This window comes from Apteryx mantelli, chromosome 18, assembly GCF_036417845.1.
Source record: "Apteryx mantelli isolate bAptMan1 chromosome 18, bAptMan1.hap1, whole genome shotgun sequence".
Classification (NCBI taxonomy): domain Eukaryota; kingdom Metazoa; phylum Chordata; class Aves; order Apterygiformes; family Apterygidae; genus Apteryx; species Apteryx mantelli.
Genome location: NC_089995.1, coordinates 13,025,898 through 13,160,732, shown reverse-complemented (window position 1 = coordinate 13,160,732; position 134,835 = coordinate 13,025,898). Strand labels below are relative to the sequence as shown.

The 134,835-nt window shown below is 41.8% G+C and overlaps 3 protein-coding genes across 3 annotated transcripts; 1 reads left to right on the top strand and 2 right to left on the bottom strand.

Annotated features, from left to right (window-relative positions):
• Positions 1 to 13,892: 13,892 nt before the first annotated feature.
• Positions 13,893 to 24,050, bottom strand: RAE1 (ribonucleic acid export 1). Its single transcript, XM_067307692.1, has 12 exons — positions 23,947 to 24,050; positions 23,298 to 23,394; positions 23,035 to 23,139; positions 22,048 to 22,140; positions 21,011 to 21,097; positions 19,793 to 19,879; positions 19,456 to 19,527; positions 18,887 to 18,994; positions 17,763 to 17,869; positions 17,607 to 17,682; positions 16,840 to 17,034; positions 13,893 to 15,248 (listed from the first exon to the last, which is right to left on the bottom strand). The coding sequence occupies exons 2-12, from the start codon at positions 23,385 to 23,387 to the stop codon at positions 15,162 to 15,164; spliced, it is 1,107 nt and encodes a 368-aa protein (XP_067163793.1). The 5' UTR covers positions 23,388 to 23,394; positions 23,947 to 24,050; the 3' UTR covers positions 13,893 to 15,161.
• Positions 24,051 to 24,878: 828 nt separating this feature from the next.
• SPO11 (SPO11 initiator of meiotic double strand breaks) lies at positions 24,879 to 68,068 on the bottom strand (the record flags this gene model as incomplete). The annotated part of the gene is made up of 14 exons (XM_067307967.1): positions 24,879 to 25,620; positions 26,303 to 26,414; positions 26,624 to 26,700; positions 26,988 to 27,025; positions 30,092 to 30,191; positions 31,139 to 31,248; positions 31,471 to 31,507; positions 33,181 to 33,267; positions 33,916 to 34,024; positions 34,254 to 34,320; positions 34,982 to 35,070; positions 38,145 to 38,258; positions 40,844 to 40,970; positions 67,972 to 68,068. Coding segments are annotated over 14 exons (1,284 nt in total), but the record flags the coding sequence as incomplete, so codon positions are not given.
• Positions 68,069 to 68,420: 352 nt separating this feature from the next.
• On the top strand, positions 68,421 to 114,441 carry BMP7 (bone morphogenetic protein 7). The gene is made up of 7 exons (XM_067307787.1): positions 68,421 to 68,943; positions 93,482 to 93,674; positions 104,306 to 104,454; positions 110,323 to 110,520; positions 111,950 to 112,026; positions 112,679 to 112,789; positions 113,854 to 114,441. The coding sequence occupies exons 1-7, from the start codon at positions 68,421 to 68,423 to the stop codon at positions 114,001 to 114,003; spliced, it is 1,401 nt and encodes a 466-aa protein (XP_067163888.1). The 3' UTR covers positions 114,004 to 114,441.
• The last annotated feature ends 20,394 nt before the right edge of the window (positions 114,442 to 134,835 follow it).

Below are 134,835 nucleotides of genomic sequence, written 5' to 3'. Positions count from 1 at the left end.
CTTTCCCTGCAAGCACGGGGGATCCTGCCCCTGCAGGCACTGGGACCTCCTTCCCTTGCAGGCACTGGGGATCCTGCCCCGCCGGGCACTGGGGATCCTGCCCCTGCGGGCACTGGGACCCCCTGCCCCGCCAGGCACTGGGGATCCTGCCCCTCCCGGGCACTGGGGACCCCTTTCCCTGCAAGCACGGGGGATCCTGCCCCTGCGGGCACTGGGGATCCTGCCCCTGCGGGCACTGGGACCCCTTTCCCTGCAGGCACTGGGACCCCCTTCCCTTGCAGGCACCAGGGGCCCTGGCCCCACAGGCAGGGCACCCTGCCCCTCCGGGCACTGGGACCCCCTGCCCCTGCAGGCACCGGGGGCCCTGGCCCCGCAGGCAGGGCACCCTGCCCCTCCGGGCACTGGGACCCCCTTCCCCTGCAGGCACTGGGACCCCCTGGCCCACAGCTAACCCCCGTTGGGCCCTGCAGACCCCAGGGGAGACAGGTTGCCCTATGGCCAGGCCCCCAGGCAGCCCCAGCTTAGCCCGGACTACAAGTCCCGACGGCTCCCGAGCAGCGTCGGCAAAGCCTGCAGGCACAGGGAGGGGGGTGAGGGGACTCCTCCTGCCAGAGCCCGCCAAAGGAAACCGCCTCAGAAGAGGGCTTTGCTTCACCCCCCTTCCTTCTTTCCAATTGCATAATCATCTCAACTGCAAGTATTCGGACACAATGACAAAGTCATCAAGCGGTTTGCCAACCTTTGTGGCATGCTGGACCGCAAAGGTGCATGAAGAAGCCAAGGCAGGAGGAAGGTATAGTCTTTAACCAAGTCAGTGATGAGCAATAGCCAGGGGTTTAAACACTGAGTAATGAGAGGTCCAAAAGGACCTTTGCTCAGCAGGTTCCTAAACTCCTGCATTTCATCTGTATCCATGGGAGGATGTTTGCGCAGCCTGCCTCTGAGGGGCTTATCTGGGCTGTTAAATCATGTATGTGTTCCCTTTCGCACTGGTGGCCAGCACTGGGATTCCTCTCCCTTGTCCCCCTCTTGCATTTTGTTCCCTTTAACGGTGGGCAGTTCATATAAGGGAGGCTGTGAAGTGCCACTGCCTTTGACCTGACCCGCAGTTTTCAGCCCTGACCTGGAAAAGCTGTGACTCAAATCTAGGAGTAAAGCCACCATATTCCAGCTCATGTATTTCTCTGCTCATAATTGCAGGAAAACAAAAGCTGACAAGCTACTCAGTGCCTCAGAGTTCACCCTTGCAGAACACTTGCCAGTTGAACTAGTGCTTATCAGGACTTCTAAATTACTGGGAAATATGTAGCTATTTGTCTGTTTCCTAGTAGCAAATAGAAGAGTCAAAGGCCATAAAACTACAAAACATTGCGCATTAGTGGAAATTTGTGAGCAACAGTGGCTTAATGACCAACACATTTTAGTATAACAACTTGTGAAAAATTTCTCGATATCTGATCCCAAAAGATGAGATAATGCAACATTTTAATTTCTCCTCCCCAACGTCTGTAGAGCCCCGAGTGGGCAGTGATTGAAATCACTTTTCTTTCACATTCTCCATAACCCAGAGATTCATAAGCCAGAAGAACCTCAAGAACTACCCCTTGCCTTAAGTTTATCTTGCCATTACAGGGTTATCATTTGGCAGAGAGATAGAGAAAAAAGATTTTTTTTGCCACATGATAAATGCAGTGGTAACATTTCAGCAATATAGGCCAGCAAAGTTTCTAAATCTCGATCTATTTTGGCTTCTAAACAACAGATTCAGACTCTGCAGACATTTTTCTTTTATGAAGCCCACAGAGAAAAGCCAGTTGTTTCAAGGGAAAGGAATGCATTAATGTCTGCGCTGCATGGTTATTCATTAATATTTTTCTTGCACTGCTTCTATAGCTCTAAGCACCCTATACTTCATGAAAAAGAAAAAAGCCAAGGAAAATGATGAAGCTTCTCATTCCCAAAGCACCATGCTTTAAGACTAGGGCACGTTTGCACCGATTACTATGGAAGGAAGATGGAGCTAGCCTTCCTACTGCTGGGGCAGCAGTATGCCAGCATCACTGCAAAATTAGCACCCTCTGACAAAGGAGAAGTTACGTGTGAATCTCTAGAGCCTTTGTGCTTTCTGTAGTGATGTGTGTATGTGCAACCACCAGCTATCCCGGGCCCATCACTGCAGCAAGCCTAGAAAACACCCTTGGGTCAGAATACGGCCACCAGGCCAGGGCCTCTTTACCATTGAGTCATAATCCTTCTGTCTGCCTTACTTCCAACACAAACTATGCATCAGCTGCTTCCTGCAATGCCCGAGCTAATTACAATCCAGTTGGCTTTCAGTTACTATCCTTTTACAGAGCTTCATTCTGCTCCAAATGATGGCAAAGATTCAAATCATCCCAATAGACTCGTGCTCCTCTGCAAGAAAGGAAGGTTCACATAGTTCTCAAATGCTACTAGAAGTATCTCAGCTCTCAATGTTTGCATAGGTCAGGGGAAGAAAAACATAACATACATTTTTCCTCTTCAAAAATCAGCCCCATCTCTCTCCAAGGAGGAATCCCAGTTCCTCCTCTTTCCCATAGGCAAGCATGGAAGCTCTTTTAGAGATAGAGCAGAACAAAAAAAAAAAACAACAACAACAAACCTGGGGTTAAACTTCAACTTGGTGAACGCTTCAAATCCCACAGCACCGCTGCCATGGCTGGGTGGAGTGTGCGCTAGTTTTGCCACACCCTGGAAAGCGAGATGGGAAATGAAATCTCCTGTCCTGTGGTACAGCTATTATAAGCACAGGCTCTAATGACCGGTTACCACAAACACAGAGGAGAAAAGAAGAGAAAGTGGCTAAGGGTAACTTTATGCGAGTTAAGAATGAGGGTGAAAAAGGTTAAAAAAAAAAAAAAAAAATTGGGCCCAGCAGTCAACCTTTCCAAACACCAACAGATTAAATCCAACCATCCCATCAAAAGTGCAGGAGCTTAGCAGAGCTAATTTGCTGACACCTTCCCGTGCTTTTACTATGATGAGAAGATTACCTGAGAAAAGTGTTTCAAGTTTCTCTAGTCAAAGAGACCTCCTGTAGAGAAAGACATGTTTCTGACTAAGAAGCTGCCCTGGGAAATGCCGGACAATTCTCAGCACAAAGATAAGAGAAAACTGCAAACAAAAAGGGGTGGAAGATGGGAACGTAGATCTGATACATGCTATTGTGCAACTGTATTTACTTCTTTGTAGTTATGAAGAAATGAAACTACACTGGTCAGTCAATGAGGAGGTGAACTGAGCAGAAAACAGGGAAAACGATGAGATGCAGAAAGTTGAGGCTGGGAAAAATGACATCCTTAATGGGTGAACAGCTGTCCATATTCTTAATGTATGTGATTTGTATTGCAAATCCAGAGCACCCTATTCCAATACAGATTAGGAAGATAACTTGAGGGAAATTCAACATAGTAAAGAGAACTCACTGGCTTTTTACTTATATGTTAATGTATTCCTTGAGGCTTATGTAAAACTGATACACAAAAGCTCCTTCTGGTGGACTTCAGCTGCATTATACAGGAGCTGAGATCCAGCAGTTGCAGCTTACCAAACCAAGTGTCCTGGAATCTGTCGAAAATCTTAGAGAAGACACTACAGGACCAACCCAAGCAGGTACAAAGCCACATAGAAACGGTCCCTGTCTAAAGAGAAGAAAACAAATTATGGCAGTTCTATCTTTGGGAGCACGAGAATAGGACAGAGAGAATGGTAAAGACTAGCAAATTCACTACAGGGGAAAATCTAGCCTTGTTCCTCACACTCTGTAAAGCCATAAAGTCTTTGCTGTTCTTGTCCCACCCTTGGCAGGGAAGAGTAGAATGAATGTGGGTGAAGCTCTGTGGTGCTGTCCTTGTAGGCTCTTCTGAGCATTTCTCCTTCTTCCCTTGGTGTCTTTGAGACAACTGTGTTGCAACATCACAGGTCTGATTTGAAAGGCATTGAAGAACTTCCCTGATTTCGTATGAAATTGATGGGCTTTATTTTTAAAGCAGGTCAGGGCTACTGTGGAGCTCTGACCTCTTTCAATTTCTGCTGCTGTTCAGCCAAGACTTCACTGCTGGAGGGCAGTGCCCTTGGGTTTTGTCATGGATATCCACTCACTGATTATTGCAACAACAGTGGAAGAAACGTCCCTTGTGGATGCTTTGCTGTTAAGTAAGTTAGCTGAAGAGCAAGGGACTTACTGTGGGAACTGTTTGGTTTGTTAGTTTTACTAATGCTCAGCCTGGATGCTGGCCACCAGCTAGGCTGCAAACAGTAGCATAGCTGGGAGATCTTGAGGGAAGCTGCATTCAGTGGCATTTGGTTTAGGTTAGAGCAGGAAATTCTGCATCCGGGCCCTTTGTCTCAGATTTTCTGCTTTGATGCCCTGAACACACCATGACCATGGCTTAACTCAGAGCTGCTGCTGTAACAAGAATTAAAAAATAAAAATCCTTCTTTCTTCAGCCACTTTTAGCAAAATACTTGAGTAGAGGATGTTCCTAATCAGGACTGCTCTTTGAATAGGCTTTTGCTTTAGTAGGAATCTTCCAATAGGATTATTTCCTCTTCTGAGATATTTCAGAACTGGCAATGCTGAGTAAGCTCTATTTCCTTTTTCGGCTACACGAGTTACATCGACATCTTATGCCTGCTAGAGAACATTCATTGTCAGAAGCACACAATCTTTAAGCTTTGTGGTCAACCTATGGCCTCTCTATTCATGGCACTCTGTTAGGCAGGGCCCCACTGATGTCAATCACAACCAACCATCATTTTCTGTATGGTGAGGGGATATAAGAGCACTGGTCACGGATCCAAATCCCATTCGTTTGGATCAGATTTGAACTGACACAAAACAAAGATGATCCTGATCCTGTCCGAAAAGCTTTCTGCCTCAGTGGCTATCCATGCTTTATGAAAAGCTGGTTGTCAACAGGAGGTAGATAATACATGCCAACAACAGCCTCTTCCTCCTGTAAATACAGGTTCTCTATTGCATATTGACAAAGATGAGTAAGAAGCTGGTCTGAGATTCTCTTTACTCTGCTTGGAGATCCTTTAGAGCTGGTATTACCATGTGATCTACAGAATGACCACTGCAGGTCATGAAAGCACAATAACCCATTTTCACCTCAGGATAGTCTCTGCCTGCCAACACCGAAGCATTGGATATAATCAAGACTCAAAATGAAGGACAAAAGACATTATTCATGCAAAAACTTCAAATGCCAAGTTTCACAGTAGAGTGTGAGTGGGAGGAAGATGATTATCTTACTTCCATGCTTCTTGTTAGCTTGGTTTCCCTATGCATGCAAGGTCTTTATGATCACAATTGCTTGTTTTTATGTGTCCTGATAACTTTTGAATTAGGTTATATATTTTGTCCAAATTTGACTTCAGGTTGCAGTTTCAAAGGTATTTAAATTCCTATAAGTTTCATAAAAATAAGCCCCTGGAGAGAGAAACAGGAAGCCTGACTCTAAGAACAGCTATAGTATGAGTACTTACATTGCAAAACAACAGAAAATCCAAAAGAATAAACACCTGCAATAATGACCCAGCCATGGGAAAACTTCAGTTTTGAAGTCTCAGGTCACCTCCTCTTTAATCAGCCACAGGACACAAGTGCAGAGGGAACCAGACCATTAGCTCTAGCAGACACAGAATGACCGGTTTTAATGATATAAGTAATTTGCGGTAAAAGAACATAACAGGATGCCACATGGATATTGAAAAGGTAACTTTGGGACTGAGAGGTGCAAGTGCCTACAAATAGGATGTCTGACTCTCGCTCTGCTGGCTCACACATACATTTTAGAAATGGAACAGTGACAGGAAATGTCATTAAAAGATTAGTTCTAGTCTCGAAACCATTCATCTTGCACAGGGACATCAGATTGGAGGACAAGAAGTTGTGCATCTGTGCCAAGATGAAGGACAAATGGAATCATAGTAACGGACAACAAGATTCCCTAAACGTAAAAATATCTGGTAAGGGGAGAAATCACAGAGCTCATAACTGCTTGGGGGAACCTGACCCAGGAAGACAAAACTGCAATGCAAGCCTTGGATGTAGGGCTGGACTGAAATAGAGGCACAGGAGAAATAATGGCCCTGAACTAAGAGGCTGTGCCATCACATCCCTCACACACCCCCAACTACCAGTAAGGGGAACTGCTATAAATCAGGAACGTTGTGCTTTGTTCTTTACTGATGGCATGTGTCCAGAGTGTGCCACGTCTTTCCCCCTTTTCTGGTGGTCCTGCACTTCCCAGAATCACCAATGCTAGGAATCAAAATCCACTGGATGATAAACCACTTAAAACTGCTACTGCTGGGTGCTGCCACTGTCAGTGCCTCCTTCAGACCCATTTACCAGAAGAGATGAACTGTGGCAATAGGACTCCCCGCAGGTCACGCTGGTACCAGCACCATTGCCTACCAGTTTCTCACAGTCTGGACTCAGCTGCAAGACAGTAGCTTGGTGCTTTCTCTTCCAAATGCTCTTGCACTGAGCATGCATGCAACAGATTCCCTGTGCATTGAGACCATGGTTGGGACCCTGACAGGTGTGGCCATAAAGCATCTGTTTTGATAACGTATTCTTGGCCAAAATGGTGTAAGATGGCAAGAAAGGAAAAGTGGCCCATTCAGTATTCTTTGCTGGGAGGTGGCCAGTTGAGAAACAGAAAAGTCAAATTTGGCTTGCTGAGCTAGTGGCAAGCCTTGCTAAACTGTGGTCCAAGCTGGTGTTCAGGACTCATCTGGCAGACTGTTGACAGAGGAAAATCATTGCTGACACAAGTTCTGGACCCAGAACTTGTAGAAGATGGCTCCTTAGCTTATTTAGGTTGTTGACATTCACCAAGTGAATCTCTTAGAGCTATCTCCTTATCATGTCTTCTCTTTTCAAATGCAAGTCAGCAAAGTTTCATTGCAGACTTGTGGCTCTACATGGAATATGAACACCAGAGAACTGTGCAGACACTAAAACAATGTATTGAAATTCCATACAAAGTTCCACTATGTCCATGGAGCTTGGAGAGGAATTTAGAAAAGAAAAACCATTACCTGGACTGGAATTTGGGCAAAATGACCCCAATTTCTATAGAAATTGCCACAGTCTTAAAAGGCCTGGAGTGTGCCCTTTTCAAAAACTTGCTCATCACACAGCCACTGAAGGGCAGAACTGGCACAGACTGCAGAGGGTCAAAGCTCACTTGGTGGATGCCGCACAGTTCCTAATACTACAACACCCGCATCTAATCGGCTGAAGCATTGCAGTTGCTGCTGATGGGGAAAAGCCATCAATAGCTCAACAGGTAATTAGCAGCAACACAGTGCCCAGCATTGCAAGGGGGACAGTGATATCAGAACTGAAATATATGGAGGCCATTTCCTGCTAAATCACATTAACCACTTAATGCATCATGTTTTAAATTAGTGAATAAGCACATAGAGAAGGGCATAAGATGATAAGGACGGTATATATTACATACAGGGAGACAAAGATTCATAGATCAGTTAATCTGTATTTTTGAAGTAAATTCTAGCTCATGAATGAACTGTATGGGTTGGTACTGAATCAGGAACTTCATCCCCCTGCCTGGAGTATGGTGTCCCTTTTTGCCAGCCTGAGGTACTGAGGCCAGTCCTACCTCAAACGAAATTATCATCAGCCTGTAAGAAGAAAACCCAGCTCTACTGTTTCCTTACCAGAAGGGGCAGCTTTGACAGCACTGTCCAGGAAGCTAAGGAGGCCTAGTAAGCACAATATAGTAGTGAGCAGGTTCTCAGACGACTCCAGGATAGGAAAGTAATCATTGCAGAACTTTTCCCCGGGCCAAGCCATGTTCAGAATAGTTCAGTGTAGTTCAATGTAGCACCTTCTCTTTAATTGCCTCACTGCTGCTGGCAGGACCACCAAAGAAAGGTGCTCAGGTGATAAACTGGATGACATGAGCCATTGTGGCGAAAGACATAGGTCAGCATTAGGGAATGACTCAGACTGCATCACACAGCCCTGTGGTTCAACAAAAGCTTGACGGTAGAAAAGTTCAATGAAAAAGCTTTGCTAAGCTGTTCCCTTTCAACAGACTTCTCCCATTTTTCTGGGTTTTTGTGAGGAGCTGTTGCAATCCAGTGAATGTATTTCTGAAACGCTACATAGTTTGAAGTCTGACAACTTTCAACAAGAGTTGTTCTTTACAAATATATAGGTATTGTTCCATAAATTAATCATTAATTCATAAACAACTAATTACAGTCTGTAACTCTGCTAGTCTTGACCACGAACAAACCTTAAATAGTAGGAGACCTCCAAAAGAGTCAGAAGCCTGGAAAAAGCAGTTACCTGTAAGTAAGTGATATCTGTCCTTTTGAGTCCATACAAATCCCACTCTTAGGTGCAGCAGGAACGTGGTAGACAGCTGTCCCTCCAAAGAAAAAAAAGATTATATTTTAATTCTGGTTTTAGTCATATGAGAATAAACAGTCTTCTATAGCAGGTTCCAATTTGAGCTACTGTATTCTGTCTGCACTTCACCGAGTACAATAATTATGGCCTATTCTAAACAAAATGCATTTCCCTTTGCTGCAGTTTAGCTGTTTGGTAGGCTAGCAGAGAGGAATGGCTTGAACCAGCTGACAGTGGCTCAGAAAAGACCATTTGAGCTTATACTTCTTCAGGAAGAGGGCATTAACAGTGATTAAATACCTTGGGGGTATTCCTAAGGTTTGAAGAAAACCTGTCTGTTGCTTGAGTTTTGCTTACACAGTGTTCCCAGTAACTGAACATTATCATTCTCCTCATCTGGTCCAGCTAACCAAAGCTTTACTAATGATTTGCATTTAAAAACATTAAAGACTGAAAGCATTCAGCATCAAACTGCAATGCCCTTAATAATACCACATAAAGTTAAAAGTAGGAAGGTGAGAGAGACTTAACCTACCCAAATATTTAACAGACGGTTTTCAGTATCTATTATTACAACAAACTCATAATTGGATCCTAACATACATGTACCCCACCTTATGAAGCAGTTACTGCTTACAAAGATATACTGGACAGTAAAGGGTAAACTTTCCCTATGCAGAGTTAGAGCATTACCTTAATCTTTTATCTAGGACTGCTCTTCAGTGGCACTTGATACAGGAGCTATATGAAACACTTCCTTGAATACATAAAGCCAGAGATTGGGTTACACCTGATTCAAGATCTATGCCGCTAGTAAGACAAAAGCTCCTATATTACCTAGCACATGCCTGCTAAATTATTAAAGTGTCTCTTCAAGCTGAATATATTCACTGGATAATTAGTCAACAGAAGAAAACCTCTTTCTTTACAAAGCTAATGTTGACGGATATTGTATCTTTTATGTACTGTAACAAAAAGCATTTGCAGAACTGATGGAGCACAAACATTTGAAATTACTCTATCACCGTGAAAGTGTTCCAGGGGCACATGGCCCCCTTTGTGATATTGCCTGAATCTCATATTGCTTTACGATAAGTCCTAAACACTAGTAATGTCTTTTACCTTATGTAGCACTATTCCTATTTCAGAAGTGAGTAAATTGTACAAATACATGGAGTTGTGCTTTGCATTTGAGGAACTAGTCCGATCAAGCTGAAAGAGGTATCTGGAAGCCTGATTCCGATCCTACACTGTGCTAGCTTCTGCTCTCTTGTCAAGCAGGACGCACCTGTGGCAGTGCAGACAGACTGCTGTCACTTTAATCCATGAGACTTATAGCTGCGATATGCCACAGTGCACTGCTCCAGTGGCACGTTCTCATGAGTGTGTTTCCTGAAGGGTCTTCAACCTGTTGTAGGTTCTACGTAGCCTGTTCCACCTGCACAGGGAAGATATCACACGATGAAGGCCGAAGCATCTGTCTGCTGAAACCAGTACAACTGGCCAGCTGATGGCATTTATTCTGACCTGGAAAGGGAAGAACAGTAGCAGTTTCCACACTTAAAATGGCTGCTAAGTTTCCTGCTAGTTTTAAACCTACAGTCTCTTTTTATGTTGGAAGTATGAAAACTAGGGAAAAGACAACCAAAGCAAAGCAGTTTAAGTTAAAAAGATTTGGCTTTGAAAGCTAAACCAATAAGAATGCTGCTAGCTGATAATCCAGCTCATACAGTGACTCACTCAACTCCAGCCCTGACTAATTCTGAACTCCTTAAACTTCTGGTCCCCCAAAAGGTCATACTACCATGTGCACAACACCTTTAATAGTACATAGGTCCGCAAAACTAAGGCGTTCATACAGATATCTCTCTGGGCAGCTATAAGAGCATCTCATAGCTCTAAAAAGGTGCTGGTTTATATGCTGATAGCTATCATGTACATTCCTGCAAAACTTGGATTAAAAAAATGTTTCCTTCTTGCATGTATCTTCTTGTATACTGTATTTTATGACAGCTTAATACAACAAATAATGCTGAAGTTTTTTTCTGTGATTTTAAAAGCGTTTAAACTAATAAAAGGGCAACAGCTGATTAAGACGTGCCATATCATTTATTGTAGCATAAGTGCAGTACGTAGGCATTGCACTGCCTACTTCACAGAGATCTTTAATGGAGCCGAGCTTGTTTTCGCTGCACGGCTGCAGCGAAAGCTTTCAAAGAAGCCATCAATGCTGCCACCTCCTGGCTTCAAGAGAGATTTACAGCAGCAGGTTTACACTAAACATTTAGAGCATCATTGCAACCAACGTTCTTAGTAAGAGCTCGTTTTTATTCCGATTTATTCCATTCATATTTTGTGTGGCAGCACCGGTGGTGAGGTTACGGTTCTCACCTGGTCTGTAGGCTGAACAAGCTAGGGTAAACATTATACAGTGAAGCTCCTTAAAAAACAGTGATTCCCTTTGAAATAAGTATGCACGTGGAAAAGATCTATAGTTCATACCTTTTGCGGAAGTACACCTTGAATAAAAGTGACATTTATGCCCTTATTAACAGATGAATCACTTGGTTCCCACAGCTATAGCTATATCAAAAAACTCCCATACTAACAAATGTATCAACAGGAAGCATTAACAATGTATATTGTTATAGGAATAACCTGAAAGCAGTACATTTTAAGAAAAAAAAAAAGAAGTTGTTTCCTTCACCTGACTGTGTGTTGTCAGTCATGAATTCAGAATATACAGTAGAAGGCTTAAATTCAGGAAAATAGCTGCTGAGTTCAAGCATGCACTTGCATCCCAGCATCCAGTGAAACTCACACACGAACTCAAGAGGAATCCTTCAGTTAGATGAGGAAGCGAGAGACTAGTAACATGTAAAACCATTTTAATTAATCAGAGATTTCAAGCTAGTTCTGAGAGTATCTGAATATTATACAGTACTTGTTAATTTGCTACATGAAGCACAATGCAAAACATCAGTCATTTCTAGCCAAGATTATCTTTGCAGTAACGATCACCTCTTTCAAATAGTGCCAGATCTCCGAGGCAAAATTTCCCTTAATGCTTAGCCAAGTCTCCGCAGTGGTGGCTGTGAAAACACCTTATCCTTTTCCTTTCCTGTCTACAGATGACAATAGTGAAACATGGTTATAAAGTGTAGAAAACTGGTGTTTCAAAATCAGGGAGCTGAAAGTTTTGGAGGAAGATGAAAGGCAAATTAGCATTACCCCAAACCGTACGTCACACTTAGCTAGTGACTTTAGGGATATAAAAACGTAGCACCTTAACATTTCTTTTTGCACTCAGTCCTGGTCCATCTCTATGAGTAACAGCAACAGCAGAAGAGCAAACACGAGAAATAAATGGCTTCTATCATTTCAAAGGCCAGATAGACCTTTTGAGACTGGTTTGACATGACTCCTTATAACGCACAGCTGCCCAAACACCTCATCTACAACTAGCACTTAATCACAACTAAATTGAACCAGGCAGTGGTTTTACTGAAATTTCCCACAACAACCTAACCCCACCCCTACCGCAAACCCATATTTCACATGAGAATGACTCAAACTGACCTATTTTCCTAGACTAGGAAAGTACTCACCAATTCAGCTATTGCATTCCAGCTGACAGATAGTAAGTTAAGACACACTGCCTTGATTGCTTGCAATTGTGTAAACATCTTGTTTTCACTGGTGAAAGGCTTTGGCATACAAACTTTGTCAATTTATTGACACTTTATTAACTGACACTTTAATAAACTGACATGGGAGACTAGCAACAAGAAGGTTAAGATAGCTCATGCGAAAATTTTTATAAAATGTCACTACTTTATTGGTTGTCTTTAACTGAGCTGCTCCTTATTCCAAGGATTACTTTTCTGCAATAAAAATATGAGCATGAACAGCAAACTTTAAAAAAAAAATAATGAAAATAACTTGCTTCTTTATAAATCTGGCATTCCTACGGTTGGCTTTGTGTGCACATTAGAACCTAACATTCTACTTCACTCAGGTTTTTTGGACAGGTGCATGCCATAGCATAGCAAGTCATCACATTTCCAGAAGGTGTGTAACACTGAACTGCGTATGAATAAGCACTCACTACTTGTTTGATGCTTGAAGGGATACAGCTGTGCATACTTTAGATGAGAACCTCACAATAATTCCAGGGAAGAGTAAATTGCCAATGCATTCTCATAACTTGGGTAATGGAAAACAAAACAGTTCAAAGTTTGACTCTATCCTTCCAGTTGAACATATCTAATGTGCACAGCAATGTAATGGAAAATATCCCCTTCTAAAATTAGTCTGAACAATTAATGCAATGACTAAATAATTCTGAACCCTCGTTGACAGATAAAAAGAAATTGGTTTCTACAGGCAAGTAAGTACTCAATATATTAATATAAAACTCTACCACCAACAAAAGGGACTTAACCAGTGCCGACTCCATAATGAAAATATATTTTGGCCAAACTCAGTGCCCACATAAGTAGGTGCAATTCCACTGGATGCAGTCGAAAGGTATCTGCTGAACCAGAGTGAATCTATTTTCTTGTCATTTTATCCATGTTGTTAAGTATTTAAACAAAGAAATAGATTTTTTTTAAGCAAGAGAGACAATACAGTTCATTCTTCCCTGTTTACACCAGTGGGAGTTCTGCACAGAGGAGATTGTAATTTTCTTTTTTTGCCATCAGTGATTATACACACTTAACCTTGAGCCTGCTAGGTGCTTGCTGGTATTCATTTGACTGGGAGGACTGGAAAAATGCGCGTACAGCCAAAGATTACGGCATAACAAGCACACACAATCTTAAAAAATGACATTCAACAAAAACAAAAGAGCTGTTTGAGCAAATGACCAGCTATTGCTGTAGCAGCTGGGAACTCTTTCCTATCTTAAAGGAAATGAATAGTCTGTGAATGTAAAAACTAAAACCACATAAAGTACAGAAGTAGCAGGAAGAAATCTATCTTGAGAAACAAAACCCAGCAAAGAGCATCTCCAAATATCAGCAGCATGTTTCATGAACTTTCCTCAAATATACACCAAGCAAGAACTGATGAACACTGCAAAGAAAGGAGTTTGAAGTTAAGGGACCATTAAGCTAGAGATTTTGAGGAAGGTATGATTCATTCGTACTAAAGACAAATTGTCAGGTGTTTGGCGGCTGAGATAGCAAGGAACTTGATTCATTCTCATGAAACAAAAGGCTTTTATTCTTAACACTAGTCCTCTTAATTTTTTGAGGCAAAACCACAGGAATGATTCATAAGAAAGAGCAACTGGAAAACGAGTTAGATTTCCAACCTATGCAGTTGGGGGAAAAGTATTTTGTTTCTAGAAAACATATCTGAATTGCAGTGAGAGGACATGAAGCTGCTTTTAGAAGTGAAGCGCAACACCTTGCCTATGTTATTAAAATAGAACTACTGAATATAAAAAAGGATTTAGTAAAAATTTTATTTGAAATGTAGCATGAATCCATAATCATAAGTGTTACAACATACAGTTTACAGAGAATTTTTACAATATGACAGGTATTTTTATACATGCTGCCCTCCTTTTATTTAGTCATTATCAAACAAGTAATAGTTAACAGAAATAATAAGCATTCACTTCTAAAAAGAAAACTTTGGCATGTATACAACGGGCTAGTTAGAAGTAAACAGTGCTAGATTCAAGTCAGAAAGACCCACATTGTTTTAACTTTGCTTCACAGCATTTTTGATCAGGATGAAACTCACCAGCACTATTTTCTAGTTAATACAAAAATGAAAATTTTTCACTCCGAAACCCGTTAAGGGACAAAAAATGGTAAGAGAGATTTAAAAGAACCAACTTTAAAAATGTCAGTTTTAAAGCAGTTTAGGCCACAAATATTTTGCATACGTTGGTTTGGTGGTGATCAAAACAAAACCTTTAACGGATTGCTCACATTACTGAACTATACCACTATACCACTTGGCACAAATGGCAGTTTCTCCTTTGGACTAGAATAAGCATGAGTAGTGGTGGCTCAAAATTCACCTGCATTGCTGGAGTGTAAGGAAGAAGGAAAGAGGAATTTGCACAGTGTCCATCTTTTCCATCTTGAGTTCTGTCACTGCTATTGGCCACTTACATACCTACCAAATTCATCTAGAAAATGAGGGAAAACAATTTGCAAGGCATTTCTTCCTGGCATACAGTAGACAATACTTCTATCTTAAAAATTAGAAACCAATGAAAAAAACCCTGAATAATAAGTAATATCAAGCCTCCTTTGAGAAGAATTATTTGCAATTCTTCAAGTACTTACAAAAAATACAGTATTTATACAACTTCTCCAGAACTATTATAATGAACATTTTTAACATAGTACTAGTAAAATAAATCCATAGATACAAATCCTTGCGCTTCTAAGCAGGAATACTTAACCCAGATTTAGAGATGTTGTTGCAATTACATTATTGCTGTGGAACAAACAGTGGTAAGTCATGTGAATATTAGCCTTTCTTTCTTATACACATCAGAATATCTAATTTGAAAGATGTTCTCCAGCAAGTCAGAACACATTTAATGTAATTTATACAGTTCCTGCTAAATGTTAGCGATCCAAAGTTGACTGAACCGTGGCGCAATAGGGCACAAATGGCAGAAGAGCAGTGGAGCAGGGGCAGGAATGGCAGAAAAACAGTAGAGTAACACAAGTCAGACTCGTACTCACTACTTCTTATTCCTAGGCTTTAACTCTTCTGCTGCATTCCGCAGAAAAATGTAGTTTTTCTTCTGCGGATTATAAAATTCATGACCCTTAAAAAGAAAAATCATCTGTATTTACTCTGTTCAAAGAGGAAATAACATTATCTTAAAATATAAGAATAAGCATATTGCATTAGTTTGGTTTATTAAGGTTTACTCTTCAAGTCTTTAAGACCAGATACTATTGGACAACATTAGTGGATTAGAAACAGCTTACTATAACAAGTAATTATAAGAACTGTACATACAAAGTAAGATTTAAATGGTATTTGTTCATTTTTAAGCTACAGAAAATGTTCCATAAAAATAACCAAATATCTCTAAACCCTACTTTATATATGCAACGTAGGAGCTCAATTATGAGTTTAAAAAAGGTCATTCTAGGCAGAGAAGAAACCTAAACTTTAAAACCCCTGCCCCAATTTCACTTTCCATTTCCTATGTTTTAAATGAAACAGATTTTTTCAAAATGAGGCTGAAGTTCTAAACGCAGTTGCAAAAATACTTCTGTTCAACTGCAGATGCAAATACACTATTCGACATATTGACACTATTTGCATACACATTACCAATTCAGTACAAAAGTTTCAAAAGCAAGGAAAGTAAGCACTGGTAAAACTGTTAAAATCCAATGCACAACTTGAAAGTTACCAACTTTACTTTACAGAAATGGTTCTAGAAAGGAATTACTACTTACTGCTTAATATCGGTTTACAATTTACCGATCTGAAAGATAGTTTGGTACGTACCTATCATTGCAATCTACTTGAGACATATTTAGAACAGAAGAATTCATCTGTTCCAGTGTTTAACAAAGTTATCTTACTTTGGTCAGCATTCACAACACTCAATACAATGTAGTAAATTAAATTTTGATCTCTTTCTGGCATGTAATGGAGATCATCTGTGTGATTTCTATATGAATTTCAGTCAAAACCACAAGTAACATCCTCCTCAAATTTAAAAGCACTAGTTATAACAGGAAAGTAAAACTCTAGTTGCCATTCCACTAAAATCAGTTACATTTCAACCTTGCTGTCCCTTTTTACAGTACTAAGAAAAATCAATCCTCGACATGCTACACTATGTTGTGATTCTATCTTCTCTAGATGATTTATTTTTGAGTCAATTCTGGAAAAAAATAGATAAATAAATGCCACCAGAAAGCTGCTCTGAATGGTAACAGAAATTTAGTATATGGCACTCAAACAGTGGTTCAATACAGCCACTTTTTTAAAACTAAAAAAGGAATCTGCATGGGGAGTAGAGATGTACTTTTCCAGATGTGTGAGAACCCGTTTGCCTGCCATATTGTCCCATGACACTCCCCACAGCAGAATGTGTGCAAGCAACCAGAAGCAATTTTTAAATCATGTAATTTACATTTTGCTTATCTACATTTGCAAGAGAGCATTATTTAGCAACCTTATCAAACCGAAACTAGCAAACAAAGAACGTAACACTTCAGTGTTGCATTTCATTGGACAGACGTCTAAAATAGTCACTCTAAGTTTTCTGGCATGCCTATGAAATAAGGAAGACTGTCCTAGTATTTATAAAGAACACTGAAAGCCTCATGTGAAAAGGATAGTCTTATTTGTTGTCGACCGCCAGTATGAATATAAGTGTAAACCTTTCTTACCTTTGACCAATCATAACTGGAAGCATATGCAAATATATTCCCATTATGGTTGAAACAACAGGCAGATATTGGCTGGTCAAGTTGTTCTGATGTTTTTAGCTTTGTTCGTGCATCTTTATCCCAAAAGCTGAATCTACCATCAGATCCTACTGTTGCAAGAGTACCATGGACAGGATGAAATGCTATCCCATTTACCTGCAAAATCATGCAAAATGCTATGTAAAACACCACGTATATGCAGGCAATGGGAACACTCACAACACATGCACTGAATATCAAGAGAGAAAATACACATGGAAGATTTTTTGCAACTAACTAGAGATGGTTCTCTCTCTCTTTTTTTTTTAATGTTTTAACAGATACAATTTTGAAACGAAAACAAAGCAACAAGCATCCTTTTTTGTAATAGCTAGGAATTCAATGGCATAATCCCATTAAATAATAAATTAAGGATGTGTTCCATATGAACATAGTTAACAAGTGCGATGGAACAAAAAGACATAGTAAGTATTTTTCCCCCCCAAGAGGATTTAATAAATAGTTGATCCAGGGTTTGTTTTAAAAAAAAAAAAAGCAAATTTGTCTTTCCTCTCAATGTGTGAATATGACTGCTCTTTAAGCACAAATCTATGATAACTTTAGGCAGGATAAAAGGTCAAGGAGAACAAACAATTCACAGCAAATTTTACATTAAAGGACTACACAGAGCATATATAGCCTCTAACTGCACTGTACAAACGATCCAGGGATACGTGCTGAATACTTACAGCATAGATATCCTGAGGTACTGATGTGTTCGTTCCATTGGAGCGATGACATTTAAAAGTGAAATTATCTTTTGCACTGAAAAATAAGAAGTCTTTTTACTTTCTTCATTGTAAAGTGAGCAATAAATAAATAATATCTTAATAATTAATACTCACGGATTTGGAGGGTTGATATAATGAATAGCTACTCTTCCTTCAATACTTCCAAGGGCAAATCCAGTAGGTTTGTTCACTTTGTCTTTAAAAATAGCAACACAGCGATGCTAAGTTTGAGAAAGATAAAGAGCATTTTAGACAAAAGCTTGAGGGCGATTTTCTGAATGCTGGTTGTTTTGCATAGGGACATGAAACACCACATATTCAAATGCATAATAAAGCAGAAACACAAACAAGGTTGAGAAATAGGTCAAATTCTCTTGAGAATTTCAGCCATAATATTTACATTCTTAAATCCTTATGAAGATCAGCAGTAGAGATTTCTTCAGTAGAAAAAATAAAGTACACATATTTAATACCTCAAGAGAAGAAAAGACCTAGGAATATTATGAATACTAGATGATCTAAACTTAGAAGATCTCTCAAATCTCCATCTCTTCAACAATACATTAGAATACCAAATACTAATGAAATATTATTAATCCCACCTCCTTGGAATAAGTATTGTCATTATACGTGCAGACTACAACCATTTGCAAAATTACAAACAACCAGAAGAAACAAAACCAGAATTAAAATAAGGCTCGATAGCAGGCTCTCTTCCTCTTTCTCTCGCAAAGCCCCTGCATACAACAGGTCTGCAGGATACGACAAAGCTCAATGTTAATGTTGTGCATACAACAAAATAAAATTATTTAATATGACAACAGCATCATGATTATACTTGGTTAATATTTAAATATTCTGTCATCTCCTATTTTCGTAAGGAATGCCACTGAAATTATTTTTACTTCATGTACGATAGATTTGTACATAGAATTAAAAAAAGGAGGATAAAGGAGGAAGGAAGAAGGCAATCTCAAAGCTCTTTTGTTAATTCAGGGTATTCCAAGCAACTCATTTCAATTCATGTGGTCTCATCATAGGCTGCAAATACAGGCAGAGTTGCAAGAAGTGGGATTTTATTTTAATATACCACCATAATGAAAGTCAAACTGGCACATGTGCCATACCAAGATAAAGAACTCAGTCTTTGAAACATTATTTGTTTTTACTAAAAAAATGACAGGTCCAAAACTTCAGTCTGTATAATAAACACACTTGCAATAAATATAACCATTTACCTGGTGTTTAAGAGGAGATTCTATTCTTCTAAATTCAGAAGGTTGATTCTCTAACTGATAAACTATCAAACCCCTTTCTGCAGTGGCCACAGCAGCCATAGGATGAACCTGGATAAAGTTGTGAAATACGTTGGAAGAGAGAAAGCTGTGTTAATAGCACAACAGAGGATTCTATTTATTATTGCACACAAATCCATCAAGAAATCATAGGAATTTGACTGGTTTTGGGAGCGGGGGAGGGAGAGAGGAAAGGGGGAGAAGAGAGAGAACAAAGTTCAGCAGTAGACACATCTTCTGATTCAGAAATAGCATAGTTCAGCCCTAGCGTTGATTCAGTCTTTGTGATATTAAAAGGGATGCTAAGGGTGCTTTGTATGATACGAACGCCTGTTCTCTAGAAGCCTGATCAAGAAAATCAGTTTATGTTTTACTGTGAAGGTCACCCAGAGATCAAATACTAACAGTCTGTATCTAGTGCTAACCTAGAGAAGCTTCGAACAAAGACTGTCAAGTTTATTAATACTCCAGCCCACCCAGCTGACACTAGTTTACCATTTTTGTTGGCTTACCACATCAGCACAGTAACATCTTTCAGGGAGCTGCAACGTCATCATAGGTGTTGGTGAACGGGTATCCCAGAACTGATGGAGACAAAAAAAAAAGAACAAGCTTATGCTTGGAGTGGAGGATACACCATACAAGTTACTTTAGTAAAGGAAAAGCGAGTACTACCAAGTTGTTTCACTCTTGTCTAGAGTCTGAGTACTGCAACGCCTGATGTCAGACTACTTCATTAAGCTGTTTTTTGTATTAGTGTATTTAAGGAAATATTTTCATGTTACATAAATATTTTTAAGCACAGATATTAGCACCCTTTGTGCCCATTTGTTCAAGTAAAAATCATACCTTCAAAGTTTTATCCCAGCTTCCTGTCATCACACAGCTATAATTTGGTGCTTTAATCCAGTGGATAGTCTTAACAGGAGCATCATGCTGAAGAGAAGACAGGACAAACACATGCTACTAAAATAACAGTACACATTTCTTGCTTATGCTTTATTTTTTATATGTTTTATATATATTTGTGTGTATATATGTTTATATGTATATATATATAAAAATAATGGGTATATATAATGTATTTTTATGCATTCAAAAAAGGGATTCATCCTAACTGCTGCGACTAAAATAATAAAAGTTGTGGATCATGACCTTATTGTGCTGTTCAGCATTGTAAAAACACCCATGGCGGGGGGGGAAGGTTCCTGAAGCAAAGAATTACTATCAAGTCACCCTACACAGGAAATGGCCACAGCAGAAATATGAACCACAAACAACAGGGCTTTCTATTTGTTTATAAAGATATTGTTCATCATGCTAGAAATCAAGACTTCCTAAGAAATAACAAACCATATTAATTGGTGAAAAAATGCTCCTTCTGAGAATAGCTACAGCACTAAACCACTAAACCAACAAGACTTTAAAATTTAAAAATCTGAGTTTTTTTCACCTCAAATAAGCTTGAAAAAGCAATCAGTGAAAATACTCTTTTCTTAAACTGTGTAACTGATAACTCATTTTAGTCACCATAACCACTTTCTATGAACATTCACTTCTAAAATCAGAATGTAAATTATAATTCCTGACTGCTATTGCTGCAGCAGAAAGCTGATACTTGAAAAGTGAATTCAGCCATGTCTTATAATTTTCTCTCCCCTACAAAGTTTAAGTAGAAAAAGGAAGACTAGAACAATCTATAATGAAAGCAGGAGGTAAGCAATAGGACGGACTAGGTACCCAACACAAGGAGAAAGACGAAGAACAGCGTAGGCTCAGACAGCAATCAGCCTGCAGCTGAATGATTTCGCGAGCTCACCACAGCGATGGAAAGAGCTCTCTCAGGTAAGATGCATGAAAATGTGGCATAGGCTATTCAAATCACTTTGACAGCAGTTCTCCTCATATATGCGCACTTCAATAGCTAACAATGTAAAAAAAGGCATCCTACAAACACTTCATCTAATTTGGAAGCACTAAACATTACCTTAATCAGCTTATAAAAGTAGCCTTTAATAAAAGTAGAAAAAAAAAAAAACACCACTAAACCATTTGGGGTTTGCTTACCTGTGCGATCTGAATAGCCTGATTACTATTGAGATCCCACATTTTGGCAGTTTTATCACAGGAAGCTGTGAACACTTTACTCCCATCCTAAAAACAATTAAAAATCCAAGAGATTAATTAACATGTACTATTCATTAGAAACTGTTAAGTCTTGTTCTTTTCTAGTAATATTAACAGTAAGATAATAAAAAAGGGATAGTTTTGTACATGGACTGCAAGAAAAAGGAGAAATATGAAAGTGATAATTTCTTTGCAATTGTGTATTATGGTTGTGCATTTAAGTGATGCCACCATAAACTTCTAAAAAAAGACATTTCTATATACTTGCCCATTACTGTTTCCTTATACCTATCTACCAATAACAAACACAAATTCTATCCCCAAAATAAGGAGTAAACACACAAGGGCTAGTTAAATACACTGAAAAATACTCATTTTAGTTAGCAAATTTTTTAAAAGGAGAGAGAAAAAAAATAGTAGTTAATTTTGCCACTGCCCTTTTTTTCTTGTACTTTGAAATATTATGCAAACATTTAGTTCTGATAACAGCCCTTAAACATTTTGCTAGTCAATCATGGTAATGGTAATTTCAGAGAATGTACACTGTTGCTGTAAACATGTTTCTGCAGAATCTCATAGGTTTGGCAAAATCTTAGGAAAAAAAACACCATATATTGCAAAATACAAACAACATACCATGGAAACTCAGCTTAAAATATAGTATTGTTTTAGATTCAAGGTCCTCAGTTCAAGGCCTTTTCTAAGCTTACTTTAAAACCAAAAGAGAAAACTGTACTAGCTCTTACCTAGTTTTAAATATATTCTTTCTTTTAAACAGACTTTCACCCTTCCTATCTGGCCAAGTTAGTCTATTCCATTAAGGCCTGCTTAGCAGAGAGTTACAATAACAAGCCTATCAAATAATCATGGGATGCATCTACATTTGGCACTGTGGTGTTACTGGAAACCACATGCTGTTTTGTTTAGGTTTTTGGATGAAAAGAGTTTATTTAATTTCTTTTTAAATGAGAACGTACATCACTCCAGCACCCATCCAGTACAGGCCCTGTGTGCATCTGCTGAGCCTTTGGAATTGTCTGTCCATTATCTTGAACTTCCCAGCAGCGAACCTGCAACAGGAGATGCATACACAGATGTTAACATATTAATAAGAAAAACTTAAGAGATTTCTGTCCTTGAAGATCCTAACCATACTTAATCTAATGAATCAAATGATTCTAAATATCAAACATTTTCTACAAAACTAATGAAACCTTATTTCCTCTGTGTTCCCTTCATCCAGAGAGCCATATATCCTCAACCCAAGAACAACTTCAACTTTCCCTAAAAAAGTACTTTATGATCGTGTAACAGCTCCCAGTGCTCTCCTGCAGAATCTGTAACTGTCAGCTAGGAAGAAGCTGCCTCCTGTACACATCTCAGCGGTATACGTGCAGGTCTCCAGCCAACAGACCAAACAGAACAGTTGAGCTTAAATTCCAGTCTTGCCCTCCCCGTTTGTATCGATTGGGATCTCACGCTTCTATCCAAACAGAAATTTCAATAAGGTTGGTGGACATTAATCCTTTTGAAACTACGCTGTCAAATTAGCTAAGATTCACCAGTGCCTTCGTGGTTCGTCCACTGGAAATCACATGCATAACTGTGTTAGCCTAATCCTCTCAGAAAATGAAGCTAAAAAACAGACCGGTAGAAAGAAAAAAGTCGGAGTAATAAAAATCTAATAGGAAAACTATTGACGTCTCCTGAGCTGGAGCTCAAGAAACACAGCAGAGGAATGACTAAACTGAAGATCATAACCAAATTCCTCAGCAAAAGCAGCTCAGCCATGTCAAACTTCTTACTGCCTAGGCACTAAAAAACAAATTTTGCAATCCTGCAAAGCGAAAGATTTACAGGTAACCTACAGGTATCCTGGCACAAGTTTTTAGGATCACATTTTGCAGTTTAAGGCACCAACACTTCCACTTGATCCTTCTGTAGGTCTGATCAAGAGTACTTACATCATTTGCCCATGATCCTGCAATGAGGAAGTTACCAGGCAATGTCGGTGGACTAAAAGCTAAACAAGATATGCTGTCATCAGGTGGAGATGTCACTTCAATATCCTATAAAAATTAGAAGATGAAATAAAATTAGCCACATCTAAAAACTGTGCCGTTATGATCCTATCACTTCTAGGTGGTGAGTTAGGGCGTAGGGCTGTTAAAACACATTAAAACACAGCAGAGAGAACAGTGGTTCTCACGGCGGGGAATGCACCTACCTTCATCGGGTTATGGTTATCCGCCGTTGTGCTGCCAAACATGCTGGTACCGCCGGTACCGAAGCCCGAGGTTGATCCGAACAGACTCATCTTCGCCCTGCAAAAGCGGGAGAGGCCTCCTGAGCCCCGCAAGGCCGCGGGCAGCGGCGGCCCCCAACGCCTCGCGCAGGCGGGACTCCCGCCCCTGTGCCCGGCGCGGCGGCGCCCGGCAGCGCAAGACGCCGAGTCCGCGGGCCGCGCTTGCCCCGGCGGCCGAGGCGCTGGTGCCTCGCTGGGCAGAACCCGCCCCGCGGCCGGGATCCGCCGCCCGCCGCCACCTGCCGGGCTTCAGACCCCCCGAAACCCGCCTCGGCGCCCGCTGGGCTGCGGGGAGCAAGGGCGGCGCGGGGCCCCCCGCCCGCAGACCCCCGCCGCTCCCGGGGCGCGGCGCCGCGCCGCCGCCACCGCCCGCAACCGCCATTCCGGGGGTCCTGCCGGCGGGCGCCCGTGACGGGGCCGGGCCGGGGGCAGCCGCGCGGGGGGCGGCGGCCGCGCGGGGGGCGGCGGCCGCTGGAGCTGGGCCGGGGCGCCCGCCGGCCGCGGAGGCGGCGCAGGCGAAGCGAGGCGGCTCGGGGCGGGAGCAGGCCCGGCGGCGGCGGCCCTCACTCACCCGGGCGGCGGGCCGGCTGCGGCTCACGGCGTCCAGCGACTCAGCCCGGCGGCCAAGGCGGGCGGCAGAGCGGGGCAGGGCAGGCCAGGCCGCGCCGCTCTGCGCAGGCGCCGCGGCCCGAGGGGCGGGGGCAGTGGTGGCGCCTGCGCCGTGGGGCAGCGGGGGGGGGGGGGCGGGCCGCGCTGCTCCGCCCCGCCGGCAGCGGCGCTCGGCTCGGCTCGGCTCGGCTCGGCTCGGCGCAGCGCTGCGCTCCGCAGGCGCGGGGTGACCGCGGCCGCCCGCCCGGCAAGCGCAATAAATATTAAAACACGGGGAAACGTAGTGTATTTAAATTCCAGTAGACTTGACTGTTGTCAGACCGCTTCTCCAAGTGTTTTGGAAACTTCTTCTATTCTCACGAAGATAAAGTCTTCCCTAACGCCAGACAGCGAACATCTCTGCTTCAAAGCTGCCGTTAAGCGCGGGTCTGGTGACTGAACCTGGACCTTTTACTGTAATGGCTATCACACCTGCTGCTTAAATAGCTCTGTATTACCTTTGGATCAAGATTATTTATGTAACTAGACAGCAGAAATTAGTAGTATATGATAACTCTGCTACAGTGCAGTAAATCAAAATTCCTTTTTATTCCTTTAAAATTTAATACTGGTGGAGCAATAGTTAAAAAAACACACTAGATATGTCTACTGAAAATATTATTTGCTAATGACTGTGTAGATCATATCAATTCTGGAAAGTGCTAATAAATTTTTTTTATGCAGTCAATTTGCTTTCTTCATGTAAAATTCATTTAATATACACTTTAGTCACTATTTCCTGGTCCTTTTTACTGTTTTAGAGCCAACTAAATAGAGAAAATGAACAAGGGATTCTGTTAAGATGTGCATTATTAACAGGATTGTTTATTAAATTCTAATCACTAACATCTGGTTGCTTACTTGTTCACTGAAAGAAGATAAGGTAGTAATTTGCTGTCAGAACATTTACAGCTGCTTGAGATAGGCAGTAAAGAAGAACTATCCCAGACTTTTCAGTCTAAATTCACAGTGAACACAAAATACCACAGTTCTGTACTTATAATTTCTAACAGTATGCACATACAATAAATTGTTAACAAAGTCCTTTACTCTCTACAAAAATAAAAAGGATGGTATAATAGCATCATTTGATTGTGCTTTAAGACAGAAGGGTCAGCGAGCCCTTGACACATTTTTAAATTGCAAGTATAACAACGTTTTTTTCTCTACAAAGAACATATTGAAATATCTTTTTATGTATCTCCCATTGCCTTTGGGATTGTTACAGTGCAGTAGCCACGGAATGGAAAAAACAGTAAAGGAGTTGTCATTTCTTCTGTGGTTTGAAAGGGGAAAAAGAGACAATCAAAATTACATGCTAGATACAATGATAAAGAAAATGAGCAAGAAACTGAAACAAAGCCCTGTTTCTCTTTGCAGATTTTCTAAGAGTGCTCAACACAAAAAAGCAGTATTTTTCTACGCTTGTTACAAAATAAATCAGTATCAAGAAAACAGTTCGTTTGCAAACAAGCTTTCATATCCATCCACCAAATTGCAATTTGTTTGGTAAATAGACTCTGGAAAGGTAATCTGATGAAAGAGAAGTTAAAACTTGAATTTCAGCCTTCATTTTAGATGCTGCCATAATTTCCAGCTAAAAAAGAACAAATTAACCTGTGATGCTCTAACAGCCTGACTGAAGATTCTGTAATTGTTTAAACAATTATATTTGTTGGATGTGCACATAAAGCCATAGAGTAAAAAGAACATTACTGGAAATGGTGCTGCAAAATCCCTGTCATGGAACTGAGACTGATTTTTATTATATGTTCACGTGCTTTCCAGTGTGCGTCTCATATTTATAAGCAATTAATAAAGTGAGTATAAACAGGAGAGGGAAAGTACACAATACCTTTTCTTCCTTGCTAACCATTTCACACAATATATTCCTAAATTGAGATATATGGTTTAAAAGCTCTAGACAGGATCAGAGGTCAAATACAGAGTAAGCGACTGCTTTACACGTTCCCCTTCTTTGAAAGATGTAATATGTTCCACAGTATTTAGGAAAGCAGTATAATCCCTTGTACAGCATATGATCATCAGATGACTAATGGCAGCTTAAAACACTGGCAGTTCTGGACTGTGACCATCGAGGCCCACTGATTCAGAGAGACAGCAGGCATGGACTTTCTCAATCTTGCTGCCTTCTAGAGCTGCAAAACCTTACTGATTCTGCTATACTAAGTTTGTCATCATAAAGAGGAATAGGATTGCAGGTGATAGGATTTGGCCTGCGGGGAATAAGAAATAGGAGACGATCGGTTTATACATACTTCTCTTTTCCACATTGGCTGACGAGCAACATAAGGTCTCTTTTGTATACTTGCTAATTTATTTTGATCTTGTTTTGTAAATGGAATCAGGGCATCTTTGCATATATTTAATCTGAAAAGAAAACACAATTATTAAATTTTCTCATCTACTTTAAAAATATTGTTTCCAGCTTTCTTTTAACAAATCAAAATAATGTATGAAAACATTAATAGATTTGATCATCAGCCATCTTTCTGTGCATTAAGTAAGATTCATTGCTACTTGCATTTACTGTCTATGAAAGAGAAGGATACTTCTGTTTCTTTGGGGAAATAACTAACCTCTCGAGATCAGATGGAAGAAGACCAAGCCACTTTATAGATGGAACGGTGAGATGATGGGCTTCAAAAGACATTGACTAAAATAAGAAAGGTCAGCTATAACACTGAGTGTCTGTTTAGTTTATATAATTTGAGAAATATGCCTTCCTAGGTTATGGTCAGATTTTATTTCTTCAATTCAAATTTCTTTTTGATGCAGGAAGCTCTTTTTGCAGATACACAAGGCCTAAAAACTGTGTTTTAGTATTGAAACAAAAAATAAAGGGCAAAAGCCACTGTAAAAAAGGCTATAACATTTTGCATATCCCAGCTTCAAGACTGGATTACAAAACAAATATATTTGAAGTGGAAAAATCATACTCACCACAGATCCATATTTGTAGATGCACATTATTTCTATACCTAATTTACAAATACAAAATGTCAAGAGTCTGTTTATCTATACGCTGGGTGTGCTTAAGATGACTGCATTAATAATTCAATTCTATGGCATAACAGTTATGGCATTATGATTAATAAGGTTCTTAATGGTTTACAATTATCTTTAGAGCATGTCAAAATAATACAATCAAAATTTGAGCATAATATGTCACCTTTATATAGTTAAATGTTTCACACTGCCTGTGCATAGTCATTTCAGAAACAAGGGTAATCAGCTCTTTTACACGTTGTCCAACAACTGTCATGAAAAGGGTCTTTCTTTGTCCAGTGTAATCCATATCTCTCAATAGTATTGCCTTGGGCAGCTGCTTCTTATTTTGTAGTAATCTCCTTTGTTTCCAGGAGGTATTCAGTGTAGATATATAGAGAATTTCTGTCTGTAAATCTGATGTTTCAGGGAAATCTCAGATTTACTGCTGATGTAATAGAATAGCTCATGCACAGTGAATCTAGCACAGCCAGAATGTAATGGGCTTGTTTTATGCAGAAAGAGTGGCTGTACATGTGCTTTTGAGTGGGTCTGCACATGTGGAGTAGCTGAAGGATATTGAACACAGTGAACACATGCAGATCAACAACACATGCCCAACAGATCCTTTGGATCTTGCTTTTTTCTTCAGAATTAACCTTAGTAGGTATGATAGCTTAAGACTGTAAGTTAATTATTATATTTTTCATCCTTCTCATTTTAAACTTTAAATATTATTTATGTTTTAATATTATAATGAAAATAATTTGAGGTGTTTTCAGGTTTACAGGTTTACCTTTTAGTGTCCCTATGAGAAATCAGATTGTTAGGAATATCCTTAAAGGACAGTAAAAATCAACCAAATCTCCTAGAGAAAATTACAGCAATTACAGTTAACACAACCTTCTTAAAGTGCCTGATAACAATCTCATTGACTTCAGTCAAAATTTCAGCCATAGGCTGCCGGAGAGCTTGCATCTTGCAAAACAAAACTACGGAGCTGTGTACTTAGGCCTTGTTAAAACATGGTATGTATTTTACCTATTTCATAGGTAAAACACATTTTATATGTAAACAATTTAAACAATTCTGTGAATCATCAGTAGTGCAGTCTTACACATGCTTAAAGTCTCAGTGTTCTAGTGTAAAAGAACTTAACTCTTTTTAAAACAGAATAGTCCAGCGTTTATTTTCCTGGCATAAACACAGCCAATTTGTATGCTTGTATTGAAATGAAATTATACCAATCAATCAGATTTACTTTTTGACTTGATAATTGACTTTTGAAAGGAAAATGAATTGTTTGGAGTTAAGATCTTTTTGTTTTTATTTTTAAACCGAGTTGCTGCTCAGAACTTTCTGCAAAAAAATACTGACATTTAGTACATAATACTAAAAAATTACCAAATATTTGCATATGTTTTTATCAAAAGTACATTCACTGAGTGCATGCTAAAGAGTGTCACTACATCTTGGTTTTGGCTTAAAATTCAGATTTCAAATTTATCTTGAATTATGGATACTGGAGACTACTATTTAAAGCATACCAGCTACAGAGCTGTACATTTTTTCACTTTTTCTTTTTTCCCTCAACCATTTCTTCACAACAAAGGTTCCGTCAATATCCTAACTATTTCCTAATTACTAATCTGTTGAACCAAGAAATAATTTTTGTGAAGTCTCATTTCAAAGACTATCTACAAAACTAAATATATGCTATCACGCTGTTCTGCAGTTGAATCCACAGAACAGGGTTTTGAAGCTTGTTTCACCCTCCAGTAACAACAATATAACCTTCAGGAATTCTGACCTTCTTAGGTTCCCCTCAGCTCTGTCAGAAAAATAAAGACAAAAAAATATTCCATGATACATTAAATCTGGCCATTTCATCTCCCATATAGTGGGAAAGAAAGAATGTAGAACATTTAAGATTTCATGCCACATTCCCAGTTTTTGCAGAAAAAAGAGGAAACATTTTGCCATTGTGATATTTCTGATACGGTAGGGTGCAAATGAAAAACCATTTACCTTTCAGTAACAAAGGAAGTTCTAAATTAATCTGTATTTAAGATTTGTATTTTAGCTTTCGAGCAGGTAATTCTTTTTAAATCCCAAAACTTATAAATACCCTGTGGGCCGTACTTGTGATATCGATAACTTAAAGATAAATTCTGTGAATTTTGCAAAAATTATGACTGTTGAGTCTGAAATTCATGGCTGTTCATGTTTTCAGTAGAAAAAAATCGCCAAATATGAAATCTGAAATGTCCAATGGAGCAATATCCAGGTAACTATTTCGAGATGAGTCATCATACCTTTAATTTTAAACTTTGATTTGTAAGCACAGCCTTCATTTTAAGATTAACTTAATTCCTGTTGGCATCAGTCTTGCAGTTTCTACCTTTCACTACTGTAAAATATTGATATCACAAGTGCTGAATTATAAGATTATACGCTGAAGATACGACTGTTAACTACTCTAAAATCAGTAAAAGACTCACTTTGCTCAAAACATTTTTTTTCATGTCTGTCTGCCTATGAATTATAACATAGTTAAAAATTCTGCTTTATTCCAAATTGGGCAATGTTTACAAAAATTCTTGTTACTTCCTTTCACTTTAGAAAAGGAGCATAATAGCCAACAGTTGGAATTCTTGAAAAAGCAATGTTTTCAAAGGTATTTAGCTCTACAAGGATGTAGCTAGGATCTCCTGAGACTTTCAAAAGTGGCCCAGTGCCTAACTCCCATTAAAATCAGTGGAATCATGCTGTGGATCATAAAATTCCCTTTTTATTCTCATTTTTAGGTCCACAGATACTTTGAAAATCTAGCTCTTATCTGAGCCACATATTCTATCAAAAATCCTTTTTTTTTTTTAGGCACAAGGTTCAGATTATTGTTAAGACAGTGCAGATGTCTCAGTTAAATTGCATAAATCAGCAACCTTCTGATTGTCTTGGATTATCCCACTCTGTGCCATGAACGCCTTCTCATAAGAGTATGAAAAAAGATTCTAAATAATCTTTCTTTTTATGTCATTGAAACTCTAAAGATATACCATGTGGATCTGCATCCATAAGGGTGAAAATAGGAATTTGAAATGTATCCCACAGCTTTCTGACCAAAAGTCGTGTATTAAGATCCGGTACGCCTTTTCCCTAAGGAAATAAAATAAGAGCAGACATTTTAAAATTAATTAAAACAACATCTGGCAACATATGTGTTTACATCTGTCATTTAAAAGCAAGTAAACAAACAAAACACTGGCAGAAATACTTCTCCTGCAGCTATTTTGCAGGGAAAGCTGTATGCTCCTTTTTGGCTCCATGGGGAGGGAAGGAGGAACAAGGGCTGGGAAGCAGCATGGCAGATGTCCTGGATTACAGGGACCATAGAAGCATCATACTTTCCTCTGTGTAAGAAGTTAATTTGTAAGGCCTGGCAGTTGACATACAGATGTACTCTGATACCTGTATAAGCTGGTGTAAAAAGAAAAAGGTCATTTTTTTCCTCTTAAAATATTTATGGCACTAATGAAATAACATAAAACAAGCTCTTGATATGGCTGACTGTAACTGGTACTCGGTACATGTACAGTATATTGCATAGTATAAATGCTTATCTCTTTTAGGTGTGGGGATAAGGTTTTCCTCACTGTGGGCAATATTTGTCCCAGAACATGTGGGTACGCATATTCAATTTACACATTCCTATTAATTTTCCAGACTCCATTGCTCTTTCATTACAATTCAGAATTGAACAATTCTGTTTCTTATAGCGTTGCTAAAGCTAGGATCCTGAAGAACAAAAGGAGACTCAAGAGTTAAGAAATCTTTCTGAGAAAGAGTAGGGCAGCTACTTTGCAACAGTAGATGAAGTTGATAAGTTAAGAGGCTCTAAGGAGATCTTTGGAAGGAATAAGTCTTTAGAATGTGTATTTTGTATTTCTATTACTAGGATAATAAAATGAAAAAAAATTACTGTAAGACATGTTCCTTATTAATTTTATTATAGTCTTTTGACTAAGTTTGAGCACCACTACAATGCTAAAGTATCATTTAAATTGTTAAGTCTAGCTAGACAATATGAAATGTCAGATGCATACCGTAATCATTATACATGGGGTCAATTTACTGCAGAAGTCATCATCCAAGAGTCTCTGAAAAGTTGCATCTTTTTCTACAATTAGCATAAATTTTGCATGTGAGATTAAATCTTATATGTTAAGGCTAGCTGCATGTAAAATGATCCATCACACAAATCAATTAAACCTGAATGCTCTATAATACATATTCTGGAGCCAAAGGCAGTGTTCATGACTCAATTTCAGAGCCAACAAGCAAAGAAAAAATTACCAAAACATTGTTTAACTTGGAATATTCTTTGTTTATACTTTATTTTTTCAGTCTACAATGAGAGTTCTTGCTCAAAGGATACTTTTAATTCCTTCAACATTAGACGGCACAGTGACTGCCTAAAACAACAAAAATGAAATTAATCATTTTAAATAGAGAAAATGATCTATTTTAAAATAACAACATTAGGTAATGAAGGACACAATTATATCCTGAAACAACCATTCATCTTCTTATATACAAGATCATTCTTGACATTTTCACTGCTTTATGAGCATATTCAATCATTTATATCCTGTTCTATTATATGGTTGTATCGGAGTCCTCCTGTTATTAAAAGATACTTTTCAAAAGTGTGCTTGTGCTACTGTCATAAAAGATTGTTCTTCATACAGTCACTACAGAGATAACATTGTCCCGATGATTGATTTTGTGTCTTAGCCAGAAAATAGTCAGCTGGGTGTGAAGATTGCAAATTCAATATGGATTTAAACCATCTAAGCATTCTTTTTGAAAGACCTTTAAATCCTTTCTTTTATTAACCTATAACCTGATTTTATAACTGTTTTGTAGCAATTATTTTAAGATATAGTAATGTTTTCTTTACATCTTATATTAGGATTAGCTCAATCTGGCAAGCATATGGATGAGAAAACAGGAACTGGAGGAAGAACTTGGCAAAAGAGTATGTATATATTGAAGTGTGTGGTCTGTTTTTACTTCTGACTGCTGGATTACCTCAGGTGCCAGAGTGGAACAACTCAACAAATAAAAATATGAAGAGCTGTAGAACAGCATTAATAATAGAGGTCGTTAGGCTGTGCTTAAACAAAAACAAAGTAAAATAGGCAGCTAAGGTTGTCTTTCCATTTTGAAATTACCCGCTTAGGCTTCTAATGGACACATTTTCCAGGAAACAATGACAACACTCAGGAGGTCTGCATTCTGTTCCCACTTTCATATTCTACATGCCTATAGGGAAAACTTTTAGGACTAGATTAGCTGAATCTCATCTCTTCAGTCCACTTCTGGCTCTTGACTGCTTTTGAAAATGTTATTAACTTCTCTTTAGTCCATTTCCGCCTTTGGTAAAATTAATTGGCAATACAAGCCCTTCTAATGTCTGTAAATCCTGTATAAGTGATATAATGAGCTCTTTCTGAGACCCAACAGCCTCATGTTATATACTGTTGGTTATGCAATGCTGGGCCCATGAAGAGAGTATCAGCCCTTATGCTGACAGAGTAACATCATTAAACTTGTGTAAATGAGAAGATATTTGGGTCCAGAAAGAGATTTCTTTCTCTAAATATAGAGGCTCAGTTCAGTTTCTCATCTGTTCTGTTACTACTAGATGAGTCTGTCCACTCCAATAGAAGCAGCACCTTGAGGACCAGATGAGTACGTCAACTCAAGCTGTAAGACTTATTTTCTTACTCTGCAGGAAATCAATCTACTGTGACTGAAACTAAGTATGATCAGAGAGCCCAAGATTCTGCAATTTAGAGCCCTTCTTTGTCAGACCACTGTAATAGAAAGGGTTAGAATATAAAGGGCCAGGTTAAAATTAGGCATGTGCTGACTCGCAGGCTGGTGGCAGGCTAGTCCACCAAACAGTTGAGCAATACTTTTTCTCTCCCATTTTTACCCAGGCTGTGAGGTCTTAGTGTGCCACAAGCACTGGTCTGTATAATAAATGTATATAATAACCTGGGCTACAAAAAGTACAGGACAAAAAGTACATCTACAAAGGCAGAAGCCATGAATTACTGTTGCTATTTATAATACATACTGTTGCACTACAGGTACAATTCACTTTTGTACCATCTTCCTCAGTATAACTTAAATTACCAGCAACAGAACCTTTAGTTGTAGACAGCTGAAAAAAATAATAAGTTGTTGTTACATTGCATAGGCAAAACAAGAAAATTCTGGAAAGAATTCTGACCAGTAATAAGCAATTATTGACTGCCATCGACCTTTTAAACACTGAACAAAGCTATTGTCTTCATGGATATGAAGGAATATTTACAATAAATTATGTTAATAACTACATTTATGGATACAAAGGAATTCTTATAAGGCATAAGATACAAACAAATTTAAAAGGATGTTGTACCCATGAGTGAGTCACTTTAAATATTCGTTTAAACCCCAAGTTAGCAAATCACTTAAGCACAAATTGCTGAATGAATGTCTTACACTCTGAAGTTTAAACTCTGCCTTCACTAGGTTAATAGCAAAATGCCTAGTGATTTTAGCTAAAGAAGTTGGCTAAAAGAATTAGTTCAGCTAAAGGATTTAGTTCCCAAACTCTTTGGAGCAAGGGAATTAACTATGTATTTTCTCTGAAGAAACCAACCTTCTGAATACCATGACAAATAAAATAAAGTTTCATTGCACAGCTGACACTTTATTTTCACTGCATACTTCCTACTGATCACTTTCCTGATATTTCAGCTTTCAGTATAATCTATATGATTTCAAAATAATGACAAAATAAAAATCTTAATAATAAATTACTTACTATATGTAGACTTCTCCGAGGTATCTTAAGCATGCAAGAAATGTCATCGATTATATTGTCCACAACACTCTGGCTGCCAAAGAGTAGTGTATCTGTGTAATATATATCTCTATAAAGATAAAATAGTGTATTTGTAGTTATAATACTGAAAAAGCTGTAGGCTTGAGAGAATGCAGAAAAACATTTTACTGAGGGCAAGGATAATTAGATCAACCTAAACCTATATTTTTTGTACAGAAATGTGTTATCCTACAGGTTTATATCCAAGCTGTTTGTCTTTCACAATAACATTCTTAAAATACAATGTCATTTGAAATTACAGAAATGCAGTATCTTACCTTTTAGTTGCATAAGTATTGCTCTGCACCATCTTATAGATCATCGATAAAATTTTGAGCATCAGAGCTGAAAAAAATACATTTACAAAATATTTTAATCTTATTGATGTTTACCAAATAAAAAGTAGTTTTAAGTTGTTTAACAGCTAGCCCTGATAGATCAACCTTGTTTTCAGAAACATGTATGCTATAGTTTGTATTTATATTGACCCATATTTGTGTCCCATAAAACACTAAAAAATGTAAATACAATTTGAACATATATATTTTAATGTGCTGTGAAAACACAGACTGTACTAATCAATAGACTCAATAATTTCTAGCATAATGAGAAAAAATATGATCAAATTAACTGAGGGAAAGTATGCCCTGCTATCCAGGCCAAGAAATGACTTGGAGTTAGAAAAAGAAATTAGTTTGTTGTCCATATTCCAAGATTCCTTCACTAGTCAGTTTTCTGAAGAAGGATGATGTTTTTATATAAAGACCTTTTAAATATGTCCGCAGCTGATACTCAGTCAGGGAGGGTGGAAATTATAAGAACTCTGTATTAATTTCACTGTAACCCACACTATAATTTAATAGAGAAGGGAAAGGCTGAAGGGCTGGCTTGTATTAGTTATATACTTCTAAAGCACAATGCATAATTTATTTCTTCTACAAAGTTTTGAACTAAAAGACAAGAAAAAACAAATTAAGAATTTTGCTTTTGTTTTTTTTTAACTTACCAAATTTTGGTGCTGACTTAGAACAGTCACTTCTTATTTTTTTTGTAGTACAACATGGTATCATCTGTAGACCAACAGAATCTTTAAATCTGATACATTGCAAACAAATACAATAAAACTGTAAACTTATGAAGTGAAGATATGGTAAATTGTTCTCTGCAAGATAATTCAGCATAAGACACCTTTTCTCTCATCAAATATGCTAGTCCTGTTTTCAGACTTAGTACAGAGCCCCATCAACTTTAGTGGAGTGACTGGCCATCATTCTCTAGCTGGAGTTGCCAAAGGCAAAAGACAGCCAGTAATCATCATCTGCCAGAATGACCCACTCAAAACACTACTGAACTGGCCCCCAGCTGATCATTGGCTTCAAAACAAGAAAGACTTTCTCAAGACGACACTTCAAGACTGAATTCAAGCCTAAATACATATGCTCCCAGACAGAAGTAGAGACAAGTATAATATTTCATACATGCTTATAAATTTTGATATATCAGCATAAATTATCATTTAGTATGGAAACAAAGGAATAAGTGATACAGGAAAAAATAAGGTTCACTATTAATATACAAGTCAAGTCTGGCACAGTAACTTTCTGTCTTAGAATGTATGAAATAAGTGTCATTATTTCATATTACAATAATATGATCAGATCTATGCACTGAAATTATTATCAGAACAACTCAGTTTTAATTCATTATTTACTTTTGGATACAAAAATGTGGTTCATCCTATTCTCTAAAAAATTGACTTAGCTAAATGAGTTGAACCATTTTGTATTTCACCTTTCACTTTTGACAGTGCACATTTCACTGAAAGATTCAAGTATTTTCTTAATGACATCTGATTACTTTTGCATAAAAATATTTTGCTGCCTTATTATACAACAGTCCTGTCTTTAAAGCATTCTTTTTCACCTTGGAGTTTGTATGTACTTTTAAAAAGTATTAATGGTAAAATAACCATAATTTTACATAAAACGACATGATGTTTCTAAATTTCTTTCTTTGTCAAAGCTTTTGCTTCATCCATCCTTTGGGTGGCAGAACACACCACGCTGCACACGCATATGTGAGGTGACAGCAATAAACAGCACACTGCCCTCTGCCTTTCTACTTTAAAGGAACTCTCTTGCCTTTGTGCTGCAGCATTGAAAAGGTATTTCTGTTTTTCATTTGCATGTTCCCTACATTGTAACTTTACAGGATGAAACTTCTGGGAGGAAAACAGTAATCAAAACTTTACTGGATTGCTTTGATATGGTAAACAGGGAGCACTCCTTTTAAGAAGCAGTACATTTAAGAGTCTAAGTTTGATCAATGTGACTCCCATGGACACTTCATAAAGAAAAAACTTCAACTTGGCATTACATCAGTCATTCAGCAATTCTTCCTAGTATTGTCTTTACCCCAACAGACTAATTTCCTATACAATCTTGTCTCCACGACCGGGAAATCTTTTTTTTTTTTTTTTTAAAGAAAGACACAGCTGGACAATGGAAACCAGTTGTACTGCTTTAGGATTGGCATTCTCACTGATTGACCTTGTTCTCAGGTAACTATCTCTCTGGGTATCTACAAATGTTTCCAAGAAACATTTCAAACATGAAATTATTCTCTCATTATACTAGGTCCTGCCCTGTAGATCCCAGCTGTGCATATTAGGTATGAAAAGGCTTGCTGAAAAAGAAAAAAGGGTGCATGCCCCACTGACTCTATTTTCTTTTGTTCCTAGTACATTTTGGAGTTTTGTTTTTATTTACTTGTTTATTTTTATTGTAATCTTCTTACACTGCCATATTAAAGAGGGGTAATCAGTGAAAAGGCATATCTGAGATGACATTTCACCATCATAAATACTTGTTAACATTTTTGAATTTGATTGATGAGTCTTATTTTTAACATACTGTGATGTTAACTTGTTTTAATTTGAACATTTTCCCCCCTATGTGATCCGATGGCAAATAACATCTCACATGTGTTTTTCTAGCCTGGAATGCCAGTTCCCCCAAGATTGCCAAAAATTGCAAAACTTTGTTATAGTATTTTAATTTTACTGACATCTGAGTGAAACATTTTTGTCAAACTATCAGGACATAAACCATTAAATCCACTGGACCATGCAAGCCTTTCAGTTAACTGATTACCTTCAGGCCCTTTAGGTTTTTTGACTGACAGCAATTTATTATTCTCATTAAATAAGGATTCCACCAAAGTGCTATGTGTAGAAGGTTTGCTATGCTTTCTCAACCTCAATTGTTTGTAATGTGGCCAGCTAAACACCTTTGCAATCTTATTGATCTAAATATCCTTTAACCCACTGATATGCAAAGCTATTACAGGACAAGAAAGAGATTTGTGTCTTTCTTTATCCTTTTGCATCGGTATTATAGAAAGCAATTAATCTGTCAGTTTCAGGCATTTTCAACTGAAATGAACTCCTCAGAAAAATATTGTTCCACAGGCAACTTACACAAATCACAAAGTGTGTTATAAAGGAGAACAGGCTGCTTTTTTCTCTATCCTGTCTAGATAAACTAGCATGAGATCTGAAAGTCAGATAACATTTCAGAAACTTGGTTTACTTTTTTGGCTGGTAATGAACTTAGAACAACTTATGGACGCAACATGGAGGTAAGAGATACAGCAGTAGAAGGAGAGGAGCATCTTCTTTGAAGAATAAGAAGAGGAGAAGCTTATCACTATCATCTGAGGAAACAAGACATCATGAGGAAAAGTAGAGAAAAAGAAAGGAGGAAGCGCAGAGAATGGACTGGAGATTGAAATTGTCAGTAATTGTTTCCAGCCTGGAACAGGTTTTTTTAATCAAAGACAACTTATCATTTTTGTTCTCTACTGCTTCCAGAAAATGATTGTTTATAGGACCTCCCTTTCCTTTCCAACCCCTTTCACTGGAGTTTCACATTCTCCTATATACCATGGTCTGCTGCTACTTAACTTAATACGTGATACCTGTTCACGCAGAGTAGACACTAAGTATCACTTTTTATTTGTCCATTACTTTTTAGGAAGTGAAATTATTTGTTAATTCTAATGCTGATAGAATTAAATAAGATTAACTCTTTTGGAAGTTATACAATCAAATATATAGTCATGTCATTTCTATAAATATATTGCAGGCCTTTAAAATTTATAACACTTACTCTATATTCCTCCAATCTGATCTGTTAGCCAGTGTGAGCACAGGTGCTTTTTTTTGGGACAAGCTTGTAAGTACATCTAGAATAACATTTTCTATTGCTTCAAGAACTTCAGAACTGAAAGAAAGCAAATTAATGATACAGTTCGTATGATTAAATATAGTTTGAGTTTTATTCATCTATCCCCACCCCTACAGTATACAGAATATCTTTTAATTCAAAACTGTTTCAAGAAGATATTAGTTTTAAAAACATGCAGGAACTTTGCTTTGTTTTGTTTTGCTTTTGAAGTTTGTTTTACTTAGTTCCGCTGAAATCTTTGACTTTCCATTCCAGATACAACACTGAGTGCATAGTTTAAAAGTACATTTCTATTCACTCTTGAAACCATCAAGTTTTTAACCAGCTGAACTTTTGGACCAACTGGCTGGTTGGTGACTAATGATTAATGCTTTACTTTAAATGATGTAATATTGGCTTTGGCTATGATTTGGGCTAACTTGTTTTTAAATGCTGTAAATTTAAAAAATGTTCAAGAGTACAAATACTTCCTGTTGTACCACTGCACATTAACCTTTTGATCTGCTGCCTTGAACAAACTGTTGAGGGTTTTAATTATATGAAGGCTTAGTCTCAACAGATACACTATGAAAAGAATAAAATCTGTCTTTCACCTAAAAAGACAAACTAACCTTGCAGCAGATCCTCTACAGCAAAATAGTAGGCTGGTCTGAGTGTTATGACAGATGCTTTTTATTTTCATAAGCAATCTGATGCCAGCATTTCAGCTGTCCTTAAACTGGAAGGGTGCTATATACCATTGTAATTTTAGGTAGGAATTAAAAGAACAGACAAAATTATTGCTTATTTTAGCTGAAAAATTTATCAGCAAAGCCTAATTTTATCATTAAGTAATACACTAAGAACAAATACTAGCACCCACTCACACAAAATGAATTATCCTAGCGCTACAAAACCAGCAATAATGATTTATAAAACCTAGCTGTAAGTTTCCTTAAGCAATAATGAGGTATCATTAAATCTCTCTTCTATCAGCTGAATATGTTTCTTCCATTTTGTAACTCACCTTCCACTTTATTTCTCTTGTCGCTGAAACTAGTTTCTCATTTCCTAAAACCAGTTTCTGGAAAGTATTAACCTTCTCTTTCAAAACACTCTTTTGAATAGAATTTGTATTAAAAAACTACTAGTGTACTAATATTTTTGTCCAATAATATTATATTGTTCAAAACAGTTGAAGATTTTTTCTGTTTTTCAGGTGAATAAACTTGGGCATAGAGAGGTTAATGGCTTTCCAAAGGTAAAATAGTGAAGCATTTGCAGTGTTGATAACACATGAAGGCCTGGTCATGCAGCCAATATGTAAAATCATTTTCTACTGTATAATAGCTTCATAATCATGTCCAAGATTCCCTGACTTTCAGACTCATGGTCTATTCTCTCAAATTAAAAAAAAAAAAAAAGAAATTCTATTAAGTAAAGAGAAAAGGGTCAGCTGGTGAGATAACATATAATACAGCAAAAGGTTAGAGTAAAATAGATAACCAAAGTTGAACACAGTGCAAATCTCAAACTTACCAGTTGAGGAAAATAAAATTATGCATAGGTGGATGAATGAAAGAATGGACAGGTAGGTAGGAAATCTAAACTGCGACATTGTTTTGATACTCATATATACTTTATTTCGTCACTGTATTTCACTGTATTTGTGCTTCATGTTCCGTATGCACTTTGAATTTTGCTGCAGAATTAGGAAGTCTGGGTTTCTGTTCCAATCTCAATTTCCTGATTTCTTGGCCAACAGAAGTTGTAAATGTGACAAAATAGGAAAAAGAGGACAGCAATTCTCTTTGTACCGCTAGCTGACGTTCCAGCTCCCCTTGCAGAGATTAACAGAATTTTAATAAGTAAACATACAGTACTGGCCAAGTATGCCTACTTAAAATTCATTCTGGTTTAGTTAACAGTGAAATCTGAGCTGAGAAGGGGCAGTCACTGTAGATCTCACAGGGTTTGCAGCTCATTTCTGACAGGTTGCAGCATGAATAGATCCTAGTCTCCATATAGCACATGAAATGATCTTCAACATTAATAGCATAAAAGAAGATTAATCTTATAGTGTCTTTAGCAAGCAACATAATATAAATACACAAGAGAAGCAGTTACAAATAAAAATCTGCAACATACTAAACCAATACACTCTAAAAACCAGAACAGGAAATTGCTAGAACCATGCAGTTCCTATACCTGTGATAAAGACCAAGAACTCCCCGAGTCATATTATTTTTGTTATCCTTTTTCTTTTAAAATTCCTATGAAGATGCTCTCTGCCTGAGCCTCTGAGGATGATATACTGTGTCCTGAAAGAGTCTTTTAAAAAGGCAACTAAAGGCTTAGAGTTTTTGTAAGCAAAATAATGAATATGAAATTTAGTATTTTTGTTTTTTCACTTTTTTCTGTATTTCTTTTTTGTGCCTGTAGATTTTCTGAGAGTCATGAGGGAACCGAGATGCTGTCTGCACAGTGCGAGAGCCCCTTCTGCCTATGCTGTGTCTGAAGTGTGTTCTTAGAGTGGACTATATTTTTCGCTTTTACATGCACCCATTAGGTGCAATGGTGCACTACCTACTTACGTCCTCCCACAGAAAGATTGTGTGGGTGCTGCTTTTCACACGTTTTACCTGGGGACATGGCTCCCATGACGAGACGGACTTGTTTCCTGGGAGCCGGTCTCCTTCCCGGCCGGCACCGTGGTGGAGCACAGCCCGCGGTCCTCCGTGGACGTCGGTGCAGACTGAGCCAGCCTCCCTGGAAGGGACGAAGCCATTTTAAAGAAGAAGCAAAAGAGATTAGCAAAGAGATTACAAAAGGCTCTTCTGGGCGTTGGACTTAAAACTCATTCCCTGAGCTCCAACAGTTGGGTCAGCTGGAGAGGAAAAGCCAAAAACTTCGGTAAAAGCCACAGAGTCAACCAACAGGTTTTCACACCCTTCCTGACTGACCAATGGCTTTTAGCACACTCCCTGACTGACGGGAGCTTGCCCCGCCCTTCCTAACGGACGAGGACCTTTTCCCGCCCTTCCTGACTGACCAATGGCTTTTAGCACACTCCCTGACTGACAGGGGCTTGCCCCGCCCTTCCTAACAGACAAGGACCTTTTCCCGCCCTTCCTGACTGACCAATGGCTTTTAGCACACTCCCTGACTGACGGGAGCTTGCCCCGCCCTTCCTAACGGACGAGGACCTTTTCCCGCCCTTCCTGACTGACCAATGGCTTTTAGCACACTCCCTGACTGACGGGAGCTTGCCCCGCCCTTCCTAACGGACGAGGACCTTTTCCCGCCCTTCCTGACTGACCAATGGCTTTTAGCACACTCCCTGACTGACAGGGGCTTGCCCCGCCCTTCCTAACGGACGAGGACCTTTTCCCGCCCTTCCTGACTGACCAATGGCTTTTAGCACACTCCCTGACTGACGGGAGCTTGCCCCGCCCTTCCTAACGGATGAGGACCTTTTCCCGCCCTTCCTGACTGACCAGGTTGTCAGCAAACAAAACCTTAAAACCATCTTCAGAGCTGCTGTATATGAGCAGATATTTAAGCACAAGCTCAGTAAGATCAAGATCTTTGGGGTCACTGGAATAAATTTGGCCAGCCTGGCTAGAAAGTGGCCAAATGCCTCGATACTTTTCACACTCTTTCTGAATGACCGGCAATTTTTGCTTCCCTTAATGGCAAATGCTTTTGCCTAACTGTTCTCAGTGCCTGGAACAGGAGGAGGAAAGCATGCCCTCGGCCATCCAGGCAGCCCTGCCTTCATCCCTACCTGAGGAACGAGAAGTAACATGAACGAACCATGATGAACTAGATGACTACAGGAAAGAGCATCACATTGGGAGGCAATAAGTGGTTTCTGACTTAGGAGTAACAGCTGAGGGTCCAGGTGTACACCTGAATGCCAGAGCAGTAAAAGGGTTTTGAGACTGATGAGAGATGCAGGATACAAAGAAATACTACAGACGTGATGGATGAGAACGGAAAAGAACATTTCACAGGCAGCAGGGACACAAAACTGTGCTCATTTGGCCAACTGGAGCTACCTAGAGGCATCAGGAATCAGGGTAATTCAGGATAAGGCAGTGTATTCAGGCCCTCATCAAAGAAAGCACAAGAAGGAGGAAACAGGCTGGGAAAATGATGGGGGAAAAAAGGCTGAAAAAGGTGAAAGCCCCAGTGCAATGCCAGAAGTTGAAAAATCAGCTTCCTTTAATGAGATCAAATATTTAACACTATTTTTATAATTTGCCTTCAGCATTTGGAAGATTTAGCATAGACTTGGTCATGTTTTCAAATTTTTCTCAACAGGCTGTTAAAATCTTGTGCTATGAACAAACCCCAAATTCTAAGAGTCATGAATCACTGGATTCCAAAGAGGGTTAGATTTAAGAAAAAAAATGCTGAATATTGTAAGACTTATGACAGAATCAGGACATTTATGACTCATATGGTATCGTCAGCCAGAAGGCATCACTTCAAAATGGATGATACACAGCTAGAGACAGACTGATACTGAATTTTAACAAAACCCACGTGATTATCATTTTGATGTTTTTCACATCTATTTTCTTTAGGTTTATCTTTTCCTACAAGATTTCTAGTTTTCTCGTTCACTTGAGAAATTTAAACTCATTGTACAATTAAGGAGAAAATCCATGACTTCTGGGAGACCTTCTGAAGGCCTAAAGAGTGCAACAGTCTATGGCCAATTTCTATTTCTGTGCAGAAACAGTCTCATTAGAGTCCCCATGGTACGCCATGAGTACACCTATATTCTCTGTTGCTTCAGTAGGTTGAGTGCTGAGATGAGTACTCATTTCAGGGGCAGCTCGATGATGAAAAGAAGCAAAAATCTAAGAATTTAAACTGTTCTCACCTTTGCAGTTATGATATACTGAAGATTTTGTATTTTCAACTCCTAAATAAATCATAGTAAAAGACTGCCTAAAAGTGGTCACTTTGACAGAAAATTACTTGGGAGATAAATATCTTAAAGGCTTGTCCTTCCTAGAGAAATTTTTAAGTTTTTAAATTAATTTAAATTAATTTAATTAACTTAATTTTTTTAAGTCCACTGTTGATATAACATTGTTTTTTATGCTCAACAGGCAGTACTATTGGAAGCTGTGCTGTATCTAGCTGGCTGCCAACAGCATTTCAAATGCTGCGATGCTTAGGCTTGTTGTTAGCAAAGTTAGATGACATAGTGCTTAGAAAGTTGGAGGCAGCTGTTTTTCCCTGCTGTTCCACTAGCAACTACCAGTGAATGTTTCTTCTTTGGTACTTGTAAGAGTAAGCAGTCCAAATCCAGCTTGGGTAGGTAATTAAAAAATTCATGCATTGATTTATTCAAGGAAAACCTCAGGCTATGATGATATGAACATGAGGTTCTTCAATTAACAGAGGCAAGGAAAAGAAAGGGGAACTAATAAATTGAAATTTTCAAATCTTTCATCTTCAATCTTTGGCCTTTAGGTACCTTGAGATCACTCCGGAAATATTTACGTAAAAACCCTGTAGCTCTTTCCAACAATTCAACATCAAAATCAACAGATTTTTGTTTGATATAGAACTGACAAAATTATATCATGCCTCTGGCAACAGATTGCAAATAAAACTATATATATCAACTTGTAAGAAGCTATTTTAATGACTTGTCTCTTCATTATAGCAGCAAACAGCAACTGGAAAAAGCATGACCCAAATACCTAATGCTTATTCCAGAGTTAGTTAAGTAGAGATTGAAAAACAAGCAATAATAACAAGAATTTCCATGCTTCAACCTTAATATTACACATGTATATGTAAATATATACATGTATATATAAACACATAAACTAGTATCTAGAATATGATCAGTAAATGAACTACAATCTGTAAATGAATTAGCAGGTCATGTCCTGAACTCCTCTCTCTTTCTTCTTTTCCCCTTTGTAAACCCTGCCTGATAAGAAAAATGAATTTCAAGCAAATACTTACTGCATATTTTATGTATATTAGAGGGAAAACGATTAGGAAAACAAATAATGAACTATTATTAGATGCTAAGATGGAAAAAAAAGGTGAAAAAATGCATTGCAACTGATGCTTGTCTTGCTGCTGCAAAGATGTGCAGTAGAGGGCACTATAGATGGCATACAAAGGAGAGGATTATTACTCTGAAAATACTAAGTTTTACACTATGATTGCACTAATTCTTAATAAAACTGCATATGATAGGTAATGAAACACTTTCATATTTATTTGCTTTAAAAAATACCCTGTTATCAAAGAGTTTCCTTAAGATTGGCTCCTATTATAAACCAATGCTCTTATCAGGATACTTTTGAAGGTAGGTATGCTATAAAATAGTCTGTATAACATGTCTGATGCTGATTTCAAAGTCAGTTCTGTAATTGCTGAAGAAGAGACTGTCTAGATCTAAAACTGTTCTTATCATTACATACTATATAATAAAAGCATTACAGAAAACGAAACTGCATTTATCTTAGTGCCAAGATTTTAAACTGCATCAGCAGAATAGAGCATTCAATATATAAAAGCTTGTGTATACTTTTTCCTTTTCTTTGTTGCATACCTTATCAAAAGATTTTTCCTCTTTTTATATGTAATTAGTCTCTTACATTAAGTTTTCATGATTGCCATGGTAAGTCTTTCTCTCCAAATGGTCTGTCAGTAATTCTTTTAATAGACTGGTAGGCATAACGGTGGACCTATTTTCAATTAATGCCAAACAACATGTGGAAGCCAGTCTTAAGAACTCAAGCCTAAAAAGGGAGACACCTTTCACAACAGTGAAAACAGGGGAAAAAAAATCCCCACCAGCCATTTAAGAGCTTCTTGGGAGTATGCCTACTATGTTCCAACAAGCTTCGATTTCTTTTCAGCTTCCTTTAGCTGTGATCTGGACAGTCCTTGGGAGGAGAGGCATTTTGTGAGCTAGTGGATTTTACTCTGAATAAGTTAGGAAGAAATGGGAGGCAGATCTATCACGTGCCAGTTACATGAAAAGTTACTGATCTTTTCTAATGAGCAGAGCCCAGAGAAATAAGAGATGAAAAGTCACTCACAGTTAACAACTTCAAACGGGACCTCTCTTTCTAACTAACAAGTTTGGTTAAAAAAAAAAAAGAAAGAAAACTAATATATGTTTTCCGTTTACCTGTTTTGGACTGAGAAACACCTGCAAAATATTCATCTTCAAGGAGCCAAGTCACTGTGAGAGGAGGGTTTTTTTGTTAGCATCTCTTTTCTTTGTCTTTTATCTGTCAGCTAGAACTAAAGTTCAACAGGCCTTTTTTAAAAAGGAAGAATAGCCTTCATATAACCTCTGCCACAGTCAGATCCAGCATTTTCTAACACTTTTAGGGGCAGTAATGTACTTTTGGGTGGCAGGACAACAAAGGTATTTGGGACAAAGAAACACTTGCAAAGTAACTTCAATCAAAGAATGCCTTTTCCCAGTTTAGTATAAATGACACATGCACTTGGGTCCATTGACAATAATTAAGCTGCAAACAGGCAGAAAGATATTACTGAGCAGTTACTGGCACAAATTTTATGTGCTAAGCAGTTTGAGCTTGCCCAGTACTATCATAGCTACTATTTCTCATTCCTAAACTGGTCTCACATAAGTTAGGACACTCTTGAAGCCTGATTCCCCTCTGTAGTCCCAGTTACTGTATCAACCTCTCATACTTGCAGCAGTTTAATAACAAGAAGTGCAGGCTGCCTGAGAAAAAATCAGTTGTAGCAGCTCTAATGCTTGGAAAAGTTAGAAGAAAATTATAATAGGAATTTAGAGTGGGAAGTGGGGCATTCTACTACTTTTATTATTCTTTTGAAGACTATCTTGTGAGGGAACATGAAGAGAGAAAATATTTTGAAACAGCCAAGCCTCCATGTAAGTGACACTGCTGAAAATAAAACAAAAAGACTGTCTTGCTGTTGAATAACATACAGTTCTCTCACGTATAAATAATAAAAATGATAGTCTATATTATGGACAAAATGTTAAACTCTTTCTCTGCTGTCTGTTTACATGGATATCAAAATCCCATGGCAGCCAAATAATGTAAGACATCTGGCAAATAAATGGCACCACTCTCTACACCTAACTCCCATCTCTTTTCAAAAGAGATAGGTACCTAAAATTTACTGATCACCACATTTTCCATTGCTGGAAAGGGAACCAAATGATAATCTGGGCTGAAGTGCCTAAAAATCAACTAACTAAATAATAATAGTCTTAATAAATAATAAAATATAATAAATAACAAAATCTATCAAATCTGAATGGCTACAGGACTATGAATGATTTACAGCCAATTCTGTCCACTTTCTCTGGCAGCTCCTAGAAGTCACCTGCTCTTATTGTCTGTACAGTAAGAATCTGACCAATCCCACTTGTCAATGGTGGGAAGTTTTCAGGTTGCTACATATCATGCCGCAGAAGCAGTAATAATATTTAGTTAATTAATTGGTAGTTATCTATATATTTGCAAAAATCCAAATCTGGTTTAACAGTGAATAAATATGTTTTTAGGAAAAATTCTGATGATTAAAAAAAATATGTGTTGAAATATAAACAAATGGAAGATGTTAAAACATAAATGGAAAGCATAAATGTCATCTATTCCTTGTTCATGTGACAGCTTGACTATAGCGGTCAGTAGAACATATTCTTTGAAACAGCTGCATCATTTCTCCTGGCTTTGAAAAGGTAAAATGTCTCGTTTATTTTGTGTTTTCCTTTTTCTGGCAAAATCCTAGAAACCAGGAAAACTCAGGTGTGATTTTGTTCTTTAAACCCCAAAATGCCAGCTGCTGTACATTAAAAATATTTGAGCCAAAATCTGTTCTTTCATTTATATGCATACTACACCACTGCTGACACGGCCCTATATTTAAGCCAACAGGTAAAACTCAGAATGGACTTTAGACTTTTATTATTAACTATTTAATAATGCCTGGGGAAAATGAAGTAAAAGGATGATGTATGAGTCTGTTCTGACACTGCTCTGACAGTCACTATTCTGACATTTTATGGCTGTGAGCCATAAAATTCTGAACAGGGTGGGGCAGTTGATAAAGACTTCCACTTTATTTTTGGAAACCTAGATTAAAATCAGCTTTATGTCATCATTTAAAATGCATTGGGAGATTTTAATTAAGTTACTAATGTTAATTGGTCCACATCACAAAAATGCCAGGGGCACTTGGGTGTAATATTGGACAAATGACAACCTTTGCTTTTGAGGGTCCTCAATAAAAGGGATATGAAATAAAAAACAGTGTAGATGTCTGGTTTTGCTGTTTGTTTTTTTTTTTTTAATGGGAAATGAGGAGAAAATCCATTATTCAAATATAAACAAGAATTCAACCCAAAACATGTCTTACTGAGTTGTTTTATAAGTAGTTCTGGATGCAGCAAGTTGGTTAACCAGCCTTCTGTGAAGACTTTCCTGCACTGCCTCTCCGGGATGCATTTTTAGTCCTTTTAGCCTTCTCATGAAGTCCTTCTGTACATGTGTCGATCACTCTTTTCTCTGTATTCTGAGTAAACTCAAGTGTGTCAGCTGGATGTCACTGCTGTAACTCATCTTTTGTATTTGGGCATGGGGGAAGATATGACATTTTGCTCTGCTGTTGGCAATGAAAGCTACTAGATGGTGATTCTGGCTTTATGGATCTTCTTCCAAGCAACTTTCTGTCTCCTGTTTTAGGACTGGGCTCTAGCAGGTGCTGTCCCAGAAAAGCCCTGAGGACATCCTGCAGCCAAAAACATATACAGCTCAGAGTTACAAGAAGGTGTTAATTAAATGTTTGGTTAATAAAACTAGAGTCTAGGCAGATTAATACAAATTTCTATAATATAAAATTCTCCCTGGCTGATCTCATGGATCCCAAAGGGAGTTCAGTGCTTAGTGTGGGCCTTAAAGAATTGAAGAGAACAAATTTATACTATTCTGTAAAGATGAAATCTTCTGGCACAAACAAGAGTTTGGAGCTCTGGATGAAAGTCTCTACCCTGGAAAACTGACTGGAATTGCTATTGCAGAATAAGCTATTTTGCAATAGCTTACCATCTGACCCATGACTGTTCCGGACTAGAATATCCATACAGGGAGCTATTATGGAATAGGTTATTCAGAAATAGCTATTGTGGTCAGTTTTCCTGCACAGATAAATGCACAGGCTCCATGTATATCTATACTAAGGAAATTTTTTTTTTTTTTTTAATATTTGACATGTGATATCTAACACACTGCAAAATGGTAAAGTAGACAGGGAAATTTCAATTTTCATGTAACTGATTAAGACCCTTTATTGAAAGTACTAACATAAGATATCTTATCATAATTTACTATGATCAGTTAGATTCTATAAACACCTCTGCATCTTCAAAGCTATGTCCATTATAGGATGTTGCATCAGCTGAGCTAAATCATTAAAAACATATCTAATTAAGTCAGTGCAAAAATATTAATGATAGCATTTGCTGTAGTCTCTGACTGATGTATCTCACATCTCAGTAATCAGTCTTATGATAACATCATACAAGCTGTTAGAAAGGAATACACAGTAATTCTGTATCTTTGCAAAAGCCAGTCTATTTTAGTGTTAGCTCATTAGGGGTATGCAAGGGTATTTGAGTGTGGAAACAAAACATACAGTGAAGGTAGTAGTGCTGACTGTGCTTTCAAAAAGTAAAACTGGACTCACAATTAACAAACAGCTACAAGTTAACGCTCTTAAAGACAGAAATGCTTAGAAATGCAGAAAAGTAAAAGGCAGATCATTGAATCAAACAGAAATGGAACCAAAGCTGGAAAAAGTACGCTACAATAAATAGCCACATGCTGTCAGCAGCGCCTCAGGCGCAGGGGGACGACAGGTGGGTATGGCGCTTGTTCCTAGGGAGATAGTGCTCTCCTAAAAATCTGGTGTGGTGTTAATATATCATTTCAATATTCTTCTGCATGTGCTCTACTCCATAATGTCAAGGGGTCTCTCCTGCACTGTGCTGGAATGCTTCCATATCTGGATCCATTCACCAGGAATTTTGAGTGCCAGGAATGAAGGATTGGGAGCCTACCGTGTCAGGGAGAAGAAATAAAAAATAACTGGTATCGAAATGGTGTTGCTGAAGCTACTACCTAAGTTCCCTCTGTCCATTAGTTCTACAATATTATTATTTAAAGCTTTCTCTATGAATTAAGCTGAAGCTTTTCTTTCAGCCACTTAATAAACTTTGATGCTTCACCAGCAAGAAAACTAACATGCTCATCGACCAATCCAGATTCCTCTTTAGTGCGGAGAGCTGGATGAGATCATATCCTCAGCAAAATTATAGGATGCTAAGAAGTGAATCAGGAGAGCCAATTCCTAACTCCCATTTTAACGACAGGGTGCCTCACATTAGTGATGTAATGTAAGCAAATAATAGGTGTTGCTGAACAGCTGCTATTACACTATACTGGCTCTTCTCTCTTAAGAGATTCAAGCAGAAGAGAACTGAATTTTAAATAAATCAAATTTCTAGATGTTTCAGCCATATTATGATGGCTAACTAATATATGAAAATCTTCACTTTCACTTAAAATAATTGAGAAATTATTCCACTAAAAATTAGTAAATTCCTGTAAAACATATTTATTCTAGAGAGACTACCCTTGCTGAAACAGAAATTTACTTCCAGAAAACTGGATTCTCCAAACAAATTATACCATGACACATAAGGAGGGTACTATAAAAAACATAACGTTGTCTCTTGGATACATTTTTTTAGCATTTTTGGTTTTATTCTTATTACTAGAGTTTTACATTGTAAAGTAAATATGAATATACAATTAGCAAACAAGACTGAAAAAGGCAAAAATAAGACAATTAGTTTCCACAGGGAAATAAATGCTCAGACTCACATAAATGTACTAACAATAAAATGACAATTTGAATATTTAATAGGAGGAAGAAAATTACTCAAGTTGTCTGGAAGGATCCAAATCTCTTTACAAATTTGTGTATGTACTGGGATTACTGATGCACTATTGAAATACAGGCACTTCTGGCCTGGAGTACGGAAGCAATACTAACTGTTCTAAGAAGTACTGTGCTGACAATGCTTTCTGGGAATCGTGCTCATGGGAACTGATGGGAATCAGATTGTCTGCTCATCCTGGCCGAACGAACGGCTGCAAGAACAATTTTGTATAATCTCCTTGGGGAGAAAGGAGCTGTGGCAAAAGGATTCCCTGTGAGCCCTGGGAAAAGCGAAACGCGGTTTCTTTCTGGTGCAGCAATCCATTACAGAATTACTACCTCCATCTTTTCATGTCACTGTTACACTGGAAAGAACCAAAAGAGTGACTAGTAGGAAGAAAATGATAAATAGAGGTTTGAAAGCCAAACCAGACATCTCTCAGGCTAGAATTTGGAAGCAAGAGGACAAAGAAAGGCCAAAATAGGAGAAAACAGCTGAACAAACAGGCCGAATTACATAAGAAAATATTGATTATCTTTTTTCTCTTGAAACGTATTTTGAAAAACTAGGGGATAACCTTCAAACTCTGAAAGATGATGGAAAGAAAGGTTTTCATAACACACTGTGCCCACCTTTGAGTTCAGTAGTGTGGATCTCTTGGGAACTTACTTCACATGCATGTTGTACTAACTCTCCTTGTGTGGAGGGAAAAATGACACAAGCCAAAGAGGTCACTGAACTCATATCAGCTGGATTTAGTCACTGATTTTGTAGAATTTGGGGGAAAAAAAAAAAAAAGCAATCATTTATATTATGCCAAAACCCAATACTTATGGAGACTGAAGTTGATAGAATAGTGCACTCCTTACTCCTAGTGCAAAACTTCTCATTTCATAAATTAAATATTGCCTGTTTCACAAGATAAGTTCTTGCAGAATATATAGTCATGAATCTCATTCATACTAATTTTCCATTATTATGGGGTAACAATAACAGATCCTAGGCCTTTTCCTGTGTTACAGCTCATTCAGCATTTTGCTGGAGATGATTTAAACTGAGAGAGAACTTTTACTTTGAAATGATACATTTGTTTCAGTGTTTTATATGACATAGTTGTAATAAATATATTAAGCAATATACTGAGGTCAGACATGTTAAGACATTGTAATAAAAATATTTTATGCTAAGCTTTCGAGAAATGATTACTGATAACTGTTTTAAAGTTTTCATAATTACAAAATCTGAAAATGCACTTGATATTTGAGAAACATTTCTGTGCAGCCCAAATATATGTTTTTATCATAATTAAAAAAAATAAACCAAAACATACAGTACTTTTTGCCAACTGTCTTTCTAGGTAAGACTCTTGCTTATAAATATACTGAGGCAGAATGGTGTTAACTATACATAAGTATATGGAGTTCATCTTTGAACTCCATTCATTCCCCTATCATTACGGGCAAGATTAGTAAGCCCATATCTGTACTGACTGAAGACTAGCTGTTTACACTCCCCAGGGTACAGATACGGAGGTTATTCAGCTATGAAAAACCTGTCGTACTGTCCTTTTTTCCAGCCATTCTCCATATATATGTGGTAAGAGAAAACAGGAATCTCAGTAACTGTAGTATCCTGTGCTGAATTCAACTTCATTAAAGTACAGTGGGAAAATGTGGGTTGCGAATAGGTGGGGAAGACAACCTAAAGATGGCAGTAAGCAAAAGACTGAAGTACTCAACTCTTTTTTTCCATTGGTTTTCACAGGCATTTTTCACGCATTCCTTGAAAAACAGCAACAACAAAAAAACTCAATAACTACAAAATCAACACCCCTGGAATAATTACAATTGAAGAACCTAACATAAACCCCCAAATTGACATCCTCTGATTTCTTACTCTTTCAAATATCCCCTATGCTTCAATATTACACATATTTTTATCATATCTACATTTTTTTATATATATAATTTATATTTATATGTATTTATATAAAAAGAGTTGCATTTTTGTTTACAATTCTTCATAAGCAATTACTAGACAACAGAACACTATTTTTGGTGAGGATTTTGTACAAGTGAAAAACAGAAATACTTTATTTGAAATATAATATTGGCTATCATCTCCTTAAATTAAAAATAAGCTTTTCTTAATTAATTCACTAAATTGTTTGGTCACCATTGTTCACTTTGTCCAAATGGACAAACAAAAAAGTAGAAAAAAAAACCTATTCAAAGGAAACTGCAAAAAAAATTGGCCCAAATAACATGAACATACTAATGAACTAGTATCAATTATTCAAATAATCTAGATGGGTTATTTCTTGTATTTATTACAAGCATTTTCAGGTATTTATTACATCAGTTGCAATATTTATCTAATCATCTGTTTAGAACACCTTATTGAAACACCCAGGCTGGAGTTCAGGGACCATTTAAACTGCATACATTCTATTTAAGGCACTCAACACATAGAAATTATTATTATTATTATTATTATTGTTATTTTAGATTTTTAGCATATCCTCCCACTGCTTCCCCTGATATCTACTGTCACAGGCCAGAAAAGAAAAGAAGTGCAGAGGAAAATGAGAAAAAGCAAAGACAAAAGCAAGGAGATGGAAACAGTGCTCAGGATGTTTGCAAGATTATACATGGGGCAGAGAGCAAGAGCAGGATAATAGACTGGGAACAACCTCATCGGGAGAAGAGTGGAAATCACTAGATGAAAGGAAGCAGAATCTTTCAGATGACAATTCCACCCAGGACCTTCTACCTCGTTTTGGACGATCCCGGAATAGAGCCCCAGGTGGAATTTTGGCCTTTTGAACTTGGCTGGAAGTTGCGCACTCCCTCCCTCCCTCCTTTCCCCCAGACAGGTCAGCTTTGCAATCAGACAGAAAAATCAGTTTTTAAATTCCTTAACATTTGGGCATACGTTGCCAGGTTTTACCTCCCTTATACTCCCTGCAGTCCCACTGATCTCAGCGCATGGGACTCTGAGGTCATAGTCTGGCTCCAGGGAAATTCAAAGCACAGAAGTACATTAAGGACCTGTACCATCTTTTCATTTCTTGCCACTGGAGGGAACTTTCTTGCCCTAGCTTGAAAAAGAGCTTGTGTGTGATTCAGACAAAATAGATTATGGAGAATTTGATCTATGTGTAAATGTCTCCAGATACTTAATCAATGGGGAAGCCGTGGAACAGGTTTGTGCAGCCTACTGGTTGATGACCTGCTCTGATAAAGCCTGACTGGGCTATAGAAGTCATTCAATATCCATTCTGTGGTAGTTTCTCATAGCCAGCTATGGAACACAAATTCCTGATTTTATTAGACTCTAACTTCCCACCCTCAAAGAGGTTACTGCATTAGAATATAAGAACATAATCTGAAAGGAATGTTGAAGTTACATCTTTATCTTAGAAAAAATAAATCTATATTATGCATCCAGATTGGGATGGGGAAGAGAAGAATCTGTAGGAAGTATTGGCTAGGAGTCCTACTATACGCACAGACATGAAATCTTGGCTGCCCACTGTATGAGCTAAAATGTTGGATAGTAACAGTGCTCTAGAAAAGATTGAGCCCTGGGGCTTACTGCGAGGCAATGATGGATTTAATTAGCAGGGTGTGTCTACAGGGAACGAAGGAGATTCTTCTCAGGACATGCCCACACTTGAAACTTCGTGTGCTTTTTGTGCATCTCTTAAATGATTTGCAAAAACTATTGTACGATCAATGCAGGCACACCACACCACAGTAGTGTTTTGCAGTTAAAATATTCTTTTTTTTCCTATCATTGCTATTCTTCAGGCAATAACAACATATGCTTTATTAGTGTAGCTTTATTTCTTGTCATGTTCAAACTCCTTCGGTGTTTTGTGTTATTTCCCACATGTTCAGTTGTGAATCAGTTCACACCTTTTCAGTTACGAATTAGCACAGGATAAAAACTAGTAGATTAGTATGCAACTGAAACAAAAATACCAGTGAAAGTGCTAATGCCACATTTTGCCTCTGATTAACAGACTACATTAAGTAGTGCATTTCCATTTATGAGACAGAAGATTTTTTTCATCCATAAATCCATGCAATCTTAGAGGAAAGATTTAATCTTGCATAACTGAAGCTTTGTTTCAGGAAAGAAATCTGTATTAAGAGATTCAGTCTCTTAATTTAAAAGATTTAGTGTGTTTGTGTCCCACTTCGCGGTTTTATTTGTTCTTTGGTTTACAGGAGTCCATACTAGGAAATGATTTTACCAAAATGCCAAGAGGTTTGTGTGCTGACCAGAACCAGCTCTCTTGAGCTATGTTACTAGCTGAGACTCTTAAAGACCTCAGAAGATCCCTGAACATTTATGCGTTAGTTGCTACGTCTGTAAAACGGAAATACAGCACTTCATTAAACTCATATATACTGCTGCTAGCATTAGGTAATATCGACAGAATGTGTAGTTGGTAAATGCACTACTAGTATTACGAACATAAAATCAAAGAAAGCTGGATAAGATTTCACGGATAGGAAATACTGTAATAACAAGAGCCTTTTTCCACGTTTATTTATCTCTTGACAAAAGATGAGGAAATTATTAGTAAATGCATTAAATTGTACTACAGGAGAAAAAAAAAAGCTGCCATCTTTATATTCTGCCAAGAGGAGGAAAACAGCCTTGAGATTTACTAGGCACAAAAATGTTTGTATATTGAGAGTGACCCCGTATCAAGCTTGTGTCCCGGGGTGGGAATTTCGTTTGCAAAAGAACCGCAGGGATTGTTCTCCAAAGCGCATATAAGCCTGCGGACCCCCCTGCCTTTCCCAGGAACTCTTGCTGCTCCGCTTACTCTTTCTGGCTGTGAAGGCTGAAAGGAGTTCACAGAGGAGCAACAGGATCAGACTTCCCCTCTCACCTTTTGTTGCAGAAAAAGAAGAGGGTTTGATCAAGTCCTCTAAAAACATTTCAGACTGACCTAGACCACAAACAAACCCCATACTACCACAAAACATACACTCACAAAAAAATGCCATCTCCCTGTCTCTTGGAATCAAAATCTTTAAACCTGCTATATGCAACTAAATATATCCAAATAGCTTTATGACCTAATATAGATGATGCTGAAACTCTCATTTCCAATGATTTAAACAAGTGGTCTGATTTTAGTTTGCATTGAAAACCTATGCACAAAACTACCACCCACACATGCACAGGCATATACACATATTTCATCCAACCCACCACTACCAGTTCCAGGTCACGCTGATTAACACTTTTCACATAAACACACTTATTCTTATTTGAAATGTTAATGCCTGCTTAGTGCAAGGTGAAAGTCTATCCAACGATAGAATCCTTTAAGAGTGTTAATTAAACAGGACAATAATAATCCACTGGTGATTTATAGTGAGGTGGATTACTAGACCATAGTGGTTGGTCTGATAGGCATTTATTGCCTACTTAACCATTTAAGTATAACAAAAAAAATCATTGTGGTACAAAAGGTGATGAATGTTTCTGCTAAAACAGTCCATTAAGATGATTCATTAACATTACAAAGAGGTCTGCAGCCTGTGTGCCACTTGGAGCCTGTAAAAGTCTGGGAAAGTGAGAGGCATTACCATAGGAAATGCTTTATGCTAAATGTGTGCTGATAGAATCTAAAGTCCACTTTCTGGAGATAACATCACTTTTTACATTTTGCACTACAAGGTCTAAGGACGCTTTGTACTCTTCACTTCTACAGCCAGAGAATGTATCTTCCTAGCAGAGGAGTGCAGGTGAGGAGTAATAAAAGTCACAATGCTCTGGCATACATTTGAGGCTCTCATACTTCCCTTTGAACTGATGTTACTGGAATGTCGACTCGCTGGTTACGCCACTGGAGAATGACATGGCAGACATGAGTTATGGTCACAAGAGCAACAACTTTATTAAATGTGCAGCAAATAAAGCTGGTATAATGATCTTTTCGGGTCAAATACCAGCAGATTCATGCTGCAAAGCAGCAAGGAGATATACTACCTACAAGTGATGCACAGAGTTGTAGCAGGGTTAAAATCTGAATGTGAATGCATCCAAAATACCAAAATTAATACCTCAACACTTTCCTAACAAATTGTTCCCTGAAAAGTGGAACTAGTAGAGCTTGATTCCTTAAGGATTTAGGTCACTTCTCTTACACCTCCCTAGTCGAATAACCCCAGCTCTCCTGGCGTCCTCTCTAATAGTCACGCAGCAATACCTCCAGGCCCTCTTTGTCCTTCCAGACTCCCTCACACCAAGGACATTCAGCACCTCTTGTTCTCTGAGGTTTACTCCACCATGCCCTGACATCTTTCCCCTAGCCATCTCCCTAACTTTTGTGATTTGTCAGCTGAATAAAACATTGCATTTGCCAAGGAATATTTCAGAGCTACGTGCAGATCCCTCAGATGGTTTGTTGTTGTCAAACACAATGAGCAATCACTGAATTTTCCCTTCTTCTCAATGGCAGCATCAACAAGGATTCCTTCCTCTACCTTGCTAATTCTTGCAAAACTTGTAAGGACATAATACCTCTGAAGTGTCTATGTAATCTGTGACAAATGTAGTCAGCATATTGGAAACTGGGTCAGACAAATAACACAATTGTGTAAGTAGTTTCCCTAGGGAACCAGACTAAGAGGTATGATAGGATCTCCCTTGACCAGAAGTTGGTAGAGTCTTGTCTATATATTTCATCTAAACTGGAGCATCACCTAGTGCTTCCTAAATTACAGGAAGTGTCCAGCACCTGCTCAGAGCTACCTGTGGGAGCTCAAAACAAGCTAGACAGGGTATTAGGAGCAGAATGAGAAACTCTCATCAGAGCTAATAAATTCTGCTTCTCAGCAGGCAATTAGCCTATTTTATTTCTCAGTAGGCTAATTAGCACAGCTACACTACATCCTGGGCTGGAGATAGCTTATATAGTTTTGCTGTCTCTGCAAGGCATTTGTTTTGATAAGTAGACACTTCCTTTTTTTCTTTTTCAGATGTTAAAAATGCAATATTACAGATACTGAACCTGTCCAGGGGAACAGAAGGGAGCCGAGAGCCACACATGGTATCAAACATAGCTACCTCCAGTTTGGCTCAATATGATTTAGCTGCTCGGGGAAGTAGGCAAACCACATTTAATATCTGATGCAAAATACATTTCCATTTCGTTCTTCTGGGGAAAGAAGGCATTGACTGCATGCATAATATGTAATAACGCTTTATTACAAGGCATGCCGAAATGGGTCGACTTCATCTACAGTAATGGGACAACTGTTTTCAAGTAGAGCCATTAACCCCGTAATCAGCTTTCCAATATGCAGTTGCACAAGTGAAAACTTCTTTGAAATTACCCATGCTGAGTAATGACTTGAGAGAGCTGAGGCATGGGGAGCGCGCGCTGTTGAAACGCACTCTCTCCACCTCGAGGAGCACCTTTGGGCTCCCCCAGGGCACTCTCCAGTCTCAGGTCTTAGTCAATAACGCCCAGGAGTACGCAGTGCCAGGGCAGCGCGTTTGCGGTCGGATCAGGCCGGGGTGTAAATAGGACAGCAGGAAGGAACGAATACAAAGTAGTGGGAGGCTGGCAGGAGCACAGCGGGAATGGGAGCTGGACAGGTGCGTCCAGCGGCGTTCAATGAGACTCCGAGTGGGACCGGGAGCAAGGACGAAAGGATGAGGTTGCGTGATCCATGGTTGTAAGGCAAAGGAGAAGAGTTAGAACTTTGACCCAGTGCAGTTTTTTGTTGTTTTCCCCCCATACAAGGTGAATGTAGCACTAATATTTCAGTATTAGCTGAGAGACAGTCATCAGCAGCTTTTTATCTTTAACTCTCTACATTTCTTACAGAGCTCCCACAAGTTTACACACACAGATTTTACGATCTCAGACCATTTTTCACTAGCAACCTCTGTTTAAATTCACAAAAATACTCAAGCTAAATGCCTTGCATTTGTACAGTACAGAGCTAGGTCTCAGATCAGTTAAGTTGGTTGGGAATTTTGGGATGAAGAGCTTTTTTGACATCAGAAAATGCTAACTGGTCAACAATAATACTTTAAAAAGTAGTATATTGATTTCCATGGATATATGGTTAGAAAGGTTCAGATATTCCCAGGAGAAGTCTGTTCTGAATGAGAATGGAATAGAAATGTAAATGTTACTTAATTTTCTCCCAAAGTCAGAAAAATACTCAATTGTATGATAGCACACTATCCAAGTGCAACAGAATAAGCCTCTGTCTACCCTCACTATAGCTCCTTTACGTTATTTAAAAATTAATTTAGAATGAATTAAAAAAATAATTAATTTTAAAATTAGTCTCCCTAGGTCAATGAGAGACTGACTGATCAAACAGCCTGGTGACTAAGTCACCTATGGTGTACAGGACTCCAAGCAAGCTCTTTCTTAATACACTTCAGAGCCCAAATTTGAGGCTGACAAAAATAATGTTGAAAACATCATGTCAAATGTCTGCTCCAAATCCCATGAAGCACTATTTGGATATGGCCCAAGTAAATACCCTAGCCACTGGATGTTGGCTATTCTGGGATGTCTCATTCTTTCTATTCATGTTTTGTTTTTTAAATCATTCTGTGACAAATCTAAAACAAATGTCAAAACTGTTGATTTTTTTTTTTTAAATATACTAGAATTTTTTGTTTCTGGACAATCCTAATTCTCAGTGCACCACCCTTAACTCTTCAATTCATTTTTTTCTCTTATAACTTCACCCAAGCTGCTGGCCTTTAGAAGCGTGAGAGACATTTAGCTTTTGCATGGGAAAAGTTAATTTGATTGTGCATTTTATATTGTCCTATATTACCAATTTTTAAGATGTGCTTCACAAGCCTTTGGGGTCCATGAACTGCTTTTACAGGGATCTGAAAAAGGTAAATAAGACAGATGGCTTGAATGTGACATAAAGAATTGCCTGCCTCCAAAATCTGCAAATTAGAAAAAAAATTTAAAGATCACTGCTTTATACCAATATACCTGTGTTTGCTGTTGTTAATGAGAGATTGCAATAAGCTTTTATATGCACTGGAATAAATAACAACTAACATTATTAAGATCTGATAGAATCACAAGATCTCATAAGAGAATTTCTGTTATTCTGCCCCATTGTATGATATCACTGTTTAAGACTACTCTGGCTCAAGAGATTAATCTATAACCAGATTCATTGCTTTCAAGAGAAAGAAATTCTTCATCAGTCAAAGCTAATACAAACTGCATGCTGTTCCATCTTCTTCATCATTATCCTAATGTTGTTGTATGAAAAACTAGGAAAAAAAAAAAAGATCCTCTTTGACACTGTTGGATGTAAGATGTTCTCTATGCTCAACAGTTATGACATCTTTCATATGGCCCCTGAACATAAGAGCAACAGTTACTAATCAAATCGTTAAATAAAACATGTTTTTTCATGGCATTAAGCACAGTTAGAACTCCATCTGTTCATTAGTTCTCATAAATTAATTCTCACAAGCTTCTATAGATGGAATCAGAAAACAAGGTGTTTTTTCAGCTTACTTATCTGGAATTCTCAACCAGAAAGTCTCTGAGCTAAAGACAGTAAGTTTTAGTCAGATGCAGTTAGCCATTTTTTCAGAAGTTTTCATTAAAAACAATCCACAAGTACAGATTTTTGAGGAAAGATGTGACAAAATTAATATTGTCTAGTCATGCTATTACATGACATAGTTACCATATTTAATCCTGAAACCTAGATCTACAACACTCTATACAATGCTGACACACATACAAGAAAACCAAGATCGCATTAATGGAACACACAAGCGCCTGCTGATGGAACAGTGCTACATCACAGGGAAAAACAGCTGTTTTCGCAAAAAGCCAGGTTGAGCCACAGTCGTTCTTCCTCAGAATTATCCTTTAACATAAGCATACTCTCTACCCCTAGTGCAACAACACAGCTTGCAGAAGACAGATGAATTAGACTCTGCAATTTATTAGCTCCCTTAATGTCCAAACTGCTCTTCCATACATACCAAATACAGTAAATGCTCAGCTTCTCACTCTTGCCTCCAGGCCTAGCACAGTTCTGCACAACTTGCAAATCCTCTCAGTTCATTTCTCATCCCTGTTCCTCCCATTAGCCTTACTAACAATTAAAGATTTCTTTGCCACTTCTCTCGCAGTATCCTGTCACAGGACACTAGCCCTTCAGTCTTCTCTTACCCAAATTCTCAAAGACTCTTTCTTTTTCCAAGACACACTCTGCAACCTTCCACTCCCCCCTCCTTTAAGGAAAGTGAGTGGCCCCCATAACTAATCAACAAAAGCTGGGAACAGCTGAGCACTTCCCACAGATGGGACAGTGCCGTCAGCCCTGGGTAACACCATGGAGGCTTCAAGGTGTTCTGAATCTTGTGGGAGGAACTTGTCTCCACGATTTAGCCTTTACACAGAGTATGTGGTTTCTGCCTTAATGGATATTCTTTTTTCTTTTCCTTCTATGATCTCTTTCTCTTCTATGATCTCTACCTGTTTCCAAAGGATGCATATAGCCCACGCTTTATATAAGTTAGAAATATCCCTAGTAAATCAGATGGTAGAACACAAACTCCAGCTTCTTTCAGAAAAAACTGGCAGCTCTACTTACAAATGCAATCAGTGTAATTCCCAAATCATCCAAATTATGGGCTTTTGCTGTCTGACCTATCATCGCTTCCTAATTACATACAATGAAGATGCTCTCTAAATAGGTTTTTGTTTTAATGGAAGATCTTCTGCTCTATTGTTCAGATGTATTCAGGACACAGAAACAGAGACAGAACTAATCAGGAAGTGATTCATAATCTCCAAAGCCCTCAAGTGCATGAAGACACACTGTTTATGATACAGTTATCTATATGAAACAGCCTGCAGAAAAGGCGTTTGGTCTTCAGTCGTTTCAGTTTGTCACCGTAACTTCAATTTCCCTAGAAGCTAAAGAACAAAAACCTGGGAACTCTGCTACAGAGTTTTCCCCTGCTCATGATAAGCACATGCTATTCCCCCAAAATATTTTTTATCTCCAAAAGAAATGCAAGCATCTTACTGGAATGTAAAAATCTTACCTTCTTTGGACTTTATGTTCCTATTTGCCTGTGAGCTTAACAGGTAACTTATCTCCCCCCAAAATGTTGAAGCATTTATATGGAATTCATAAGAATCTATTTTATAGCCCCTTAAGTAAACAAACAAACAGTTTCCTTCTGCTCTTTTCCTGACAACCCAAATATTTAGAACTCTTTATAGGATGCTAATTGTGGAACTTCGTGTTTTTAAATTATTCGTTTGGGGTGCCTTGAACAACAACAAACAACAGATTCTCTCTTGTGGTCAGACCACCAAAGCGGAGTGAAGTGCAGTAACTCCCTGCGAGTTTCTGCCCCATGTTCTGCTCCGCTTGTCCTTTTGAAAGGGGACTCAATGAAGAGCCTTGTTGAGACCTCCGCTGGTGCCACTGTTTATAGAGGGGGTCATTAGGAACAGTTTAGTCAGAACAAAAGGGGTTTTGTTTCTATTGTCCTGCTTGCAGTTTCACGATGTCTTAACTGAAAAATTATCTTAATAGTCTAACAGTATATATTTGCCTATGGGGCTCAGACAACTGTAAAAAAGACTTTGGATGACTGCTGAAAAGATGCAGTTTGCAAAGCAAATATAGTGCATGCTAAGCCCTGTTCAGTAAGCAAAAAGGTTTCCTACTAAAAACTTAGCAGTCCCGGTTTCATAAGAGTAAACTATTGCAGTATTGCACTTGTAAATAAAGTATCCTCCACAAAAAGACTATGACATATAATAAATTATCCTAGCAGCGATACCAACCCCTATATATGATAACTGGAAAGACCTGGGTTAGTTCCTCAGCTGGTGTAAATAAGCGTACCTCTGTCTACTCAAATGGTGCCATGCCAATTTACACCAGCAGAGGAAACAGTCCCTTCATATTATTTTAAAATCTTCCAGCACTAAACTTGTGATTAACGATTTTCTGCTGCTAAAGCTCTGGGAGATTGCTTCATGCAGCCACTTGTAATGCGGCAAATCTCCTCCCTCAGTCGGACAGGGAGCTGGAACGTCCCTCAAACCATGGAGAACTGGGGCCAAAGCATACTCCTCTGAGCAACTCTGGAAGCGACGTTTGTGGCCGGGGCTTTAGAAAATCAAACGAATCTTCAACTTCCATCTTCCTTCCGACCAGTTCAGAAACACTGCTATAAATCATCACAGACGTAAAGCAAGTTATTCTGGAGGCAGAATCAAAGACAAAAAATGCACACTGTATCTCTGCAACCCCATGCAGCTCAGAATTGGCAGCCCACAAGTTATTTCCAATTTGAGTGGCTTGAATATGTATTCAAAATAAACTATTTAAATAATTGTTCCTATGGAAATGAAGTATAAATAAAAGTAGAAGCTGAGACTGCAGGAAGATAATGTTGGACCAAATTCTGCTTCCTGCTTATTTATATGCAAAAGTAAGATAAGCCTCAACAGGAGTGAAACTGTGGGGTGCAGCTGTTGTATATAATCCAGCTTTCCTACAGACCTGTAAAATCCACAGTCTCCAAAGATCACTCTGCTCCAGCACCAGAAGTTTTATGATTCAGGGGCATGGTACATATGGTTCAGCATACACACCCCGATTTTCCATGCAACCTCCCCTGCTAGGATTACTAATACTTGTGGCATGAGTAGTTTGCACAGCAGCTGTGCGCGGGTTATGCAAGCATTTATGTACACATTGGAATAAAGGCACAAAATAATGGTTCTTTTGAGGTATTACGCTGCACCTGCCTGGAGAGAGAAAGTAAAACTATCCAAATTTGTGCCATTTAATTTTCCAGGTCACAGTCGGTTATTATTGTTCATTTTGAAAACAATGGATAGGTTTTATGTGCTTTTCATGCATAACAATGTAAAAAATATATATATTGTCTTTATCTTCAGTGAATACAAACAGCAGAGAACTAAAAAATATTCCAGAAGACATAAATGTAAGTTAATAAAAAGAATCCTGATAGTGGATTGTGGATGATGAAGTGTAGAAGGAAAGATTGCTGTTTATTTTAAGAAAACATTACAGCTAAGCAGACTTTCAGAGCCACATTTCCAGGATGCCACAACATGCCTTAAGTCTTCTCCTAACAATATGACCCATGACTGTGTTCTCAACATACTTTTTCACAAACATATGCCTAAGATTTTAGATGTTCAGTTTACATCATTACCTGTGAAGACAAATGCAGGGTTTATGCCAAAAGCCTTAACCAAATCAAATGTGTACAGAAAAATCTGATCGCGCAAAATTAAAATTGAGTTTTGTTTGGGCTGCTTTGGCAATATATGGACCTAAAAGTGGTTCTGTGTTAAACAATATTCATATATATATTTCTATGCTACAGAAATATATTACTTATATAAGCCTAAAACATACATACAGTACTGGAGAGTACTGCTGTATGCATACACACACACACTCATACCACCATACAATTATGTAAAAACATACATATATAACATATGCATATATTCATACTGTATGCAGGGTATGCATAATACTGAATTTTGCCCAGTATAATACCACATATGTTTCAATGATATGAACTCAGTTCTAATGTTGTTTGGAGTAAATAATAATAATTAAAAAAATCCCCACGGAGATCTAGCTTTGTAAGTTAAGGCCTCAACTTGGCTCACCTTATGTACTTGTTGAACATTAGCTTCAGCACTATAGTCCCAATTCATAAAGCCAAAGATGATTTATTATTTTTAGTTATTACTAGCATCTCCAGATGTTATAATACCATTTTGTACCCAGAAGCCAATTTCATATCTGTCTCTCCTCTGATCAGTAGCAATGAGAAACAATACTTCAGTTTTATAACATAATCAGCACAGTCCAACTCAGCACAGTCCAGCCTAGATCTGTTCAAATTCTTGGATTAGAGTTAATGTAACGGCTTATCCATAATGCGATTACTTTCATGTTGATGAATCTGTTCTCAGCAATAATGCTGAAGAGATTAATAGAAACTTTAGATAAGGATAATCCAATATGATGTAATAAAACATGCAAGGTAATTATGCATTCTTATACAAATAATAATGCCATTATTTTTGTTCTATAAGTGTTTTGCATGTGCAGAGCCCAGAAGAACAGTGAAAATTCCCCAAACACACACTGCTTTAGTACAAATACTTGGAAGAAGAAAAAAGTTTGCTATAATTTTGGAGGGGGAATTTGTTCAAGACAAATGAAAGAAGATGCAAAGCAGAATGGAAAAAAATATGGTTAAAAGTGAAAAAGAGGACATCAAAGTAGGAAGACAAGAAGCTTGGAACTGATTCAACAAAAAGGAGGAAAAAAAATGTTTCATGTCTGATTTTTAAAAACAGTCATGACATGAGTTTGTAAGCAAAAGCTATGCTTTTTACTGCCCATATGGTAAATCTGAATGCAAATGGTCAAATTCTGCCCTGGCATATTGTCTAATACAGGTACAGGACGATGGTAACAGCACATACAAATTCAGCAAGCGCATATACGTGCACATTTTGTGCATTTAATGTTTAAAAATTACACCCTTTACTTCCAAAATGCATGCTTTCAAGCATACCGATTTCGACACAGACAAAAACAATGGTGGTAGTTGGTACAAAAATCAGATAAGAGCATACAGGCAAAGCTCAAAGAGATCAAAAAGTTGCTCAATTGGTAACGTGGCTTGCACAGAACCTCAAGAAAAGCACTTCCATTGGGAGTTTGTTTTTATAGAAGTTATCTGAAGCAGCAAGTGCCAACAAACAGGGATTACTTCATCAAAAGCATTTGGTTTTCCTGCTCAAGAAGAGAAGGAGAGACCAGAGAAGCAGAGAGGAGTAAGAGGAAAAACTGGTTTCTTAACTGATCCAGGAAGGAGGAAGAAAAAAAGGATGATGACATGCGGGTGCCAATATTTCAGTAACCTGTCGGCAGCCTGTGTGGAGCTGACCGTCCGGGAAGCGGGACCCCGTTTAAGCAGCATGCAGGAAAGGAGGGAAGAAAAAGTAGCTGCCTATAAAAAAAAAGACAATCCAGTTTGTTTGGAAGGTATTTGAAATTCAAGCTCAGATCTGAGCATCGAAGCACTGCAGCATGAGCAGCAGCATCCCTTATTGTGTGGAGCAGAATAAATGCGCCTCTTTGTTGTGTCCCAAAGCAGGCTGAAGTCAATAGCCATGAACCTGACATCCCAAAAAATAATTCCTTAATGGATTCCCTCTCTCATCTCATACCCATAGACAGTGGTTTTGGTACTGTGTTTCAAGAATACATGCAGGGAGTACTCCTCTTGCAAACCATGATGCATTTATTTAACCCTGTACCTGTTACAACAACAAAAAATGTTAAGGACTGAAAAATAGCACCACAGAAAATACTGCTAGAACAGATTAAACTCCCTCAACTCTTCCAGTGAAAGCGTAGCATAGAGTTTCAGCATTCCCCCTTCTTGAAAGAAATCCTCTATTAAATCAGTAAGTATCTAATCTTGGCCAAAACCAGACCATGTAACCAAATCAAACAACAAGGAAATAGATTCAAACAAGAACTTTTTGAAAAAAATGTCAAATCGGGAAGTTTCAAGGTTTGCTTTTCTCCTGTTGTTTTTTCAGTGACACCTACAGCTACAACATTCAGTTACCTACATCAGGATCCAACCCTCCCAAACGATATTTTTCTTTACTTTTCCTCCAGGAGTGCTGTCATTTAAAAGGATGACACCGACCTGAAATTTAGTCAGTTTGAAAACGTGAGCTACAAGCAATTCAGGCGCAAGTAATTCAGGCAGCTGGTACACCTGCCCTGGAGCCCAGCGGTCCAGCCCTGCGGACTTCTTAACCTCGCTGTCCGTGATCGAGCCAATTCTCCTTCCCCTCCTGCTTGATGAAAGACCGATACTCAAAATTTGAGGAAAACTAACTGCCCAGCAGGAACACAGAAGAGAGTGAGCTGAGGTTAGGGGCAGCTGAAAGGGAGCGCGCAGGGATGCTGCATCCCCTGCCTGCCATCCCGCGCCCGCTGGCCGCCAACCGCCGGCAGCCCAGCCCGGGCCCCCTCTCCTTGCCCTCGCTGCCCCTTCCTGCGGCCTCCCTGGCTCCAGCGCAATCCCTCCTGCAGTCAGATCAGGGAGCTGATCCAGCAGAAAACTAACGCAGCAAACACAAGCACAGAAATGGATAAAAATATATGTATATATTTGAAAACAGATTCACCTTGCTGACTTGTGTGTGGGAGGGAGCGTTGGGGTGGGAGGAGGAAAAAACCATCTTTTTCAGGAGCAGCCTGCGTTTAGATCAGCTTAAATTGATCACACAACCACACCCAAGGCAAGAGAAATTTAGGCAAATGCCTCCCTGTTTAAGAGCAGGTTGGTGCTGCTTCTCGGGAAGTACAAAGGATGTCAGAGAGTTTGATCTTAATTGGGCATCCAAAATGCAACTACTCAGGCATTGCCGTGGGGAGAAATGGGAAGGTCCCCACAGGGGTGGGCTTTTAGCACCCCCCCCATCAGCACCAGGGAACCTGGCAAGCGTCCCGGTGTTACCCAACGTGGATGTGGCCGCACAGCCTCCCCCCTCACCATCCTCCCAGAGCTCCATCCTTTCCTAAACGCGCCTTAGGACTGAGGCAGGAGTTTAATGCTGGTTCCACCGCTTTCTCAGTAGTTACGTGAGTCACTTCAATGCCATGCCTCAGTTTCCCTGTTATTAAGGGGTACGTGCGCATGCAAACGCACAACTAAAATCACTCAATGTGCAGCTCTTTTAACCTACCTACCGTTTACGCAAGGATTTTAAGCATAAAGAGCTAAAAAAGTGCTAAACATTAGTTTCCAGAAAGCCTGCAGGATCAGGTGCTGGATACTGCTCGTCTGAAAACATCAGCTGAATAATCTACTACAGAAACCACACTGACCTCCTTTCTCCTCCCCCCTTCCTCCTCTGCCTACGGAACGAATCTCAATGTCAGCATAAACGTGCTGTACGGATACGGTTCCTGCAATTACCTAGGGCTGGATTCAGCGCCCCAGATAATCCCCCCCGCCCAGCCTCCCCCTCGCCCTCCAAGGGACGTTTGGGAAGCAGCAGACGACGTTTGTTGTCTGAGATTCTTAGTGTTACTTGCTGCGGCAGCAGACGTCTGCGCGGACGGACGGGGAGCGGGACTCCATTGTTTAGAGGTTACACAGGCACCGGGGTACAAAAAAAAGAAAAATCACTGCTGTAGAAAAGTTGATAGTGCAAGACAACGTGCCACAAAGTGGCAGAAAAAGTGGAGAAAAGGGGAAGAAAGTGCAGAAAGTGGGAGAAAAGGGGAAGGTGAGAGAGACTGACAATGGCATGCCGTAAGGTTCGCGCGTGCACAGGTTCACGGTCCCGAATCACGTAAATGTTGCTGGTTTTAGGACTCCTAACCGGTAACTGCCCCCAGCCCGGGTTTCTGCAACACTTTCCCACTAACTCTCCTCGCTGCCGGCCGGAGAAAGCGACCCGGGGCTCTTCGCGCACACACACACACACGCACGCGCACGTCTACGTGAGCGCCCGTGCAGTCACCGTGTTTTAAATAATCCGGCGTTGTTGCCGTCGTCCTGGACAGACTGTCCCCAAGTGAGCGTGCTCCAGAAAACGGGGGGGGGGGGGAGGGAAGACCCAGCCTGCGCGCGCCTGTGTGTGCACGGACACGCCGCACTTACGTGCAGGAGCTATTTCAGGATGGGGGCCCCCTCCTTCTGCTCGAACCACCCTCCCTCCCGGGGTGTCGTCTCCTCCGTGACGTGCGCGCTGACTTCGCGGCGGGGGCACGGCTCGCCCGCGCTGCCCCGCGCCGCGGCCGCCACAACCGCCCCGCGCGGCGACCCGAGCGGAGCTCCCTGCGGCGCGCGGCGGCGCGGCCCCGCCGTCCTCGCCCGCGCTGCCCCGCGCCGCGCTCCGCCGCCTGCTCCTCCCCCCGGCGCCGCGGGGCCGCAGCGGGCGCTCGGCGCGGCCGCGGCGTGCGGGACGCCCGGGCAGCCAGCCGCGGCCGCCGCCGGGCCATGAGCGGGCAGCGGCGCCGCCGCCGCGGGGGCTGCCGGCCGCCGCAGTGAGCGCGGCGCCGCCGCCGGGGCCGCCGCCGGGGCCGGTGCCGGTGCCGGGGCCGCCGCGCATGGTGCGGCGCTGCCCGCGGCGCGGCAGCCCCGCGCCCCCCGCGCCCCCCGCGCCGCCGCCGCCGCCGCCGCGCCGCCGCCCCGCCGCGATGCCGGCGGCGGGGCGCGGGCAGCCCGCCTCCTGGCTCCTGGTGCTGGGCGCCGCCGCCCCCGCCCTCTGGCTGCGCTGCGTCCTCGCCGACTTCACCGTGGACAACGAGGTGCACTCGAGCTTCATCCACCGGCGGCTGCGCGGGCCCGAGCGCCGCGAGATGCAGCGGGAGATCCTCTCCATCCTCGGCCTGCCGCACCGCCCGCGGCCCCACCTCCACGGCAAGCACAACTCGGCCCCCATGTTCATGCTGGACCTCTACAACGCCATGTCGGGGGAGGAGGGGGCGGCGGGGGCCGCCGCCGAGGACGGAGAGGGCTTCTCCTACCCCTACAAGCCCCTCTTCAGCACGCAGGGGCCGCCGCTGGCCAGCCTGCAGGACAGCAACTTCCTCACCGAGGCTGACATGGTCATGAGCTTCGTCAACCTGGGTGAGTGCCGAGGGGCCGCGGGAGCCCGGCCGGACCGGGGGACGCGGCTGGGACGGGGCGGCCGCAGCGGGACCCCGTCACCCGGGGAGGGTGGCAGGCTGGTGGCACAAGCGAGCCATCTCCAAGGGGATGGCGGCGTCAGGCGGGCGGCAGCCGGCTCCGAGGGTGAGGAAGGGCAGGTTTTGGCCCTTGGGAAGGCGACTTCTTTGCTAGGCAATAGTTAAATGGCAGCAAGGTGGAGAGGGCCTGTCCTTCTGTCCCAGCACTTGGACAGCCACGAGCATGCGCCACGCTCCACCCCGCGCACTGACACGCTCAGTTCTGTGTCGCCTTCCCCCTTCGGTAGTTACTTGCTGCACCTCCAAAATCGGATTTGCAGGTACGGGTCGATCGGGAAAACTAGCAGGACCGTGCCACCTCCTGAGCCACCAAGGAGGACGGGGACCAGGCAGGACCACGGGCTGGTCCCCTGTTCTCCTTGGCGGCTCAGGAGGTGGCTCGTGGTGCCGTGCTCGTGCCCACGCGAGCGATGCCAGCGCCACCGAGGCTGCCGAGGTGGATAGTTCCCGCAGCGCGGAGAGTGCGGCACTCGCTGGGTTGCACGGGCCAAGCTGCTGGCGTGTGTTTTCTTAACGGCTCGAGAGGGATTCCCGAGTAAATCCATCGTTAGTCCTGCCGCTCTTGCTGGTGACCCCAGTTTAGGCAGCTAACTCGCCTCTTTTCACAGGCACATGTGGCTGGGTTTATGCAAATGATACAGAAGTTGGCGTGCTTTGTATGCGGCTCGCTAGGCCTCTCTAATTGGATGCCCTGGCCCAATCTGATTTCTGTTTGCTCACTGTAGATTGCACACCCGTTTGGGCTAACTTGGCTGGATTTGAGTAAAACATCGTCAGGATGAGCATGCTATTTTAAATATATAATTACAGACCCTGGTTCACTCTGTCCATTTTTAGACCTCGTCATGTGCAGCTCTGAAACCACCAAACGTACAGACTGGGTGCCTGCAAGCTCATGGCAAAATTTGAATAGCACTTCCAAAACAAGATCGACTCAAACGTTTGCCCAAACAAAGGGGCCCGCAGAGAGCGAGAGGAACGCGCCTCTGGCACGTAACGCGCTAGCGACTACAGACCCTCCGCGTCAGTAAACCCATTAACACCTTTAGGGATGCCACTGTTCTGCACACCTCGACTATCTGCAACTTTGTGGCGACAAATCACCGCCTCGCTAATTCCAGCACTTAACTAACTGAAAAATATCGGTAGCTATATAGGCTCCATGACACACGTTAGTAATTACTACAGATGGGGGCCATCCCAGCACAATTCTTGCATGACGCTGAGACCTGGGACCCTGTGCTGGAGCTCTAGTTTGCATGAGCTGCACCTTCTTATTAAACACCATAAGCTTCACAGCAGGCGTCTACGAATTAGGTTTGGCCTTGGGGCTGCGCTAATACTTTCCATTTAGAATTACAGTGTTTGTCTAATCACTGCTAGATACTTAAGCCGATCAGCAATGATACGTTTGAAATCAAATATTTGAGCAGCCAAAAGTGCCACTGGTGGTCAAATATTTGACTTTAGAGACACGAGTGATCTTGCTAATGTTGTTCCCTTGGCACTTGGGTGCTACACAACGTGCAACCAAAGTGCGGGGAGAGTCACTCATGCGAGACAAAGGATCTTGAAATAACTATAGCAAAACTCACGCTTCTGTTTTCGTTGTGGTAACGTGGAACCTTTATGAAAAATAACCAACTAATGAAGTTTATCTTTAGGGAAGCAGTGGTACTCCTGCTGTTTGTGGCTATTTAGTACGTGCCTTTTCATTGGTACGCTGCAGCCCCCTGCTTCCTATGCAAGGAAAGGCCGTCTTTGCAGCCCTCGGAAAAGGAATACGAGGAATTAGTGTTCAGGTCCCAAATGCTTTTGAATACAAATGTTTCGTGATCAGAGTGGAATTAATCAGTAAATTGGAAAAAAAAATTACGTCGTGGATATATCTACTTATAAGTGAAAACTTGTTTATAAAGCAGCTTACATATTAACTATACATACTCAATGTATATCATTTTATTTAATTGCTGTCAGCGTGGTCAGTGAGTAGGAAGGGGGCAGGAAAAATCCAATGGTTTTTAAAAAGACAGGTGGAATTATTACCAGCAAGGCACATTTCAGAGGTTTATCTGTACTGTTTTGTTCCCTTGTCAACAGTGCATGCCAGGACGAGTTTAAAAAGGACATAGATCTATAATAGCTTTCTTCATCACTGTGCACACCTTTCATCCCATTATAGTCATCGGTCTTTCATCTTTATAGGACAAAGACAGGCTTGTTTATGGACGTTTTAATGAATTAGACCAGCCACTCACTCACGTATATAGTCAGATACAACACCTGCTTTGATATGTACAGTTTTCTATGACGTTCAGGGAAAATTAGAAGATCTATTGTATAACTGATATTTTTTTTTGGAGCCTTTCTACAATGATCCCTTTTAAACCAGAGCTGAATTGCTAAAGGCAGACTGTAGTAAACTGTGTCCTGGTTTTGTAAGAGATACCCTGTGAGCATTGCGTTTCACAGGTAGGCTTTTATTACTATACTAGAGCCATCACAATGAGGAAGTGTCATAGTGTAATAAAGTTTCATCTTAGTAATGGAGGAAGTAAAAGTGAGTAAAGCAATAATACCTTTAAATTTCAATAAACAAGTTGTGTTAATCCGGCCTTCCAAATACTAACCTATGAATGCACTTTCTGTTGCTTTATTTCTAGTTCTTCATCTATCTAGTCATACAGCTTTAGAGAAAACTAGAAAAATTAAAGATTTACATTGACGTAAGTAACAGCCCACATCATAGTGAAAATAAATAAAAAATAAAAACAAACCACATTGATTTCTATGGAGATAGTCTGCATATTTAATCCAAAGAATTTATACTGGATATTGCTAGGGAGGAACCAGAATACAGGTGCTCCATTTCAGGGTTATGTTGCAGGGAGCTTTGAACTTGGCATGTAATGTTACTGTAAAATCTTGACAATTAATTAGGTTTAGATTTATAACCACTTCATTCACAGGCTACATTTTGTCTTAACTTACACCTGTGCTAAGACGGATGGGGAATGGATTTGTGTCAAGAATGAAGTTACATGTATATTAAAAGAGAATTTGGCCAGAGTGGTCTGACTAAGTTGGCCAGTTAGTTACTGACTAATCTTACAAAATTTATTACTATAATTTAATTAGCTGGAATTTCATTTCAGATCATGTGCAAACAAAGTTTACAAACTGATCCATTTTAAGAACTTCTGAAAAAATACAAAGCATTTTCTGCACCAGTTTAATTTCAAGATTATAAACAGTAACTAATGAGTAAATATCCCCTAGATTACTTAGAGCCACTCTTCTAAAAATAATTGAGTTGTCCTTAGTGGGTAGTCTTGACTCGGTAAACAGACTTGCTCAGAATACTTTTTAAAAGAGCCGGCGCAAGTGATATGCAATTTGTTAATTTGTCTCATGGTTGATTATAAAATGAACAACACTGTTTAATCCTGGCAAAAAATGGGGGGGGGGGAATTAGTCATTCTTGGAAGGAGCACATGAAAGTGGCTTTTGTTAATGTAAATCAAGAAGCCGAAGAGCCCCCAAGTTTCCTTTTATTTCATACCATCTGGCTATCCGTTTTGTTGACAAGTGTTTGGCATGGCGAGCCATCTCTTTGCCCTTTAATAACAGCCTTTAACACTGTAGGGTATTAGAAAAAGATTCTATAACAGTTAAAAAATTTCCTTCAGGGAATACTTTATAAAGTGAGCACGGGCTGCAGGCATTTGCAGCTGTAACCTGGCTTGTGTTAAAATTTGGACGGGGCTGCCTCGCATTCCAGCTCACTACAGGCCGTCATTGGTGCGCAGCCAAAGGTTAATATAGATGTCACACAGTTTTTCTTTGGAGAGCCTCAGATATAAGAGTGCGCGTACAGCTGTGTTTTTAGTAACCCTTTCATAATCACTGCTTTTAAACTTCATTTTCCTGCTTATATAAATCAAAGATTTTCAAGGATATTTGACCTGGGTTTGAACTTATTTGATCTTCACATATTTCCCACTTGAAACAAAGCAGATTAAATGTTAGCCCCGAGTGCGTGCCCGTGATCACATGGGTTCGTCCATACGTTAAGCCAAGCCCTCAGCTTTTTTATTCCCCCCTCTCCTCCACCTAGTGCTGTTGGAAGCTCTCAGGCCCAAACAGGTACCTCCCGCGATCGTTTGGATAGGATGGATATATACAGCGCTGGGTAGTATAGGCTTAGCTACGGGGGAAAGCTCGCAGCAGACTAAACTTAGGAAATACCCTGGCTGCGTAGCGAGAAACTAGCAGGTATTCTTTGAACGCACGGACCCGTTCTAGCGAGAAATTCATTCGTTTTCAAGTTGCCAGGTGCAAAGCGGCAAAGCGAGCGTTTAGCAGAGCGGTCAGCCCGGACGGAGGCGGAAAAGGCATGGAAAATGCCCCCGCTCACGGCCCGCTTTGCAGAGGCGAAAGCCGAGGACTGATGCTGCTGGCGCCTGCGAAGGCGAACGGGTGAGCGAGCGGCTCCCTCCGCCCGGCGCTCGCGGGACGAAGCGCGTGAGGCGGCTCTGCCCGCGTTGCCGCGCAGCGCGTCCCGCGGACGGGGAGCACGGGCCGCTTCCAGGCCGCCGCGCGGGCTGGCAGGAGGAGAGGAGCCTCGACGGCCCGCCCGCGAGGTGCCCGCCGCCGCGGCGAGGCTCGAGCGGTGCGCGCGGGGGGGGCCCGCTGCCGCTGCCGCCCAGGCCCGCGCCGCGCCGCACCGCGCTGCCGCCCGCCCGCCCGTCCGCCCGCGACTCTGCGAGCGAGTGCAGCCCCCCGCGCAGCTTTAACGGCCTCTGGGCGGGCGGCGTGGAACCGGGCGTCACGTTTTCTCCTGCAAATAAGCGTGAAACGCTGCTTCTGGCGAGGCAGGGCAGCGATGTGTGAGAGAAGGTCGCACGAGTGGTTGGAAACATTAATTAAAAAAAAGATTATAACTATTAAAGCCTAGCCGGGGCTGTTGACAGGCCCCTTTTAAATAGGACACTGCTACGTTTTAGTTTAATACGTTCTGGCAGTGTCACCGGGGTTAAGGCTAATGCTGGGATGTGTGGATCCTGTCATGTTATTGTCAGGAGGAATGCAGGGATTAGGTTTAAAAGTGGCGGTGGGTGAGTGGTGCAGCTGTGTACACTTATTATAAAAGATTTAAGTCCCACTGGTAAAATCAATATATTAAATTGCAAGAGCCTCTGTTTTTAATTAGTTTAAATCAAATATACTGTTAGTGCCATAATGGCTTCTATCCTTGGACCAAGTGAGGAAATGCTAATATTTATATAGAAACTGTTAATTTGTGGTTAAAATGATAACACATTTAATTTTACACATCTAAATTGTTCTAACTTGATGAATACCAGTGAGAAGTTGCAATGATGGATGAAGTCATCTGAGCAAGAGCGTAAGTAAGGAAATTTTGATAGGAGGCCAGATAAAGGGACTACCTGTTGATATAAAGCATTAAGACACCATGATATTTTAAGTCTTTTCCAGTGGTACCGTCATCTTCTCTGGGGCCTGCATCAAAATGTTCCTTTGAATTAATTACATATATAAATACACATACATACATATATTATATATGTTATTTTTTATATATATTTATTTTCTAAAGGGAAGGAACTTCTAAAGAAATGAGTGAGCTGTTTAAATTGGTGTCAGGATTAAGATTCTCCTTCTACAATTTTTGTAGTAAAAGGGACTACTCACTAGGACTAATGACATGGATAGAGTTATGCACACGCATATGTTTGCAAAATGGAAACCCAAGAGAAAATTCTTGGCTAGGTCTTCATTTAGTGTAAATTGTCATAGTTCTACCGAAGCTGGCCCTATGGTCTCATTTATACAACTGTAACGTCCAAAGTAATTCCAATAAACTCCCTCTAGATTTACACTAGCACAGTTGAGAACAGGCTTGGGCCAAAGAAATGCCCCTGTGTTGAAATAATGAGCATGCAGTAGTTCCTGCTAGAGCTTCAAACAGTTTTCTCCCCTAATCTTGAAATTTTTTTTGAGGGAGGTTTCCATTACTGCAAGTAATCAAAACATGAACTAGCTCCTATTAGTCACTGCTTATCATTATTAGCTGAATCCATGTTGTTGAACTACAGCTGAATTCCCATCTTTGCAACAAACAGAATTTAACAAATAGTGTTTGACAAAAATGTGAAACCGATATTTCTTAATACGAGACATATTTCATATGGAGCAACTTCAGTGATGAAAGATTCCTGGTATCAAAATATCTGAATCACAGTACAAATAAACAGTGTGTTGTGAAGCCGGTGGGGCCAAAATCCGCGCTGGAGTAATGCCATTGAAGTCGGTGGAGGTGTGCCAGGAGATAAACTGCCATCTGCATTTTTTTGGTGTGCATGTGAAAACCGTAAGTGTTTAACATTTTGTCAGTACACATCTTTGCTGAGGGTAAGATTGCAGGGTGGGTAGCTTGAAGCAATTGTAATTCAAATAGCTCTTTCTGAAGCCCTTCCTTTTCTGAAGAAAACGACAGCGTTTGCTGGGACCCAATTTATGTGGGTATAGAGCGTATAATTCCACTATTTATACATAGTCCTCACTTAACAGTAGGAAGCGTAAGAGTTGCCTTGGGTGCCAGACTGCGGGCTCTAGCCCAGGGTAACGTGCCATTCGCATTCCTGTAAGCATTTGTGTCGACTACATGTTGAAGGCAGTGAAAATCCTTTAGTGATCCAGACTGAGTGGATTGAATTAATGGCAACTTTGAGACTACAAGTTTTAGTGTAATTGCTTTATTGTTTTGGAACCAAGATGCTTACAATCCGGTTCCTGTGCAAACATGTTTAACGTGTGTTAATGTGTTTCAAAACCAGACCCTCTCCGCAAAATCCTGCTTTTCATTAATTGACATCAGTAGCATGGTACAGTATTTCAAAGCACTGGCCAAATATAAACTGTGTTTCTAATTTCCTTACTTTCCTGTGTTTGGAATGCCAATGTTAATTTGTTCCCATGGAAGAGTGAGAGCTGCCAACCACAGTTTTATATAAATGGCTTTACAGCGCAGGGCTGCCAACATTAAATGATACTTAGGAATTTTCATGACATTTTGTATTTAATTCTTGTGTGCGTATGTGTGAGAGAAATAGAGAAATATTAGGGATGTTGAACAACAGCACAACCACTGATGATCAAAGCAAATGCTTGAAGTAATTTATCCTTTGTTTAGCTATTATTTAATGTTTCTTGTCGTTTAAGATTTTTTTAATAATCTATCAGACATTCTGTGGCATATTACTTGTGCCCCAAATAACTACTCTGCAGTGAATTTTGTTGCTAACTATCCAAATAATTCTGTGGTTCTCCCCACCCCCACAATTTTAGTTATTTACTCACAGGTTAGCAAAAGGGTTTTTTTAAGGCTGTTATTGTTGTGGACTAGATTCTAAGAATGAGATGTTACTCAGCGTGAGAAAAGGTAAAATTGAAAAAGTCCCCACAACTATATATAGGGAGATTAAATCAGATTAACTGATTTTGATTAAAACTGCCAGCAGAGAATTTTTGTTTAGAACAATAGGAGCAGCTAGATAAAATCATTTGCTTTCTTAGAGAGGTTCAAGCATAATCATACTGTCTTTAGCGGTATGTATTGTCTTTGTACATGAAACAAACCCAAAGTTCTCTTTAATCAAATTTATTTTAAACTGATGATGATGAAAACACGGTCTGTTCATGTGTTTTTCCTTTTGTTCCTGGAAGACCTTCAAAACACGAACTGTTGGTGTTTCGGTAGATTCCCACGAGCGAGCGCTGTGCTTTCTCTCGCAGTTTTCCTGTTTTATTGGGACAGGTGCAGTGGCCACCGTCCGTGCCAGTGCTGGCCCATCCCAGCAAACAGAGTGGCGTTTGGGTTCACTGAATTTAAAAGTCTCCTGAGAGTAAAGAAATGAAAGAGAAAGAATTTAGAAAGTGCCTAGTGAAGGAAAGGCACTTCAAGCGATGGGCTTTGTCACTCAAGTCCTCCCCTAAATTACCTTAAACTACTTCTAAACCGCTGGAAAAATGTTACCCCTAGAGTATTAAGTTTCCGTTGCATCGCGGGGGTCACGTGCTATGCTTTACCAACTTTATCTTTCTGCAATAGCTTCCAAGTTAGACTCTTCTTTTGTCAGGTTGAATTAAATTTTACAGGAGGAAAAATTCTGCCTTGTCTTAAAGTCGGAGAATCGTAAATTTTCAGTATCCACATTTTGAAGGTTTCCCATTCTGCCTCATTTAAAAGCTACTGCAAATATTCCTCAAAGTTTAAAGAAGATTATTTGGTAATTAGGCACACAAACTCGTAATGAGTTAAGGCCTGAAACAACAACCACCACCACCCTTTCAGGTTCATTTTGACAGTATCTGGAAAGGCTTACAACTAAAGCGCCTCCAGGGTGGGATGAGAGCTTTCAGCATGTGGCTGGTGCTATCGGGTCCACCTGGCCTGGGAAACTATGCAGCTTTGCAGCAGAGAAAATCCTTTAACTTAGATCTTCATGGCAAGCGCTTAAAAGCTACCTTGCTTAAAAAAAGGTGAGGGGGAAGGGAAGGCACTAGTTGCCTCTAAATGATGATTAAAACGAGCAGGGGCCTTTTTAGAGTGCTTCGGACGAGGGAGCTACTGCACGTCGATGAGGCTGATGAGCTTGCAGCGCATCGTCCGTGGTGCGCAGCCGCCTTGCAAAGGAGCAAGGAGCCTCCTCTCCTCCGCCCGCGGCCCTGCGCCCCGCGTCCGCCCACCCCGGGGCCGCGCCGCAGCGGGCGCCCTCCGAGCATCCCGCGCGGCGACGTTCCCGGCTTCTTCACGGGGCCAAACCCTGCCGCGGGGCACCTCGTTTTTGCTGGCGCCCGTGCAGCTGCCTAGCTCCTCAGGTTTTACCGGTTGCTATTTCCACAGTACGGTGGCAGTAAAACTTTTTAAAGGAGACCAAAAGAACCCTGGGAGAACTACTAAAAACTGCTCATAAAATAATACAGCATCGGCAGTTGGGCGCTGTAATTCCGACGGAGAGACAAGTTTCGTGCTGAGGAAGGGCTAGGAGTGGGGCTCGTCGTGTACCCGAACCCCCCGCGGGCTCTACTGGGCCCTTTGGCTCCCCGAAGGAAGGCAAGTTCAGGTTTATCATTTCAACGGAAGATGAAAAATAACTGTAAATAAGAAATTCTGAATTATGGTGCTTACAATTTAGTAGTGTATGAATAATTTTATGTCAATTTTTTAGCAAGAATTTATTCACATCTGCCAAGAACATGTAACCCCATGAATGAAAATCATCTGCCGCTAGCGGGAACCAGTTGCTAACAGTATCTGTTCTTCTTGCTTGCTGGAAGCCAGCAACCTGCCCCTCTCCTCGTTTTCAAGTTTAAAATTAATTGCTTCTATCACTCAAAATATTCTGAACATTTTAATCTTGCTACTTTTATTTGTTTATTACTGTGCAGTAATTATAATCCCACAGGGACTTTTTAGATGTTAATAAAGAGCACTGCACATCACTCTTCCTGAAGCTTGTGTGGCACTATAAACATCATGCTGAGTTTAAGTTCCCCCTTCTGAGCATTTCCTTAAAAAATCCAGTATTTGTTAAGAGAAAGGAGGGGATTTTTTTTTCTTTTTAACCAAAAGAATAGGGGAAAAAAAAGAAGTAACTTTAGCCTCACAATCTGCTAGCTACATAAAGCAGTAAATGTTTAGTTGAGACAGGGAAAAAACAGAACTGCTGGAGATTGGTTGTTTCCTTTTGGAGGAAACAATAAATGTGCCCTCTTGTATTTTAACAACATTACTACTGGGCCCCCTAATTACACAAATATACTTGTAATAAACTGCAGAAGAGAAGAGCTAAAAAAGAATCGTTCTGCACAGATCTTGTTCTTCAACGCAAAAAAGCAGCTTTTGAGTAACCAGTCTTTTAAACCTAGGAGCAAATGAGAAGATCGCGGTATTTCAGCGCTGACTTCTCTGTGGTGGATCATTTGTCTTTGGGGACAGGTGAAAAGGGGAAGCCAATCGGCCACGGGGTGTAAAACTTCTCTCATTGGTGTGAACGCAGCTTTGACCTCCGAATACAATAGTTCTTGCCACTCCGTGGCGTGCGTTTTAATCAAATTACAAGAACATTAGACTCCGTATCCACAGAAGTCTCCGAGTGTTGCGCAGCATTACAACCTAACACGGCGAATGCCGAAATGCATGAAAGAGGCCATAATGATGCAGAAACGTGTTTAAGTAGGCCCCCAATATTTTTTAAGAAAACGCTGGCTTTCATTTTGCTCCTCAATCCAGAACCATCAGATGAGAGCTGTTTCCCTGCAAATATTACAGAATAGGGGAAAAGTAATAAATCCGTGTAAAAAGTAACAAATCAGGGCAAGGGAGGAGGCTGGCGCAGAGCGGTCTGCGCTCCTCGCCGCGGGGACCTTGGGCGAAGGCCGTCCTCCCGTCCCTGCGCTGGTTTTGATCGCCGCACACACCGCACGCGCGCTGCGTTCCCTGCGTTCACCCGACACGATGCGAGGCCACGCGCCGATGTGACAGCAGCTGACCTGATACCCCAGAACTGCCACTACGAAAGTGTTTTTGAGGATGAAAGCACGAAACAAAACAAAACCCGCGCTTGTCAGGGGCCGACCCGGTGTGGCCCGGCCCCAGCGAGAGCCTCGGCGCGAGGCATCACACGCGGCCGTGCGCGAGCCAGCCGAGTGTGGCACGCGGAGCTAGTGCTGCTGGTGTCACCGACAGTTCTGGCTTGTAAAAAAATTACTTTTCTCTGGTAAAATAGAGATTGTGGGTGGAATCAAACTGCTAGTAAAAGCTTCTCCTAACTTTCAGATGATTTTATGCCTGAAGGATTGGCCACCAACCTTTAAAGTGGAAAGGGGACACATGCACACACACTCTATACATATATATATATATATATATAAATATGTATAAGTATATATAAATATGACCTCCTGAGGATATTTCTGAAATAATAGTTTATGCTTGCAATCACTCTAGATCACTAGGACTTTACCAACAGAAGTATTGCAGATGGATGTAATCAGCTTACAGATCTTTAATATTCACAGTCTTTAGGTCCATACACAAAATTATTAAAGTACTAAACAGTCCCCTGCCTATTTCTCAATGTAAATAAATGTTTTCCAGAGCAAACATTCCTAGAAAGCAATAGGGTTGTATGCAGACGCTACAAGGTCCATCATGGGCAAAAGACAGAGAGTAGATGTGTCTGTTGGGTTGAGGATCAGGTCACACTTTGGCAGCGACGAGGTTGCAGTTCCTGGGTTTCCAAACCGGGAGCTGTGCCTTACTGTGCCCCGTCTCACCAGAACCGTCTTGGTAGTGCATAAGAAAACCTGATAATCCCAAAGAAAAACGTGAAATGGGTCATGAAGCCCCGCTTCCATAGTGAAGAAGGGCGCTCAGGAGTATCTCTTTAAGCAGTAATCGAGGTCTCTAATCATTATTTTCCAAAATCTTTCTTCCCCTGCCTCCACATGCCACATTTCTATCTAATAATCCTGGCTGAAATCCAGCGGTAACACCAGTGGACCTCCCACAGATAGGACACCTGAAAAATTCCCAATCGATGTAAGAGCAGGGACGCGAGACGAGAGCTCTGTCCGTGCAGCGTTTCCACCTCTAGGCACGCGGACCTTTCCCCTGAATAGTTTGTTGGCCCCAACGCAGCAGCAGCGCTAATCTTCCCGAGCTGGCCTGACCTAGGAAGGTGCAGATGTTTGTTATTGCATCGACAAGCTCAAAAGGGCCAGTTTATCGCGGCCTCGCGGCACGGCTCACATTGTACACACCTTCCACGTCTCAGTGGGGCTGACTGCAATCAACGGCCGAGCTTCTTATCTGGTGCGCACATGTCCGATATCTTGTGGTTATTTTGTAATATCCCACAAACTGCTTTCTCAACACAACCAGAATCTGGGATTAAGCTAAGAAATCCAGCACGTCATACGTTTTCAAACTTGGAAAACAGGTTCTGGGATTATTTCCTTTTTTCACAGTAAACCACAAGAAAGGCTCGATTCCCAGTGCGTGCGACTCCCGCCGTGCTCCTCCTGCAGACCCTGCGCAGGTGGAGGCCTAAACGCTGGAAACAATTCGGGGGATGCCGGAATTGTTGTGGCAATACGATACTAAAGAAGGATTAATTAGATTTATATTATCTATTTGGGCAGCTGTTCTGTAGATGAAAGGGAGGCTAATGCAAATTAAATGCATAAGCCTAGAGAGGCCAATTTGCACTCGCTCCTCCACTGGCGTACCGAGTCCTTGCCAGCGCAGGAACGGGCCCGTTCCAGTGACGAAAATTAGGCACTTGGAGACACCATCATCTGGGCTCTCTCTTTCAAGTGTTGCCAGTAGATGCACAATATATACATGTACTTTTAGAAGACTTTTATTTTGAACTCAAGATGTGAATCTATGGTATTAAGGAAAGCAGAACACAATCCTTTATTTAGCTGCACCTGCACCTTAATGCCTAATGAGTTTAGTCTGATGGAATCCAGACCTCAGGAAGGATTATAAATTCTCATTTGATTTCATTTACTTCTAAAATACCTTAAACCAGCTGTACCAGTCTAGAATCCAGTCCTTCCTTCTGAATCAGTTTTGCAAATGTCATTGAATATTTAGCTGCATTAAGTAACTTTATGCTACATAATAATACACCAATAGTAATAAAGAACAGAAGGCAACTTGAAAAAAACATGTAGTGGAAAGATAATTAGCAGCATATAAGCTTGAAAAGCATCTGTTTATGGGCAAGCTTTTTATAAAGTTTTTCATGATCTGGAAGCAAAATTTGGAAAAGATTGAAACTGAGTTAGTAGGCAATATCCCCTCCAGCAGGTCTGTAGTAAGGCTGAAGAGCCTTGCAAATGGTGGATGAACGCTGTCTTCAGGGCATTAGCGGTACATTCAGACATTGCTGTCTGTTTTGTATAAACACATCAGAGATGCTTGGGCAGCACCCTTCTCAGGATTACTGGCTCAAGCTGTTTATTATGAACAATATCTAATTTATCAAACACATTTGAAGCCTTCTTAGTTTGCCCTGCTGTAGTTACTGGAATGCATGAGCATAATTTGATGCTGTTGCATCTCTGCATGATCAAATCATTGCATCAAAGAGTTGTATCACATGTTTTTTTTAGTCTTTGCATGTCCTACGTGCGTGCAGATGAAGGTGCCAGTGCTGCAGGCTCCCAGCATCCTGCAGAGATGCTCGTGCCTTCCCTCGCAGGCACGTAGGCGTGTTAATGGACACACTGCAGAGGAGCAGGGAAGCTTACAGTACTGGTACCCTCATCCTCCGCGGATGACCACACTGGCAGACACCAGTCGCTACTAGACGGTCTTCCTTCACCTGAGATTGGATTGGAGCTGGCTGAAAACATTTTAGGGAAACTTTTTTCCCTTCTCCCTGAGCTGAAATTTGGTCAAAGCTGAAGAACATCTTTCCATTTCAAAGTTCTCATTTCATCCCAAATAGCCCATTTTAGGTTTCCCGGCAGTAGTCTTGCACATGCTGCCTCTTCTCTTCCCTGGCCGAAGGCATGTTATTTCCGATGGGATTTGTTCAGCCACTTGTCTCCTTGCCTGGGGTTTGTTTCCGTTTGCTCAAGGCTGTGTGTACAAGCAAGGAGAGCAGCCTGCTGGGTTTTGCATCAGTGATTTTTTGAGAGGCTCCAGTCTCAGAGCACATTAGAGGAAGCACCTTGAGCCCCATTTGTCTGGTGGCTCAACTGGTGGATTATTTTTCTCAATGAACCATATTGTCACCAACTTTTCTCCCTGTTTGTGCTCTGCAACCTCCTGCCCCTTAAGACACCCATCACTCTGCTTTCATCTCCTATGGCAGGTACATCTCCTTGCACGACCCTTTTCCATGCTGCAGCTGCCTCCTCTGGCTCCACCGTCCTGACCCTTTCCCATGCCTCCTCCTCCTCCTCCTCCTCCCAGCTCTGTGTTGCCACTATCTCCTTGACCCTTGGATGCACTGGCAAAACGTGCGAGTTTCAGTTCACACCTAATGCTGGCACAGCTTCGTAGTGAAGTCAGCCTCGTCAGATGGGAGCCAGCAGTACAACTCCCTGGTTTCATAGCACTGTGAAACTAGCCTCGCTGTACCCTGAATTACAAAAAGTGAGAGAGAGCAAGGTGTCGTGTAGCAGTCATCTGTTTCAAAGAGGGAAATGAAAAACGTAATCCTGCATTGCCACATACCTCCCACAGCTGCATTCAGAGGATTCAAGATTTAGCAGATGCATTAGACAGAAGCCTCTGCTCTCAGACTGTGCATGCATGCCCACATTACGGTGCAGACAAAGAGAAGAAAGCCAGAATAATGATGTTCTGCCTCTCATTTGGCTCACTGTTCAGTTTGGCTAGAGGGACATTTTTAGAGGAGGGTGCAAAGAAGCGCTCAGGTTGCTTTTGGGAGGCTGGAAACTTTGCAGCGGTTTAGACTGACCCGTGCAGTGCACTGTAAGCGCAAAGAGCGGCGGGAGCCCCCGGGTCAGGGCTGCTGCCCAGGCGCACCCTGCTCTTTTGCAGGGGGGAGCATCTCTGCGCACAGAGAGAAGAGCAAGCAACAGGCTGGCGACGGCGCAGGCTAGCACGGGTGACTAGCCGCCTCGGTTAGCCCCGCTCCCAGGGTCTGTGCGGGAGCTGGAGGCATTTTGGGATGGCCCCAGTACTGGCCGGCTGGGCGGCACAGAGAAGAGTCCCATAACTTCCTTGCACTGAGTTTCCCATAGACTCAGCGGTAGTATCGCCACGGAGTCCCCAGCTTGTCTGGCTGGCTGTCTGGCTGGAAAACTGCCACCTCCATGGTGCCAGGAGAGGAGACTGACAGCATATCCTATTCAGTGCTGTCCTGGATCCCTGCTTCCCAGTAAAAGGGGGGGGGGAAAGCAAGGAGATTTGAGAGAGTGATGAGGAAAGCTCTGCTAAGGAAATGTCCTGATACTGGATTCCTGGAAGGTGAGGGTAGGAATAGGGGGAGGCTGTCTCAAGAAACACCTTCACTCCCATTTATTTGACTTTCTTTCCCCTGGCCTCCCGCCTTTCCTCCATTCCCTCACGCCCCAAATCCTGCAGAAATAGTAAGTGCTTTACAGCAGCTCCTGATTGATGGCAGCACTATGTGCTGCTAAGGTTGCGAATAAGCTGTCCTGAAGAAACACAATTCTTCCCTGCTTCTTTAACTTTGCTTTCCCCCACATTCACATACAGACGCTGCAAACTCAGCATCAGGATTTGCACCGTGCTCGGTCTGTTTACTATTATACGAGTTTTGTGTTCACAGAGCAATCCCACGTGTAAATTTTTCACAGTACCTTTCATCTAGTCTGGCTCTGATTGCAGCGGAGAAACCACAGCGTAAACGGGTACTGCTCGGGGCATGGTCTGCAAGGGAAATGGATTACCTATGCATAACCTGCCCAGATATTTCATGCATATTCTTTAAGGAGAAATTTTTTAACTGTCCAGCACTTCCTTAAAGTAGCTACAATGAAATTCCAATAGAAGAACAGCTTCAAATGCACAAGGCAGCTCGCACTCCTCTCTGTCCATGCCCTCCGGATTATTACGCTTCCCCTTTGCCATCCACCATCCTAAGGAGTTTAAAATTCAGGGCCTCCTGGGTAGCACATGGGACGCCAGGATGTGGCGATTCCCGGCAGCCGCAGCCCAGCACGCTCCTTTGCTGCCCCACTTGCAGAAAACCAGGTGGCTCCGCATCGGTCTTTTAAGCCCTGCCTGAGGTGATTATGACACTAAACCTAACATTGGAAGAACATCAGAAAGGGCCTGGGCAGTTTGTTAGAAAAAATACTAATCTCTGCTCTGTGCAGGCCTTGCTAGCTGAAGTTCAATTTATGCAGGAAGAACTTGCTGCTGCTTTGGAGATAATTAAACCCATCTTCCCTCGACCCGCTGTTTGTACACGCACAATGATACCATTGTTCGGAGTCATGCAACACATATGCTGACATTAAAGTGTTTAATCTTGTAGTACAGTATTCCATTATTTTTTGGACATCTGTACATGATAGAAAGGGTACGTATTAAGGGATTTGTTGACAAAGAAATGGCTAATGCTGATACATGTGTGGACTGAAAGGATCTTTCCAAGTTCTGTTCGGCAATAGGGAGACTGCTCCTTCCCAGGCCCGGACCCTGGCACAGATGTGATATGCACTGTTGCTATTACCACTTTTGAATTTATAACAAGGAGTCTGTGTTTAGAAGAATTTTGGAAGCTCCCTGCTGGGTTTGTGGCTAGGTGGTCTTGCTGGCAACACCACCTTCATGCTGAAAGCTGAAAAAATGAAGTGATGGTTAAAGGAAGAATATTAACTCCAGAGGGCTTTTTTCCCCCCCCCTTTCATAGCAAAAACGCTTATGCTGGATCGCTTTGCAGCCGTGAGCACTAAAGTATTTTAAATTCCCCTGTTTCTCAACTCTTGGGGATGGGGATCAGCATTTTTGGAGCCTGGTTTTGATCTCATTTGAAATTAATGTATTCGTCCTGATTTACAGCAGTAGACAGGACAGGGCTCAGCCTTGCCACACTCCGAATTTACCATGCAGCAAACAGCTCCTCACCTTTACCTCCCTTTACATTTTAGTTGTAAAATGGGTCCATCAGCCCTGAGGCTCGGCGTGCAAGTTACTACCGCTCCCTAAACGACTCCGTGCTGCCGGGCGCTGGGCCTCCCCCGGAGGCGGAGGGAAGCAGACGATGGGCGATGGGCGAGGGTTCGAGGGATGAGCTCGCCGGCCTGCGGCTCCCGCGCCTGCGGCTGAACGCGTGGCCGCGCCGGCTCCCGGCCTCATCCCCCTGCGGCATGTTTTCCCGGCGGCAGGGAGCCTTTGCCCACGTCTGAGCCGCCCACCAAAGCTTCCAGTCTGGATTCGGGGCCCCTTTCATCACACTTGTAGCCCAAGCGGCTGCAAGCAGGCGGGCTCCCCCCTGCCCGCGGCAGCCTCCGCGGTGCCGGGGAAGTCAGCGGTGCCGGAGGGACGGTCTGCTGGCGCAGGGGCCTCCAGCCGGGCTGCTCCTGCAGAGCAGCCAGCGCCGAGCTCGCTCCCGAACCGGCTGCGGAGCAAACGCTGCTCGCTCCGGCCAGGGCGGATCCGAATCAGGCCGTGGCACAAGGAGTTGAATGCTCTCCGCAGACGCAGGCACAGCACGCAGCTAATCATGGGTGCTACCGGGGGGCTAACAGCAGTGTCACCCGGAGCTTGTGTTTTCAGAAGTGCAATTCCTGACAACGGGATGCATTACTGAATTACATAAAAACCACGGAGTATTTTTCTAGTAAGCTTATCTCACAGCCCAGAATCAACGGTGCATTTGTTTTTCCTTAGGTTTCTCCAAAAACCTGCAGTAGGTTTTAGATCAGTTGGAGAGCTGCAGATATCCAGTGTGAAAAAGCCCTTCAAATGCTGTCTTAGCACTCTTATTAAAAGCAGTGTTTTCAGTTTAGTTATGCACAGTCCAGGACATTTGCTCTACACCATTTATTGGGCTCCCAATTTATATTCTTTAACTATTTCTTTAAGCATTTCTTTAGCCGCTGCTTTAGCTGCCTGATGTCAGCATGTAAATCTTTTAGCCAAGAGGATGAAGCAAATGAAAACCAATCACAGCACTTCACATTCCCAAATTCTTGCCATTATAAATTTCCCACAACTGCCCCTGTAACTCTTGCTGTCAAGCACAATGAGGAGGGAAACATGTGCCTTAGCAGACTGTGGCTTGGCATGACATTATTGCAGTCTTTATTATACTCCCTCTTTTCCGTAGAAAAATACAAGGACTGACCTCGCACTTCTTGCTCCGTCAGGATTCCCACTGGGCCCAGTAGGCCTTTTCAGCTGCAGAGGCTGCTGGATCCTACCCCGCATTGGTTTCCTCCTTCTTGAAGCTCACTAACATAAGGAGAAAAGGCCTATATTTCGTAAGCGACATGATTTTATCCATCAGTTTAGGGACAAAGAGATGCAATTTATAGAGGGAACATTTAATCACCGTTAATTAGAATTCCATCAAGAGGTCTCATATTCGGCATCCTGAAGTTTTACAGTGCAGTTTCACAACCACTGCAAACCCAAAGCCTTGCCGTCCCTCCCGCTGCGGCTGGAGGGTCCTGCCTTCCTTCTGCTGGGACCTGCGGCCATGCACCGAGCCAGGGTACGGATGTGATCCTGCTGAGAACTCATCTGGGGACGGAGAAGTTATTTTTCAGCTGAATCCCTTTCCCAAGGGAGGCAGCAGAGGCATGCAGCAGGAGTGACAGGAGCGGACCTCTCCTTTGGAAAGCAGCCTGCAGTTACGCAGGCTGAAGACGATTGCGGCTCAGGCTGAGCTGGTGGTCCCAAACCAGCCAGTTTCTAAGAAACCTCGTGCTCTGCACAGAGAAAATGCAAGGAAGATTCTGTGAAGTGTGTAGTTTTGACTTGGATCTTTACGGGCCGTTACGGAGGGAATTAAAGCTAATTTTTTCTATGAAAATTCAAGCAAGATTTTTGCATTGTTGAATGAAAGTGGTGCAACTCAAAAGGCAGTTTGCCCAGTAAGGCTGAAATCCATGGGCTTGCTGGAGAAGCCAGCCAGCCCTCCGGGATCCCTCCAGGAGTGTTTATTTTCTGTAGATCTGCAATGATCAGAGGAAAAGGAGATAACGGCTTTCCTGCTCGCTAAGCTCGCCTGCGTTATTTCTTCAGTCGCTGGTGTCCGGCGGGCACAGGCAGACTAGCAAGAGCTGCTGGACAGGCCCTCGATGCCAGAGCATGGCGGATTTTTCTTTGGCCTCTGGATCTCCGGCAGGTTTTGCAGGCAACGGTGCTGATGCCTCCGGAGCTGCGTCTCTCGCCGGGCTCGGAGGCCGAGCGAGGGGGTGTTGTCTTTTGGAATCTATTTTCCTTTGACTTATCTTTCAGTCTCAGGAATTCAGGACCTTTAATCTATTTGAGATTAAAGTCCTTTACAAATCCCTTCTGGCCTTTTTTGGGAGTAAAGAAGTTACAGACACCCTAGCGCACATTCCTTTTGGTGCTTTTTTTTTTTTTCCCCATTGTAAATTAGAAACAAGTAGCTTTCTAATTTTTCAATGTGATAATAATGTAATTATTCCACTTGTGATCACTACAATAAATGAGATAACTATTCTTAAAGTATGTTATAAAAAAATTAACATATTATCAGGTGAAAATATTGACTAGAGAATGTAAACGTTTACTTGTTAATTATTCAAAATACACTCCAAGTGCATCATCCAAATGTTACAGGGAGAAGATTAGGATTGCTGAAGTTTTCAGTTCAGCAGCGTGAGCCCAGAATCTATGCATCTCGTGTTTACTTTGCTTGTGAAAAAGAGCTTTTTTATCTCTTCAGAAAACAAGAACATAAAAATATGTAGGTGAGTAGATTCTTGCATGGCAGAAGTGGATCCCCTTGAAATTAGTGGAAATATCTCTCTTGACTTTGCCGGGATTTGGATTAGCTCTTTATCACTTCTGTAATAACTATTTTTTTAACACAATCATTCTTAGAAAATTATTCCTGTGATATTCCTATTTCTTTGCTTAATACAGAGCATTAAAAATTGACATAGTACTGCTGCACTTCATACAAAAGCTAACATTTTATAGTTTCTTTGGCCTGTGTAGACAGGAATAATATAACTATTGCAAGCTATGTCTAAACCTGAATCTTGGCTGTCATGGTCATGCCTTGACTGCCGTCAGTCCGTATTACAAAACCAGTGGTCCAACCAACGTCTACAGAATTAGCTCGGATCAGCTTTTAATTTACCAGTAGTGATTTACAAAGGAGTTTAAAAGAGTTGGGGCCCTAATTTATGGTCTCAACATATTTTGTTGTGAAAATGACCAAAGATAGGATGAGTTACTCTCCCTAGCTTTCTGCTGGGGTATCATTTGCTTTAGATGTTTGGGCTCCCTGGGGTGTTAAAAAGGGATCACTGGCTTTTCTGCCTAGTCTTCCGTTTTGGTCCTGCTATCAGCTGTGTTGCCATCAGTTCTGAATTTCAACCGCTATAACTTTTTCTCCTAATAAAAAAGAGTACGCTTTAGGGCATGTCAAAACAAGTACCATAGATTCTTAGGCGTTTTATCTTCACTTTTCCCGTTTTTTTGGATCTGATACTTGGCTACCTCACACCTCAGCACATGTATCCATCATGTTTTCTTTTAACCGTCACTGTTGTTGCACAACTGTGCCATATTGCCTCCTCTTGCATCACTGCAAAGCCACAACAGAGTGGGTTTGGAGGAACAAAAGACTTCAGAGAGATCAGAAGCCCTGTCTGTATCAGATGGATGATTGCAGTTTGTGCAGTATTCAGATTGTGGACAGATAGCCAACGCCAGACTTTCAAAGAGGCTAAGCGTACTTGCATATTTGCAACGAAGGTGTGGCAAATTTACTGATAACCACTAACCTGAGACTATGTGCTTGTTCTGTTTTGATCACCTTAATTGTCCTGCACATTTTTTGTTGCTTCTGCTTATTTTCTCAGGAATCTGTTGTCCGTCTCCATGGTGCAGCTCTAGGGTCCCATCTTTTTGGCTTTTCCTTGGCCAAAAGGCCAATACCGAAAGGAGTGTCTGATGATCACAACCTAGCGTAGCCACGATTGACTGCCACACTTAGCATGCCACTCTCAGCCCAAGAGCTCTTTTGCACCAGCAGATTTTGAGCCCTGTGTTAAATTAGGTCATAATTTGTATGCAGAAGTTATGCCCCCAAAATGCAAGACCAGTTCTAGAAATGGAGAGATGCGTTTACTGTAGGTTGTTTCTTTCAGTGGAAGAAATCCACTGTTTTCCCACAGTTAATGCACACTGTCTGTTTCATAGCAGAATTATTTTTCAAGGGTGTTCTTCCTTCTCTTATTTTACATCCTTTGATGCCACATCCAAAGCTTTGGCTTCCTCTCCAAGCGGCTGCCTTGCCAAGGCTTTTGAATTGTGACACTTGCTGAGCTAGAATTTCCAATGTTTGAAATTAGGAGCCTCCCCAGTAGGAACTGCACTAAAACCACTAGCCAAAAACCATTGGGTGGTAACACTTTGCAAGAACTATGAACCTACGACAAACACGAGTTTAAGTTCTTTGAGCAAACAGACTATTAACTACATCCAGCAGATTTTCCTATTCTTTGATGACTTCTAAGGGAGCTTTTCAAATGGCTGATGAACAACTGAGATTAAGTCCTTTAAGAATGACCAAAAGTTTCTTATTATGGTATATTGTGTCAGTAGGGATCGCATATTTTATAGACCTAATGGAGAAACTAGCCATATTCAAAGACCTGTAGCAATTCTCCTGACTTGAGTGTTTCAGTGAACACTTTTAAAATACCATTGCCCCCCTCCTTTTTTTTTTTTTTTTTAACACTCCCCTATTCAAACTCCTCAGGAAATTAATTGGAAACAACCCTGTTGCAGTATTGTCAAAGGTCTGACTAACACCCATCAAACCCAGGAAACTCCGACTTCTTGAGCACTCCCCTGCTTGCCTCATGCTGTTGTGCTTAAGGTATTACTGGGGTCTACAAAAAGTGCATGATCATATATACTGTACCATATGGTCACAAATACCAAAGCACAGCAGCATGAATTAAGGATAGGATTTCAGCCTTCATAATGAAGAGTCTTGCTTTTATGAGTTCAAGTCAGACCCTTAACGATATTTTAACATAGATTTTGGTGTTTAATTATGTAATAAGATTTACTGCAGTCATCTAACAGATGTTGATTCAGGGTCAGTGTTTCTCATAAATTAGTTCTGAAAGGATTTGTTACTTCTGGGTCAGCAGATAGGTCCAGAGTGCAAAGAAAAAAGGGGAAAAACAATAAACACTGAGTTGAAGGGTTTCTTGGGATTCTTTCTTCAGTTACATATTCACATATTTTCATGATCTTAATGACTATAGCCACAGGAATGTTTGCTTTAACACTAAAGATGGCTCAACCCAAAACCCTATATCCAAACATCTGCAAAGCATGGGAAAGTTCAGACTTTGGAGATCTTTATTTTATGGCCCTGACCCATTAATTTTTCATACTAATATGACACATTTTTCTAAGGCTCTAGCGTGGAAATCACTGTGGGCTCTAGCAGCACCTGAAAAAGTTTTATCTTCATGCGTTTGTTGTCAGGCTACGCGTACAAAGCACAGCTAGAGACTGGTGTGGGCCAGCAGAGTTGCCGTCACATGTGTACACTGAGAAGGTGCACCCGCCTTTCTTTGAAAACTTAGCCACCCCATGTTTTTGGAAGCAAATCAGATTTGTACGTCCTACTGTTAGAGCTCTCTGAAATACACCGTGCTGGTGATGTTATCCGTAATATAATTAAAAACACCCAACATGTTCGTTCTTCTATAGTTGTGGTTAAAGGAGCTGCTCCGTACTAAAATATTTTTTACTCCTCTCTATAATTTAGGCATGAACAAATTCCTCTGAGACTGAAATCATACTCTGTATCTTACTCTGCTGGGAATATTTGGGAAGAAAGAGGCTGAGGCACATTTAATAGCATTGCTAACACTTACAGGGCAGTTTTAGCCTGCCAAGTGTTTTCCAAACACTGACAAATATTCACAGTATGCCCCACGTCAGGGTATGCGGGACTAAGTGATCTTCCTAAGGCTGGACTAGAGGTTAGAGCTAGGAGTGGAACAATAGCATTGTTCATCCAGTGCTCGCTAGGACTGCCCAACCTATAAAAGCATTTGCTGAACTTAATCGCCTCTATCTTGGAGAGCTTAGGGGTTTAATGCCTAAAACACTCCCCTAAGATGAATCCCAGCTACCAGCAAGAACTTTGAAGTATTTATTTCCCTGAGCAGCTATCATACAGTGGCCAACGGAGAGCCCTGCGCTCCCAGCAGAAATAACATGCGAGATGAGGGAGAGTCTGTAGCCAGCTGCTGAATCTCGGCCAGTAAAACAGTACCGAACCTGCTCTGGGCGCGCGTTTGGACGTTCAGGGCTTCCAGGAGGCTCTCCGCACTCCTTCCCCGCCACGAGGGAGTGCCTTGCGTGTGCTTAATCACTGATGCTAATGCACATTAGTGCGGTGCAGCACTAAATTTAAAAAGCACGTCACAGACTCAGGCTCAAAACTCTGCTTTTTCAGGAGTAATTCCATTTAAGTCAATGGATTTACACAATGGATTTACTGCTGCCAGAAGAGAATCAGGCCTGTAGAAAGACACACGTTCTTTGCCAAGAAAACCTCAGAGCTAACTACTTGAATCGTGCACTCGAGCTGCAGGGAGGTCAAGTGGACAGACGACGGCACTGGGACACTGGGGAAGCCCCTGGTTCAAACCTCAGCTCTCAGAATGCCGTGCTGCGTGCCCTCGGGCGAGGCGGCGCATCCCCTCGTACCTCTGTTTCCCCGTTCTCCTTTGTCTGACTTGCCTGTTTAATTTGGAATTTCTTCAAAGGAGGGTGCTTCGCTTTTATGTGCGCTGGATGGGGCGCTGACGCTTCTCCTCCCCTTTGCCGGCGGGGTTGAGGAAGCTGGTTGGAGGACAGTCTGCAAATCTTTGTTTCCTCACAGCACTAACCACCTGCTTCGCTATCCACAAGCAGCGTTGCCCAAGACAACCAGTTGTATATCAGCATGACGGGCAGAATTATCACTCGCTGGCGTAACGGGCCGCCCCGACACGTACGGGGAGGAATCTAGCAGCTCTTGTTGTTGCAAAGTCACTGTTAGGGGCTGTTGGTGGGCTGAAGAATTTGCTCGCTTTGAACATTTGCTTTGTAGCTCTGATCGCCAGAGATGCTTTCAGACAAAAGCTTCAGCCCTGCGGAGCAGCACTCTGCTTCCCGCTGGCTCAGGGTGTGGGTCACCGGCATGGAAAGAGGCTCAAGGACTGGAATTTGCGCGCGTGTATGTGTGTGTTTAATTTTCATAAGCAGAGTTAGGCCGAGAACCAGCACTCCTGAAAAGCCCCATCTGTTTCTTTGAGATCCTTCATGCAGCAGCTTGGCCGCTATCGGTGGCAAGCGTCCAGAGTCAGTTGTTGAGTACGAAGCTGCCAAAATCATTAAAAGACAACGGTCATCCACACCCTATACCAGCCACTTGTAAAACCGTTTCAAAGAGAGTCTGGTAAACACGTATATACTTATAATAACCCCTATAGAGTCACATATTTCGTAGGTGCCTTAACGAACCGAACAGCAGAGTGAGATAGTGCAATCAGATATTCCTGCCCTGCTGTGCTGTGGCGACTCGCAGCGCGTTTGATGGCTGGGGAGAGCGGACGGCGCAGGTGGCTAACGGGCTGCTTTTCTGTTCCAGTGGAGCATGACCGCGAGTTTCACCATCAGCGCTGCCACTACCGCGAGTTCAGGTTTGATCTCTCCAGAATCCCGGAGGGGGAAGCGGTGACGGCTGCCGAGTTCAGGATATATAAGGATTACATCCGCGAGCGCTTTGATAACGAGACGTTCCAGATTAGCGTCTACCAGGTACTCCAGGAGCACCCAGGAAGGTGAGTGATCGACAGGGACGTGCGGACGAAACCAAAAGCAGAGCACGTCCCTTCAAAGAGTTATGTCCGATATGCTTGGAAATACTGGTGCCAGAGTGTCAGCAGAAGCGTCTTAAGAATTGGCTTTAGGTGTCCGGGGTTATACGACGGAATCTCAATAAACGTTCATGTAGCCACCACTTAAGTATAAGGGGTCGACCATCAGCTGGCCCAAGCACCCTCCCCCCAGAGCAGCCGGGAGCAAACACTGTGCGTCCGAACATGTGTCTAGTGCCGAAAATGATCATAGACTCAAAGTATCTCATGATTTCGGAAAGACCTACCCTCTTCTTCCTGCTGCTTATGGACCCTGAGGTGGCAAAACCACATCTGAGCGCTTCCTTTCTAATTGTATCTTAATTACTAGCCTTTATTATGAAAGGCATTTGAGATCCCTAATTAACAAAGACAGATGACACCATGCTCTTTATATTGACTGATTGTTTTGTGTGTGCAAAACTACAAGATGAGCTATTAAATCCATTACAAGCAATTATTAATGTATGCCAAGCTCCCTGACAAATCCTCCAGGGAGCCTGAATAAGAACATATGTTTAATTTTCTCATCTGTTTTTAGTTCCAATTAATCAGCAATCCCAAACTGTTTATCAAAGGCACTTAGTTGAGTTTGCACATATTTCTTTTAAATATAAGTCCTACCAAAAATGAGACTGCATTTATTTACATGGAAAGTATTTTATAATCACAGCCTAGTCAGAAGTTATTCTCTAGAACCACTAAATATGTAGTAATAATGCTACAGCCCAAATTTCAGTTTAGGTAAAGAGAAACACTAGAAATTGCAAAGGGAAAATTCCAAAAGGATAAGAAAAAATAGTGTAATCAGGATTCTGGCTTTCTATTTTTATAAAAGCTAACAAAAATGCAAAAAAAATCAATTTTTTGCAATTCATCATCTATTAGAAATATGATAGGAAACCTTATCAACATTTTTAAATGGTGAGAATTTCAACCAGCTTTGCTATATGGTAAAATTATTCACACACTCATGTGCTTTCTTCCCCATCTGAAATTTCAATTTTATTTGTCAAAACTCATGGTTCTCATGACATTTCTAATGACACTATGATTTACATGGTTTTGGGTCTATGTTAATATTAATCTATCTTATCAAACAAAGATAATTCAAACTGTATATATTTTACTAGGCTTTCTTAATGGAGAAGGCAACAAGCCGTGTGTGTGTGTGTGTGACCCAAGGGACATCCTGCTGATCACAAGCATTTAAGTTTATTCCATCTTAGGCCCTTACAGAGGCAGAAGCCTCCCTGCGTTGTGCGTCTTGAGGAACCTCTATAGCTACAAGCCCTCGGGGATGACTTTTCACTCCTGGTAGAGAAGAAGCAAAAGATGAGTTGGCAGAGGAAGAGGCTTTGCCAGCGCGCTGGGGAGCTGCCAGAGACAAGCCGGGAAACACGTTTCCGGAGTAAATGTCCTTCCTTCAATTGATGCTGGGGAAGTTTTCCTTCAGATCCTGATTAGTGAGGTGCCTACTAGGAAATTTGCTGACAGAATTAGGATGGCATTTATTGCCTTAATTCTAAGAGTCCACGGGTTTTTTAAAGCCGTCTTCAGAGAGGGCTGCAAGCTAGCCACTGGGGATGGTTGTGTGTACACAAGTGCCTGGACCAGCAAGTGTTCCTGCAAGCTGTCTCCTTCACAGCTCTCCCTTAAAAGAAAAAACTGTGCAAAGGGCAAGCATATGCATGAACCACTGGATAGGAGAGGAATCTTGCTAATTATGTTCCAGCTAACAGATTAGATGCAATTTTACTGCACATTCATCCCAGGAACACCTTTTCATAACCATGTTCATGCATATTCGCCCCTTGCATACGTTCTGGCAACGGTGAGTTTTGAACTGTTTGTACTGAAAAAAATTTCCTGTTGATTTGGATTGACCCAAGGTAAAAATATTGTCACTACCATTTGTAAAAATATTTGCTCTTTTTCTGCATTATTCCACTAACATTTTCCATCCAGCTCTGTCACAGACCAGTCATCCAAGTTAGTGTGTCATTGGGCAAGTGGAGAAAGAAAACAAACTCTCTCCGACGTTGATCAAAAAACACCCATTCACTTTGATGCTTCCTTGGCTGTTTGTCTCATCCTGAGCAGGCTGGAAAGTTAGACCCGTCTGACGTTGTTAGCAACAAGAACAAAACAAAGTCAAACCCTCCCTGCCACACACAGTTAAGAAAACCTTTGCTCACATTTTACTTTGTAGATCCCTCTCCCTCGAGCATAGCAGGTAAAATGGCCAACGATAAAAAGTGGGTTTTCCCTCTCCCTGCTCTCTTAGGACGACCCAACAGTAGCGTGATCTCCCGCGAGCTTGCTGCCGTTGCCTAGGAGAAGACCCTTTTGGTATCTGAGACTGCAGATATTCTCCAGGCCTGTGCTCCCCCCTCCAAGAGCACCCCTTGGTTAGGCACCCCGACGCACTGAAACGTGCTCCCAGGCTCTCCAGATGCAGCCGTAGCATCTGGTCTCCTTTGTAACAGGGCGAAATGCAGCAGAGATCAAAACACCCTCTAGGGCCACAACAGCAGCATAGGATTCACCCAAGTTAAGGCTGGGTGGAGATTTTTCCTTTGAGGATGAAAAGGCCATTGGATATGCTGAGGGCTTGGTTTTCAGCTAAACCTCAGCTGAGCCTCTCTGTTCTGCAGGTGCGATGCTGTGCCCTCAGTTCAAATAAACGGCAAGTGCTGGTAGTTCAGCAATTAATTACTTGCTTTACAAGTTCAGACAGGTTGGCAGATACTAAACAGCAACATCTGTGTCTGCAATTTATTGTGGGTGAAAAATACAGACAGAGGTCTTTCCAGACAAACAGCTGCGCCCACAACAGACAGCCCTTTCTGAAATCCTGCCCCTCAATAATATTGACATTTGGACATACTAGGGAAGCTCTCATTTATCTGCCTGCCCAGTAACAGCCATAAAGCAATCGTGCTAGTGAAAATGATGAATACCACACTCGTGGCGTCAGACTGGATGCCATTCTGGACTTTGACTAATAGAAATTATATTTCTGTGGAACTGAAGATATTGATCTTAATACAGGTGTAACAATAGCTTGTGGTATGTAAGAAATCAGACTAAATGAACAAATATTCTTTCTGACCTTTCCAAATCTATGAATTCACTGCAAGGCAGGCTTTCCAAACTGGCAGCATTTCCTTTATAAAAAGGCACGTACAGCATTCTTTAGTCACAAAATATCGGTTATTCACTTTAAGCAAACAAGTACATTCATGAACAAAAATGTTCCTAATATCATAAACTCTATGAAAACAGTTGATGTTTTGAATAATATAACATGTTTCAAAGCTTTCGTGTGCATAATTTAAAGTCCAGTGACGCATGTCCAGCTTCCATTTGGCCTTCATAGTTCACTTACCCAAGAACTTGGGAAAGAGTTTTGTAAAGCCAGCGAGTGGGTTGAGAAACATCCCGAGCAGCCTGACCATGAGTCCCTGTTTGTGGTCAAAACCCTGCTAGCTGGAACTGAAGGTTGCCACCAGGCAGCCTGATGTTGTACAAGCCTCTGTCCTGGTCAAAGCAAGAATTTCAAAGGGATTTAGGTGGCTAAAAAGACACGCAGGTGCTTTGTGGGATTTCTAACAGCAGCTAAGCAGGCTGGACACCTAACTCTTATTGAAATTCATACTAGGGTATTTTCAGAAAGCACCCGTGGAGTTCTGGGACAGATTACCAGCTGGGGCATCAACCTTAGTTTATTAACACGAAGCTGCAGAGCAAATCCAGGCTGTAGAGCTCTCCTCAACATCAGAGCTCAATCCTGCCTCTGCCCGCGCCTTCAGAAGCTAAAATACCTCCTCCCTGGGTTTCATCACTGATTCAGTGGACACAGCATTTGCAGTGTGGAGTAAATCCCGATGCCTTTGAAGTCGATGGGAGTTTTGTTACTGGCGAAAATAAAGGCAGGTACTTGACCAGCCTTTGGTAATTGAAATGTAGTCGCTACACGTTCACTTTGTGGCCATTATGGATTTCGCAGGCTTCAAAGGCAGCGAGTGATGTGAATGCTCATGTTACCAGCCCTGCAGAAAAGCCAGACCTTGCCCCATGCATGCCTGGCTTTGACGTGCAGCTGGAACGCTTTACTTTGTGTCTCAAGCTGCGGCAGCTCTGCACCCCTATCAAGCCTGACCCTCCCCAGACCCCTTTCCACCGTTCGTTGGAGCCTGTCTCCGTGTTGTGCATTGAAACGTAATCCCAGTAACTAAGAACGGCTTAGGCTCGCCCAACAGGCTAAGCAAGCGGGCCTCATCTCTTTTTGTGCTTTTTAAAGTACCAGTGTGATTATTCTAGGGATGGGATAGCAAAGAAAGGTGTTTGTTTTAGTACTGTGCCCCAGAACCCTGCCTATATCTGCAAGTACTCCAACAGCATCCAGAAAGGTACTACATCAGTTTTGATTTTTTTGTGTGGCTTGTCCGCACAAAGGTTGGTGACTGTCATTCTGATACGCTCTGGGGCATAGCGGCAAGGGAACTTCTGCCTGAAAACCACTTACCCCTCCAACACTGGCCCTGCATTTAGTTATCTCTTTCAGACCATTCCTAAAAGCCACCAGAGCCTGAAAAACTTATAAGAAACCTGCAGCTCACTTCACAAGGCACAGCTCTGCCCAGGCACTCGAGTGGCTGCTGCAGGAGGCATTTTGCCTGCCCCAGTGGGCTCTTGTTCAGCTAAGTGATGCGCTGATGAACAGTGATTTACTACTGAGCAGAAACACTGCATACAAAGTGTTAGAGGTGCATACAAAATCTCCTTTCTCTCAGCACTGCTTTCATAAGAAGCTTCACTTTGCACCTCTCTATAGCAAACTCTCCATTTAATCAGTCTTTGATACCTAGATCTTATCCTTCTCAAACACTGCATAGAAAAGGGACCATGACTACTAAGGATGGACAAGACAGAATAAGAATCTGCTGAAATTTTAAAGTCAATTTAGCTTCTCCCAAGGTCCAGCAGAATTTACCCAGATCTGTTTCACTACAGTCACAGCCAGTTTTCAGAACAGTCCTAGGAAACCACCTCCAGCAAACCATATTCCTTGCCGTTGCCATCCCTTCACCTGGAGAAAACCCCATGCTCGGTGTGGCTGGCAGCACCTCCTCCCAGGAGCTCGGGAAGGATTTTTATCGGTGGGGAGGGAGGGGAAGGACGGCAGGGTATGCTGAGGCGCGCGGGGCAGGGGAGGTACGGGAGGAGGGCTGCCGCAGGGCTGTGTACAGAGGGTGTTGCAAACGCGCCAGGGAGAGGCCCACGGAGATCCTGGGGCCCTCTCAAAGTAGGAAAGTCTGAAAAATATTTTCCTAAGCTTGTCTTTGGACAGCTGCAGCTGACTTTAAGCAATGACACCAAGCAAATGAGTCTGGATACTGCTTTTTTTTTTTTTTTAAATCCAAACAGATGTCTTCCAACCCCAGATCTCTTCTGCCCCTCCAAGGATGTCCTTTCTGCCTTCTCCCTCACGTGCTCTCACCTGGACGTGAATTGCTAGTCTGTCCCTCACCTTCCCCCCAGCCCAAGGCCTTGAGCCGCCTGTTATTAAATTTGTCACCTTGCACCGTGCCTGTGACCCAGGCAGCTCCTCGAGGGTTAGAGTACCAGGCAAGAGGACGGGATAATGCTCCTGATGTCATGGCTGTGGTTTACATGCTGAGTCAATAAGACATTTAATATATCTGTGCCCTAAGTGTTTCCCGCTTTTCTACGGAAGTGGGAGGGTTGTCCCATATTTGCAAAGCAATTCAAATTCTGTTGCAAGGTATCACAATATAGTTAATGTTTAAAATACCACTATATCCATAATTCCTCAAACTCTCAGATAGAGATGAGACCCGTGCTGTGCTGCAGTACTCGGAGAGACGCAGCATGCTCTTTGGGCTGCGCAAATGCCCCCAACACGTACCGTGGGTGGCCGTGCCCGTCCGCACCTGCCTTGGGTAAGTCATCAGGGCGCCAAGTGTGCTAGCAACACGGAAAGTCAGTGCATTACAGAAAGACGCTCATCTTGCAAAGTAATTAAAGTTGCTGAGCGATTCACCTTCTCGCCTGCTGCCTATCGCCCTTCCCATTCATTTTTATTCTGCTTGGAAGTGCTCATTAGTGTTTACTACCACTCGTCAACCAGCAGCTTGAAGTGAACAGAGCTGAAGAGGGGGATGAGGAAGGGGAGTGAAGAAAGCAAGTAAAAGCAGGCGCTTTTTGGTAAAGGGCGACCTTAAATCAGTATAAACTTTATAGCATTACAGTTTAGAGTTGTAGAGCTTCATCTGCTGTTCTGTCCTGCTGCCACTGGATTGCCAACTCTCATTTTTGCACCAAGTCTCTCTTGCTAGTCTATGCTCTTCTTCATGCACCAATTCATTAAGTCAGGAGAATAGGTGAGATACTGTGCTTTTAATTTTTAGATATGCTTTTAGCATTTATGGCTGATGAGATAAACCAGAAAGATATGAGCAAGGTGCATCCTGAAGGCCAAAAAAAAAAAAACCCACCCCAAACCTCAGAAAAAGGTAAAGAGCCCATACCTACTATTTTCATGATTGCTAATCTTGTCTCTTATCTTAGAATTACTGGGGTTGCAACACTGTCTGTGATGGGTGTCCAGGAAACGGCACTTGTTTATGGACACCCAGGAGAACCACCTGCCAAGCTGGCTGCCTTTGAAAACAGCTCACTGAACTGCCCGAGTTTCTTGGCAGAGTACAGGAACGTGGATTCGGCAGGAACACTTCAAAGGGACATACCCAAACGTGAACAAAACAGGATTTCTAACCTTTACATGTCTCTTTTCTTACATCCATTGCTTTTGTCATACTTTTATCATCACTCTTCACTTTCTCATCTTTGCCTCTAATCACAGCTCCCTTGCCCACTCTCTTTCCCTTCAGGGCATTTTTACTTGCCTTTCCTATATTTTGTCTCCCTTTATATCTCCACAAACCTCACTCTTTCCAGCCCTCTCCTTTCCTCGTCCACTAATCACCTGTGATTCCCTTTCTTTCTCCACTCGTGCAGCGCCCCTGGTCGCGCACAGCCCCTCTGGAGTTGCATCTCCAGAGCTCTAGCCACTTTCCACACAGACGATCACTCACGCAACCTCCTCATCCAGCCGCCCTCACTTTGTGATACTTGTTGTTTGACCTGGAGTCCAGAAAACACCGAGTTTACTATGGAAATTTTGTAGACCACATAGCAATTATATGAACTTCAGACACATTTTCGGGAGTGCTTTCTAGTGGGAGGTGCCTCTCCTTCCTGGTGTCCAGCATCAGTGGCCGCTGAAGCGATCAATGTTTGAGAAGTGCCGACCTCCTGTCCTCAGATTAGGTCTGCATCGACAGCCAGACGCTTGTGAAAGCTGAGCTGAAGGCCCTGAGTTTTATCATTGCTAAGAGCTTTGACGCTCCCACTGATCCAAGTACTTTGAACACTGAGCCATTTTGATGTGGTCTCAACAAAACATACTTGTGGTCTGGATCTAGATTTCATCATTTATGTAACTCTAATCTAGACATTAACATTTCCATGTCCCAACTTAAGTTTCTGTAAAATGAGGATAATGTTCTTTTCCCTATCTCTCAGCCTGGTAGGAGATTCAGTAGAGCCTGTCAGATGCTCTGAAGTTCTCCAATGAAGGAACTGAACGCGGTGCTAAGGAACCAAACTGCTTTTCTGCCTCCTGATTGTAGATCTGTTGTTCACATTGCTCTAAATATGTGCACAGCTCATAGATAAGGCACCAGCAGGTGAGATTTTAGGAATACATGGTATAATAGCCAGGACAGGCAGGACAGATAAAACCTGTTGATGTGCACTGGAAGTGTTTTCCCTTTGTGCTTAGATCTTTATTCAAATCTAACCCTCAAAACAGTCATATTAGTTAGACATAATTAATCCTAGTTCATATAACAACTCATCAGACAGGAGCTCTCAGAAAACATTTTGTTTAAGGCTAAGCAGAATATCATTTCTTTGCCTTGTTTATTACAACTTGTCCGATAACGATGTCTAAAGTGTTTGCTGTCTACTAGCTAGTGATTTAATGCTGTTTTGCCATACATCTTTTGGGAGCAGGGCCTTTCTTTTAAAAAGGGAGGTTGTTCTTTGTAAAAGAGCAGGAGGTTTCTCTTTGTTGGAACGGGCGCCACAGTCTCAGGAACCGCGAGTGCTCTGCTTGCAACCCTCGTCAAGCCTGGCCTCCCGTGCCTGGCCACCGGCGGTGGGGCGCAGTGGAAAGCGCTAATCCGTTATTGCTGTGAACTCCTCCCGAGAGCATCGGACACAAGGCCTTTTTGGGTCTGAGCGTGTGTAGGAAGGACGTTTCCCTTCAGTGGGTCCCTTTCATCTCTGGCACTTAGGGCTTCCCCTCCAGGCCTACTGTTTGCACATTGCTGTAACTACAGGCAAACAAACGCATTATACAATATCCTGGGCTGACTCACCCCAGTTCTTGATGCATCGTGTTGTCTGGTTACCCTGATTGCATCATGTCAGCATGGGAAGCTTAAAGGCTGGTTTTTCTGAGTAATAATATTGCAGTAGGGCAGTAGCTTAAAAAAAAAAAAAAAACACATTATTGCTATTATCTTCAACCTGCAAACTGCAATGAAGAAAAACCAAGCAAGCCAAGTCGTTACGAACTAAACCTTGTGTGAATCATGAGTTCCAGTCGGGGGCATGCTTAAATGATGCAGTATGTTAATATAAAAATCTGTTACTTCTGGAAACTTGGACTCAGCCACTGGAAGGGGCCAAGAGCATCCTACTCCCTCATCCCTGACCTCTGCGGGATGTATTTTGTTCAGCGTGTTGTAAACAGGGGGAGGGAGGGAGGTGTCCGTGGGGCCGCGTCCTGCCTTGCGGGAACACGGCCACTGCTTCTGGGTGGGGACGAAGCCCCGGTAAATCCGTTCCCCATTCGGAGCTCAAGCATCTGACGTTCCCGTAGGTGGTTTGCACGGGGACTAGTTATCGTGCTCTTTATTTGCAGCTGGCTGCGGCTCCTCGACGAGGCGTCCAGCCCCTGCCGCCGGCGGAGCCGACCGAGCTCCCAGCGCGAGGCGGGACACCCGCGCGGAGCCTCTTGCCTGCGCCGTGGCTCCTGGCTCGGCCAGGATGTAATGTCAGAAGTTTAATTTCACGTAAAGCAGCGCAGAGCCAGAGGTGGTGACATCTATTAGCTCACGGAGGAAAGCCCTGGCCCACAAAGGTCGGGAGGAAAGCAACATAGCGAAAACATTGCAATAAAACTCCATTTCTGTTTTGAGTCAGCTGTGTGGGACAAAAGTGTCTGATTTCTTGGTATCTCATAGTGTCAAGAATCACTAAAGTCTGGGAGGCAATACCCTCTATGCCAGCAGCACTCTGTCAGCTGGTATTTTCTGCAAACAAGGGGCCCTGAGGAAGTAAAATTAAAAATATGTATTTTCACTGACAAATCAATAGTGACAAAATTAATAAGGCCTTCCCTTAAGCTTTGAGGACACGATTAAAGGGTTTTCCAAGGATATTTCTTCATTCAAAAAGATAAAATTACACTTAAACAAGTTATCATGTTTGCACACTCAAAGCACAAAAGTAGTTCTTGCAGAACTTGTCTAGACACTTCCACAGGGTTTCTTTGTTCTTGCTGTTTCTTATAAAGACAAATGTGCCATTATCCAATTTTGTTATTATTTTTCATCCAGGTTTTATCTCTTTCTTCATTTCTGATAAAAGAAGATTGCTTCCTTTACAGAGTCTGTGCTTTCTCAAATTTTTGTTTACAGAAATTTCCCGGTAAATGTTTTGCAAGTCCAAAATGATTTCACCCTTCTCTTCGTAAATGCATGAAATCTTCTCTGTTTCTGTTCATTCTCAGTTTCTGGTTTCAGCTTTTGAACCAGAATAATGCAACAGTGGTCTATTAAAAATTTAAGCAACAAATTGAAAGGAAATTGCCACCCAAAGTAATGCTGACCTGTGACTGTGCAGAGGGTTATTGTCTCGATCAATTATCTGTAACCTCAGCCGAACAAATTTAAAAAACCATTATGCATGTTAATATATGCACAACAGTGTTCCAGCTGGCTTGCACCAGTGCTACAATTATGCATAGAAGTCAGGAAATTATGTGTGGAAAGGATAATGAGCAGTATTGTCTGCCCAATTACTGAGTTTGCATATGCAAACAATAATTTTGCAAATCTATGCCTGGCAAGCTTTTTTTTTTTTTTTTTCCCCTCAAGTTGCATCAGCAGCTTTAAGGTTAACTGTAATAGCATAGTAACCCAAAGCTGCTTCAACTCTGCTTCAATCCATTCTGCCTTTTCTAAAGAGAAAAAGAGCACTTCATATGAAGGTGATAAGATAGGAAAGTATGCCAACACAGCCTCGGCATCATTTGGATGTTACTGAAAGGGCCTACACCAAGCGTGCTGATTAAAGCATGTGGGCGACTGTCCATAGAGACTCCAATGGAAAATCCAGGTAACTGAGATTGTGTTTCCCCCCCCTTTTTTTTTTTCTTTTTTCTCCTTCTTCAGGGATTCAGATTTGTTCCTGCTTGACTCTCGAACAATCTGGGCTGCAGAAGAAGGGTGGCTCGTGTTTGATATTACTGCAACCAGTAATCACTGGGTGGTGAATCCACAGCACAACCTCGGCCTGCAGCTCTCCGTGGAAAGCATAGACGGTGAGTTTCGGAAAACAGCATCCATCAATGAGTGTCCGGTTCAGGCAGAAGTTTCCAACCAGGACTAGCCTTAATGCACTCAGTGCATTCTCTTTGAATAGGATTTCTTCAGGATATTTTTCCTGACTTTGCCAAAGATGCAAATAATGATTGAAAAAGTAAATCTGTAGCTATATTTCAGGGTAAGGATGTACTTAAATGCTTTAACAGATTGGTATTCAGTCATGTCAGTATTAGCTATGTACGCATTGTTGTCAAGGTATGCATATGCTGTTGGCTAATTTGCACATAGTGTTAGAAGACTTCATCTGAAATCCTGGAAGCTCCCAAGTGGCCCTTTTTCACTCTCCCGTGCTTATGCTGCTGTGCAAGCAACTGTCTGAGCTGTTTTTGCAATAACATTTCCTGCTCAGCAATTACAAGCATCCAAATTGGGGGGTGTGTTTTAGGGGAAAAGGGCGCAGTGGAGTCCTTTTTATGCATCTCTTGTCATGCTCCGTGAAACCACCAGTTTGTTTTTTTCTGACTGAGACAATTCCCATCAAGAAGAGAGGAAGAAAAATTGCTACACATAAAAAGACAAAGCGATGTCAAAGGCTGGTGTCGTTTGGCACAGAAATCCCTTCAACTGAAGAAAACTGCTTAGAACCATTTTTATTTTCTCTGTGGCAGCAGAAATGATTAGTAAAGTCAGGCCTGTCCCGAACTCCAGGTTCTGCAGCACGCCTGCGATATAAACCTGTGACAACCGGAAACGGGTGGGAAGATGTGGTTCTGCAACAGCTTCGAATGGGTGCATTTAGAATTAGGGTGGAAATTTTCCTAACTAGGCCTTACCAAAGGAGTCATACTACTTTATCTATAAAGTTAAGATTCCGACTGCTCACTTGGAGTCTTGTGCAAGTGAAGCAAAGCCCCCTGTGTGCTCTGGGAGGTGAAAGGCATCTCAAGCCCCCTCTCTGGAGCTGCCTGGCTGCCACACAGGAGAGGTTAAACAAAACCCAACTAGAACCTATTGCAAATAATCAGAATATACTTATCTGAAGACATACTTTCATTCTCCAGATGTACATCTGTGGTATAACTTGCTATTGATTTTTATGCAAAACTCTGAACGATGCCAGTTAAGCAGCATTTTGCATAAAGACTGTGCAAGGCTGTTTCACAATAGGCAAATTAAGGAGAGTCCTTGACATGAAAGGGTGATTTTACACATATGAGATCTGTGCCCTGAGAGCTGAAGCTCTCGGGGTTGTTTTAACCTTCCCTGTATGAATGATCAATGAACGCGGGAACCCAGCAGAGATACAGAGCAGGCATGTCACCCTGGAAGTTTGAGTCCCCACCCCAGTGACAGATGCCATCTTTGCATACAGATTCAAATTCAGCCCGATTTACAAGTTAATCTTAACTCTTAAGGCTAAAACAGTAAGGCAAATTAACAGCCAAGACAAGCTTAACCTGTTTTCAAACACTTATCCTTGTTTTTAGTTTCCAGTTTGCCTCCTAAAGAAAATACTTGGAAGTACGTAAGTCATGTCCACAGCCACGTCACGTTCATTCAATTTTGAGTTCACATATAGGAAAACCGAGGCCCAGCCCAGAGTCCACAGAAAAGCAATAGCTGAAAGGTAGTTTAAGCTTAATAACTCTAAGCACTGTAGATACTTCAGTGTCACTCTCTCACTCTTCTACTGATAAAGCCTCATTATTGTTCTGTCTTGCTCTTTGTCAATCCTTACCCAGTGGTTTTACAGAAAACGTCAATCTTTTTTCTCATCATTAAGGAGGAAGCCAGTTGACAAAACCCCCAAATCTTCCCTTGATAAAGAACTTTTAAAAATGTAGTTTCCAAAAACTAGTTTCATGGATGTTTTAAAGCTAGTATAAAGCCAACACTGCCAGAAAAACAAAAAAATCCCACCTTTCTCCTCATTCTGAGCCTTGCTACTCCATCTCTGCTTCTGGCATCAAATAGGACATTAAAATCAAAGCTTTGACACTTTAGAGTGGCTTGAAAAGTTCATGGAACATCACCCTGCAGTCCCTGTCAGCCTGCTCCCGTGCACGTTTGCTCGGCCGCAGCTCGAGCAGACGTTGTGCTTCCCAGAGGGTTTCTTTTCCGGACATCATGCACAAGCTGCTCCAGACATCCATCAGAGTAGCCCAGAAGTTCCGTATTCAAAACCTTCTTCCCTCAAAATCCAACGTCTTCCTTATTAAGTATAATTCAGCCTTGCTGCATTTCTAGAGTTCCCATAGTTAATAGCTGGAATTTGGGGCAGGTTATCAAACCTCACGCTTACACACTTACCTACTTATTGACTATACCTCACACTTACGCACTGACGCACAAAGTCAATATCCATGTACTAAAGTAAAAAACACAGGAACTGCTCATGTTAATTTGGCTGGAACATTATTTTTGGTTACCTTCCATAGTTTGCTTGAATCTTCAAAAATGAAGGAAACACAGGAAATATCTGCTCAAACAGCCCAGCAATATTGGTGACAGTACAAAATCTACATCATTCATTATGAGACAAAATAACGCTTTTTGTCTTCCAATAATTCTGCAAAGTCTATGTGCTTGACAGTCTGTCTAGAAATATTTTGCCTTTTCCGTGTACATACCACATATTGTAAATCAGTGTTACAGAATGTAATAAAACCCTCCAAGGAGGGAGCTGATGAGGGAAAAATAGGTATTAAACAAAACATTATAACTGCGCAAAGCGTAAGAGAATCTCATGAAATTATGGTATTAATATAAATAACTGAATACCAGAGATTTACAGAGGATTTTTCAAATAAGGGTGTTGTGTTCCTGGACGCAAAGGAAAAACAACAGGAAAGGTGATAGTACCAGCAGTAAGGAAATTGTGAAACAGCGTAATGTGCTGTTTCTAGCCGTGATTAACACCAAGTCTTTCAGAAGAAAACGTACGCTGTCATTGCAGCCGGCAGTATGTTATTGCCCCGAAGGTGAAGTCCCCCTTCACTTCCAGAGCTCCGAAAGATGCTGGAGGTTCAGATTTTCAGGCTAACTTTCCCCCACGCCGACTTATGATCGTAAACACGCTTCCTTCAGCTGCACACACACGTGTCTTCACGGACACAGCCTGTGCTTTGTGTATGTGACCTATTGTCATTTTTAGGGATATTATCTGAAACGCTGATTTATGAATACGGTACAGATTTCAGTCCAGACTTTTCAGGGTCCTGTGTGCAAGGGAAAGCTGCAGCCACACTCAGTTAGAGTAACTCTGCCTGCTCTGCTTGAGCAGTCAGAAGTGGACCCTTAAAAACATACAGCCAGATCCATTATAGAGACGGCTTTGCAAGGGCAGAAATTCTCAGCTCCAGCGATAAACGAGTTCGTATCTGTTATTTGACTCAACGAAAATTAGGAATCTAGTTCCTGTTTACACTTCTGAAAGATCTAGCGGAGTTCATAAACATCTTTGAAATCATGTCAAAAGCGATTTGCTGCTTTCTCAAAATAGATTAACAAAATATTTAAATCAACCTGTCACGCAAATTAGAAAAGCCAACTGCAACCTTTAAAAAGTGAGTGCAGTGGCTTGCCTGCTGTAACAGAGTTCCCTAGCAGCACACCTTTGCGCTCCCATTTGTCCACCATACATACAGATTTCTCTTTTCATTTTGAGCAGCAAGGACATGTCCTTCCTTGCACCCTATGTCTTGTTTTGGATTTAGACCAACTTTAGGCTAACAAGAATGTTGCTATTACACCTGGACTTCATATGAAAATCATATGTCTATAAGCACAGTAGGACTTTGATGCAACACTATATGCTTGGGCAAAACCCAAAACTTTCAGTGATATAAAACTAGCTTTAAAATGAATAATGAGTTAGAAAAATCCTTCAAGTTTTCTTGGTTTTATATTTTGCATCGCTCGTTACATGTAGAAATCTCTAACCATGAAGCCAATACAAGCTGTATAAAAAACTACGAAGTCATGAGTGCTGTCCAGATGAAATGACACAAAAGAAGTTAATTCATTAACTGATCTTTGTATTGCTTTATAATCATGCCAGATAAGTCTATCAGCATGCAAACTAGGGTGGAATCAAAGGGTATTTGTTTACTCACAGACAGTCGGAGAAGCTCAAGCAACAAGCAAGAGAAACAGTCGAATGACTCACTCGCCTCCAGCGAGCTCTCAGCCCAGCGCCTTGCTCTGCAGCAGTGCATACGAACGACAGCTGGCTGTTTAGGTTTACTTAGTTTATTATTTGAGATTCTATTTTTGATGGTATTAAAAAAGCAGCTTCTTAAAAGCAGACAAAGCTGTGCCCTCTGATGCAAGAGCACAGCTTTAGTTCTTCTGGGAGAAGTTTATCATTGATGAGGACTAGGTGCATGTCTTTATGTTTAGCCTTGTTGTCTGGATGTACAGGAAAGTTAGAAAAACCATGGATTTCTCCCAATTTTTGTTAACAAGAAATGTGTTACTTCTCATACAGAGTGCTACATGCCCTTTTCCACTATACTGGTCTTGAACGTGTTCTTAAATTTGGAATTTGTTGGTCAAATTCTACTTATTGCTACACTAATGCAAATCCATTAAGTACATCAGTGTGAAGTTGGGTCCCCTCTCTGCATGCTGCTGATCTGCTCTCTAGAGACGTGGCAAAGGTAAAATAATTTACACTGGAAAAAACAGACTATTAGATATACTTGTTAATTTAAGCAACTTCAGGAAGCAGAAAGATTTCTTTGAAGGGGCAGGAAAAAGCCAAAGGTACAGTAATCACAGAGTTTAACTCATTTGGCTGAACTTGTTTTCAGAAAACAAGGCTTCGATCTGGCAGAGCACGTGCGCAAGTGGAACTACTTAGATATTTAGCATTAGCCACTTGCTTGAGCACTTTGTGGGGTCAGCCGCAATGTTTAAAACACAGACTGTTTGGCCAAATTTTTGCTGGGCTGTAGAGCCCCTCACCTGCTTCCCTCCTCTGGGCTGGCCTTTCGGGGCTCTGCTAAGAACGTGTCGGCTGTTCTTGGGCTTGTTTGATTTGTGGCTGACAAATGCCAGCTCTCAGCAAAAGGAGCACAAAAGCCATTAACATAACTTTGACTTAACACCAGGCCTCAGTAGCTTAGAACAGAGTAGTTCTAGATATCACCCTCCGTTTCACAACAGCACCCAGCCACCCTGCGGTACAGGGCAGGGAGAAATGTTAAATTTACCTTGTCTTTCATAAATAATGGATTTTGTTCTACAGAGAACCCACTCAGTCATGTTTTATCACCCCCCCCCCAAAAAAAAAAAATCCAGCATGAAAGCCGCATGAATGGTAGTCAACGTATTTGCAGCTAGGTTTTCAGATGCAGCAGTGCTGAGTATGAAAGATATAGCAATAAACAAAATGTTTCTGAAAAGCTGAACTATTTGTTTCTTCCAGCTACGGTATATCTGGAACTCTGTCAACATTTCATACAAGGCATTTTTATTTTAAGTTAATAACCTTCCAGTGGGAATTTAGTGTTCCTATGGGCTGAGTTTTATGGTTCCTTTTATAGGATCACTTCAAATTATAGGCTGGTGAACTTAAAGAAACCCCTCTAAAGAATGCAGGAAAAGCTAATGCTAAGCGGATTTAGGGTAAAATAATTTTATGTAGGAGTATTTTATATAACTTTTACACGCAGATATAAAATGAAGTTAGCTGTGCTGAGCTGCTCTTGTCAGGAGCGGCTTCGCCGATTAAGCCCAGTCCCGCAGTCGATCAGTGCTAGGAGTCAGGCACGCAACCTAGGTTTCTTGCTGCCATTACCACACTTGGGGAAGGCGCAAAGTTACTGCAATCCTCCTTATCCATCCATTTTGTTATTAAGGACAAAGCATCAATCCCAAACTGGCTGGTCTTATCGGGAGGCACGGCCCGCAGAACAAGCAGCCCTTCACGGTGGCCTTCTTCAAAGCCACGGAGGTTCATCTCCGCAGCATTCGCTCCACCGGCGGCAAGCAGCGGAGCCAGAATCGATCGAAAACGCCAAAGAACCAGGAAGCTTTCCGGGTCTCCAACATGGCAGGTCAGTAGGGTTTGCCTGGCCACGACTTCCAGGTGATGGGACAGATCTCCACTGTTCTGGAGACCAGACGGGAACAGTCTCTCCTATGGGCAATTTGTTGTCTTTTTGGTCTAGCGCTATTTCTCTGTTGCTGGTTTGAAACTATTTGGGATTAGGGATTATTCTAAAAAGTCAGGAAAATGGTGTTTCTTTGAAACAGTGTTAAACTGAGGAATTTCCTAATTCAGTTAAAACAAATAAGCCATCTGAACAGGTAATCTCCATTTACCCACTTGAAATAACTTCTAACAATAATTATTTTTGATCATTTGATACTTGCTTTAATATAATGAACTATTTTGATCGGAATCAAAATGCTGTAGATTTTCAGAGTTTGTGATTTTAAGTTTACCTCCCCCACCCTGCTTTCCAAACTTTAGAAATCTCAAAAGTTTTCACGGAAGAGGAAAATCCCTGCTTTGCTCAGGACAGCCGCAGCTATTTTGGGGGGGGAGCTGCGCTTCCTAATATGGAAGAAAACTCTGTCAGGCATTTAAAATAGAAACGCGGCCTAATTCCGAGATACCTCAAAATAACGGGCCTTTGGTGACCTTGCCGCTGCCAACCATGGGGGAGGACTAACCCCGCGGATGGCAGCGGCATTCCCGGCTGCAAAATCCGTCAGCGTTGGGCACGGCCAACGTCTTCCACAGGCCTTCGCACCTTGACAAACCACCTCCCTTCATTGCAAACCACCCTCCTCGGCTTCCTTTAACCTGCGATGCAGCGCGGCAGCCTGCTGCGGGTGAAGCGCCCTGCGTCGCTGCCTGCGAGGCTGCGGGAGAGCTGGCCACATTGATTTCGTTTCCAAGAGCAAGAGTTGAAAAAATATTCTCTAATACTTCTGCTCAGGTCCCCAGCTCAGGCTATATGTCAAGCATGAATGCAACTTTAAAACTGCAGTGCTAGTCATAGTTGTTCAAATCCGTGCTTCAGACCTGTCCTTTATTCTTTGGCTTCTCCACGGAGCTTTGCCACCCATTGTAGGAAGCCTGTGATCTAGATTTAGCTGCACTGGACAAGACAACACATTTCACATTATTTTGGTGTCACATATTGTTTTTTTGGGCCTGAAGGTGCAAGCATCCCCCATAACGCATGTGATTCAAGGAGACTTAGGGATGTAGAAAATAGTGAAAGGGGGCTTTTCCCTATCACTCCTTTCACAGGTTCTCTTTTTACACAGTAGAAGATAATCAGAGATGTGGGTTTTGCCAACATGGGTTAGAGGAAGCCCAGGAAAAAAAAAAAAAAGAGCTTCCCAGGCCTTCCTTGGCTTTGCAGAAGCAGCCAGAAGGGGTTTTTATATGTATTGAAGCCAGCCATTATTTTCCAACGAAAACATTAAAAAAACAAAGGGCCTTACCGCACCTCCCTCCCACCTGTGCAGAGAACAGCAGCAGCGACCAGCGGCAAGCCTGCAAGAAGCACGAGCTCTACGTCAGCTTCAGGGACCTGGGGTGGCAGGTAAGGGCTGTGCGTGACCGCCGCGTGAGCGGGGGGACCTTTGCAAACCCTTTGTCAGGCTGCTAGTGATACCAAAGACAAGATCTTTATCCCTGGGGAAAAAAATTGCATATTGCCTTCAGCAAGCTTCACGAGCGGTTCTGCAAAGTTAGGGAATTGCAATATTAGTGTAGGACTGGCCGAAAACTCAGCACACGCTTAGGTGGGTAAGGAACTGTGGCCACCTGGATTTCCTTGGGCAGTTTTGAGTGCACATACTGCTCTTCACTTTCATCTATCCATTCTTTTAGACCTGGCTAAAGAGATTTTCATTTCTGAAAGCTTGTTACCTGCCTTTCAGTAACGGATGAAGGGATCCTTGTGGGCAGCCAGGAGGACGCTGTTGAATGACTGATAAAACTAAACCCTAAGGTTCAGCTACTCTACGGGCATGTTTGCAAAGCAGGATAGGGACCTCCAGGAAAAGCAGCTGCTTTAGAGGTGTAAAAGGGTAATATTAGAAAGGCCAGCTTACCAGATTTTTATTTTTCAGGTTGCTGTAACTGTATGCAGACATATGAATTGATAGATTTACATGCCATTCTAGTTCTCATTTCACTGTACAATATTTATATCTTTCTCCACAATCTAATGTATCTTCAATTTAATCAAGGACTGGATCATCGCTCCAGAGGGCTACGCTGCCTACTACTGTGAAGGAGAATGTGCTTTCCCATTGAATTCATACATGAACGCTACAAATCATGCCATTGTACAGACACTGGTAGGTGCAATTTAACTTGTTATTTCTGATAGGTGCTACTCAGAAGTAAGCTTGTGCAAAAAAAGTTCTCTAAGCTAACAAGAAAAGGAAGGTCTGCATTAGCTCATTAGGATGCCTGCAGCATCTGGCTAAACATGTCTAGCCAAGTGGCCTGAATTAATAGTTGGCTAGGAATTACCGTGTCTTTGCTGCAAGCGTTGACATGCTCTCTCTAGTTTCAAGGGGCCCTACGATACACATTTTAACGGTACAGTCCCATTGCAAAGGAAAGAAAGAGCAGGATGTGAGACCCACTATTGGCATCGCTTGGAAAAAACTCTGCAAGGATCACCCGTGTGCTGTTGCCAAAAGCAGATCTGGGGCAGACTGAGGAGGGGTCAGCGAGACTCTATGTTTCACAGCCCAGCTGTGGGCATATTTATGTCGTGGAACAGAGCAGGGTGCAAAGGAGCAGTTTCCTCCGTGCAGTTCAGGCTCCTCCACATTTTTTTGCATCAGGCGCTTTCTTGTGCATGTGTAGTGATATTGCAAAAAGCATTAGGGAAACTAGAAATGCCTACACTTCCAAAGGAAGAAATTTCTGCATGCTTTTCTCCTGAGAAACTTTTTTTTTTATTATTTACTTTTTTCCCTCTCTGCAGAGTCCCTGCAGCAGGGAGCGCGGGAGCCCCGGAGCCCCCGGCTCCCGCGGGGGTTGCGGGCGCTGCCAGCTGCCCAGCTGCAGAAACAGAGCCCCAGCTCCGCGCTCGGGCAGGGTTTCGCACAAAGACTCGCCTGCACCTCGTGCGGAGTTTATCGTAACTGGCACACTGCTGCAAAACACTGACTGCTTTGACAAATGGGAATTTTCTAAAGAAAACCTGCTTCACGGAAAGATTTCCAGCTAGATGGGAGCTGGGTGTGCGCGAGCGTCAGTACGCACAGGGGACAGCTCAAGACACTGGTGCGCAGAGCCAGGTGTTCGAAACATGTTGGCCTGAGCCTTTGGGAGAGACGGGAAAGAAAAACATGGGGGAGGAGATGGGAAAGGTAAATCTTAACACGCCTCTACTTTCCCTCCCTAGGTTCACTTTATAAACCCAGAGACTGTGCCGAAACCCTGCTGTGCTCCTACACAACTCAATGCCATCTCAGTGCTCTACTTTGATGATAGCTCTAATGTTATCTTAAAAAAATACAGGAACATGGTGGTACGAGCATGTGGCTGTCATTAGATTTGTAGGGAGGGGGGGGGAAGTTATTTGCAAAGAACGTTTTTTTGTATGGCTACGTGGGGGAGGGGGAAAAAGGTTAGAACTCCAGCAGTGGACTTAAAAATCCCAAGCAGTTTTTAGGACTCGGCTTCTGAAGGTTCAGACAATGGAACAGTTTCTGGATCTAAGTGGCATTTGAACACATTTTGTTTTAGTTTGTTATAGACAATGAGCTTGTAAACTGAAACAAGCCAGAGAAACCATTTAAAACCAAATCTGCCTTAAAAATTGGCTCTTACGATACATACTTCTGCAGATGAGTCTTTCTGAAGATTGCAAACTCGCCAGTGTTCATTGTGATTTAAAAATAATGATCTATCCAAGGTGAGAATGTGGTGTGACTAATAAGCATGTGTAGTTCCTGTAACACACTGTTTGCAATAAAATAAGTGAACAAAATATACCTGGAGTGAACAGGTATTTTCTTAGAGAATTATTACTTCCATTCCTCTGTTTACTTCAATCTCATAAGCAGAAGCAAAGACTAATTACATGCAACTTCCAGTGTTAGACGGCAGTAGCAAAAGCTGTATCTGGATTGATTCAAGTTCAAAGGACAAATAAGTCTAAAAAGACCTCTAATTTGCAAGCAAAAGAACGGAAGAAAATAATTCCAAAGAACAAGTTTTTTCGGGTATAATTTTTGTCAACAGGAAAAATAAAGTTACTCTAAGCACCAGTAAGCGTTTGCTCTGAACTTAAAACAGGAAAGCAGCAAAATGTTAGAAAACGGTGATTAAACCAAACATTTAGCTGGGGCATCCTAAACACTTTTGGAGTTGCGAAAGACAGCGAAAGATCCTGCTCCCGTTTGGAAAATATCTATCGACTTCAGTAACTGACAGAACAAGTTCCAGCACTTTTTGGAAAACATGGAGACTCGGGCGCAGGAGGTCCCGTAAGCTGCGCCTAGCACCCAGCACCGCACAGACTCAGCGAGACACAAAATGGAGAACCTTAGTTTCCGGGGTCGGTATTTTCTATAAAAATCCTGCTGCGTTATCACTTTCACCTCTTAAAAAAAAGAAAACAAAACAAAAAAAACCTTTTAAAGAGCCACATCGGCTAGCTGGAACCAGGAGCAAGACAACATCCCCTCAAGGCTTTTTTTCCCCCTTTTCTTTTACAGTCACAGGTTACACAAATATCTCATTTACGTAATTAAAACTCAATTAAAGTTTTTGTGATAAGAATAGAGTAGCAGTAACCAATCACAAACCAATTCAAAACTTTGGTGTAAGTTGCCCTGGGGAGAGAAAAAGAAAATTCTGTCCAATAAATCATCAGGTCTTCAGCATACCTAGCTCTAAATCTCCAAGCTTCAAAAACAGAAACCGCCTAGAGCCAGGTCCAGAATACGACAGGGCCCCGGGCTCGCTCCCCGCGGCAGCCTGCCCGCGCGGGGCGCCGCGGGAACCCGGCCCCGTGGGAACCCGGCCCCGTGGCCCTCCTCGGAGGGGCACTCGTGCAAGAAGATAAATGAAGGGAACCGCACGACTCTGGAAATCAGTCACTGTTCTTCTTCCTTTAAGTCACTGTGCAAATCCAGACCAGATGCCTCACTTTAAAAATAATAAGAAAGAAAGGGAAAAAAAAATTGCTGTCTATGAAGTAAATTGGAAACTTATCTCTGAGGGTCTAGCCCTAACGTCATTTGGGTCAGCGGGCGTTTGCCCGCTAGCAGGACCAGGCGCGGGGGACGCCGAAGCCCGTGGTGGCCGGTGCCGTGGGCCCTGCTTTGCGGGGTGTCCTGAGCGCCGCGGTGCCGGCCGGGGCAGCACCGTGCCTCCGCGGCCCCGCTGCCTTCGTACCTCACCCGGGCTCAGACCGCCACCCAAGAGCTGCCAAGGGCCAAGCGCCACGACAGCGGTCCCAGCCAAAAACCCAGCTCTGCCCGGAGTCGGTAGACGAGAGCGTCCGGGATAAAGAGCCCTGCTAGACCTGCCCTCGATGCATCGAGAGCGAGGGAGCGGATCACACGGATGGGAAGGGTCTCGTGACGTTACAGGCGTCTGCGCACCAGGGCTCCTGTAAACCGCCTCGAGGAAGTGAAGGTGCTGCCCAGAAAGTTAAACTCATCGGCCCTGAACTTCCGCTATTTAGTAGTCAGGGGTTAGTTTTTCTCACGGGTGTTTCAGTGTTGGTTGTCGCTGCACTGGTGTATTGCGGTTTTAACTGGGACCACAGTATCTTGCTGTATAGGATTCATATATTAAATATTATGTGGGGATTGTTTTGGGTTTTTTTTTCTTATATACATAATAACAGGATTTCTGTTGCTAGGCTTGACATCAGCTTCACTGTTTGTACATTTTTATGTAAATAGTTGTCACAAAAGCGGAAGAAGAATTATTTATTTCCATCTCTGAATTCCTTTTCAATCACATCCAGGAAAAATGATTCTCAGCTCCTAAACACATTTGTTTCCTTATTTAAAAGATATTTATTAACAGTTGGCAAAAATGCATACACATTTCTGGTTCTTTTCATAGAGCAGTTGTCAGAAGCCTTTGTACAAACCAGTAAAATAAATCCTTGCAACTTTACAAAAGATATACCAAAACTTTGTGTATCTGTGTGGTTATTCTGACTACATTCAAAGAAGCTTTTCAGCTGGGCAGTTTTTCTTACCTTGCACCCCTGTTTCTACGTACATCACTCTGCGTATTGGCAAAGTCAGCACATATCAGCATGTGATGCAGTCTCGTCAGTCCAAATACAGCAGAGAGAAGAATATGAAAAAATATGAAAATGTTTTGCAGACTGCACTGCAAAGATCCATGATTGAATTATAGTGCAGCTGTCAGCAGCTGTTTCAAAGAAGCAGGGGGTAAATTAGTTCTGTTTACTGCTAACATAGTTCAGAGATTTAGTCATCCCAATAAAATTATAGAGGCAGAAGAAAGGAAAAAAGAAACTCCAAAGGAACATCAGCCAAGAAGCTGACATTTTCTAATTTAGATTCTTTTAGCATATTTCAGAGATGCTGCTGGCATGAGGTTTCCTACTGTGGATACCACACCGCATTGCTATGGAGGCAGCTGAAGAAAATCACAGTCTAAATCCCTGTAGTAAGTAAACATTATATCTTCGGGGCATAACAGCAATTTTGGGGTTCTTGTTTACTTTGAACTGTGAGCAAGGTTGTGCCAGTTCACGTAAGTGTATTTACTGATCCAGAGGATTAAATCATCAGCATTTTGGAATTAAACTACCGTCCATCACATGCAATTACAAATTCATAAGTAAATTCGCTTCATGCGCCGATCTGAAGTTCGGCAAAGTGTCAGTGAAAAGACCTTTATGAACCTAAGTGGTGTGTATTCAGGTTTTGTACGCCTAGACTAGTTTTAGGAGGAGGATCTTCTGGTAGTTCTCAGTATGGATCCAATCCTCCTCGTTTAGGACCAGAGCAAGCCAGAGGTCCTTCCAGCAAGAGAAGGGAAGGGGAAAAAAAATAAAATAAAAAAATCATGTTTTATAGAACCAATCTTACTATAGAGCAGCCAACAGAAGCTTTACCACCAACTTCAGCGAGTCCAGCCCTATATCACGGAACATCAGTTGGTTTCCAGCTCTGCCACAAGGACGCACAGCTCTCTGGATGCGCTCCGCAGGGACTTCCCTGCCCGGGAGCCAGGCTGGGCTGCCGAACGCGGCTGCCTGCCCGCCCGCCCGTCCATCCGTCCGCAGCGCTACCGCCGCTTCGTCTCTTCATCTACTGTTTTGGAAGAGGAATTCTTGACATGAAGCCGTATGTTGCCATAAACTGGCAGGGCCATAAAACGCTAGTGAACCAGCTTCAAAACTGCTAGATTTATCTGAGTAACAACATTTTAAAGCACACTTAGAACCTTTTATAGATCAGTTATTCTAACTTCCTTTCAGGCCAAACTCGGAGGATATTATGTTTGCTTAACTGAGACGCTTTAGCTCTGTTCCAGGACTGACAATAGGATCTTTTGGTCCTTAAGCAGGAAACAGCCTCTGTTGCTGCCAAGGTTCATATAATAAAAGATAATTTATTTAAGTGAGCCTAAGTGTAATTTTGAGATTTCTGATTTTTATGGAAGTGTCAGTAGTAAAGCCCAAAAACGGAGAGGGAAGGCAGAGCTAGCCCGAGCGCGGCTCAGTGGCAGCGCTGCCAAGGACCGCGGGATTTCCTCCGCTGCTCTATGCGGCCCCTTCAGCTCTGCCTGCAATTGGAGTGGACACTTTCTGGATGAAGTTAAACCAAAAAGACTCATCTTCGAGTTCAGGATTTGCATCCTCAGTATATTTCCCTCCAAATACCCTGCTTGCTGACTCCCTTTGCTGTCATGGACACGTTATTCTCTGTCTTTAGCCATTCCTTTGGAGAGAAATTCTGCCCAATTAAGCAAAAAAGGAGCCTGTTTGAAGTTTTTATTTATCAGGTAATGATTGACAAGAGCTTGAGGCAAAAACTAGGAGCACTTTATACTGCAGTCACTCATTACCCAAGTACAAAAGCAACACAAATGGGTTATTATGGTTGCTTTGAGTTACTCTGCTTTAAATAAAAATATCTATTCTCCTTTCTCTACTTAATGCACTAAATAAGTTTTATATTCCTAAACCAGCACCTAAGAAAGATCAGAAATTTTAAACAGATGTCTGAGGTGTGGATTTGTTTCACAATGTGCAGACCTTCATTTCCTAGGGTCTATTTGCTGACCAGGCAGTAGGAGAGGACTTTTCAGTTTTAACATTTTGAGTGTTAGTTGGATACTGTGAAGTCTGCCACCTCGATACAAATCTGCCATGTTCCCCAATTAATAGAATCCTGCTGTTGGAATGAATTCCATAGGTGAAGAGAGCACAACCTTTAGAATGGCTCTAGGTGGGTTTCACACTTAAAAAGAAAACCAGACAAGTCAGACTCAGATTCATCACCTTCATGTTTTTTCCATCAGGGAAAAGTACTGGGGAAAACAGGAGAGAGAAAAGGGTTACAGCCTCTGTCCCACAAACCCTCAGAAAGGTAACTTCTCACTTGACTAACCATTCTGACCATTTTTGCAGGCATAGTTAAGCATTTAACTGTTTGCAGGATGAGGCTCTACATGGGGCTGCTTGAATTAACCTCGCTCTCAAAGAGCTGGCCTGCTTGGCTGCAATAAAACCCAGTCCCAGGCCAGCAAGCAGTAATTTGGGGAATGGAGCATTTGTGTGTGGGACCGAAGGGCGAGTGGCTGCATCCACTGCACCATCCATGGGCTTGCATGTAATGAGACACATGCATGAACCCTTTCCGAACTGGGAGCTGAAGCAGCTTCACAAGTGGTCAGAGTTAGCAGCTTGACCTTGAGCTAATGTTCTTAGTTTAGGCCCCTCATAAGGAGAAGGGGGGGGTAGCAGGACCTCAGCTGATCCATCATTCTTTAGTGCATCAGCACCTGTAGGTCAAGCCCAGGCTGGTGCTATATCTCTAGACTAGCACATGCAGGTTTGGGAAGTCACCGGGATTATGGGATGCAAAAAGCCCTTCAGAGGCACCAGGAACCTTTCCTCCCCTGCTCTCCTCCCATCACCGCACGACCTCTTTGCTAAGGCCCGGAGTGGACAGCGGCCAGACACTCATGGTGACACGACACAAGGTGACCTTTGGCTGGGCTAATGAAGGCAAACTGTTCCAGGTTGCTGGATTTATTCTTCTGTTATTTGTCACTGCTGTGTCAGGTGCTTCATATAAAATATGTGGAAATGGAGAGATTTGGTGTCTGGATTCGGTTATGAAGGATCAGAGCTCAAAGATATAATTTCTCAAGTCTCAACAATTTAAGCCATTTTGTTCAGCATTTATAACAAGCTGTAGACAAGAGCAGAGAGGTTTCTGGCTCTACAGCTGTCTGTGGCTTGTGCAAAAATACAAGTTACAGAACTAGTCAGCATCTTAAGAAAGAGGCATCTCGGCAATTGCTTAATGAGAACAAGTTCTTCATTTTAGCTTGCATCTTAGACTATACACCAAGCACACGCTAACATACTCCACCAACCTAAGACTGATAAATGAAGAGTTTTGCTTCCGTTTGTTTCTTACGGCAATTTGCTACCACTACTGGCCAGTTTTCGGATCCTAAATCTAGACTCTAGCTCCTAAACTCACTGAATTGTGTTGTACATCCCTGTTAAGGAATGACAATCTGGCTGGGCTGCAGTTTTAGGACTTAGTTAATTGCTCCAAGACCATTTTTCATGAAACCTCAGTGCTAAATTTCAGAGCAGCCAGCAAGGAGAGGCAAGGCATTAGCGAGAAGTGTGCAAGTACTCAGTTCACAACTGTACAACCAGGTGTTAAAACCCATCTCACTGGGTTACCCCAAAAACCCTGCTAGCAGTTTTGGGGAGGAGGAACATGACACTCAAGGAGGTTCTGCCACTGTCAACTTGGAGCAACTTTAATCAAAAGTTCTTTTTCCTAACAGCAAGGCAGACTTTTTTTTTTTTAAATTAGAGAAATACATAAGTGATTCCAAGTTCAGCCCATCAGTTATTTTGGTTTCACATGACTACTGAGAAATCAACTGTAAAAGTTGGTGCAGTAATATACACACATACCATGCACAGAGTGTGGAACTATAAATACTGGCAAGGAGTCTGGTTTAAGAAGCTGCAGTGAACGTTGTGTCAGAACAGCCCTTGGAACCCCCCATTTCCCGAAATTTATATTGCAGGGGGTGGGGAGAGAATAAATCCGATTTTGCTGGAATGTTGCCTATAACTTCTCAGCCATAAAGACTTTATTTATGGCTGTTACACAGCATGAAGGATTCAATTTGTCCTTTGTTATGAGTTTCAGTGGATCATGTAACTGTTTATTTGCAGAAGTTTTTAAAGAGTTGGCATTTTTGGTTTGCAGGAGAAAACAAAGCTCTTCATAGCCCATTCCAGTAGGAATGTGCTCAAACCACACTTCAGAGACAGTACGGTGGGTCCACAAGTCCTGCAATTTCTGCTGGGCTTATAGGAGAGGGTGAGACAGGGCAGTAAAGGGCTTTTGTTAGCGCAGTTCATCAGGACAGGTTGGTGTGCTTGAGGGTGAGCTCCAGGCTGAGGTACCCCAGCCCAGCCTCCACCACCTTGGTTCCAGCACCTCTTGCCTTAAAGCACATCACCACCACACAAGGAAGGGAGTCACAAGTATCCTGCAGAGAAGGGAGAGGGACACGAGGAGCTGTGGACCGGTGGCTGGCAGGGCTGCACTCAGAGCTCAGGCCCCATGGGAGGGCGAGCTGGGGCAGTCACCCACTGCTCCAGCTTCATCACCTCTGCCTATCATGTTGCTCAGTCATGATCTCACCACCGATTCAGTCTTTAGTCAGGTGAGGCAACCAGTTCACTCAGGGTCCTGCTGGGAATTACTGTGTTCAGAATAGCTCCAGTATCAAGGGAATAGTCAGGTGCAAAAGCACAAGTAGTCCAAGGCACAAACTTTATCAGCTCTCTCCAGCTTTGTGACATGTCCTTCTTCTAGTAGCAGCTGAGAGCAAGATGCTCCATAAAAACCACAACTGGGGGGAGCCGCACATTGTCAGTGACACACGGTGCTTTGCAACTTGATTGCTCTGCACTGGCAATGTGGAATCACAATGACGATCTTATTAAATAGCACTTGCAAAGCTTCCCCTCTTCAAAGCCTTTCTATTGGTATTAGTTAAGAAGGAAGATGACTGCATTTTGCATTCATCCATTTCATACATATTGTCTGGCTCCAGAACAAGCCTTGTGAAACCTGTTGTTAGGACAAGAGGTAACAGCCATAATTTAAATGGGATGGAGACTCCTTCCTGGGAGATGTGGGAGACTAACATCGAATTAAGCCTGTAGGTCAATTGTTATGTTCCCCAGATGGGAGTGACAGTCTTTGAGGAAGCAGATCTGGTTTTCTGCCACAACATCTCTCAGACAGTAAACAAAAAGAAACTTCTCTGCCAACACTGCAGGATACTGGAGTTGTTTTTGCTTCAATTTCCAGACCATGCATCAGACATACTCCGATGTCTTCTCAGACTTGTCCTCTTTCCCTTTCTTGTTATGGAAGGAAGTAGAGCAAGGAATTAACGTGGCCGTGCTTCACCTACCTCCTCTTGAGGAGCCTGGGTAGATGGAGCCCTAGACCAGATCATGAGGACTGCCAGCATCTAGGTCAGTCCCTGGCTGTTGTGAGCAATGCAGGATGGATATTCAGTTCAGACAAGGCATAGAGTATCTGCAACCTTCTCTTATCATACCACAAAGAAGCCACAACAACCCCCTCCAGAAGATTTTTTCCATAGATACACAGGGACAAATTAAAAGCCTTTGGCACAGACTACCAAGGAGTCATGTGAGCTACAGACCCTCAGGAAGAGACCATGGGTACTGACGTCCCTACAGCACAGGCATCTTGGACAAAAATGCCTGGATAGTGCTGTGTATCTGGTTGCTCATCTTCCTGAACTGCCTGAGGTTTTCCGGCTCTTAGTCTGCTGTGGGAAGTCCTCAAGGCTGCTGTGCTTTAGATACCTTTGTGACCATGTATGTATATATTTTTATGTATATTTTTATTAAAAATGTGTGTATATATATAAATTAAGAAAAGCAAGGCAACTTGACCATCTCCCTAAAAAATGGGGAATTAAACTTCTATCTTGGTTTGGAAAGCATCTTCACCACCACCTTCACGCAATGCCTGGGAAGTTCTCAGAAGGAATAAACTCAGCTTTCCTTTTGCTAGACAGATTTCTGTGTATAGAAAACAGATTGAGCATTTCTGCTTATGCCACTAATGCCAAGTTATGTACTTACAGAGAACAGCAAAATACATGCAACAGTTATGCAGCATATTAGGTCTCCAAAACACATGCAACAGTGCTTCCTCCCGTACATCTACAGGCAGGCATCACACAAACAGGAGCATGCGGGCCCTCTCCTGCCACCTGGGCTTCTGAGAGCCATGATGCTTCTGTTAAGGCTCCCCACTTCTGGAGCCAGGTGACTGCAATGTATCATTTGATTTAGCTTTAGCTTTCAGATCTCCTGAAAGTGGCAGAAACAATCCCACACAAAGACTACGGATACCTGAACCTGTTTGCGTGCTTATTCAGAATTCAGCTACACTTCTGTAATGTTTTATTGCTTTACTGGAAGCACACAGCTTCCCATACACACTGCTGACACAAACACCTCTGATGTGACATTTGTTTATTAAACAGCTCGGTTCTTTCCAGCTTATCTCCAGTGCAGGCATTGCATTCGGTCTTCAATGCACTGTGTGGACACAGAGCAGAGCATCAGAAAGGTTTCCCTTGCTGCATGTTTGACTTGTTCAAACACCTGCTGTTCCTGTTGCTTAAGACTTCAGAAAAGTGATTTTGGACCATTTATTGTTGGTTTGACAGTAGTGGCCTCAAAAGCCCTTTATTCTAGGCTCAGGATCCCCAAGTTTTGTCAGCCCCTACTTGACGACACACTGGTTGGTTGGACAAAGGAATGGTCTGTCTTCCACCCCTGTTCCCAACCTCTGAAGGAAGGGTAGGATTAAATGACTTGCCGGGGTCTCACACACAGATCTACTGAACAGTTTCCTGGTTCAGGGACTCAGCAGGCTTTCACACTATAATACATGCTGTATACAAGACATTAAAATTCAACACCTTCCCCTCCTCCCAGCCTTCTCTATACATGAGAATCTTCTGGGAAAAGTTAACAGTTACTAGATCAGTACACAAAAACATTAAGCTACAGCTCTTTCCTGTTCAGTCAAATTAAGGAGAGACTCTTTCTTTACAGTGGTGACTGATATACACAGTGCCCTATACTTTAAATCTCCATCTCTGGTGCCTATCTTAATTGCTGTTTCCAGTTTGTTTTGGCCTCTTTCAAAACAAGCAGCATAGATAGTTGCACACAGAGGAGGACGTCTGCTTCTGATCCATCTGACCAGTTTCTCCCAGCAGTAGTTTAGGAGCAACTCCATTCATAGTAGACTAAACCAGCAAATGAGAGCAGCTTTAGGATTCAGCCATCTTTCAGAAACCAGAGAATTTACCCTGTTCAGTAGGATGCTGTCTTATTCAGTGCCAAGATTGTTCATTTTGGCCTATAACTCACAGCACAGTAGAGCACAGCCACCACCTGAAGTTGCTGCATTGTGGTCATTGCATCAGTCCCATCCTTAAGCTGCCACATCCTTCCAAGCCTGAGCTTCCTGGGGAGCAGATGCAGGCAGCCCCAAGGACTGCACCCCTCGGCTCCGCGCGGTGCCTTGGCCTCTTTCTAGTCTCATTTGACTTTGTTGGTGTGCAAAGGACTCAAAGCCGCCTGCTTATATGAACCGGCCCGCACTCTCAACAGCCTGCCGAGCTCTCCCCCTTCACACCATCCATTTTCTACCCCTGTTTACTTGATTACAATAACGTGAAGAGTAACATCAGAAGTTCTGTGGTGATGGGAGTGGAATTTCCTCAGTCAAGTTTATTTTTAAGTGACACATCTAGAATACTAGATATCCTCTGAACTATATATAGATATGGCTAAATTACAGGGGAAAAAAAGCCCTATACTTTGAAAGCCACAACACCATGAGGCTAGATTATCTGAATTACTGTCATTACCAAAATTGCTAGCTAAAGAAACTTCCAAGCACCATACATTGCTCTAGCAGTTTGACTATAGGAACCACTGTAATTACACAAAGTATTTTAAATCACGCCAGTACAAACAAGATCTGGAAACGGAAAATACCGTGCTAGTCGTTACATCTGGAAATTAATGGTTGGCATGGAAATGCATGGAACTGGTTACTCATGCTGAGCAGTGGGCACGATGAAGTCATGTCCACCACCTCTCCCGGCTACCTTTGACTGTAGGCAAGGATTATTTCCATAGCGTCACCCACAATACCCGACACTTCTGGCAGCCTCAGTAACCAATTTGTGCTCTCTCAAGGACAGCTGGCATCACCATTGGGGGAATCTCAGCTTGCAAGCTTTGTGAGCTCCAAGAGAGGTGTGATGTGCAAAGGCCAAGGAGCAATACAAACCATGCTGCTCTGCTCCAAGCATGAAGGTGGTGTCTTTTATTCTGTTGGACAGCCTGTACGGAAAGGCCCAGTTTGCCTTAAGATTTAGTGGGTTCCTGGTAAATACCAAGTTCTTGGACTCACAGTGACCATACTCAGCTCATTAGAACTCCATGTAGAATATTTTTGATCCCCCCCCCCCCAAAAAAAAAACCTAAGGAAAATGTGTAGTTATTTTTGTGCTTAAAATACATACAGCTGACAGGTTTTTGTGATCCCTGCAGGAAGCCTGAAGTCAGTGTTGCCAAAAACATTCATCTTGAGTGAATGCTGTCCTCTCCCTCAAGACTAAAGCGACATTTAAGCAAAGCCATGCACAAAGAGGCATTTTAGTGAGTCTATCTAGAATAATGAGTTTTAAGAATTTCTTACTAAAAAGTTTCTTTTAAAAGAAAAAAGAGTTTGTAATCAAACCTTTTCCATTCAAAAAACAAAACAAGCATACATGCTGTAAAAATACAGATCTTTACCTCATGGGGCTTTCAGCGTCAGCATTTAGTTCCCTCTGCATATGTCTGGCAGTAAATACCCCTGGTTTATCAGGCAAAAATAACATTTCTCTCTAGCTTCCACAAAAGGAAATATTTGTTGGTCTGGAACAGATCAGAGAGAGGCAGAAGTTTGTCCCTTGCATCAGGCTGCAGGTGCCAGGGCCCTGCTACAGTGGCAGGTGACCTCCTTCCCCACCTCCACCGCCTGGCCATGTGCTCCCAGCACACAGGTGCTTGCTCCACGTGGACCATCGCGCACCTACGGGCTGCGCTCCTTCCTTGAGCAACACTCCGAGACCCGATCTCCAAACATCTCTGGCCCAGAGAGTGATTATTCTTATCTACGGCCGACCCAGCAGAGCAGCTGGCATCGACTTCTGTCTACAAGATCAAAGGGAAGCTTACTCCAATAAAGCCGTATTACTCAGAAAGCTGGAATCAAATTGTGCTGGGATAAAGCCTCGGCACATCCCGCTCAGGATTAGAGTACAGAGCAGCAATGTCTCTCTAGCCAAAACTGTAGGCTGAGCTCTGCTGTCCCAAAGACAAGAGCAAACACGCTTTCACAGGCAGAACATCAGCTCGCTGCTCCTACTCTGCATTTCTACATCCCTTGCTCCAAGCCACAATCTCTCTCCAGCATGGATTGAGCGGGACCTACTTCTCCTCAGGGGACGTACCTATATCACAGCAGCAAAATTCAGAAGTTCAGGACTATCTCACTCCTGCGGTGGGAAGAGCTTGGAGGAGCTCCGTGCTACCCTGTAACCATCTGTCTCACTCGACCCTAGCAGCAAGCAGAGGAGAGAGAGCAGCAGCAGAACAAGACACAGAACATGCAGCCGACTGGCAGGTTTTGCTACCCACAGCAGACTCAGCAACTACCCCATTTGTCTGTGCACAGAACCAGGCCTGATCCTGGTCATGACCAAGAAAAGGGTGGAGCTGAAGCCAACCAGGCACCCAGATAGCAACCAAAATAAAGTTACTCAAAAAAAAAAAAAAGTACATAAACTCCTCTCACAGGTTTCCTATCGTATTTTAAGCTTGAGTCTATTCAGCGTTTGGACCAGCTCTGCCCAGCATCCTAATCCCTCTGCTTTCAGCCTCATAACCAGTTTGGCTGAAGACACTGGCCAACTAACATGGGTGGAACAGCTGTTTCCCTGCTCTGTGCAGCACAGGCTGGCAACCCTGTTCAAAAGCACCTGCAAACCAGACTCCTTCTGGCCCTGCTTCAGGCCCAGCTACATCTTCCACTGCACCAGCCACATTTCAGTATTTCACACAGCCACATTCCTACGTAAAGCAATACGGTATTTTGGAATGAAAGATAAAGCTTACCTCTTCAGTGCCAGATCTTGCCTTTTTCCACCTCCCCCAGCAGAGCCTTCCCAAGAGAAACAGGTTGCAATGACAAAGTAACATCAGCACCTCATCCTTCCAGGGAAAGGAGAGCTCACTTTTTCCTGAGGCCATCAAAACTTCAGAGGCTGTAAAGCCTTGCATCTCCTCATGACGGGTCCTGCCCTCTCAAGCCAGACCTTCATCACTGAGCTCTCTACTCAGCTTAGCTTCTCAGGGTATGGTTCAAAGTCCTGTAACTCAGTCCTCTCTGGGAGCTTCCGACTTTCACCTCATTTGGCCATAATTTGCCCATCAGGTTTTCTCAATCAAAGGCATCATTTCTTTTCCCCCAGGTGGTGTATCTTAAGTTCAGAGGAGCCTACATCTGCCCTTCTCACAGGCTCTAACCCTGAAGAGCTAATGATGCAATCATCTGTTTGCTAACTGCATGCTGGTGTTCAACTTCAGCTAGTTATCTTGCGTCATTATACAGCCTTTCACACACCTTCAGTGGACACAAGAAGCCACACACGTGCCTGTTGCTGCTGTGGAAGGCCTTTCTGCCCTGCATTACTAAGGTACCAGGAGGTGTCTGCCTCTTCCCACATGGTTTTGTGGCCAGACCTTTGTCCCATGATCAGGAGGGAGAGGCGGAAAGGCAAGGCACATGTCTGAGCTGGGACTGGGCTGCTTCCAAATCCACCTGGAGCTTTGACCAGGTGGTCGCAACTCACCAGTACCCTCTGCAATAACAGCCGGAGGAGGCACTTACTGGATCTGCAAAAGTGTTTTAAGTTAGGTTTGAATCAGCCCATGCTTGGAAAAACACCAAAACAAACATCCTGACTACCTGTGTTCATGTAAGAGATCACTTTTTCCAGGACAGGTGGCTACATGGATCCTTCTTGGATTCATTTTTGATGTGCATTTCAGAGATGGTTTAGAGTTATTCTTCTTTTATCATTTGTAAGGCAGCTGGGGTATTTCTAGTGAAATCATTGGTTAGCTGGAAAGACTGCTTTGAAAAAGATAGCTCTTACCAACCCCATGACTGAACTGTAATAAGGCTTGTCCCCAGGATAGCCCTCTCCTAAGCCTGTCTAGAAAGTCTGAGAGCCCCAGTTCTGCAGAGGGCTCGGTGACACTGCCACATGTGTGGCTGTCTGTGCACGGTCTCACAAGACCAAGGCCTCACACAAGAAAGTCTAGTAGAGCAAGTAGTCACAGAAACCTCCTTTCTTCCCCTCTCATATTATTTGCACTATCTTTCACCCAGTTCTATATCAGTCTCCCAAGCACTTCCGCGTCTTCCTCTAAAACCATAGCTTGTATGATTAGCATTACTTTAATGTGGTCTTTGTTATTTTTGCATCTGGGTTCCACATTTAGGAATTCAGCACTTTGCGATGCAGTGGGGATAGAGTGACAGCGGTCTGAACCGCTTAACTGGTTGTTTACCAAATTCCCTGTTTTCTGCATATAGATTTTCCTCCAGTTTAATCTTGTATGCAGTTTCCCACTCTCCAGCAACGTTCCCTGTGCCTTAGTAGTGAATTTCTGTGTTTAAGGATTGAGATAAAGCACACAATGCCTTAATAGAGCTGTAAAATGATTAATGTAACAGAGTATTTCAGAGATTACTCCAAGAAAAGCTCCTGTATTGAACCTGGATAATTACTACACTAACTTCTGTACCTTAAACAAGACACAACTTACTATGATATGGAAGGAGTTAGATCTGGAGCCTTGATTCTTATTTCTGATCTTTCCACTGATTCAGCGCATAGCTTTGGGCAGGAAGCATCACCTACCAATGCCTCAGTTTCCTCATCTGTAAAATGAGGGTAGTAATACATTTTTGCTTCACAGGTGCGGTAGGAGTTCATACTTTGAGAGCAGCATTTTTAAAGGAACTGATCTGACGCAAGCATGTGAAGCGCTGGCGTTGCGTGCAAGAGCGCGCAGTTTATGGACACGGCAGAGGCGGGTACGGCTCTCCAGCAACCGGCACTGCGGGGACGGCAAGGGGCCTGGCGAGAAACAATCACACCCGGGCGAGCAGATAGGCACGAGGCCAAGTGCCAAGCGGCCGCAGGTCCTGCTCAGTCCAGCTATCTCGGAGTGGTAACCTGACTGCCTGGGAGGTGCCACTTCCTAGCGATAAAAGCCAGAGTTTGGATGGGAAAATGTATAGCAGGTCAGAAGCTGGAAACCGTTTGGCCACAATCCACCTGTCCTCCTGTAGGCAAGGAAATTGCTTTCTCTCTCCTGCTTTGTCAAATGGAAAATTTATCTCTTCGGGTACTTGTGATATGTCACATATTGCAGCCTGGCAAGCTTAACGAATTCCCTTGATGTACAGACAGATCTACTAGCTGAGCATTTTATAGTCCCCCAAGGAAAAAAAGAACACAAGCTGATCCGGTGGCTACGGATCAATAATTAAGAGTTGCCAACTGTTACCATGCAGAGAGTTGGAGGCACAGCACAAATTTTGCATTCTGAACATAGGGAGATATATGGTAGCTTGGGAACTTGGGCATAAAATGTAATGAAAGGTAGATGACATTTTAAGCTGCAGGCACGTCATTGCTGTTGTGGCTGTTGAGAATGAGAGCAATAAAGCTGGTAGGGAAAAGTGATTATGTGAACTGATAGAACTGATACTTCAGCTGGCCTAATAAAAGTTACTGTCGTCCAACAGACTATTCCTCTTTTTAAAAAATAATCGTGGTGGACCAGAGACTCCTTCACCTTAGGAGTTCCAGTCACTTGAAAGATTATGTTCAGCAATCAAAATATGACTGAACATTTGCTTTGTCTACACATAATCAATAAATCACTACTTCTTACATGACTGATTGGCCAAAAACCTGATACTTCTGATTTAAAGTTTGCAATTCTAAATAGATCTCAGAATAACTGAGCATTAAAATCAGTAATGCCTCTCGGCTCAGTGAAAAGAGGTGAAGGTAACCGGTGCCTCAGTATTGCAACATAGCTGGTCAGATAGGTACAGCTACTTTGCCTGTTTCTAAGGCAAAGTTCTACCTGGAATTTCAGTGATTTCATAAAATTGACTCTTATTCTTTCCAGAGTGATGTATAGGGACCCCCAAACACACAAGAATACAGTCCCTAATATTTCTTTACCTTGGTGCTGCTCTATAACTGCAAAGAGGCTGTTTTGACTGGATCAGTAAAATCCTTAATGGGAATTTTCAACTCCACTGAGTTGTATGTTTGCAGAAGTCACAGGTTAAAATAGGAAAGCAATGTGAAAAGTACATCTAGCCCACTATTGCACTTGCAGAGAGATCCATGGAGAGATGTTATTTCAGCAGGACAGGTTTTGTTATACCCTAAGAGCTAGGCGGAATGGAGTGCAATTTATCCTGAGATGTAACTAACCACTCTCAGCCTTGGAATAGGAGTGCAAACAAGTGATCCTCCTAAAATAGCACACAAACATATATTGTTCAGTTTCTTCCGCTTTTCTATTCATTTACTTGTGTTGTTTAGTATGTCTTGGTTGAACACTATTTTTTTGTTGAGTAATATTCAGAAAACAGAAAACTGGAACTGGCTGAATGTTTTGATTGAAACAGATTTAAAAATTTTCAAATATTCAGTCTTATCGATATTTCTCTTTTTGCCCACTGGAAAACACCTCAGGAGTTAAAAATTTCTATTAAAAAAGTTGTATAAATAGAACACAGATGTCGGAAGTGGGGAAGAATTATTTTAAGTTTAAATTTTTATTGAAATTTGAAAGAAAGATTTGTAAAGAATTTTTAAAAACATACTCATATCTATCAGAATTTTATGTGAAAAGGTACTTGGCTTTTTTCAACCTGTTCACCAGAAAAGGCAAATTTGAAATTCCCTGGACCTGCTGTTGCAAGACACTGGGTTTAATCATAGGCATAAGACAATACCTATAAGACAACAGAGAGATGGCTATTTACAGGAGTGAGAGCTGAGAGAGCTGGCAGGAGCAGGACCTGTGGACGGGAAAGGGTAACACAGCGGCTGTTTTACCCTCATGTCAGCTTAAAAACAAAGCTCATGTCTGGCCCACTTCGGTGATGGGAGAAGATTTTTGTTCATTCCTTAACTGGTTAACAGATCCATTCATTCACAGAAAATAGCGGGTCTGCATGGGTCAGTGAGTTAGGAAATAGGGGTATCCCTTCCAGCCGTGGGCCGCTGACAGCCAGTTGCTGCTAGCAAATGCAGCCCTAACTGATTTCGTTGGAAAGCCTGAAGCACCGCACGGAAAGGGCTGAGTATCTGGCGAAATTAAGAACAAAGAGTCTAAAGAGACTGCCAAGCCGTGCTGGAGAGACCGAGCATCCAGCAGGACTTCTCCATCGCTCCTTTTTGTGTTTGCACAACAGCAACCTGGGACAGACCAAAACCATCCGCGTGGCTTCCCACTGTCTCATACATGTTCCTAAGTTCACATTTGACCAGGAAAGTTTGATGATACTTTGAAAGCTCGTCTTGTTTTCTCTAATTCAATCCGGAAAACATTCATATTAATACCAACAGATACCACCCACACGCAAATTAGAAAAATTAAAGGGCATTGCAAAAGTGACTGTTTCCAGTGGTCAGATTAGCTGCAGACGGAAGCAATTCAAGATGCATTAAAACCGACAGACTGTAATTGTCCAGAGGCATTGTCTTGCAGCGCAACACTTCTCTTTGGTTCTTAAGAGATATTTCTTGGAATCTTTTCAATTGCTTTACTGCTTGAAATATATGCTAGTTTTCAGATCTTTCCATTCCCTGTCATAAGAGAACGAGCTAAAAGTTCATCAACAGCCTATGGCAACGTCTCAGTGGAGAAAGTTGAAATCATTTCTTAATGCCACTTCTTATTAGCTATCATTATTGTGCAAATGTTGAGAGTACAAGAGAGCAGGAGGTCTGCTGTTAATCATTACAAACCTTGGTTTCTCCCTGCCTAGCAGTTAAACCTTCAGAATCGTTTCATTTCTTTAAAATATACAGAATCCTGGCTTCTCCCAGACCCTTGGGTGTTCTGGTGAGTAATACCATGAACTTAGTTCTCAACCAGCTTTCTTTAGTTAGTTAGTTAGTTAGATCTTCTATTTAAAGATAAGTTCCATCCCACTCTTCTGCAATCTGGTTATGATTACTGGTTACTGCCACCCGCAGACTGATAAACTTATAACAGCTGCATTGCAGGAAATCACCTCCAATTCAACCCTGATGTTGTATGGATGTCTTTAGTTAGCTTAAATAGGCTTTTAACATTCATTTTTTTGTGTGCAAAACACCTATCATTAATTTTGACTTGAGAGATCAAACAGTTAACAATGTGTTGATCCTAGCTTACTTTCAAGTGATGTATTGTATCATTTCTGAGAGTTATGAGGGGTTGATATTTTCTTTTACTAATGCATCAAAGTCGATAAGTGAATGGGGCAAACCCGCGTCCTGGGAAAGGAAGCTATTAACAGCTCTGCTCGGAAGGTTCTGAGGGCCACATTGCGTCATAGCCCTCGAGTTTATTGAATGTTAACTCTTTTTTTTTTCCTTAACCAAAGGAAATGAGTTTCTATAATCCTCTGCTTTGAGCTGCATCCTCAGTGGGGTAATGAAAAATGACCTATGCCATTTGATAGCACACTACTTTGCACACAATAGATCTTCACAAGAGCAAGCACAATACGACTTTGGCTTTTTCTTTTTCTCCTTGTTGAAATGCACAATGAATTTATTTATTGCTGATCTAAAAGGCACTAGAACAGAACGGGCACAGCAGGGGAATCGCCCGAGTTTAACTTGGCATAGTAAGAAAGCAGCCCCAGAGAAAACGACCAATGTTCAAACCTGGGAGAGCAGAACATTTTTATAAGAAGGATCTTGAAACGGTGGGTTCATATGCATGCAGAGAGCAAGGCAAATTCGTTCCAAGAACAAGGCATCTGCTGCCTTGAAAACTTTTTTTTTGGCAGAATTTGTATGTGAGTTGGGCATGTTGAGTGATTTATGGGGCCATTAAACATACACTAAATCAATCTCTATTAGAAAAAAAAGCGCCATGTACTTAAAAAAGGCCCTCGAGCTAGATTTCTGAACCCGAGGTCTGATGTTGCAAGGCAAATGGTCATTGGTAATTTGGGAGATGTAACATGAACTCAGTCAGTCAATTCGGATATGATAGTTTTTAAATGTTCCATGAATCTAGCAAAATGTGTATCCAATTAACTACTACTAAAGGACCTTATTTATAAAATAATCCTTTTGTGGTCAGGTTGCACTTTTTCCATTCATTTCTGTACACAGTTCAGGTTGCAGATTGTGTGTGTATGATTAATAAAGACAAACATCAGTTTTGTGCCAATCTTTATTGGTACTGGGGCAGGGGGGCTGGGCAGCAAGACTGCGAAAATCAATTTTGTCCCCATTTTTCCAGCATTAGCCTGGGAACCAAGGTAGGAGAAGAGTTGCTCACTGGAACTAAGTAGCGAGAATTAAAGTAAGAGGTTGTCTTTTAGGGAGGGTTCTTTCCAAGGGGAAGAGACAAGTGCTGGAAACACTGAGTCGGCAAATGCCTCAGTTGTTTACTTAGTGCTGTTTCAGAGCTGAAGAAATTAGTAGGTGGTACAAATGTGTCCTTCAGTCCATAGGAAAAACATCCTCCCTTGAAAACATATCTGAGTTATTTAAAGGATATGTGCAAAATGTATACATCCCAAATAGTGCCTTTTCCAATGTAATTTCCTTTGAAGGCCACGCAGTGGGCAGTCATTCACAAATACAGGCAAAAGGAAGTTTTATGAACTCCTCTATGAATTGCCTATGCAAACAAGCATAACATTCAAATGGAAACAGGCCAAAAGCATTTTGTGAATAGAGCATTAAGATATTTTCTTCCTGACATGGTTAGGGATGGAAAATCTGTACCAAAGCCATACAGCTTGTACGAGAACATTCTCATAAGTATATATATGTATATACACCTCTGCCTTACATACACATATACACACACATATATGTATGAGAGAGTGGCATGTAAAGTTTTGAACATACTGCAAGAGGAGATGGTGGAAACTGAGGAATGCTTTGTGAATCCAAGAGCATTTCTCACCCAAGTTCGTTTTTCATTTCCAGCTTTTCTCCAGCACTGTTTTCAATTAGATTATTTTTCTGATTTCAAAACAAAAATATTCTAGGGCTGAAAAGTCTGAGTTTCAAAAATTGAAAAACAACTTATTTTTAAAAAAGAAGCAAAACAACGTGCTCAGAGAAAGCAAAGAAAGGAAAGGAAAAGGAGTGAGATTGTAGTAGAAGGTGCCACTGATATAAGAGGAGGTGAGCATGAGGATATTCTTTGACCTCCATGTGAAAGCCTGGTCCCCCCACAAGAAACCTTTGAGCTCCATTACAGCCCATGGCTTCTTGGAGCACATGGACAATCTGGTGGAGGTGTTTGGAGCAGAGGATGAATTTTGCATGGAAAAGTGCTGTTTGGAGGTAAGTTCTGGATCCCAGAGTCACAGCTATAGAATTCAGGAGCAGGAGCAGCTGAAGACAGACTTAATATAGCAAATAAGTCTAAAATTTGTCAATATATGACAAAGGGAGATAAGTCAATATTGGATTTCTCCTGAGCACAGAGAAGCAGATAATATAGGCTGTTGTCCTCTATTGTCCTTTTGGTAATGAAGAATTGCACACTCATGGGAATCACGTTTCTAAAAGCTGTTTTCCAGGAGAGGCCGAGGACTGAGAAAGCTGCAACAGACTCAAGATTTGATAAAAAAGCTACCAGAGAGATACATTAGTGGATTGTGGGGATGCTCCTATAACTGTAGCTGACAAATTTTCAGTAGCA

What these genes read in the sequence shown, in the direction of transcription:
- RAE1 (XM_067307692.1), bottom strand. Translation starts at nt 23,387, where the DNA reads ATGAGTCTGTTCGGATCAACCTCGGGCTTCGGTACCGGCGGTACCAGC. An exon ending in CAGGATCATGGGCAAATGAT is followed by an intron (nt 22,141 to 23,034) that starts GTAAGTACTCTT and finishes CTCCTGTTGCAG; the next exon opens with GTTCGCTGCTGGGAAGTTCA. An exon ending in CCAGTTATGATTGGTCAAAG is followed by an intron (nt 15,249 to 16,839) that starts GTAAGAAAGGTT and finishes TTTCTTTTTAAG; the next exon opens with GGTCATGAATTTTATAATCC.
- BMP7 (XM_067307787.1), top strand. Translation starts at nt 68,421, where the DNA reads ATGGTGCGGCGCTGCCCGCGGCGCGGCAGCCCCGCGCCCCCCGCGCCC. An exon ending in CATGAGCTTCGTCAACCTGG is followed by an intron (nt 68,944 to 93,481) that starts GTGAGTGCCGAG and finishes TTTCTGTTCCAG; the next exon opens with TGGAGCATGACCGCGAGTTT. An exon ending in CCGGGTCTCCAACATGGCAG is followed by an intron (nt 110,521 to 111,949) that starts GTCAGTAGGGTT and finishes CCACCTGTGCAG; the next exon opens with AGAACAGCAGCAGCGACCAG.